The 144,179-nt window shown below is 50.6% G+C and overlaps 3 protein-coding genes across 8 annotated transcripts; all 3 read right to left on the bottom strand.

Annotated features, from left to right (window-relative positions):
* Positions 1-16,098: 16,098 nt before the first annotated feature.
* On the bottom strand, positions 16,099-23,772 carry LOC143959468 (uncharacterized). The gene is made up of 5 exons (XM_077468128.1): positions 23,664-23,772; positions 19,864-19,974; positions 18,792-18,959; positions 18,580-18,703; positions 16,099-18,195 (listed from the first exon to the last, which is right to left on the bottom strand). The coding sequence occupies exons 2-5, from the start codon at positions 19,951-19,953 to the stop codon at positions 16,346-16,348; spliced, it is 2,232 nt and encodes a 743-aa protein (XP_077324254.1). The 5' UTR covers positions 19,954-19,974; positions 23,664-23,772; the 3' UTR covers positions 16,099-16,345.
* Positions 23,773-49,650: 25,878 nt separating this feature from the next.
* On the bottom strand, positions 49,651-55,465 carry LOC143959483 (uncharacterized). The gene is made up of 2 exons (XM_077468155.1): positions 55,361-55,465; positions 49,651-53,719 (listed from the first exon to the last, which is right to left on the bottom strand). Exon 2 carries the CDS (start codon positions 53,683-53,685, stop codon positions 52,375-52,377), a length of 1,311 nt encoding a protein of 436 aa, XP_077324281.1. The 5' UTR covers positions 53,686-53,719; positions 55,361-55,465; the 3' UTR covers positions 49,651-52,374.
* Positions 55,466-59,688: 4,223 nt separating this feature from the next.
* On the bottom strand, positions 59,689-117,907 carry LOC143959490 (uncharacterized). 6 transcript variants are annotated; one of them, XM_077468163.1, is made up of 11 exons: positions 117,653-117,907; positions 104,047-104,098; positions 102,495-102,576; positions 86,723-86,824; positions 83,523-83,607; positions 79,811-79,930; positions 70,501-70,623; positions 69,933-70,010; positions 69,113-69,158; positions 66,844-66,892; positions 59,689-59,798 (listed from the first exon to the last, which is right to left on the bottom strand). In XM_077468163.1, exons 1-11 carry the CDS (start codon positions 117,901-117,903, stop codon positions 59,782-59,784), a joined length of 1,005 nt encoding a protein of 334 aa, XP_077324289.1. In that variant the 5' UTR covers positions 117,904-117,907; the 3' UTR covers positions 59,689-59,781. The 6 variants fall into 6 exon arrangements, with proteins under 6 accessions (XP_077324289.1, XP_077324290.1, XP_077324291.1 ...); XM_077468164.1 differs by having other exon boundaries at positions 102,495-102,573; XM_077468165.1 differs by having other exon boundaries at positions 102,495-102,558.
* Between the last annotated feature and the right edge of the window lie 26,272 nt (positions 117,908-144,179).

Below are 144,179 nucleotides of genomic sequence, written 5' to 3'. Positions count from 1 at the left end.
CGAAGGATGAATGAAGAGATGGATGGATGAAGACATGGATGAAGACAACAATGGATGGATGAAGACATGGATGGATGGATGAAGACATGGATGAAGATAACGAAGGATGAATGAAGACAAGGATGGATGGATGAAGACATGGATGAAGATAACGAAGGATGAATGAAGACATGGATGGATGGATGAAGACATGGATGAAGATAACGAAGGATGAATGAAGAGATGGATGAATGAAGACATGGATGAAGACAACGAAGGATGAATGAAGAGATGGATGGATGGATGAATGGATAAAGAAATGGATGAAGACAAGGATGGATGGATGAAGACAAGGATGGATGGATGGATGAGGAAATGGATGGATGGATGAAGACAAGGATGAATGAAAAAATGGATGGATGGATGAAGACAAGGATGGATGGATGAAGACAAGGATGGATGGATGAGGAAATGGATTGATGGATGAAGACAAGGATGGATGGATGAAGACAAGGATGGATGAAGAAATGTATGGATGAAGAGATGGATGGATGAAGACATGGATGAAGACAACAATGTATGGATGAAGACAACGAAGGATGAATGAAGACATGGATGAAGACATGGATTAAGACAATGGAGGAGGCAACGAAGGATGAATGAAGACATGGATGGATGGATGGATGAAGACAAGGATGGATGGATGAAGAAATGTATGGATGAAGAGATGGATGAAGACAACAATGTATGGATGAAGACAACGAAGGATGAATGAAGACATGGATGAAGACATGGATGGATGGATGAAGAAATGGATGGATGGATGAGGAAATGGATGGATGGATGAAGAAATGGATGGATGGATGAAGACAACGAAGGATGAATGAAGACATGGATGAAGACATGGATGAAGACAATGGAGGAGGCAACGAAGGATGAATGAAGACATGGATGAAGACATGGATGAAGACAATGGAGGAGGCAACGAAGGATGAATGAAGACATGGATGGATGGATGGATGAAGACAAGGATGGATGGATGAAGACATGGATGAAGATAACGAAGGATGAATGAAGAGATGGATGGATGAAGACATGGATGAAGACAACAATGGATGGATGAAGACATGGATGGATGGATGAAGACATGGATGAAGATAACGAAGGATGAATGAAGACATGGATGGATGGATGAAGACATGGATGAAGATAACGAAGGATGAATGAAGAGATGGATGAATGAAGACATGGATGAAGACAACGAAGGATGAATGAAGACATGGATGGATGGATGGATGAGCTTTCTTTTAATATAATATAAAGTGTATTCAGTTTGTGGTGTTCAGATGAAGATGTAGTTTTGCTCACACCGCTCTTCTACCACCTCGCTCCCAGGTGGGACCAACTCACATATACATAATATCTTAGACCCCTTACCTGGGGGTAATGGCTCACACACAGGGTATAATGCACCATTATCCTTCATACACGTCTTCAGAAAATTCCTTGAGGAAACGTCTCCAGCAGACTTTGGCCCTGATCTATGTCCAGTTATGGAGAACAATCCAGAACAGAACTTTTATTTTCCAGATGTGGCTCCACACCTCCATACCCATCACCGGAGCGTAATCAATGAATTAGGAGCCTGTGCTGAGCTATCCCTCCTCGCCCCGCATCTCTTGTTATGCTTAATACTGTCCCTCACAAGTGGGTTCCTGTCCCCATGCACCAGAAGAGCACAAAAATGACCAAGGTTACTCTATTTAAAAGGTTCCCTCACCTAAGATGGCTGCCAAAGACTCTTAAGAGTTTGGTGTCCAATCAGACTGCTTTCCTTTTTCATAATCACACCTGATAAGGACTGACCCCCTTCCAATCTGTACTCTTGTTTGGTCCCTGGACCTAGTCAGAGGTACTTACCTTTCTGAGTTTTTCTGATATTAGGTGAAAATGTTTCACACATAAAAAAACCATCAAAAGCCCAACCCAGAGAGTCATTCAGCCAGCACAGAGATTTTCCAGCTTGCAGGTCAATGTAAGCACCAGCAGATTGAGAGTGATCTCAGCAAAAGGCAATGGTGGCCACTATGAGGTTTATCAATAGCATGCAGCATTCAGAGCACCCAGTGCCGCCATTCTCTGTATACGTCTGTATCCCTCGCTGCCACACCACACAGGAATGTAACAGAATTTCCCACTACACACAGCTCTGAACTCAGAGACTCCGCTTCACAGAGATTAAAGTACAATTAAAGACAAGCTTTTATTTTAGTTCTGGATAGAATGGAGAAAGATTAGACCCCGTCCAGTATTGATGTCTGTTAGGGAGCCTCGCCCTCTCTTATGACCATTATCACATAGCTCCCAACTGTCCCTGATTTTGATGGACTGTCCCTCATTCGGAAACAAAGTCCCTCTTTCTTCCTCATTTGTCCCTCATTTTGGTCTGATCTATGTATAAAGCTGGATATAAAATGCACTTGTAGGTTTAACCATTGTTTTTGTACAATTCTCATTTAAGGAGGTGTGGCAGGTGTCCCTCATTCCCATCTCAGAAAGTTGGGAAGCATGTTATCACCATGCGTGAAAGTAAATCCCAAACTTTGGGTTTTCACTAGAACAGAATTGGAGGGGAAACCTTCTAATGGGGACACTAGTTCTTTGGCGACAACCAGGGATTTCTCTCTCTCTCTGATTTCCTCTTACTTCCTCTTTTGCCTATGGAACAGAAAGTGAAGGGAAATCTCCTTAATGGGACACCTGACTGGGGTGATAACCCTACCTTACTCCATCCAATATGAAAGAAAAAAAAAAAAACATGTGCCAGAGTCCCTGGCCCTCATGAAGGACTCCTGAATAGTTATGATGGCAAGACCAGAGCTGCAGGTGCAGCCATCTTTGTTTGGCCCAGGAGAGGGTGTTGCAGAGCTAACTTCACCCAATTAAGGGGTCTGCGAGGTGTGTGTTAGGTGTGCTCTAGTGTTTTATATTGCCTCTCTCTGGTTACAGCTACACATCCACCTGACAAGGTTTCAAAACCCAACAACCAGCATATAATGAGGCAGAATGAAATTACAACTTGATAGACACCAAATATGATATAGATCTGATGGGTCTTCCTCCTAGGAGGTCCAACGTGTCTTATTAACCTTTGTGACCTTGTTTGGAGTCTAAAGCTATGTAACTCTGAAGTGTATAAAAGCCAGTATTCTTGTTCAAATAAACAATTCTTATTCTGGTTAATTCCAAAACTGGTACTGCCTAGTTCGTGGTGTAACTATAGCCACATTTACTGATCTCGTGTTCCAGAGCAGCTTCTTGGCAGAGATACCCAGTCAGGGTGTCCAGAGTCCTTCACAGTGTAGACCTTTTCAGGAATGTAACTCCATTATAGTAGAAGTTATGGAATATGAAATGAAACTTAAAAGTTTGTGATATATGAGAGCTCAGTTATAGGTCAATGTAGGTCCCTCCCCTCTCTCTCTCAGAAAGGTGCATTCCTTAAACTGCACTTCACCATCTATGACTTGACCATTGATGACTGGGCCTCAGTCCTTTGAAGACCCTGACTATTGGAGGTTGACGATATCTCTGCCTTCCTTCTAAGCCTGGTCTGTGTTTTGTGAATTGTGTCCCCTTCCATGACTGTTTAGCGCAGACATGAGATTGTAATCTGACCATTTTCGTTTATTCAGAAGAAAATGAGGGCGGAATCGTGTTCTGTACCCATCCCCCGTTCTCCAAGCACGGTGTATCAGACCCCATAAAGGGCAGCGGCATGTCTCCTTCACACTAGAAGGACTTCCAGGGATCATGTATGACTGAGAAGAGGACATTAAGGAATGTTGGGTTTTTGAATTCTTCCCTCCCAGTGACTGTTAGAGCCATGTCCACACCACAAACGGTCAGTGACTTCACACAGGAAACATTGCCGCTTCTTTGGGTAACAACTCTATGGGTTGTAGTGGTGCCCCCCCCCCCCCCCACCCACAATGAATGGGATAATAATACTGTCCGGAGCTCCTCTACAGCTTATTATAATGTGCAGGATTGCCCTCCCCCAACCTTCACCATCAGGGGCTCCAGCTGGTCATATGGCCCATCCACACCATATAACACTCTCTACCATCTCTACTGCACCACCACATGTGTTCCCCAGACAGAGCAGAGATCAGCTACAGAGATAGAAAGGGAAGGTTGTGGCTTCTTTGGGTAACATCTCTAGGGGTTGTAGTGGTGCCCCCCCCCCCCCCCAATGAATGGATTATAATGGCCAGAGCCCATCCACTCCAGACGTTCTCTGCCTTCTGTACTGCACCACCACATGTGTTCCCAAGATGGAGCAGAGATCAGCTACAGAGATAGAAAGGGAAGGTTGTGGCTTCTTTGGGTAACATCTCTAGGGGTTGTAGTGGTGCCCCCCCCCCCCCCAATGAATGGATTATAATGGCCAGAGCCCATCCACTCCAGACGTTCTCTGCCTTCTGTACTGCACCACCACATGTGTTCCCAAGACGGAGCAGAGATCAGCTACAGAGATAGAAAGGGAAGGTTGCTGCTTCTTTGGGTAACATCTCTAGGGGTTGTAGTGGTGCCCCCCCCCCCCAATGAATGGATTATAATGGCCAGAGCCCATCCACTCCAGACGTTCTCTGCCTTCTGTACTGCACCACCACATGTGTTCCCAAGACAGAGCAGAGATCAGCTACAGAGATAGAAAGGGAAGCTTTGAGAAGAGGACAAGGTGGGAAAAGCCCCCGACCCAATCAGAGAGGATATGGTGTATGTGACAGACCCAACCGAGACCTCTGGAGGGGACTGCAGGGTAGCCTCTTGCATACTGACTATGGGCACTGGCTTTTGAGGGGGCTCTATTCTTTGGGAGTTGTGAGCCTGGGGGACCCTTGGAGTAGTTTTACTTTGGATTCGGGTCCATGTCTCCCCAAAACACATAGACTCTGGGAACCCCCCGATACAGATTTGGGACCTCTGTGTTTTGTTGAGATATAGTCAGCCCAAACCAGCATTGACGGTTTCACCCCCCTCTGAGACTCAAAGCAGAAGATTATAATCAGCTCAAAACAACTGGATGCTGGGGTCTCCCGCTGTAATCTGTTTATTAAACACTTGCCCTCTGGAAGATTTACCCCCTGTCACCTGTGGAAGATTTACCCACTGTCACCTGTGGAAGATTTACCCACTGTCACCTGTGGAAGATTTACCCACTGTCACCTGTGGAAGATTTACCCCCTGTCACCTGTGGAAGATTTACCCCCTGTCACCTGTGGAAGATTTACCCACTGTCACCTGTGGAAGATTTACCCACTGTCACCTGTGGAAGATTTACCCACTGTCACCTGTGGAAGATTTACCCCCTGTCACCTGTGGAAGATTTACCCCCTGTCACCTGTGGAAGATTTACCCCCCGTCACCTGTGGAAGATTTACCCCCTGTCACCTGTGGAAGATTTACCCCCATGACCAGTCCATTTTTTGGGATATGGCACTGTGTTAGTTAAAGTAACAATTTGGTGGTCATGCAATAGATGTCCTTTATTTCCACAAATAGAGCGTTCTTTTGGTGGTATTTGATCACCTCTGTCTTTTTTATTTTGTGCGCTATAAACAAACAAAAAAATAAAAAATAAGACAATTTTGGAAAAAAAAAAAAAAACAATTTTTTTTTACTTTCTGCTATAAAACAAATAATAAAAATGTAAAAAAAATCTAATTTCTTCATCAGTTTATTCCAAAATATATTCTGCTCCATGTTTTTGGTAAACAAAAAAAATCCGTTAAGTGTATATTGATTGTTGATGCTATAACTTTCACGCAAACCAATGTATGGGATATATACTGTGTTTTTTTTTTTTATACTAGTAATGGCAGCGATCAGCAACTTATAGCAGCACTGCGAGATTGTGGTGGACAATCTGACACTTTTTGGGAACCAGCGACACTAATACAGTGATTAGTGCTAAAAATATGCACTGTCACTGTACCAATGACACTGGCTGGGTAAGGGGTTAAACATCTTAGGGGGCGATCAAGGGGTTAAATGTGTGCCCAGCTGATGTTTTGGTGTACTGTTGTAGGACCCTTGTGGGATGGTTACCCCAATGTGTAATATTCGGTTTTATTGTTCATATGGGGGGGCAGACCCTGAAGGTTATAAAAACCTGTATTTCTGTTCAATAAACATGCCTTTGGTTCTATCCCCACACCTTGTCTCTGTACAATGATTGGGGTAAAGTGCTGGTATTGGCTCTCAGTCTGCTGGAAGGAAGGGTTTGGGGGGGCAGGAGGCACCCAGTCGGGGTTCCAGGCAGTTCGTCACACAGTGTACTATCTCCCAATCCCTATGATCCTACAGGTCATGCTACTAGCCCAAAAAAAGATAAGATCTGAGGATGAACATGGGTGAGCTGGGATGAACAGGTAACACCAGACAAAATGGTTTTTGGAGGCAGTGAGGAAAGGTTGGTCAGGTTTTTATTGCCACTTCTGCCCCCAGCAGGGAGACTTCCTGTCCTGCAGATAAAACAGGAAGTGAGAGTCCGGCTCCCCAGAATGAAGGAAAACCCCCTCAGACAGTCCTCTGCTGAACGGATGTGTCATACAGTGCCTTGAAAAAGTATTCACACCCCTTGATTTTATTTGTTATAGTGGGGGGGGGGGGGGGGCATTGTATGGCGCCCCCCGGAGTCAATACTTTGTAGAACCCCCTTTCTCTACAAGTCTTTTTGGGGGTGTCTCTACCAGCTTTGCACATCTAGAGAGGACATTTCTGCCCATTCTTCTTCTTTCAAGCTCTGTCAGATTGGATGGAGAGCGTCTGTGATCAGCAATTCTCAAGTCTGGCCACAGATTCTCAATGGGATTTAGGTCTGGACTGTGACTGGGCCATTCTAACACATGAATATGCTTTGATGTAAACCATTCCATTGTAGCTCTGGCTGGATGTTTCGGGTCGTTGTCCTGCTGGAAGGGGAACCTCCGCCCCGGTCTCAAGTCTTCTGCTGACTCTAACAGGTTTTCTTCTAAGATTGTCCTGTATTTGTCTCCATCCATCTTCCCATCAACTCTGACCAGCTTCCCTGTCCCTGCTGAAGAAAACCATCCCCACCACATGATGCTGCCACCACCATGTCTCACGGTGGGGATGGTGTGTTCGGGGGATGGGCGGTGTTGGTTTCCCCCACACATAGCGTTTTGCTTTTAGGCCATAAAGTTGAATTTCGGTCTCCTCTGACCAGATCACCTTCTTCCACATGTTTGCTGCCCCCTCCCCCACATGGCTTCTCACAAACTACAAACAGGACTTCTTATGACTTTCTTTCTCCAATGTCTTTCTTCTTGTCACTCTTCCATAAAGGGCAGATTTGTGGAGAGACGACTAATAGTTGTCCTGTGGACAGATTCTCCCCCCTGAGCTGTGGATCTCTGCAGCTCCTCCAGAGTTACCATGGACCTCTTGGCTCTTCTCTGATGAATGCTCTCCTTGCCCGGCCCGGTCAGTTTAGGTGGACGGCCATGTCTTGGTAGGTTTGCGGTTGTGCCCATACTCTTTCCATTTTCCGATGATGGATTGAACAGAGCTCCGTGAGATGGTCAAAGCTTGGGAGATCTTTTTATAACCCAACCCTGCTTTATACTTCTCCACAACTTCATCCCTGACCTGTCCGGTGTGTTCCTTGGCCTTCATGATGCTGTTTGTTCACTAAGGTTCTCCAACAAACCTCTGAGGACTCCACAGAACAGCTTTATTTATACTGAGATTAAATGACACACAGGTGGACTCTATTTACTAATTAGGTGACTTCTGAAAGCAATTGGTTCCTCTAGATTTTAGTTAGGGGTATCGGAGTAAAGGGGGCTGAATACAAATGCCCCTCCCCCCACACTTTTCACATATTTATTTGTATCATTTTCCTTCCACTTCACAATTATGTGACACTTTGTGTTGGTCCATCACATAAAATCCCAATAAAAATAGGATTTTTGTACTCACCGTAAAAAAAAAAAAAACCTTTTCTCTGATGTTCATTGATGGACGCAGCATCTTCATGTTGACCTTAGCGTTATATCGCCCCTTTAGGAGAGGACTAGGCAGGAAGTGTTAAAAACAGCAAAACTGCACAGTACCACCTATAGGGGGCGGTCTTACTGGCTATAACCCCTCACACTGCATCCAGAAGCTCAGTTTGTCAGAAGCAGTACAAACATAAACAGGAGGGGAGGGAGCTGTGTCCGCCAATGAACTTCAGAGAAAGGGATTCTACGGTCAGTACAAAAATCCTATTTTCTCTTTCGATCATTGATGGACACAGAAACTTCATCGTGACCTTAGGAACATCCCCAAGCAATGTCAAAGAAACAAGGGATGGGAACAGCAAGAAGATAACTCCACCCATAACACCCAGAGCTCCTCAACCTTAACCACTTCCCGACCGGCGCACGACGATGTACGTCGACAGAATGGCACGGGCAGGCAAATGGGCGTACATGTACGTCCCTTTAAATTTGCCGCCCTGCCATCGGGAGCGCGCCGATGGTCGGGACCCCCGTGAGTCCGGTCGCGTGACCCGCGGACTCGATCGCCGCGGGCATCCCCGCGATCGTCTCACGGAGCGGCCGAATGGAGAAGTGCCGTTGTAAACAACATTTCTCCATTCTGCCTAGCAACTAGTGACGCTGATCTCCGCTCCATGTGATTGGAGCAGAGATCAGTGTTCACTAAATGAAAGCCCAACCCCCCCCCCCCACAGTTAGTAACACGCCTCTAGGAACACTTAACCCCTACACTGCCACCCACTGGTTAACCCTTTCACTGCCAGTGTCATTTACACAGGAATCACTGCATTTATATAGCAGTGATTGCTGTATAAATGACAATGGTACCAAAAATGTGTCAAAAATGTCCGATGTGTCCTCCATAATGTCGCAGTCACAATAAAAATCGCTGATCGCCGCCATTACTAGTAAAAAAAATAATAAAAAATTATTAATAAAAATGCTATAAAACTATCCCTATTTTGTAAACGCTATAACTTTTGCGCAAATCAATCAATAATCGCTTATTGCGATTTTTTTTTACCAAAAATATGTAGAAGAATACGTATCGGCCTAAACTGAGGGAAAAAAATGTTTTTTTATATGTTTTTGGGGGATATTTATTATAACAAAAAGTAAAAAATAATGCGTTTTTTTCAAAATTGTCGCTCTATTTTTGGTTATAGCGCAAAAAAATAAAAACCGCAGAGGGTGATCAAATACCACCAAAAGAAAGCTCTATTTGTGGGGAAAAAAAAAGGACGTCAATTTTGTTTGGGAGCCACGTCGCACGACCGCGCAATTGTCAGTTAAAGCGACGCAGCGCCGAATCGCAAAAAGGGGTCTGGTCTTTGACCAGCAAATTGGTCCGGTCTGTAAGTGGTTAAACAGCCAATTGGAAAACTTTGCGGCCGAAGGAAGCATCCGAAGATGCGCTCACATCAACCTTGTAAAATTTAGTGAAAGTGAACGGATGACCAGGTCGTCGCCTTACGTACCTGAGAAGCGGACGCTTGATGTCGTAAAGTCCAAGAGGCACCAATTGCCCTGGTAGAATGTGCCGTGACAGGAAATCGAGGCGCCCTCCCCCTTATGGCATAAGCCTGAACCACAATCTGTCTGATCCACCGAGAAATGGTGGCCGACGAGACCACCAAGGCCCTTCTTCGGACCAGCCACCAATACAAACAGTGAGTCCGACCATCGAAAAAGAGCCGTAGCAGACAGATACACCCCCGCAGAGCCCCGGACCACATCCAAGGAATGCAAAGCAACCTCTTTGGAGGGTGTGATGGCCGAGGACAGAAGGACAGAAGCACAATGTCATCATTTAGATGAAAAGCCGAAAACCTTTGGAAGAAACGAAGGCTGCGGAAACAGCACCGCCTTATCCTTGTGGAGGATCAAGTAGGGAGACTTGCATGAGAAGGCCGCCACCAACTCAGAAACCCTCCTGGCAGCTGTAATGGCCACTAGAAAGACTACTTTCTAAGAGAGTGTCAATAAGGGAGATCTCCCTCATGTTTTCACAGACCTCATTTGCAGGACACCGGCCGGACGGATCTCCTATCTTCTCCCACAACCCCATATGGTGAAGTGTTGTTCTGGGTAAAAACAACTATAAAAGTCCCAGTACATATGAATTTCTTCCCCAACAAGGGACTGTAGATTTGTCTTCACATTACTCCTGCAGGATTTCTACAACACTCTATTGAATATAGACAGACTGGGGGACACACCTCGAGCACTGGCGGAGTCAAATATACCTATATGGTCCTGTATAATTATTTGTTCTTTTATCAAATGGTGCCCAGCGGCTATTGTCATACATGTTAACAGTATTATTCTACATAAACGTTGTACCTACACACCCCTGAAGAAGGACATGCTTTTTCAAGCTCCGAAACGCGTAGGGTGTTTTCTGTTCAAATGAATGATATGACATGGTGTACTTTTTAATGTATACTTTATATTCAATTACCTTTTGTTGGTTTTATGTAATAAAATAATTTGTATACTATTATAATAATTTGTACGTGCCTTAAAAGTCCACCCCCAGGGGACCCCTTCTTCCTTGTTGTAATGTTTTCAAACATCAGTTTCTGAAGCAGCGAGAGCACCAGATTCAAATGCCACGGAGGTAGCGGTGGTCGAACAGGAGGGGGCCACATGTCGAACCCCCTGAACAAACGTACTCACCAATGAACGAGTCGCCAAGGGTCGCTGAAAAAAAGATAGCCAAAAGTTGATCTCTGCCCCTTGATGGTGCTTAAGGCAAGTTTCTGATCCACTCCTCTCTGCAAAAACAGCCGGATCCTGGAAATCGAATATGTGTGTGGACGCCACCCCATATCCTCACACATGGAGGAGATGTAGGCCTTCCACGTACGATGATAAATCTTCTGAGAAGATGACTTCCGTGCCCTCAGCATAGTGGATATTACGGAATCCGACAGACCTGGGTCACTTAGCACCTGGCTTTCAACATTAAAGCCAGTGACGGTAAAGCTAGATGAAGTATTGGACCTTGTGACAGAAGGTCCTCTCTCATCGGCAGTCGCCAAGGAACATCCACCACCATTCGTACTACGTCGGCGTACCACAGACGCCAAGGCCAATCTGGGGCAATCAGAATCACCGGAATCCCCTCGGCCTCCACTCTGCGAAGCAGACGTGGTGAAAGTTTGAGTGGGGGGGGGGGGGGCATAAATCAGCCAATAATGCCCCTATGGAGCCACCAAGGCGTCTGCCGCATCCGCCCAGGAATCTTTTGACCTGGCCACAAACCTCTGTACCTTCCGATTGAGTCAAGAATCCAGGAGATCCCCATCTGGCGTGCCCCACCTTAGGCAAAGGAGCCGAAATACATCCGGATGTAGTGACCATTCCCCTTGGTCCAGCATCTAACGACTTAGGTAATACGATTGCCAGTTATCTACGCCCGGAATGTACACGGTCGACAGAGCCGGCATGCGCCACTCTGCCCACCGCAGGATGTGAGCAACCTCCAGTGCTGCAGCTGAGCTCCTTGTTCCTCCTTGATGGTTGACATACGCCACCACCGTGGCGTTGTCCGACTGGATCCTGACCAGATGCCCCTGCAGCCTCTGTGTCCATGTGGAGAGGCACCGTCTGATCGCCCGAAATTCCAGCACATTGATCGGCAGGCGGGATACTTCCTGGGTCCACCGACCCTGGGTTGACTGTACAACCCAAACTCCCCCCCCAACCGGTCAGGCTGGCATCCGTTGTGATCACCGTCCAATGAAGAGGAAGGAACGACTTCCCGGACCGAAGAGCTGGCGACCTCAGCCACTAGAGCAGGGAATCCCTGACTAGCTGGCTCACCCGAATTTGACAATTCAGGGACCAAAGAGATTTGTCCCATTTGGACAGGATGTCTTTCTGCAAGAGTCGAGTGTGGAATTGAGCGTATGGTACCACCTCGAAAGTGGCTACCATGAGACCCAGGACTTGCATGCAAAAACGCAGCAACGTCCACCTGCAGGACACCAACAACTTCACCGCAGCTTGAAGAGTCTGCAGCTTGTCCGAAGGGAGAAAGACTTTCGCCTCTGAGGAGTCCAGAAGCAAGCCCAGGTACTCCAGGCGTTGAGTCGGCCCCAACACCGACTTCTGTAGGTTCAGTACCCAACCAAACTCCCGAACAGTTTGCATGGTGATTGCCACACCTTAATTCTGAGGCGGAAGCTGCTCTCAGGAGGAGGTCACACAGGTAATCCACGATTGAGATCTCTCGCAGCCTTAGCAAAGCAAAAATTGGGGCTGGCACCTTGGTGAAGACCATCTGTGCCGACACCAGGCCAAAAAGGAGAGCTGCAAATTGGTAGTGCTCGTCCCCGACTGCAAAAAACAGAAACCTCTAATGCTTGATGCATATGGGGACATGCAAATATGCGCCAGAAAATCCCCCTGATGAAGTACAGAGACCACGGAGCGAACCGATTCCATCCCGAACCTTTGTACTTTCACAAAGCTGTTGAGGGCCTTGAGATCCAGGACCGGATGGACCCCTTCCTTCTTTGGAGTAGAATCCCTGAAACCTTTTCCGGTGTCGGTACAGGTACTATCACGCCGCGCAGCAGAAGGTCCTGTACTGCCCCAAACAGGGCCTCCCAACGAGCCAGAAGAAGATGAAGGTTGGAGGGAAAAAATCTGTTTGGTAGGCAAGAAAGAAACTATCCTATCCTGATGAAACCAGTTCACACACCCATTGGTCGGAAAGTAGGCAGGTCCACTGGGCTGCAAACTCCCAAAGGCGACCCCCCACCGGAGAGTCGAGTAGGGGAAAACCTTCATTTGGTAACAGATTTGCTCGCAGGCTTGTTCGGCTTGCGAAACCAGGGACACTTTTGTCCCTCAGCGGGCACCTTGTCACACTGGGAACGCCTACCTGACAATCCGGGCGGGGCGAAAAATCCACTTCTGAGTGGAAAAGGAGGGCCTTGCCTACAGCGAGGCTCCTTCCCTTTTCTGGACTGTGGGAGCAAAGTACTCTTACCCCCAGTAACATTCTTAATAATGTCATCCAGCGAGGCCCCAAATAGCCTCTTTCCCTCGAAGGGCAAGACTGCCAGTGCTTTCTTAGATGCCTGGTCCGCAGACCAGCATTTCAGCCAAATCAGGCGACTTAGGACCACTGCTGATACTGAGGCTCTAGAGAGCAAAGGGGTCATATCTAAGGCCTCATCACAGACATTCTTCAGGCCCTGCACCAACTGGTCCGCCAGCTCCACACAGAACGGGGAAGCCTGTTCCTTCTCCAACTCGCGGTGCAACACTTTAGCCCATTCAGTAAGCGTCTGTGACACCAGGGCCGTGGCTAACACTGGCCACAATGCTGACCCCACCACCGTAAACATGGACGGGGCAACCGCCTCGTCCCTTCCGTCGGCAGGGTCCTTGAAAGCAGGAGTCCCTTCCACCAGAATTGTGGTTACCTTATTTAACCTGGATACTGGGGGGGGGGGGGGGGGGGGTCAACATTCGGAAGAGATGTTCATTTTTTCAGGAAACTATCCTTCAATGGGTAACGCACCGCCATGCATTTTGGGACTGAAAAGGCCCACTGCAGTTTTCCCCACTCCTTATCAAAATAAGTTGGGTAAGGAAACACCTTAGTCGTGCGGGCCGGCTTGTGGGACCTGAAAGGGATCGACACCTCCTCTGTAAATGCCCCCACTGTATCCTCCATCTTTAGGGTATCCCGCACCACTGTGATAAGTGCTCCTACAAGCGTCATGTCAGAACAGGGGCTGTCTGTCACAGGGGGGCCCCCCCGAGTCTGAATCAGAGCTTTCCCCAGAAGACGTGGGGGGAGAAAAGGCCTCCAGGACAGCCGACAGAGCGTCCATAGGCACCACCGATGCAGGGGAACCGGGTGCCATAACAGGGATGTCTGGGGAAGAAGCGCCAGCTTCTGACGCCATGCTGACCCACACTCGCCTGTCTCCACTTAGGGACCTAAGGCAAGTCACACAAAATGTCCATCCTCCAAGATGCCAGAGGGTCACCCCGCAGGACTCACCACCCAAACCCAGGTGATAATAGTGATTTATGGGGTGCTCTAGTTGATTAATATAAACTAATTCAAATCCTACTTAGTGAGCCGTAGTAATAGCAAAAATAAATAAATAACAAATAAATATCAATATAACACAAATTAATGATTACAGTGTATCTATCAAATTAATACCATTTGTGATCATGTGGCTACAAAACAATTATTCCAAACTGATCAAAATTGTTTGAAAGTCCCATCCATGTAACACAAAAAAGTATAAAATAAGTGATTCAAGATCCACCAGCATGGAAACTCTTGCAAGATGTGACAGAAATTCTTCCAAATAAGTAGCATCCACCTCCACCAGAGATCTCAACAAACGACACCCAATCGTGATAGAAAATGCAGTCTTCTTACCAGATCCGTTTGACCACTTTCATTAAAAAGTAAGTCAAACAAGGCCTGTACAGGTTTGTGCCCGTTCACATGAATAATGACATGGGTACACAGGAAAAAATCTCTCCCTCGTCACAGACTCAAACGGGATATATGGAAAGAGCAAGAAACATCCATAGCGTAATACTGTTTTTATTTAAAATAAAGAAATGAAAACATAGCCAAATGGCTCGCCTTTCAATTTGGGATTCGCCGGCTGGAGTATTCCCACTATGAGCCGCCACTATGGCGTGCGTTCCAAGCCATCAGAGCGACAACCAAGGTACCGGATATGGCGTCAAAGAAAGCGTGACCAAGTACCGCCTCGAAGTACGTTTCATCATCAACGTCTCCGGGTGCTTTGCTACGGCCGTCCGCTCTCCCCTGTCATCCACAAGGTGTCTGCGTGGAAAGTGCGCTGTTCTAGAAGGAAATAAGCACCCAGCACTAGAGGCAAAACAGGCTGAGGCTACTAGAAAATAGCCGCCTGCCGCCTCAGGAAAAAACGTCTGAGGGCACCGGGAAAATGGCCACCGGACTTTCAGAAAATGCCCGAAAGGAAAAAAAACTAGCTGTGGCTACAGAAAAATGGCCGTGGAGCGTGCGACGGCCTCCCCACATGGCATACACACCAAAACACCCCACCATGGCCCAGAAACAGGGAAGAGGACGAGCGGACCCCCAAAGCAGCGCAGCCCCCTGCCAGGACTCAGAGCCCCCCAGCCATGGAAAGTGCACCGCACCCCCTATGCCCAGTCACACAGCTGCCCATAGCATGGGGAGGAGGGAAAGGGACAGGGAGAGAAGAAAGTGAGAGTGAGAGACCCCCTAGTCGACCTCCCAGGGAATGCCCAGCTGCTCCATCCTGCTGACAGGTGGAACCATACTTACCCCTCCTGTAGTGACTGCTGGACACATTCCATGGACAAACCGATCACCCGAGCAGTACGGGGTGGCTGTTGGCCACGGCACACTGTGACACGGACAGCAGTAGCTGGGTCATATGTGTGCCCCGGAGCATATAGCTCACCGGCCGTCAGGCAGGGCATGTCGTGGCCGACCCAGCGCGCAGCTAGAGACTACCAGGATCTATATTATCCAGCCTGGCTGTTGATTGTAGATCACAGGAATGAAAAATGCAGAAAAAAAAATGAAAAATTCCGAGGACCAATGGTCCCATCAGGAGCCAGGACCTTCTCCTACACTAGGCACAAAAAAACTGAGCTGCTGGATGCAATAGGAGGGGTTATAGCCAGTAGGAGCGCCTCCTGGGCGGTACTGTGCAAGTGTTGCTGTTTTTAACATGTTCTGTCTAGTCCTCTCCTGAAGAGGCGCTATAACCCTAAGATCAAGATGAAGATGCTGTGTCTGTCAATGAATGAAAGAGAAATACATTTACATTTTTGGCTGTAACATGACAAAATGTGGGAAATTTCAAGGGGTATGAATACTTTTTCAAGGCACTGTATTTCCTCCCCAGTTATTCTTCAACCGTTGGCTGGTGTTGACCTGGAACCTGAAAGTATTTGGGTGGTGAAAACAGCAGAACCCCCTTCAGAGCCCCAACACAAAGACAAGAATAACAGTGAAGGGCCCCGCTCACAGTGCTTGGTTCGTACGGAATATTTCGTTTTTTATGTTTAATAACTCTTATAAATTCCAGAAATAAATATAGAAGGGTGGAAAAAGATCAAGTCCATCCAGACTTACAGGAAACTTGGCTCCGTACAATCAGCAGAGTCATACACTCGGCTCCACCAGATAGGCACTTCCACCCGACACATTGTGGAGGAAGACGGAGGAGCAGGATGACAGTAGATGCCAGGAACCCCATGCCTCCACCAATCCTGGCTTCTCAGAAGAAAGGAAACTGCCTCCTTCCTCGGTGAGTTCTTTGGTGAGCTACGAGACTGGAACTTTTCATGAAGGACTTCCCGCAGTCCGGACAGCAGAAGGGCTTCTCTCCGCCGTGGATCCGCTGGTGAGTGACCAGGTTGGAGCTCTTGATGAAGGACTTTCCACACAGCGAACACACGAATGGTTTCTCTCCCGTGTGAGTCCTTTGGTGAGTCACCAGAATGGACTTCTGATTGAAGCTCTTGCCGCAGTCGGTACAGGAAAACGGCTTCTCGCCGGTGTGGATGCGCTGATGGCGGATGAGGTGCGGGTTACTGGAGAAATACTTACCGCATTCAAAGCAGAAGAAGCGAGGCGCGTCTCTGGCAGGGAACCGCGGCTGCCTTGAAAAGCGCCTCTCTCGTTCATAGTGGGATAAAGACTTTCCGCTGCTGGCCCCCCTCCCAGGCACCGCCATAGTCGGGCCCCCGCCAAAAGTCCTCCACCAATCAGGATAAGGGACTGGTCTATCTGCCACACAAGATCTCTGATTGGTCTGAGAAGGCATCCTATTGGAGAAGTTTTCTGCACGCTTAGTGCAACTTACAATCATGGAGTTATGGAGGGGATCAGATCCCACATCCCAGCCGTTGTAACCCAGAATTCCAGTATCAGCGTACAGCTGGTCGGTGGGTGCGTACGCAGGGAGCTCCGGTTCTTCATACATATCTATGGGGAAGAAAATATCTGGGAAATCTCCTCCCACACATGATGAAGGCTCCACCCTGATACGAGAAGAAGGAGATGCTGTGCTGCTTGCAAGGAAGTTCGTTCCGCTCTTGGGAAGATCGACTTCCTCAATAGAGGGGGGTTCTTCTTTAATATGAGAAGAAGGAAATGAATGGGGATGGATATCCATGGAGTTTACTCCCTCACATGAACGGGGCTCCTCCTTAATTTTAGTACACAGACCCTGCGGAGTGTCTCTATGGTTATAAATGTCATTATTTGGAGGGGGGGCTTCTATGGACAGACAGGGCTCCTCCTTCAACGGGGTACAACCTGTGAGATCTCCTCCATACCAGCCTGGACCTTCATGGCTATGAGGAGATGTATGCTGATTGGTGGGAAAGTCAGTGAAATTATCCCCCTTCTTCATCGGGGTAGATATGTATTGTGTCAGATCTCCATACGAGGCTGGACCTTCATGGCTATGAGGAGGTGTATGCTGGGTTGATGGAAGGTCGGTGAGATGTTCCCTCTCCTTCATCAGGGTAGATATATATTGTGTCGGATCTTCTTCCTGCAAAGCTGGGCCTTCATGACTATGAGATGTATGGTGGGGGGTAGGAAAGTCCATGAAATGATCCCCCTCCTTCACCGGTGAAGCTATATATTGTGTCTCATCTTCTTCATACAAGGTTGGACCTTCATGACTATGGTGGGTGGTGGGAAGGTTAGTGAGATTCTCTCCCTCCTTCACTAGGGAAGATATATATTGTGTCTGATCTCCAAACGAGGCTGGACCTTCATGACTATGGTGGGTGGATGGAAGGTTGGTGAAATGATCCCCATCCTTCATCGGGGTAGATGTATATTGTGTTTGTTCTCCTACATATGAGGTTGGACCTTCATGACTATGGTGGGTGGAGGGAAGGTAGGTGAGATTCTCTCCCTCCTTCACATGGGTCACACTGTTCATGGGTCTATCCTTCCGCTCCTGTCTCTGGCAAATCTTCTGCTTCCCACATTCCAGGCCATTACCCCTCCGATGGATTTCCCTACATTTCTTCTCTTTATTTTTAGAACAGCGTATGGAAAGACAGGGATGGAATCCTCCGGAAGAGACATCTTTAGCCGGCGGCTCCTCTAGAGGGAACAAGAAGAGAACAGAATATATATTGAGCATTTCTAAGAGCCGTCCACTCATAAATTTAATCAATCACTTCTGACCAATCAGAACCCCAAGAGTCTGGTGGAATCCTGAACTTCAGACATGGATCTGATAATCTGAGGTTATAAAGCCAAAAGTTATGGATTCTGAAAGAGAATTCCCTGCAAACACGGCTGACTGGCAATGTTTATGTAACTAATCATGACCTCCATAGCAGGGACTCAACTGTTATCTGGAGCCCTCTGCTCCATGGATGCTGCTAACAACTAAAGTACAGACACCCCCTAAAGGTCAGTGTGTTCCACGGGCAGTAAATGCACCAACTCTGTAAGATATAATGACTGTAAAACACATCTTACCCGGATCCGGGAGGGTGTGGTGGTCCTCCATCATGACGTCCTTGTAGAGATCCTTGTGTCCTTCTAAATACTCCCACTCCTCCATGGAGAAATAGACAGTGACATCCTGACACCTTATAGGAACCTGACACACACAATGATACAGTCACCATCCAGACACATCCCTTGTCTGTTACTGGATAATGTCCCACAATTCCCAGAATCCTCCTCACCTCTCCTGTCAGCAGCTCTGTGATCTTATTGGTCAGTTCCAGGATCTTCTGGTCACTGCCTCTCTCAGGAGTCATGGAGGGCATTGGAAGCTCTGTGATGGGGCTTTGGGTTCTGCTCCGACCTCCCAAAATCTGGTCCTCACCAGACTTCTTCACCACAACATAATCCTACAGAATCAAGAAGTAGCCAAACTTCAGCCAAACAATGCCTGCTAAAAAGAGCAGACTGATAGAAACAAAGTCATGTGACCTCCCAGAATCCTCCTCACCTCTCCGGTCAGCTCTGTGTTTTATTAATAGAGATAAGAGTGATGTCATGTGACCTCCCAGAATCCTCCTCACCTCTCCGGTCAGGTCTGTGTTTTATTAATAGAGATAAGAGTGATGTCATGTGACCTCCCAGAATCCTCCTCACCTCTCCGGTCAGGTCTGTGCTTTACTAATAGAGATAAGAGTGATGTCATGTGACCTCCCAGAATCCTCCTCACCTCTCCGGTCAGGTCTGTGTTTTATTAATAGAGATAAGAGTGATGTCATGTGACCTCCCAGAATCCTCCTCACCTCTCCGGTCAGGTCTGTGTTTTATTAATAGAGATAAGAGTGATGTCATGTGACCTCCCAGAATCCTCCTCACCTCTCCGGACAGGTCTGTGTTTTATTAATAGAGATAAGAGTGATGTCATGTGACCTCCCAGAATCCTCCTCACCTCTCCGGTCAGGTCCGTGTTTTATTAATAGAGATAAGAGTGATGTCATGTGACCTCCCAGAATCCTCCTCACCTCTCCGGTCAGGTCTGTGTTTTATTAATAGAGATAAGAGTGATGTCATGTGACCTCCCAGAATCCTCCTCACCTCTCCGGTCAGTTCTGTGTATTATTAATAGAGATGAGAGTGATGTCATGTGACCTCCCAGAATCCTCCTCACCTCTCCGGTCAGTTCTGTGTATTATTAATAGCGATAAGAGTGATGTCATGTGACCTCCCAGAATCCTCCTCTCCTCTCCGGTCAGGTCTGTGTTTTATTAATAGAGATAAGAGTGATGTCATGTGACCTCCCAGAATCCTCCTCACCTCTCCGGTCAGCAGGTAGATGATCTCCAGGGTGAGACTTAATATTTTGGTGGCCATCTTGTTTCTGTCCTTCTCCATCTTAGCGCACATTGATACAATAGTACATCACGTCTGAAAAGACAGAAACCATACAGAGTCAGAATACAGAGTCGGAGTCGGGATACAGAACCAGTAATGAATGACACACCATGTATGACCAGTCATGTGGGGCCCCTATGGGGTCTGCGGTGGAATTAGGGCTCAATCACAGGCTGTATAGGAGGTTCTTGTCTATGAAGTATAAGCGACAGGAAGCCAACAACTGAAGTCAGGATGAGTGACTCCCTTTGGGCGGCGGGCCCGTGGAACCCAGAATCCCTTGGGGTGGTTGGGAAACCCTTGCGTCTCCTATGTCTAAGTGACCCTGTGTCTATTAGGGGCACAGGAGGACCGAGAACCCCAGTCAGATCTCTACTAATCGGACTCCCTGTACAGCCACACTGGAATGTATATATATTTTCTCATGCTATGGTGTGCTCTCTGTTGGGTCGTTTGGGGTGTGGCTGTAGTCCATTGTTCTATTGTGTCTGTCTGCCTTAAAAGTATTATGGGATGTATATGTCTCTCTGGATTAGCGAGGAGGAGGGGAGAGGAGTAGAGGAAGAGAGGAGAGTGTCCTCTGTCATCCAGTGCCAGAGAGGACGGGGGGGGTTGAATAGAACGTTGGTGTCTCTGTGCTGCTGTTCCATGAAAGACACGCTCTCCGCTCAGAACCATGTGTGAATATTAACCCCGCTGGGCCCCCCCCCCCCCCACAGTGACGGAATGCCAGCGCCCCATCGCAAGTGCGACCCTGCTAATTCCACCACTGGTATATACCATGTCCATATATCCACTCACCGGCCACTTTATTAGGTACACCTGTTCGGTTGCTCGGTAACACAAATTGCTAATCAGTCAATCACATGGCAGCCACTCAATGCATTTCGGGATCTAGATGTGGTGAAGACGACTTGCTGCATCAGAATGAGGAAGAAAGGGGATCTGGTGACTTTGAAGGTGGCATGGTTGTTGGTGGCAGAGGGGCTGGTCGGAGTATTTCTGGGATTTTCACACACAACCATCTCTCTGGATTACAGAGAATGGAGGGAAAAAGAGAAAATATCCAGTGAGCGGCAGTTGTGTGGAGGAAAATGCCTTGTTGATGTCAGAGGAGAATGGGCAGACTGGTTCCAGATGATAGGAAGACAAAAGTAACTCAAATAACCCCTCGTTACATCCAAGGTATGCAGAATACCATCTCTGAAGACACTCCTCTCCTCTCCCCCTTGTGTGTGCTCTGCGGGAAATGGGCAGATGGCACTGATGGGCACTAATAGCATTCACTGATGGACACAGACAGAAGCTGATAGAAGGCATTGATAGAAGCTACTGATGGACACAGATAGGAGGCACTGATGGGCACCAATGGACACTGATAGAAGGCACTGATAGAAGGCGCCGATGGACAGCGACAGAAGGCACCGATGGACAGCGATAGGTGCTACTGAGGAACACTGATAGGCAGAATTGAAGAGTACTGATAGGAGGCACCGATGTGCACTGATAGGAGGCACTGATAGGAGGCACCGATGTGCACTGATAGGAGGCACTGATAGGAGGCACCGATGTGCACTGATAGTGTTCCTCAGTACCACCTGATAGGCAGAATTGAAGAGTACTGATAGGTGGCACTGATAGGTGGCACTGATGTGCACTGATAGGTGGTATTGAGGAACACTGATAGGCAGAATTGAAGAGTACTGATAGGTGGCACTGATGGATGCTGTTAGGTGACATTAACGAGCACTGATAGGTGGTGCTGATATCTGGCATTGATGGGCACTGATAGGTGGTGCTGATATCTGGCATTGATGGGCACTGATAGGTGGTGCTGATATCTGGCATTGATGGGCACTGATAGGTGGCATTGATTATCAGTGTAAACAATTTACTGACATTCTTGACAGATAAGGGCAGTCCTTTTCTCACACAGACCCAGCGCGGGAGGAAAGGACTGCGGATAACTGGCAGGTCTGTTTACATGTAATCAGCTGATCACATGGTAAAGGGCGCTGTGATGGCGCTGGATGGGCACGGGGGAAGCACGGATATCTCCATGGACACCCTCCCACAACTGGAAGCCCGGGGCTTAGATGGAAGGGGGCCCATCATGGTTTATTACCCCAGTGCCCTGAAGGTTCAGTTACACCTCTGATATATACTGTATACAACACTGACATAGACCGTGTCCCTGTATATAACACTGACATAGACCGTGTCCCTGTATATAACACTGACATAGACCATGTCCCTGTATACAACACTGACATAGACCGTGTCCCTGTATATAACACTGACATAGACCGTGTCCCTGTATATAACACTGACATAGACCGTGTCCCTGTATACAACACTGACATAGACCGTGTCCCTGTATATAACACTGACAGACCGTATACCTGTATATAACACTGACATAGACCGTGTCCCTGTATATAACACTGACATAGACCATGTCCCTGTATATAACACTGACATAGACCGTGTCCCTGTATATAACACTGACAGACCGTATACCTGTATATAACACTGACATAGACCGTGTCCCTGTATATAACACTGACATAGACCGTGTCCCTGTATATAACACTGACATAGACCGTGTCCCTGTATATAACACTGACATAGACCGTGTCCCTGTATATAACACTGACATAGACCGTGTCCCTGTATATAACACTGACATAGACCGTGTCCCTGTATATAACACTGACATAGACCGTGTCCCTGTATATAACACTGACATAGACCGTGTCCCTGTATATAACACTGACATAGACCATGTCCCTGTATATAACACTGACATAGACCGTGTCCCTGTATATAACACTGACAGACCGTATACCTGTATATAACACTGACATAGACCGTGTCCCTGTATATAACACTGACATAGACCGTGTCCCTGTATATAACACTGACATAGACCGTGTCCCTGTATAATATAACACTGACATAGACCGTGTCCCTGTATAATAGAACACTGACATAGACCGTGTCCCTGTATATAACACTGACATATATTATATACAGGGACACGGTCTATGTCAGTGTTATATTATATACAGGGACACGGTCTAACACTGACATATACCGTGTCCCTGTATAATTATAGACCATGTCCCTGTATATAACACTGACATAGACCGTGTCCCTGTATATAACACTGACATAGACCATGTCCCTGTATATAATATAACACTGACATAGACCGTGTCCCTGTATATAACACTGACATACACCATGTCCCTGTATATAACACTGACATAGACCGTGTCCCTGTATATAACACTGACATAGACCGTGTCCCTGTATATAACACTGACATAGACCGTGTCCCTGTATATAACACTGACATAGACCGTGTCCCTGTATATAATATAACACTGACATAGACCGTGTCCCTGTATATAACACTGACATAGACCGTGTCCCTGTATATAACACTGACATAGACCGTGTCCCTGTATATAACACTGACATAGACCGTGTCCCTGTATATAACACTGACATAGACCGTGTCCCTGTATATAACACTGACATAGACCGTGTCCCTGTATATAACACTGACATAGACCGTGTCCCTGTATATAACACTGACATAGACCGTGTCCCTGTATATAACACTGACATACACCGTGTCCCTGAATATAACACTGACATACACCGTGTCCCCGCACAGCACTCACACACAAGGTGACAACATTCATTCCTCTTACCAGTCCCAGTTCAGTCTTCACACCGGAAGTTTCTTCTCCCTTCATGCTTCTGACCGCTGGGATGGGATGTGTCTCCTTTTCCAGTCTGTCTATTTAATGGCCGCCGCCATCTTTCAGAAGACCAAAACTCACTGCGGTCTACGAAGGAGCTGAGCCGCTGTGTCGGAGACATATTTATGGGGAAACCAGAATAGTTGATGCGGTCGATTGCGGGGACACAAACCAGAGAAATATTTTGGAGGTGTGACTCTTCTATCATAGAGAAGGGAGTGTGAGGAGGAAGGGAAGGACTTCTATAATGTTCTGTCATGGGGAGGGGGGACAGGACCATACCAATAATAGACTAAGAAATGGAGCATAACCACTTCTGTGTGAGGGTGGATCCTTCCTCTTACCTGATAGGGGTATTATAACTGAACCAGAGGGAGGAGGGGCAACTGTGTCTCATACCCCACCTGGAGGGTATATTACTCTACCATAGGGCAACCAGAGATGGAGGGGCTACTGTGTCTCATACCCCACCTGGGTGGTATATTACTCTACCATAGGGCAACCAGAGATGGAGGAAGGGCAACTTTGCCTCATACCCCACCTGGGGGGTATATTACTCTTCCATAGGGCAACCAGAGATGGAGGGGCAACTGTGCCTGATACCCCACATGGGGGGTATATTACTCTCACATTGAGCAACCAGAGATGAAGGGGCAACTGTGCCTCATACCCCACCTGGGGGTATATTACTCTCCAATAGGGAAATCAGATGGAGGAGGGGCAACTGTGCCTCATACCTCACCTGGGGGGTATATTACTCTCCCATAGGCCACCAGAGATGGAGAAGGGGCAACTGTGCCTGCTACCTCATCTGGGGGGTATATTACTCTCCCATACGGCAATCAGAGATGGAGGAGGGGCAACTGTGCCTCATACCCCACCTCGGGGGTATATTACTCTCCCCTAGACCACCAGAGATGGAGGAGGGGCAGGGGGGCGGCCTGTACTTCCCGGATGTAATTAGGTAGGAGTGATGGGAGCGAGGGTGAGGCCTGATGGCAAAGGGTCTCACTAAGCTCCTGGATCTCCATGCCTTTCTGGCTGGGGGCTGTCGTGGTCTGGGTTGGGGGCTGTCGTGGTCTGGGGTGGGGGCTGTCGTGGTCTGGGTTGGGGGCTGTCGTGGTCTGGGGTGGGGGCTGTCGTGGTCTGGGCTGGGGGCTGTCGTGGTCTGGGGTGGGGGCTGTCGTGGTCTGGGTTGGGGGCTGTCGTGGTCTGGGCTGGGGGCTGTCGTGGTCTGGGGTGGGGGCTGTCGTGGTCTGGGTTGGGGGCTGTCGTGGTCTGGGTGGGTTGGGGGCTGTCGTGGTCTGGGTTGGGGGCTGTCGTGGTCTGGGGTGGGGGCTGTCGTGGTCTGGGGTGGGGGCTGTCGTGGTCTGGGTTGGGGGCTGTCGTGGTCTGGGGTGGGGGCTGTCGTGGTCTGGGTTGGGGGCTGTCGTGGTCTGGGTTGGGGGCTGTCGTGGTCTGGGTTGGGGGCTGTCGTGGTCTGGGCTGGGGGCTGTCGTGGTCTGGGGTGGGGGCTGTCGTGGTCTGGGTTGGGGGCTGTCGTGGTCTGGGGTGGGGGCTGTCGTGGTCTGGGGTGGGGGCTGTCGTGGTCTGGGTTGGGGGCTGTCGTGGTCTGGGTTGGGGGCTGTCGTGGTCTGGGGTGGGGGCTGTCGTGGTCTGGGTTGGGGGCTGTCGTGGTCTGGGTTGGGGGCTGTCGTGGTCTGGGTTGGGGGCTGTCGTGGTCTGGGGTGGGGGCTGTCGTGGTCTGGGGTGGGGGCTGTCGTGGTCTGGGGTTGGGGGCTGTCGTGGTCTGGGTTGGGGGCTGTCGTGGTCTGGGTTGGGGGCTGTCGTGGTCTGGGTTGGGGGCTGTCGTGGTCTGGGCTGGGGGCTGTCGTGGTCTGGGGTGGGGGCTGTCGTGGTCTGGGGTGGGGGCTGTCGTGGTCTGGGGTGGGGGCTGTCGTGGTCTGGGTTGGGGGCTGTCGTGGTCTGGGTTGGGGGCTGTCGTGGTCTGGGTTGGGGGCTGACGTGGTCTGGGTTGGGGGCTGTCGTGGTCTGGGGTGGGGGCTGTCGTGGTCTGGGGTGGGGGCTGTCGTGGTCTGGGTTGGGGGCTGTCGTGGTCTGGGTTGGGGGCTGTCGTGGTCTGGGTTGGGGGCTGACGTGGTCTGGGTTGGGGGCTGTCGTGGTCTGGGGTGGGGGCTGTCGTGGTCTGGGTTGGGGGCTGTCGTGGTCTGGGTTGGGGGTCGGGGATGCTTCTTTGGAAAAGCCTATGGTGATGTGCCCCTGAAGTGGCAGTTCAGGGGTGCCTTACATTCACAGTGATTTATCACTTTGAAGTTTGGCACCAGGGACACTTCCCTGTATACACACTTTTCACACCTGCCTCTGGGGCCGGGCCTTTTGGCTGGGACCAGAGGAATTTTTGATTCCTGGCCCCGGAGGGCCTGGTCATTGTGTTTACACAATGGCCACCTTTTTCATTCCCCTTCTCCACTATCCCTTCCCCACATTTTGTGTGTCACGTTTTATGTTGTCACCGCACGTGTGGCGAGTAGGGTGTCGGTCCTCGGACCAATCCTGAAAGTCTTGTGGGAGGGTGGACATAGGCCTTCTGGCTTGCTTTGCCCTCTTTTGGGGGTCTTCCTTCGGGGGAGCCCCTTCCCTAGTACCTGGGTGGGTCTGTTTCGGCAGACCTTCCGGAGAAAGGCGGTCGTCCGGCTTCGGCTGGATGGGCCGTGATTATGGTACCTCAGTCCCCGTCTGGAGCGTAACGCCCCGGGGGATCGGGGTTAGGTCCTTCCTTGGGAGGACAGCAGACACCCGTGGCACGGTTTTGTGTTTCACTCTTTATGTGTGTGCACTTTTTTTTGGCACTGGGTGGAAGTTTTTTGGGGTGTGTTTTGCACGCAATAGGCTTTTAAAAAAAAAGGGGGGGGGCAACTGTGCCTGATACCTCACCTGGGGGGTATATTACTCTGTCAGAGGGAGGTTATGGGACCTCATACCTCTCTTTGTGGTAAAGCCAGAACTGGGGGTGGGGGGGGGGGGGTAGCTGTACTTAATACCCCACCTGGGGGTATTAATGCTCTCCCATAGGGCAGTCAGGAGGAGGAGGGGAAGATAGGAGGTCTCCTCGATGTTCTGATCTCCTGGTGAAGGTCACCTTCCCCCGGTAATGAAGGACAATGTTGTGTCTGGGTGAAGGCGGAGTTATAATAACGACCTCCTCATGTATGATGTCATCCAAGTTTTTGTACTTTTTTATATCGCTGGTAATAGCCGACATTCCTCATATTGGAGCAGACACCCGCATATAACATACATTGTACAACCAGATAGATGTACACCCCCAATGATGGGGTCCCGGTAATCCTCCATCATACAAAGACATTGGAGACAATTGGGCTCTTCCAACCTTGTGGTAACAGTTTGGTGAAGACCCTTTTCTATTCCACCATGACTGTACCCCCCCCCCTGTACAAAGCCAGCTCCATAAAGACATGACTGTACCCCCCCCCCCTGTACAAAGCCAGCTCCATAAAGACATGACTGTACCCCCCCCCCCTGTACAAAGCCAGCTCCATAAAGACATGACTGTACCCCCCCCCCCCCCCCCTGTACAAAGCCAGCTCCATAAAGACATGACTGTACCCCCCCCCCCTGTACAAAGCCAGCTCCATAAAGACATGACTGTGCCCCTCCAACCCCCCGTATACAAAGCCAGCTCCATAAAGACATGACTGTACCCCCCCCCCCCCCCCTGTACAAAGCCAGCTCCATAAAGACATGACTGTACCCCCCCCCCTGTACAAAGCCAGTTCCATAAAGACATGACTGTGCCCCCCCCCCCGTATACAAAGCCAGCTCCATAAAGACATGACTGTGCCCCCCCCCCCCGTATACAAAGCCAGCTCCATAAAGACATGACTGTGCCCCCCCCCCCCCCCCCCCGTATACAAAGCCAGCTCCATAAAGACATGACTGTGCCCCCCCCCCCCCGTATACAAAGCCAGCTCCATAAAGACATGACTGTGCCCCCCCCCCCCCCCCGTATACAAAGCCATCTCCATAAAGACATGACTGTGCCCCTCCAACCCCCCTATACAAAGCCAGCTCCATAAAGACATGACTGTGCCCCCCCCCCCCCCGTATACAAAGCCAGCTCCATAAAGACATGACTGTGCCCCCCCCCCCCCCCGTATACAAAGCCAGCTCCATAAAGACCTGACTGTGCCCCCCCCCCCCCGTATACAAAGCCATCTCCATAAAGACATGACTGTGCCCCTCCAACCCCCCGTATACAAAGCCAGTTCCATAAAGACATGACTGTGCCCCTCCAACCCCCCGTATACAAAGCCAGTTCCATAAAGACATGACTGTGCCCCCCCAACCCCCCGTATACAAAGCCAGCTCCATAAAGACATGACTGTGCCCCCCCAACCCCCCGTATACAAAGCCAGTTCCATAAAGACATGACTGTGCCCCCCCAACCCCCCGTATACAAAGCCAGCTCCATAAAGACATGACTGTGCCCCCCCAACCCCCCGTATACAAAGCCAGCTCCATAAAGACATGACTGTGCCCCCCCAACCCCCCGTATACAAAGCCAGCTCCATAAAGACATGACTGTGACCCCCCCCCCCCCCCGTATACAAAGCCAGCTCCATAAAGATATGGTGTGACCAGTGTGGTGTGGAGGAACTCGAGTGTCCTGTACAGAGCCCTGACCTCATCCCTACTGATCACCTGACCTCATCCCTACTGAGCACCTTTGGGATGAATTTGAGTGCCAGATGGTGCCCAATGCGTAAGGCAGGTCTTTCCACCCAACATCAGTACCTGACCTCATCCCTATTGACCACCTTTGGGGTGAATTGGAACCCAGATAGTGAGCTAGGTCTTCTCATCCAACATCAGTACCTGACCTCAAAAATGGACACCAATTCCCACAGACACCCACCAAAATCTTGTGGAAAGCCTTCCCAGAAAAGTGGAGGATAGCCCCAAGGAGGACAGCAATAAATGAGATGTCCAGCTCCAAAAACACATGGGGTGACCAGTTTAATGTGGAGGAACTCAAATGTCCTGTACAGAGCCTTGACCTCATCCCTACTGATCACCTGACCTCACCCCTACCGATCACCTGACCTCATCCCTACCGATCACCTGACCTCATCCCTACTGATCACCTGACCTCATCCCTACTGATCACCTGACCTCACCCCTACCGATCACCTGACCTCATCCCTACCGATCACCTGACCTCATCCCTACCGATCACCTGACCTCATCCCTACCGATCACCCGACCTCATCCCTACCGATCACCTGACCTCATCCCTACTGATCACCTGACCTCAACCCTACCGATCACCTGACCTCATCCCTACCGATCACCTGACCTCATCCCTACCGATCACCTGACCTCATCCCTACCGATCACCTGACCTCATCCCTACCGATCACCTGACCTCATCCCTACCGATCACCTGACCTCATCCCTACTGATCACCTGACCTCATCCCTACTGATCACCTGACCTCACCCCTACCGATCACCTGACCTCATCCCTACCGATCACCTGACCTCATCCCTACCGATCACCTGACCTCATCCCTACCGATCACCTGACCTCATCCCTACCGATCACCTGACCTCATCCCTACTGATCACCTGACCTCATCCCTACTGATCACCTGACCTCACCCCTACCGATCACCTGACCTCATCCCTACCGATCACCTGACCTCATCCCTACCGATCACCTGACCTCATCCCTACCGATCACCTGACCTCATCCCTACCGATCACCTGACCTCATCCCTACTGATCACCTGACCTCACCCCTACCGATCACCCGACCTCATCCCTACTGAACATCTTTGGTATTAACTGGAATGGCAATTGTGAGCCAGGTCTTTTTTATTTTTTTGGTGCCCAATGTGAGGTCCGACATGCGAGCCAGGTCTTCTCATCCAACATCAGTACCTGAAATCACAAATGGGCACAAATTCCCTCAGCTCAGACACCCTCCAAAATCTTGTGTAGTCTTCCCAGGAGAGTGGAGGATGGTATAGCCACAAAACGGGGGCCATGCTCCATAAAGACATGGGGTGAGCAGTTTGGTGTGAAGGAACTCCAGTGTCATGTACAGAGCCCTGACCTCATCCCTACCGATCACCTGACCTCATCCCTACTGATCACCTGACCTCATCCCTACTGATCACCTGACCTCATCCCTACCGATCACCTGACCTCATCCCTACCGATCACCCGATCTCATCCCTACCGATCACCTGACCTCATCCCTACCGATCACCCGACCTCATCCCTACTGATCACCTGACCTCATCCCTACCGATCACCTGACCTCATCCCTACCGATCACCCGATCTCATCCCTACCGATCACCTGACCTCATCCCTACCGATCACCCGACCTCATCCCTACCGATCACCTGACCTCATCCCTACCGATCACCCGATCTCATCCCTACCGATCACCTGACCTCATCCCTACAGATCACCCGACCTCATCCCTACCGATCACCCGACCTCATCCCTACTACCGATCACCTGACCTCATCCCTACCGATCACCCGACCTCATCCCTACTACCGATCACCTGACCTCATCCCTACTACCGATCACCCGACCTCATCCCTACCGATCACCCGACCTCAACCCTACCGATCACCCGATCTCATCCCTACTACCGATCACCTGACCTCATCCCTACCGATCACCCGACCTCATCCCTACTACCGATCACCTGACCTCATCCCTACCGATCACCCGACCTCATCCCTACTACCGATCACCTGACCTCATCCCTACCGATCACCCGACCTCATCCCTACTACCGATCACCTGACCTCATCCCTACTACCGATCACCCGACCTCATCCCTACCGATCACCCGACCTCAACCCTACCGATCACCCGATCTCATCCCTACTACCGATCACCTGACCTCATCCCTACCGATCACCCGACCTCATCCCTACTACCGATCACCTGACCTCATCCCTACCGATCACCCGACCTCATCCCTACTACCGATCACCTGACCTCATCCCTACCGATCACCTGACCTCATCCCTACCGATCACCTGACCTCATCCCTACCGATCACCTGACCTCATCCCTACCGATCACCCGACCTCATCCCTACTACCGATCACCTGACCTCATCCCTACCGATCACCTGACCTCATCCCTACCGATCACCCGACCTCATCCCTACTACCGATCACCTGACCTCATCCCTACTACCGATCACCCGACCTCATCCCTACCGATCACCCGACCTCAACCCTACCGATCACCCGATCTCATCCCTACTACCGATCACCTGACCTCATCCCTACCGATCACCCGACCTCATCCCTACTACCGATCACCTGACCTCATCCCTACCGATCACCTGACCTCATCCCTACCGATCACCCGACCTCATCCCTACTACCGATCACCTGACCTCATCCCTACTACCGATCACCTGACCTCACTCCTACCGATCACCTGACCTCATCCCTACCGATCACCTGACCTCATCCCTACCGATCACCTGACCTCATCCCTACCGATCACCCGACCTCATCCCTACCGATCACCCGACCTCATCCCTACCGATCACCCGACCTCATCCCTACTACCGATCACCCGACCTCATCCCTACCGATCACCCGACCTCATCCCTACCGATCACCTGACCTCATCCCTACCGATCACCCGACCTCATCCCTACCCATCACCTGACCTCATCCCTACCGATCACCCGACCTCATCCCTACCGATCACCTGACCTCATCCCTACCGATCACCCGATCTCATCCCTACCGATCACCTGACCTCATCCCTACAGATCACCCGACCTCATCCCTACCGATCACCCGACCTCATCCCTACTACCGATCACCTGACCTCATCCCTACCGATCACCCGACCTCATCCCTACTACCGATCACCTGACCTCATCCCTACTACCGATCACCCGACCTCATCCCTACCGATCACCCGACCTCAACCCTACCGATCACCCGATCTCATCCCTACTACCGATCACCTGACCTCATCCCTACCGATCACCCGACCTCATCCCTACTACCGATCACCTGACCTCATCCCTACCGATCACCCGACCTCATCCCTACTACCGATCACCTGACCTCATCCCTACCGATCACCTGACCTCATCCCTACCGATCACCTGACCTCATCCCTACCGATCACCTGACCTCATCCCTACCGATCACCCGACCTCATCCCTACTACCGATCACCTGACCTCATCCCTACCGATCACCTGACCTCATCCCTACCGATCACCCGACCTCATCCCTACTACCGATCACCTGACCTCATCCCTACTACCGATCACCCGACCTCATCCCTACCGATCACCCGACCTCAACCCTACCGATCACCCGATCTCATCCCTACTACCGATCACCTGACCTCATCCCTACCGATCACCCGACCTCATCCCTACTACCGATCACCTGACCTCATCCCTACCGATCACCCGACCTCATCCCTACTACCGATCACCTGACCTCATCCCTACCGATCACCTGACCTCATCCCTACCGATCACCTGACCTCATCCCTACCGATCACCTGACCTCATCCCTACCGATCACCCGACCTCATCCCTACCGATCACCCGACCTCATCCCTACCGATCACCCGACCTCAACCCTACCGATCACCCGACCTCATCCCTACCGATCACCCGACCTCAACCCTACCGATCACCCGACCTCATCCCTACTACCGATCACCTGACCTCATCCCTACCGATCACCTGACCTCATCCCTACCGATCACCTGACCTCACCCCTACCGATCACCTGACCTCATCCCTACCGATCACCTGACCTCATCCCTACCGATCACCCGACCTCATCCCTACTACCGATCACCTGACCTCATCCCTACCGATCACCTGACCTCATCCCTACTGATCACCCGACCTCATCCCTACCGATCACCTGACCTCAACCCTACCGATCACCCGACCTCATCCCTACCGATCACCCGACCTCATCCCTACCGATCACCCAACCTCAACCCTACCGATCACCCGACCTCATCCCTACCGATCACCCGACCTCAACCCTACCGATCACCCGACCTCAACCCTACCGATCACCCAACCTCAACCCTACCAATCACCCGACCTCATCCCTACAGATCACCCGACCTCATCCCTACCGATCACCCGACCTCATCCCTACCGATCACCCGACCTCATCCCTACCAATCACCCGACCTCATCCCTACCGATCACCCGACCTCATCCCTACCGATCACCCGACCTCATCCCTACCAATCACCCGACCTCATCCCTACCGATCACCAGACCTCATCCCTACCGATCACCTGACCTCATCCCTACCGATCACCCGACCTCATCCCTACCGATCACCCGACCTCAACCCTACCGATCACCTGACCTCACCCCTACCGATCACCTGACCTCATCCCTACCGATCACCTGACCTCATCCCTACCGATCACCCGACCTCATCCCTACTACCGATCACCTGACCTCATCCCTACCGATCACCCGACCTCAACCCTACCGATCACCTGACCTCATCCCTACCGATCACCCGACCTCAACCCTACCGATCACCCAACCTCAACCCTACCGATCACCCAACCTCAACCCTACCGATCACCCGACCTCATCCCTACCGATCACCCGACCTCATCCCTACTACCGATCACCTGACCTCATCCCTACCGATCACCCGACCTCATCCCTACTACCGATCACCTGACCTCATCCCTACCGATCACCCAACCTCAACCCTACCGATCACCCGACCTCAACCCTACCGATCACCCGACCTCATCCCTACCGATCACCCGACCTCATCCCTACCGATCACCCGACCTCATCCCTACCGATCACCTGACCTCATCCCTACCGATCACCCGACCTCGTCCCTACTGATCACCCGACCTCATCCCTACCGATCACCCGACCTCATCCCTACCGATCACCCCGACCTCATCCCTACTACCGATCACCTGACCTCATCCCTACCGATCACCTGACCTCACCCCTACCGATCACCCGACCTCGTCCCTACTGATCACCCGACCTCGTCCCTACTGATCACCTGACCTCGTCCCTACTGATCACCTGACCTCATCCCTACCGATCACCCGACCTCATCCCTACCGATCACCTGACCTCATCCCTACCGATCACCTGACCTCATCCCTACCGATCACCCGACCTCATCCCTACAGATCACCCGACCTCATCCCTACCGATCACCCGACCTCATCCCTACCGATCACCCGACCTCATCCCTACCGATCACCCGACCTCATCCCTACCGATCACCCGACCTCATCCCTACCGATCACCCGACCTCGTCCCTACTGATCACCTGACCTCGTCCCTACTGATCACCCGACCTCGTCCCTACTGATCACCTGACCTCGTCCCTACTGATCACCTTTGGGATTAATAGGAATGCTGATACTGATCCAGGTTTTATGTGCCCAATGTGAGGTCCAACATGAGAGTCAGGTTATCATCTCCATCAGTACCTGACCTCACTAATGGGCACAAATTCCCACAGACACCCTCTAATATTTTGTGGAAAGATCCCAGAAGAGGGGGGGATGTTATAGCCACAAAGGGGGCACCTCCATATTGATGGCCATGATGGGATGAACAACTTGTAATGGTTTTGAAATGGGTTTTCCAACAAGCTCCTCAAGCTGTGACGGTCAGTTGTCCACCATGTTTGACCATATAGTGTATGTAATGATCTAGGAAGATATCTCCATGAAGTACGAGGATCTCCTAGCAGAGGGCTTATAAGGAAATAGATGTCCAGTCAATATACCAGCAACTTCTGTAAATGTGAGTCTAGCTGTAAATGGGTCACATTCCTCCCGAGTGATCCGTTATATATCATTAAGGAAGAAGTCTCACTCCCATTCTTATTAATGTGTTTTCTTCCTCCACGGATGAGCTACATCTTGTACTTTGCCCCATTTCCTATCTGCTGCCTAAGGCTCCGACAACCCAGCCTGCAAAGAGTCAGCTGTTTTGTTAGATGGAACTTTTCTCCGTCTCCATGCACTGGCCTGCTTGCCTGGAACACTTTAGCTGACAATCTTGCATCCCCCAGCATTCCTCATGATGAGACTATCTTGGGTAAGTGCTTGAAGACAACGAAAAGTGCTGGCTTTTAAAGCAGTCGCCTCCTTCCAGCTGTGTTGTCAGAGAGCCGTCTCCTTCCAGCTGTGTTGTCAGAGAACCGTCTCCTTCCAGCTGTGTTGTCAGAGAACCGTCTCCTTCTACCTGTGCTGTCAGTGATCCGTCTCCTTCTAGCTGTGTTGTCAGAGAGCCATCTCCTTCAAGCTGTGTTGTCAGAGAGCCATCTCCTTCTAGCTGTGTTCTCAGAAAACCGTCTCCTTCTACCTGTGCTGTCAGTGATCCGTCTCCTTCTTGCTGTGTTGTCAGTGAGCCATCTCCTTCTTGTTGTGTTGTCAGAGAGCCGTCTCCTTCTAGCTGTGTTGTCAGTGATCCGTCTCCTTCTTGTTGTGTTGTCAGAGAGCCGTCTCCTTCAAGCTGTGTTGTCAGTGATCCGTCTCCTTCTAGCTGTGTTGTCAGTGATCCGTCTCCTTCTAGCTGTGTTGTCAGAGAGCCGTCTCCTTCTAGCTGTGTTGTCAGTGATCCGTCTCCTTCTAGCTGTGTTGTCAGAGAGCCATCTCCTTCAAGCTGTGTTGTCAGAGAGCCGTCTCCTTCTAGCTGTGTTGTCAGTGATCCGTCTCCTTCTTGTTGTGTTGTCAGAGAGCCGTCTCCTTCTAGCTGTGTTGACAGTGATCCGTCTCCTTCTAGCTGTGTTGTCAGTGATCCGTCTCCTTCTAGCTGTGTTGTCAGAGAACCGTCTCCTTCTACCTGTGCTGTCAGTGATCCGTCTCCTTCTAGCTGTGTTGTCAGAGAGCCATCTCCTTCAAGCTGTGTTGTCAGAGAGCCATCTCCTTCTAGCTGTGTTGTCAGTGAGCCATCTCCTTCTTGTTGTGTTGTCAGAGAGCCGTCTTCTTCCAGCTGTGTTGTCAGTGATCCGTCTCCTTCTTGTTGTGTTGTCAGAGAGCCGTCTCCTTCAAGCTGTGTTGTCAGTGATCCGTCTCCTTCTAGCTGTGTTGTCAGTGATCCGTCTCCTTCTAGCTGTGTTGTCAGAGAGCCGTCTCCTTCTAGCTGTGTTGTCAGTGAGCCGTCTCCTTCTAGCTGTGTTGTCAGAGAGCCATCTCCTTCAAGCTGTGTTGTCAGAGAGCCGTCTCCTTCTAGCTGTGTTGTCAGTGATCCGTCTCCTTCTTGTTGTGTTGTCAGAGAGCCGTCTCCTTCTAGCTGTGTTGACAGTGATCCGTCTCCTTCTAGCTGTGTTGTCAGTGATCCGTCTCCTTCTAGCTGTGTTGTCAGAGAGCCGTCTCCTTCTAGCTGTGTTGACAGTGATCCGTCTCCTTCTAGCTGTGTTGTCAGTGATCCGTCTCCTTCTAGCTGTGTTGTCAGTGATCCGTCTCCTTCTTGTTGTGTTGTCAGAGAGCCGTCTCCTTCTAGCTGTGTTGTCAGAGAGCCGTCTCCTTCTAGCTGTGTTGTCAGTGATCCGTCTCCTTCTAGCTGTGTTGTCAGAGAGCCGTCTCCTTCTAGCTGTGTTGTCAGTGATCCGTCTCCTTCTTGTTGTGTTGTCAGAGAGCCGTCTCCTTCTAGCTGTGTTGTCAGAGAGCCGCCTCCTTCTAGCTGTGTTGTCAGAGAGCCGTCTCCTTCTAGCTGTGTTGTCAGAGAGCCGTCTCCTTCTAGTTGTGTTGTCAGTGATCCGTCTCCTTCTAGCTGTGTTGTCAGAGAGCCATCTCCTTCTAGCTGTGTTGTCAGTGAGCCATCTCCTTCAAGCTGTGTTGTCAGAGAGCCGTCTCCTTCTAGCTGTGTTGTCAGTGATCCATCTCCTTCCAGCTGTGTTGTCAGAGAGCCGTCTCCTTCTAGCTGTGTTGTCAGTGATCCGTCTCCTTCAAGCTGTGTTGTCAGAGAGCCGTCTCCTTCTAGCTGTGTTGTCAGTGATCCGTCTCCTTCTAGCTGTGTTGTCAGAGAGCCGTCTCCTTCTAGCTGTGTTGTCGGTGAGCCGTCTCCTTCTAGCTGTGTTGTCAGTGATCCATCTCCTTCTAGCTGTGTTGTCAGAGAGCCGTCTCCTTCTAGCTGTGTTGTCAGTGATCCATCTCCTTCCAGCTGTGTTGTCAGAGAGCCATATTCTAGCTGTGTTGTCAGAGAGCCGTCTCCTTCTAGCTGTGCTGTCAGAGAGCCGCCTCCTTCTAGCTGTGCTGTCAGAGAGCCGCCTCCTTCTAGCTGTGCCGTCAGAGAGCTGTCTCCTTCTAGCTGTGCCGTCAGAGAGCCGTCTCCTTCTAGCTGTGCTGTCAGAGAGCTGTCTCCTTCTAGCTGTGCTGTCAGAGAGCTGTCTCCTTCTAGCTGTGCTGTCAGAGAGCTGCCTCCTTCTAGCTGTGTTGTCAGTGATCCGTCTCCTTCTTGTTGTGTTGTCAGAGAGCCGTCTCCTTCTAGCTGTGTTGTCAGAGAGCCGTCTCCTTCTAGCTGTGTTGTCAGTGAGCCGTCTCCTTCAAGCTGTGTTGTCAGAGAGCCGTCTCCTTCTAGCTGTGTTGTCAGTGATCCGTCTCCTTCTTGTTGTGTTGTCAGAGAGCCGTCTCCTTCTAGCTGTGTTGTCAGAGAGCCGCCTCCTTCAAGCTGTGTTGTCAGAGAGCCGTCTCCTTCTAGCTGTGTTGTCAGTGATCCGTCTCCTTCTTGTTGTGTTGTCAGAGAGCCGTCTCCTTCTAGCTGTGTTGACAGTGATCCGTCTCCTTCTAGCTGTGTTGTCAGTGATCCGTCTCCTTCTAGCTGTGTTGTCAGAGAGCCGTCTCCTTCTAGCTGTGTTGACAGTGATCCGTCTCCTTCTAGCTGTGTTGTCAGTGATCCGTCTCCTTCTAGCTGTGTTGTCAGTGATCCGTCTCCTTCTTGTTGTGTTGTCAGAGAGCCGTCTCCTTCTAGCTGTGTTGTCAGAGAGCCGTCTCCTTCTAGCTGTGTTGTCAGTGATCCGTCTCCTTCTAGCTGTGTTGTCAGAGAGCCGTCTCCTTCTAGCTGTGTTGTCAGTGATCCGTCTCCTTCTTGTTGTGTTGTCAGAGAGCCGTCTCCTTCTAGCTGTGTTGTCAGAGAGCCGCCTCCTTCTAGCTGTGTTGTCAGAGAGCCGTCTCCTTCTAGCTGTGTTGTCAGAGAGCCGTCTCCTTCTAGTTGTGTTGTCAGTGATCCGTCTCCTTCTAGCTGTGTTGTCAGAGAGCCATCTCCTTCTAGCTGTGTTGTCAGTGAGCCATCTCCTTCAAGCTGTGTTGTCAGAGAGCCGTCTCCTTCTAGCTGTGTTGTCAGTGATCCATCTCCTTCCAGCTGTGTTGTCAGAGAGCCGTCTCCTTCTAGCTGTGTTGTCAGTGATCCGTCTCCTTCAAGCTGTGTTGTCAGAGAGCCGTCTCCTTCTAGCTGTGTTGTCAGTGATCCGTCTCCTTCTAGCTGTGTTGTCAGAGAGCCGTCTCCTTCTAGCTGTGTTGTCGGTGAGCCGTCTCCTTCTAGCTGTGTTGTCAGTGATCCATCTCCTTCTAGCTGTGTTGTCAGAGAGCCGTCTCCTTCTAGCTGTGTTGTCAGTGATCCATCTCCTTCCAGCTGTGTTGTCAGAGAGCCATATTCTAGCTGTGTTGTCAGAGAGCCGTCTCCTTCTAGCTGTGCTGTCAGAGAGCCGCCTCCTTCTAGCTGTGCTGTCAGAGAGCCGCCTCCTTCTAGCTGTGCCGTCAGAGAGCTGTCTCCTTCTAGCTGTGCCGTCAGAGAGCCGTCTCCTTCTAGCTGTGCTGTCAGAGAGCTGTCTCCTTCTAGCTGTGCTGTCAGAGAGCTGTCTCCTTCTAGCTGTGCTGTCAGAGAGCTGCCTCCTTCTAGCTGTGTTGTCAGTGATCCGTCTCCTTCTTGTTGTGTTGTCAGAGAGCCGTCTCCTTCTAGCTGTGTTGTCAGTGAGCCGTCTCCTTCTAGCTGTGTTGTCAGAGAGCCGTCTCCTTCTAGCTGTGTTGTCAGTGAGCCGTCTCCTTCAAGCTGTGTTGTCAGAGAGCCGTCTCCTTCTAGCTGTGTTGTCAGTGATCCGTCTCCTTCTTGTTGTGTTGTCAGAGAGCCGTCTCCTTCTAGCTGTGTTGTCAGAGAGCCGTCTCCTTCTAGCTGTGTTGTCAGTGATCCGTCTCCTTCTTGTTGTGTTGTCAGAGAGCCGTCTCCTTCTAGCTGTGTTGTCAGTGATCCGTCTCCTTCTAGCTGTGTTCTCAGAGAGCCGTCTCCTTCAAGCTGTGTTGTCAGAGAGCCGTCTCCTTCTAGCTGTGTTGTCAGTGATCCGTCTCCTTCTAGCTGTGTTGTCAGAGAGCCGTCTCCTTCTAGCTGTGTTGTCAGTGATCCGTCTCCTTCTAGCTGTGTTGTCAGTGATCCGTCTCCTTCTAGCTGTGTTGTCAGAGAGCCGTCTCCTTCTAGCTGTGTTGTCAGTGATCCATCTCCTTCCAGCTGTGTTGTCAGAGAGCCACCTCCTTCTAGCTGTGCTATCAGAGAGCTGCCTCCTTCTAGCTGTGTTGTCAGTGATCCGTCTCCTTCTTGTTGTGTTGTCAGAGAGCCGTCTCCTTCTAGCTGTGTTGTCAGAGAGCCGTCTCCTTCTAGCTGTGTTGTCAGTGATCCGTCTCCTTCTAGCTGTGTTGTCAGAGAGCCGTCTCCTTCTAGCTGTGTTGTCAGTGAGCCATCTCCTTCTAGCTGTGTTGTCAGTGATCCGTCTCCTTCTTGTTGTGTTGTCAGAGAGCCGTCTCCTTCTAGCTGTGTTGTCAGAGAGCCATCTCCTTCTAGCTGTGTTGTCAGTGATCCGTCTCCTTCTAGCTGTGTTCTCAGAGAGCCGTCTCCTTCTAGCTGTGTTGTCAGTGAGCCATCTCCTTCAAGCTGTGTTGTCAGAGAGCCGTCTCCTTCTAGCTGTGTTGTCAGTGATCCATCTCCTTCTAGCTGTGTTGTCAGTGATCCGTCTCCTTATAGCTGTGTTGTCAGAGAGCCGTCTCCTAGCTGTGTTGTCAGAGAGCTGTGTTGTCAGAGAGCTACCTCCTTCTAGCTGTGTTGACAGAGAGCCGTCTCCTTCTAGCTGTGTTGTCAGTGAGCCATCTCCTTCTAGCTGTGTTGTCAGTGATCCGTCTCCTTCTTGTTGTGTTGTCAGAGAGCCGTCTCCTTCTAGCTGTGTTGTCAGAGAGCTGTGTTGTCAGAGAGCCATCTCCTTCTAGCTGTGTTGTCAGTGATCCGTCTCCTTCTAGCTGTGTTCTCAGAGAGCCGTCTCCTTCTAGCTGTGTTGTCAGAGAGCCGTCTCCTTCTAGCTGTGTTGTCAGTGATCCGTCTCCTTCTAGCTGTGTTGTCAGAGAGCCGTCTCCTTCTAGCTGTGTTGTCAGTGATCCATCTCCTCCTAGCTGTGTTGTCAGTGATCCATCTCCTTCCAGCTGTGTTGTCAGAGAGCCACCTCCTTCTAGCTGTGCTGTCAGAGAGCCGCCTCCTTCTAGCTGTGCTATCAGAGAGCCGCCTCCTAACTGTGCTGTCAGAGAGCCGCCTCCTTCTAGCTGTGTTGTCAGAGAGCCGTCTCCTTCTAGCTGTGCCGTCAGAGAGCCGTCTCCTTCTAGCTGTGCCGTCAGAGAGCTGTCTCCTTCTAGCTGTGCCGTCAGAGAGCCGTCTCCTTCTAGCTGTGCCGTCAGAGAGCCGTCTCCTTCTAGCTGTGTTGTCAGAGAGCCGTCTCCTTCTAGCTGTGTTGTCAGTGATCCGTCTCCTTCTAGCTGTGCCGTCAGAGAGCTGTCTCCTTCTAGCTGTGCTGTCAGAAAGCTGTCTCCTAGCTGTGTTGTCAGAGAACCGCCTCCTTCTAGCTGTGTTGTCAGAGAGCCGTCTCCTTCTAGCTGTGTTGTCAGAGAGCCGTCTCCTTCTAGCTGTGTTGTCAGAGAGCCGTCTCCTTCTAGCTGTGTTGTCAGAGAGCTGTGTTGTCAGAGAGCTGCCTCCTTCTAGCTGTGTTGTCAGAGAGCTGCCTCCTTCTAGCTGTGTTGTCAGAGAGCCGTCTCCTTCTAGCTGTGTTGTCAGAGAGCTGCCTCCTTCTAGCTGTGCTGTCAGAGAGCCGCCTCCTTCTAGCTGTGTTGTCAGAGAGCCGTCTCCTTCTAGCTGTGTTGTCAGTGATCCGTCTCCTTCTAGCTGTGTTGTCAGAGAGCCGTCTCCTTCTAGCTGTGTTGTCAGTGATCCATCTCCTCCTAGCTGTGTTGTCAGTGATCCATCTCCTTCCAGCTGTGTTGTCAGAGAGCCACCTCCTTCTAGCTGTGCTATCAGAGAGCCGCCTCCTAACTGTGCTGTCAGAGAGCCGCCTCCTTCTAGCTGTGTTGTCAGAGAGCCGTCTCCTTCTAGCTGTGCTGTCAGAGAGCTGTCTCCTTCTAGCTGTGCCGTCAGAGAGCCGTCTCCTTCTAGCTGTGCCGTCAGAGAGCCGTCTCCTTCTAGCTGTGTTGTCAGAGAGCCGTCTCCTTCTAGCTGTGTTGTCAGTGATCCGTCTCCTTCTAGCTGTGCTGTCAGAGAGCTGTCTCCTTCTAGCTGTGTTGTCAGAGAGCCGTCTCCTTCTAGCTGTGCCGTCAGAGAGCCGTCTCCTTCTAGCTGTGCCGTCAGAGAGCTGTCTCCTTCTAGCTGTGCTGTCAGAAAGCTGTCTCCTAGCTGTGTTGTCAGAGAACCGCCTCCTTCTAGCTGTGTTGTCAGAGAGCCGTCTCCTTCTAGCTGTGTTGTCAGAGAGCCGTCTCCTTCTAGCTGTGTTGTCAGAGAGCCGTCTCCTTCTAGCTGTGTTGTCAGAGAGCTGTGTTGTCAGAGAGCTGCCTCCTTCTAGCTGTGTTGTCAGAGAGCTGCCTCCTTCTAGCTGTGTTGTCAGAGAGCCGTCTCCTTCTAGCTGTGTTGTCAGAGAGCTGCCTCCTTCTAGCTGTGCTGTCAGAGAGCCGCCTCCTTCTAGCTGTGTTGTCAGAGAGCCGCCTCCTTCTAGCTGTGCCATCAGAGAGCCGCCTCCTTCTAGCTGTGCCGTCAGAGAGCCGCCTCCTTCTAGCTGTGCCGTCAGAGAGCCGTCTCCTTCTAGCTGTGCTGTCAGAGAGCTGTCTCCTTCTAGCTGTGCCGTCAGAGAGCCGTCTCCTTCTAGCTGTGTTGTCAGAGAGCCGTCTCCTTCTAGCTGTGTTGTCAGTGATCCGTCTCCTTCTAGCTGTGCTGTCAGAGAGCTGTCTCCTTCTAGCTGTGTTGTCAGTGATCCGTCTCCTTCTAGCTGTGCTGTCAGAGAGCTGTCTCCTTCTAGCTGTGTTGTCAGAGAACCGCCTCCTTCTAGCTGTGTTGTCAGAGAGCCGTCTCCTTCTAGCTGTGCCGTCAGAGAGCCGCCTCCTTCTAGCTGCGCTGTCAGAGAGCTGTCTCCTTCTAGCTGTGTTGTCAGAGAGCTGTGTTGTCAGAGAGCTGCCTCCTTCTAGCTGTGTTGTCAGAGAGCCGCCTCCTTCTAGCTGTGTTGTCAGAGAGCCGCCACCTTCTAGCTGTGTTGTCAGAGAGCCGCCTCCTTCTAGCTGTGTTGTCAGAGAGCCGCCTCCTTCTAGCTGTGTTGTCAGAGAGCCGCCTCCTTCTAGCTGTGTTGTCAGAGAGCCGTCTCCTTCTAGCTGTGTTGTCAGAGAGCCGTCTCCTTCTAGCTGTGTTGTCAGAGAGCCGCCTCCTTCTAGCTGTGTTGTCAGAGAGCCGTCTCCTTCTAGCTGTGTTGTCAGAGAGCTGCCTCCTTCTAGCTGTGTTGTCAGAGAGCTGCCTCCTTCTAGCTGTGTTGTCAGAGAGCCGTCTCCTTCTAGCTGTGTTGTCAGAGAGCCGCCTCCTTCTAGCTGTGTTGTCAGAGAGCTGCCTCCTTCTAGCTGTGTTCTCAGAGAGCCGTCTCCTTCTAGCTGTGTTGTCAGAGAGCCGCCTCCTTCTAGCTGTGTTGTCAGAGAGCCGCCTCCTTCTAGCTGTGTTGTCAGAGAGCCGTCTCTTTCTAGCTGTGTTGTCAGAGAGCCGTCTCCTTCTAGCTGTGTTGTCAGAGAGCTGTGGAGGGAGGAGGGGATCAAGATTGATCGAGTGTTACTGCAGACTTGGAAAGTTTGATTTTACTCCTCCACATCTAGAGCAGGCAGCGTGTGCTTTGGCTTATCTACAGTGCCTTGAAAAAGTATTCATACCCCTTGAAATTCCCCACATTTTGTGACAACCAAAACCATAAATGTATTTTATTGGGATTTTCTGTGATGGACCAACACAAAGTGTCACATAATTGTGAAGTGAAAGGAAAATGATAAATGATACAAATAAATATGTGAAAAGTGTGGGGGAGGGGCATTTGTATGGCGCCCCCCGGAGTCAATACTTTGTAGAACCCCCTTTCTCTACAAGTCTTTTTGGGGGTGTCTCTACCAGCTTTGCCCATCTAGAGAGGACATTTCTGCCCATTCTTCTTCTTTGTAGAATATCTCAAGCTCTGTCAGATTGGATGGAGAGCGTCTGTGATCAGCAATTTTCAGGTCTGGCCACAGATTCTCAATGGGATTTAGGTCTGGACTGTGACTGGGCCATTCTAACACATGGATATGCTTTGATGTAAACCATTCCATTGTAGCTCTGGCTGGATGTTTCGGGTCGTTGTCCTGCTGGAAGGGGAACCTCCGCCCCGGTCTCAAGTCTTCTGCCGACTCTAACAGGTTTTCTTCTAAGATTGTCCTGTATTTGTCTCCATCCATCTTCCCATCAACTCTGACCAGCTTCCCTGTCCCTGCTGAAGAAAACCATCCCCACCACATGATGCTGCCACCACCATGTCTCACAGTGGGGATGGTGTGTTCAGGGGGATGGGCAGTGTTAGTTTTCCCCACACATAGCGTTTTGCTTTTAGGCCATAAAGTAGAATTTTGGTCTCCTCTGACCAGATCACCTTCTTCCACATGTTTGCTGCCCCCTCCCCCACATGGCTTCTCACAAACTACAAACAGGACTTCTTATGACTTTCTTTCAGCAACGCGTTTCTTCTTGTCACTCTTAAAGGGCAGATTTGTGGAGAGCACGACTTATGCCGCATACACATGATCAGAATTCTTGTCTGAAAAGTCTCTGATGGTTTTCCCGTCGGAATTCCCATGGAATTTCGCTCAAACTGTCTTGCCTACACACGGTCACACCAAATTCCGACGGTCAATAACACCGCGACATACAACACATTCGACGGCACTATAAAAGGGAAGTTTAATGCTTCCGAGCATGCGTCAAATTGTTTCTGAGCATGCGTCAGATTTTTGACGGAAATTGTATACACACAATCGAAAAATCCGATAGAAAGGTTTTCCATCGGAAAAATTAAGAACAGGTTCTCAATCTAAAGACCGTCGGAAATGCTGACAGGAAAAGACCGATGGGCATACACAGTCGGAAAATCCGATGAAAAGCTCTCATAATAGTTGTCCTGTGGACAGATTCTCCCCCCTGAGCTGTGGATCTCTGCAGCTCCTCCAGAGTTACCATGGACCTCTTGGCTCTTCTCTGATGAATGCTCTCCTTGCCCGGCCCGGTCAGTTTAGGTGGACGGTCATATCTTGGTAGGTTTGCAGTTGTGCCATACTCTTTCCATTTTCCGATGATAAATTGAACAGAGCTCCGTGAGATGTTCAAAGCTTCGGATTTCTTTTTATAACCAAACCCTGATTTATACTTCTCCACAACTTCATCTCTGACCTGTCCGGTGGGTTCCTTGGCCTTCATGATGCTGTTTGTTCACTAATGTTCTCTAACAAACCTCTGAGGACTTCACAGAACAGCTGTATTTATACTGAGATTAAATGACACACAGGTGGACTCTATTTACTAATTAGGTGACTTCTGAGGGCAATTGGTTCCTCTAGATTTTAGTTAGGGGTATCGGAGTAAAAATGCCCCCCCCCTCCCACTTTTCACATATTTATTTGTATAATTTTCCTTTTCCTTCCACTTCACAATTATGTGACACTTTGTGTTGGTCCATCACATAAAATCCCAATAAAATACATTTATGTTTTTGGTTGTAGCAAAATGTGGGAATTTCAAGGGGTATGAATACTTTTTTAAGGCTCTGTATATCTAGATCACGCATTGTGTGCCATGGCTCCTCTACATGCAGGCATTGTGTGCTATGGCTTCTCTACATGCAGGCATTGTGTGCTATGGCTCCTCTACATGCAGGCATTGTGTGCTATGGCTTCTCTACATGCAGGCATTGTGTGCTATGGCTCCTCTACATGCAGGCATTGTGTGCCATGGCTCCTCTACATGCAGGCATTGTGTGCCATGGCTCCTCTACATGCAGACATTGTGTGCTATGGCTCCTCTACATGCAGGCATTGTGTGCTATGGTTCCTCTACATGCAGGCATTGTGTGCCATGGTTCCTCTACATGCAGGCATTGTGTGCTATGGCTCCTCTACATGCAGGCATTGTGTGCTATGGCTCCTCTACATGCAGGCATTGTGTGCCATGGCTCCTCTACATGCAGACATTGTGTGCTATGGCTCCTCTACATGCAGGCATTGTGTGCTATGGCTTCTCTACATGCAGGCATTGTGTGCCATGGCTCCTCTACATGCAGGCATTGTGTGCCATGGCTCCTCTACATGCAGGCATTGTGTGCTATGGTTCCTCTACATGCAGGCATTGTGTGCTATGGCTCCTCTACATGCAGACATTGTGTGCTATGGCTCCTCTACATGCAGGCATTGTGTGCTATGGTTCCTCTACATGCAGGCATTGTGTGCTATGGTTCCTCTACATGCAGGCATTGTGTGCTATGGTTCCTCTACATGCAGGCATTGTGTGCTATGGCTCCTCTACATGCAGACATTGTGTGCTATGGCTCCTCTACATGCAGGCATTGTGTGCTATGGCTCCTCTACATGCAGGCATTGTGTGCTATGGCTCCTCTACATGCAGACATTGTGTGCTATGGCTCCTCTACATGCAGGCATTGTGTGCTATGGCTTCTCTACATGCAGGCATTGTGTGCCATGGCTCCTCTACATGCAGGCATTGTGTGCCATGGCTCCTCTACATGCAGGCATTGTGTGCTATGGTTCCTCTACATGCAGGCATTGTGTGCTATGGCTCCTCTACATGCAGACATTGTGTGCTATGGCTCCTCTACATGCAGGCATTGTGTGCTATGGTTCCTCTACATGCAGGCATTGTGTGCTATGGCTCCTCTACATGCAGGCATTGTGTGCTATGGCTCCTCTACATGCAGGCATTGTGTGCTATGGCTTCTCTACATGCAGGCATTGTGTGCCATGGCTCCTCTACATGCAGGCATTGTGTGCTATGGCTCCTCTACATGCAGGCATTGTGTGCTATGGTTCCTCTACATGCAGGCATTGTGTGCTATGGTTCCTCTACATGCAGGCATTGTGTGCTAGGGCTCCTCTACATGCAGGCATTGTGTGCTATGGTTCCTCTACATGCAGGCATTGTGTGCTATGGTTCCTCTACATGCAGGCATTGTGTGCTATGGTTCCTCTACATGCAGGCATTGTGTGCTATGGCTTCTCTACATGCAGGCATTGTGTGCTAGGGCTTCTCTACATGCAGGCATTGTGTGCTATGGTTCCTCTACATGCAGGCATTGTGTGCTATGGTTCCTCTACATGCAGGCATTGTGTGCTATGGCACCTGTACATGCAGGCATTGTGTGCTAGGGCTCCTCTACATGCAGGCATTGTGTGCTATGGCACCTGTACATGCAGGCATTGTGTGCTAGGGCTTCTCTACATGCAGGCATTGTGTGCTATGGTTCCTCTACATGCAGGCATTGTGTGCTATGGTTCCTCTACATGCAGGCATTGTGTGCTATGGTTCCTCTACATGCAGGCATTGTGTGCTATGGTTCCTCTACATGCAGGCATTGTGTGCTAGGGCTCCTCTACATGCAGGCATTGTGTGCTATGGCTTCTCTACATGCAGGCATTGTGTGCTAGGGCTTCTCTACATGCAGGCATTGTGTGCTATGGTTCCTCTACATGCAGGCATTGTGTGCTATGGTTCCTCTACATGCAGGCATTGTGTGCTATGGTTCCTCTACATGCAGGCATTGTGTGCTAGGGCTCCTCTACATGCAGGCATTGTGTGCTAGGGCTCCTCTACATGCAGGCATTGTGTGCTATGGCACCTGTACATGCAGGCATTGTGTGCTATGGTTCCTCTACATGCAGGCATTGTGTGCTATGGTTCCTCTACATGCAGGCATTGTGTGCTATGGTTCCTCTACATGCAGGCATTGTGTGCTAGGGTTCCTCTACATGCAGGCATTGTGTGCTATGGCTTCTCTACATGCAGTCATTGTGTGCTATGGCTTCTCTACATGCAGTCATTGTGTGCTATGGTTCCTCTACATGCAGGCATTGTGTGCTATGGTTCCTCTACATGCAGGCATTGTGTGCTATGGTTCCTCTACATGCAGGCATTGTGTGCTAGGGCTCCTCTACATGCAGGCATTGTGTGCTATGGCACCTGTACATGCAGGCATTGTGTGCTATGGTTCCTCTACATGCAGGCATTGTGTGCTATGGTTCCTCTACATGCAGGCATTGTGTGCTATGGTTCCTCTACATGCAGGCATTGTGTGCTAGGGCTTCTCTACATGCAGGCATTGTGTGCTATGGCTTCTCTACATGCAGTCATTGTGTGCTATGGCACCTGTACATGCAGGCATTGTGTGCTATGGTTCCTCTACATGCAGGCATTGTGTGCTATGGTTCCTCTACATGCAGTCATTGTGTGCTATGGCTTCTCTACATGCAGGCATTGTGTGCTATGGCTTCTCTACATGCAGTCATTGTGTGCTATGGCTTCTCTACATGCAGGCATTGTGTGCTATGGCTTCTCTACATGCAGGTATTGTGTGCTATGGTTCCTCTACATGCAGGCATTGTGTGCTATGGTTCCTCTACATGCAGGCATTGTGTGCTATGGTTCCTCTACATGCAGGCATTGTGTGCTATGGCTCCTCTACATGCAGGCATTGTGTGCTATGACACCTGTACATGCAGGCATTGTGTGCTATGGTTCCTCTACATGCAGGCATTGTGTGCTATGGTTCCTCTACATGCAGGCATTGTGTGCTATGGTTCCTCTACATGCAGGCATTGTGTGCTATGGCTTCTCTACATGCAGTCATTGTGTGCTATGACACCTGTACATGCAGGCATTGTGTGCTATGGTTCCTCTACATGCAGGCGTTGTGTGCTAGGGCTTCTCTACATGCAGGCATTGTGTGCTAGGGCTTCTCTACATGCAGGCATTGTGTGCTATGGTTCCTCTACATGCAGGCATTGTGTGCTAGGGCTCCTCTACATGCAGGCATTGTGTGCTATGGCTTCTCTACATGCAGGCATTGTGTGCTATGGCTTCTCTACATGCAGGCATTGTGTGCTATGGTTCCTCTACATGCAGGCATTGTGTGCTAGGGCTCCTCTACATGCAGGCATTGTGTGCTAGGGCTTCTCTACATGCAGGCATTGTGTGCTATGGTTCCTCTACATGCAGGCATTGTGTGCTATGGTTCCTCTACATGCAGGCATTGTGTGCTATGACTTCTCTACATGCAGGCAGAATACGGTGAGAAATAATCATGTGAAGAAAAGAACAAGTCATATTTTTTCCCCTCAATGTTTTATAACAATAAAATATTCCAATCGCTTTATAAATAAGAACAGGAACTGAAATCTAACAGAAAATAAAATGCAGATTTCCGCACAGCCTCCACCCTCTCCAGACCCCGCCCCCAATCTATGGACAGTGACCACGCCTATAATGTGGTACCATCGCTGGGTCAGGGGACTTTCTATGGACATCCACTCCCAGACTAAAGGGGGCTTCCGCTGTTCTACTGAATAGGCAAAATGACAGATTCTCCTGATGATTAAAGTGGAACTCCACTCTCCCAATCAACATTAATTATGTGTAATTCTCATGCTGCCGGCATTAGTAAATGATAGGAAAGGAGATCAGATTTACTTGTTTTTACATTTCTTCAGTTTGTTCCTGGTTTCCTACCTAGGCAAATAATGTCATACATACCAGGAGTCTTCAGGAGGAGGGGTACCCTCCTTCATAAAAGAAACTAGACAGCACTGCTGTAGCCTCCCAGGGATGCAATAGGGTGGATGTGAGGGAAACAGGAATGGACATTCTGGGATATGGACACACAGAGGAAAGAGGCAGCTGCTCTGTAAAGGTCCCGAGTTTACCTAGTAAACATCAAAGCAGAAAGGAGCAGAGGGCGCCTCCATCTGAGTGTAGAGTGTGCCAACCAGCAAATAGTATAAATAAATAATATAATGCACTCACATGTGGTAGAGCAAGAGTCAGCATGTCACCTAAGGAAGACTTTTCATCACGGGCAGAGTTTGGCCAGGAAGCTAGGGAGTTGATGGGAAGGAAAGTGCTGTGGCTTGGAGAGTTGGAACGTGGGCAGCGCAGTGTGTGGCAGTTTCCGGGTGCCCTTGGCTTGCTGGGCAGCCAGCTGGTGAAAGCAGAATTGGGCCAGGAAGCTGCCGGGCAGATGCGGAGGGGAGAACTGTGGCTTGGAAAACTGGACTGCAGGCAGCACATCATCTTCTTATATGTAACCACGCCCCCTTGTGGAGTGATGTCATCAGCAATCCCATCCCAGGCTGCCAAGCCAGCCGAGGACACCCAGAAGCCACTGCATACACTGCAATGCTTGTGTTCCAACTCTCCAAGCCACAGCGCTTTCCTATCAACTCCTTAGCCAAACTCTGCCACTGATGAAAAGCCCTCCTTAGGTGACATGCCGACTCTTCCTCTACCACATGTGAGTGCATTATTTTATTTATTTATACCATTTGCTGGTTTGCACACTCTACACTCAGATGGAGGCGCCCTCTGCTCTTTTCTTCTTACACTTTTCTGCATACCTGAGCTAAGGACAGATGGATTTCAGGAAGTAAATGCTACATGAATCACCTGCCCTCACTCAAGATGGCCATGGCCAGAAATGCTAGGGGGGTGGTTTTCCAAGTGATTTCTCAGCAAAACAAATTATGGAGACATGGAGGGATGGGGGAATGGAATTATGGATGGAGACATGGAGGGATGCGGGAATGGAAGGAGGGATGGAGACATGGATGGATGGAGACATGGATGGATGGGGAAGTAGAAGGATGGATGGAGACATGGATGGATGGAGGAATGGAAGTATGGATGGAGACATGGATGGATGGAGGAATGGAAGTATGGATGGAGACATGGAGGGATGCGGGAATGGAAGGATGGATGGAGACATGGATGGATGGGGAAGTAGAAGGATGGATGGAGACATGGATGGATGGAGGAATGGAAGTATGGATGGAGACATGGAGGGATGCGGGAATAGAAGGATGGATCAAGACATGGAGGGATGGGGGAATGGAATTATGGATGGAGACATGGAGGGATGCGGGAATGGAAGGATGGATGGAGACATGGAGGGATGCGGGAATGGAAGGATGGATGGAGACATGGATGGATGGGGAAGTAGAAGGATGGATGGAGACATGGAGGGATGTGGGAATGGAAGGAGGGATGGAGACATGGAGGGATGTGGGAATGGAAGGAGGGATGGAGACATGGATGGATGGAGACATGGATGGATGGGGAAGTAGAAGGATGGATGGAGACATGGAGGCATGGGGGAATGGAAGGATGGGCAAATGGAAGGATGGGGGGAGTGTAAGGATGGATGGATGGAGACATGGAGGGATGGGGGAATGGAAGGATGGATGGAGACATGGAAGGATGGGGGAATGGAAGGATGGATGGAGACGTGGAGGGATGGGGGAGTGGAAGGATGGATGGAGACATGGAGGGATGGGGGAGTGGATGGATGGATGGGCGGTGAAATGGAAGGATGGATGGATGGGGGAATGGAAGGATGGATGGAGATATGGAGGGATGGGGGAATGGAAGAATGGATGGCGACATGGATTGATGGCGGAGTAGAAGGATGGATGGAGACATGGATGGATGGGGGGGTGGAAGAATGGATGAAGACATGGATGGATGGGGGAGATGGAAGGATGGATGGAGACACGGAGGGATGGGGGAATGGAAGGAGACATGGAGGGATGGGGGAATGGAAGGAGACATGGAGGGATGGGGGAATGGAAGGAGACATGGAGGGATGGGGGAATGGAAGGATGGATGGAGACATGGATGGAAGGATGGATGGAGACATGGATGGATGGCGGAGTGGAAGGATGGATGGAGACATGGATGGATGGGGGGGGGGGTAGAAGAATGGATGAAGACATGGATGGATGGGGGAGATGGAAGGCTGGATGGAGACATGGATGGATGGGGGAGTGGATGGATGAATGGATGGTGGAATGGAAGGATGGATGGATGGGGGAATGGAAGGATGGATGGATGGGGGAATGGAAGGATGGATGGAGACATGGAGGGATGGAGACTTGGATGGATGGGGGAATGGAAGGATGGATGGAGGAGTGGATGGATGGATGGGGGGAATGGAAGGATGGATGGAGGTATGGAAGGATGGATGGATAAAGACATGGATGGATGGGGGAGTGGAAGGATGGATGGATGGGGGAATGGAAGGATGGATGGAGACATGGATGGATGGCGGAGTGGAAGGATGGATGGGGGAGTGGATGGATGGATGGATGGGGGAATGGAAGGATGGGGGAGTGGAAGGATGGATGGAGACATGGATGGATGGCGGAGTGGATGGATGGATGGGGGAGTGGATGGAAGGATGGATGGGGGAATGGAAGGATGGGGGAATGGAAGGATGGGGGAGTGGAAGGATGGATGGAGACATGGAGGGATGGGGGAGTGGAAGGATGGATGGAGACATGGGTGGATGGGGGAGTTGATGGATGGATGGGGGAATGGAAGGATGGGGGAGTGGAAGAATGGATGGAGAAATGGATGGATGAGGGAGTGGAAGAATGGATGGAGACATGGAGGGATGGGGGAGTGGGTGGATGGATGGATGGAGGGATGGGGGAGTGGGTGGATGGATGGAGACATGGAGGGATGGATGGAGACATGGAGGGATGGGGGGAGTGGGTGGATGGATGGATGGGGGAGTGGAAGGATGAATGGATGGATGGGGGGATGGGGGGGATGGATGGATGGGGGTTTGCTTTTAATTAAATCATGTTTGTGGTGCTCAGATGCAGCGAATATCCACTTTAAGAACTACATCCAAAATGGAGGCTTCAGTTGCAGGTGGAGGGGTGACCCAACCACTAACCTTCCATATTAACCACGGCTCATTTCTCCATTCCTCCCTATAGAAAAGAGGCTCCATCACAATGTCTGTGCTGGATGGGTGGAGCTGGGAACTCAAGGTTAGAGGTTTGGTAATTAACCCAACTGGTGGCCTTCCAAGAAGCCTCCTTGTAAAAGCCCTGTTCCTGGGAGATCTGTGAAGCCAGGGTCACCTAACCTGACCCTGCATGCTTCCTACCCAGAATGGTCAGTTTTGGGTGGACTGTCCAGTAACGAGAACCCAAGGAGGACTCTGAGTTGGGGAATGTACTGTCATCACTGTCCTTCGGCAGCGCCGGGCACCGTCTCCTCCGGGTCACAAGTGTCCTTATGCTTGAAGTGGATCTTCCGCCAGGAGAAGGCTTTGATGACAGTGTGGACCTTCCAGTGGGCGGAGAGCTCCGCCTTGGTTTGGAACTTCTCGCTGCACTCGGAGCACACGAAGGATTGCTGCACCGGGTGGAGGATCTCGTGGTTGATCAAGTCCGACTTGTTGTCAAAGGTCACACCACATTTGGCACACACCAGGCGCCGGTCGGTGTAGTGGACCCGCTGGTGCTGGATAAGAGCGGAGTTACTGGTGAAGGACTTGGTGCAGTCCTTGCAGGTGAAGGTGGGCTCCCGGGTGTGGACGCGCTGGTGGAGCGTCAGGCCCAGCTTGGAGGAGAAGTAGCGGTCGCAGTTGGCACACTCGAAGGATTTCTCTTGGCTGTGGGCGGCTTCTTGGTGCTTCAGACACGAGCCCTTCCGGGAGAACTTCTTCCCGCAGGTGGCGCAGGCATAGATGGCCTCACCCCGGTGAAGTCTCTGGTGGAGCCGATAAGCAGCTTTGCCGAAGAAGACTTTCCCGCATTCGCTGCAGTTCAGAGTCTTGTGGAGTTTGCGGATGTTGCAGGGCGCCCTCATGCGGTCGTCCGTGCGGGTCACCATGTAGGTGTGATCTCGGGTGGCGTAGTTTTCGATGTCAGAGACCACCTCCACGTAGTCTTCATCGGATGACTCCTCCCCCTTGATGCGCACTGTAGTGTATTCAATCTCTGTGTGGTCACTTAGGCTATCCGACTCCTCGTCTCCACCCAGGGCGGAGCCATCTGGTAACACCCCTGAGGTACACCTCTCCCCAACATCTGCGGGAGGAAAGTCACCTTCGTCACCGGAGATTGGCTCCTCCTTTATGCAGACGGTGGTGTACTCCAGCTCCTCCTCCAGGCCATCCTCACCTGACTCCTCTTTAATGCATAAGGAGGGAGTGTAAGGGGTGGAGTTTAGAGGTGGCCCACCCCTACCTGGGAACGGATCCTCACAACCATTACCCAGAGACTGATCTGGAGGTGGGCGGATCTCTCCCTCATAGTCACATGGCTCTTCTTTAATATGATTGGTCAGAAATAGAGAGTGAGTACCCTGTGGAGGATCTTCATCCTCAGTGGGTTCCACTTTAATTTGGGTTGCAGTATTTCCAGTATTATCTGAGTGGAGTTCCTCCATAATACCGGCGGTGAGTTGGGTGGTTGAGGTGGAACGTTCTTCCTCCCATGAGCAGCGTCCCCCCTTAACACCAGCAGACGAGGGCTTCATGTCGGCCATATTGTCCTCATTGGTGGCGAGTCACAGTTCTCACCTCAAAGGAAACACATTGAATTACTGCCATGTATGTAAATACCAGAAAAGGGGCGGAGCTATGGGCTCACTAACCAATGTAATATAAGCCCCTCCCCCTACAGAGGAGGAGGATGGGTATTGATACATTGGGGGTAAAATAGGCTCCCCCCCAATATTATTTTCTATCCTCCTCCACTGTGGTGGGGGGGGGGGGGCTTGTATTACCCCCACCATCAAAATAACCCTAAGGGGCAATATAAGCTCCTCCCCCTACAGAGGAGGAGGATGGGTATTGATACATTGGGGGTAAAATAGGCTCCCCCCAAATATTCTTTTCTATCATCCTCCACTGTGGTGGGGGGAGCTTATATTACCCCCCCCCATCATAATAACCCCAAGGGGCAATATAAGCTCCTCCCCCTACAGAGGAGGAGGGTGGGTATTGATACAAAGGGGAGGGGGTAATGTAAGCCCCCCCCATATCATTACCCATCACCCTCTACTGTGGTGGGGGGAGCTTATAATAACCCCCCACAATGTATCAATATGCATCAATAACTGTAACCCTAAGGGGGCAATTTAAGCTCCTCCCCCTGCAGGATGATGGATAATGATGAAGGGGTAATAAGCTCCTCCCCCACAGAGGGAGATGGGTAATGGTATGGGGGGAAGGGGCCACCACAGATGATGAGGTAATAATTTGAGGGTGTCTTAACAGACTTTCCCCCCCAGCACAGGAGGATGATGGTTAATAATAATACTTGGGGAGGGGTGATAATATAATTGCACCCCCGATGGATGCTGGTTAGTAGTAATAATACTTGGGGGATTAATACTTGCGGAGGGGTGGGGGTGGTAGTTTTAATACTTGGGAGGGTTGTAGCATTAATACTTGAGGGGGGTGGGGTGGAGGGGTGGTATTATTAATACTTGACTTGGGGGGGGGGCTAATACTTGGGGGGAGGGGTGGTGATATTAATACATCAATAAATGATTTGTATAGCGCTGCAAATGCGAACTGAATCGCCTCAAGGCGCTGGGTCTGTCCTGTGTTGTCCAGCTTCTTAGAAGAGGCGGGACTTGAGTTTTTTTCTGAAGGCCCGATGGTTTTCTTCCATGCGGATGTTGGTGGGTAGAGCGTTCCATAGCCGTGGTCGGTTCTTGGTGGGGGAGGGTCGTAATATTAATACTGGCGGGAGGGGTGATAATATTAATATTTGGGGGGCTAATACTTGGGAGGAGGGGTGGTAATATTAATACTTGACTGGGGGGGCTAATACTTGGGGGGGTGGTAATATTAATACTTGGGGGAGGGGTGATAATATTAATACTTGACTTGGGGGGGGGGGGGCGCTAATACTTGGGGGGTGGTAATATTAATACTTGGGGGGAGGGGTGGTAATATTAATACTTGGGGGGAGGGGTGGTAATATTAATACTTGGTGGGGGAGGTTGGGAATATTAATACTTGGGGGAGGGGTGATAATATTAATAATTGGGGGGTTAATACTTGGTGGGGGAGGGTGGTAATATTAATACTTGAATTGGGGGGCTAATACTTGGGAGGAGGGGAGGTAATATTAATACTTGGGGGAGGGGTGATAATATGAATAATTGGGGGGGTTAATACTTGGTGGGGGAGGGGTGGTAATATTAATACCTGTATCTGTAGAGTGACTCCGAATACTTCCATCAGCAGCTCCTCCTTCCCTCTCCCTCCCACAATCCTTTTCCTGCCGCCATCTTCCCGGAGACAGGATGTTCCCCTCTAGAAACACTAGAAGAAGCCATCATTTCCGGTCACATGACCTCTCCGGTTTTCCTCCACACGCTTCTGTAAGGAATCTATTTCCTCTGCTGCCATCTAGTGGCCGCAACTGATAACTTCATCCACAAAATATGGCCACTGCTCTGCTGCCATCTTGTGGTGACATTTGATATTTCACCCCTCAGTCTTCCGTTTTTTCCATGATTTCGATATTCTTATCTTTATCAGTGCCATACGCATCTCATCCCCCCTGTCCGCCGGTGGGGGAACATAGAAGGGGCCCACCTATCCAAATTTTGTTTTTACCTCCCTTTTCTCTGAATTTCTGGGTCAGTGAATTTTCCCACATTCCCCTTATTTTTGACCCTTTATTTGCCACTCTATATAATTATTGGCTGAATAATGTTTCATTTCTCCATCTATATGAATTGTTAATTGTTTATGAACTGCATATCATTTATTTATATAGACCTCCTCCTGAAGAAGCGGATGATCCGCGAAACTAGTAGAGGAATTCTTCATCTACGCCACCAGAATTGAACTCTACTATGAGTATCTGTATATGTTAATCTGGGATGTATTAGAATTTTAATCATGATATTTTGTATTCTGTTGTTTTTGTAAATTATTAAACATGTGTTCAATTTTATTACTATTCCCAACTCTCCTTTTGTTTCTATATATAAAGTACCGGTATAGTCCAACACCAACTTTTTGGTTTTGGTTGGGTATGAAAAGTTAATGTGCAGGGCGTTGAGATGTTCTACTGGAACTGGCTCCACATGGTCAGACAGAACCCACCAGCCATGAGATGGATAAGACCCGGTTATCCACAGAGTGGGGTCACCTCCCTTCTATTTTATGTGTAGTTTTATGTTAGGGTTGAGGCTAGAGCTGGGATTGGGGTCCGGCTGTGTCGGTAGGGATAGGACAGGGACGAAGGGTAGGTTCTAAGGTTGGAACTGGAATCAGGACAAGCTTAGGTCTGGGGTCAGGGCTATGGAGAAGACTCATTAGCACTAGGACTGGGGCCATTAGGAGTAGAGTAGGGTTGCCACCTGTCCAGGATTCACCCGGACAGTTCGGGTTTGGAATCATGTGTCCGGGTTTCAGACTGTCTGAGGCCTGGACACATTGTTCAGACTGGACTATGGCTTTGCAGCAGGGTTGCTGGCTGCAGTTGTCTAAGCTGAGAGTGTCTGTTACACACTTTCACACTGCCCAAAGCCACCACTAACAACACCCCCCCCCCTCCCCCAAACACACAAACACACATGGGAGAGGAGAGAGGGCTCGATATGCACCTCCCCCCCACCCCTCCCCCTCTGCATCTGCCCACACTCCAATCTCCGGCGCTGTGCCTCAGAAAGGGAAAGTTGGGGCTGGAAATTGAAGTCCAGCAGCCTCAGATACATCTGAATGAGAGGTGCCAAGGGGTGAGTGAGCTCATCATCCATCCCTGTCTGTGACTGAAGCCTCCCCCCTTCTCTCTCCTGCCTCTGAGTAAGTACACTAAGGTAAATCAGGGTTCTCAGAGCACCCCTTACATCAGAGTTCCCCTTTACACCAGAGGCCACAGTGTTTCTCCTTACATCAGAGTCCTCTCCGTACATCAGCCTTCTCAGTGTACCCACTTAAATGGGGGGTTTCCAGAGGATCCCTTATGTTAGAGGCCCCAGAGTTCTCCCTTACATCAGAGTCTGCAGAGTCCCCCCTTACAGTGAAAGGGAACTCTGCGAGTTCACATGTAAAAGGGGAACTCTGTGGACTCTGATGTAAAGGGGGACTCTTGTTATTAACTTCATATGATCAGAAATGTTATGTAATAGCAAAATATATATATAGTTTATGCTATAAAAAAAAAACTGCCGTGCGCCACTAAAGTGTTCGGGTTTGACTTGAAGAAAAGGTGGCAACCCTAGACTAGAGTAAGGACTAGGCATGGGGCTATAGGCATCCCGTTGGGGGTAGGGATAAGGTCAGGAGTAGGTTGGTTTAGGTTTATGTCTTTAGGGTTTGGCATTCATTTGTAACAATGGTAATAAAGCATGGTGGTGCCAGCAGGTTTAGGACTTGGATTGAGGGGGGTCAAATTATAGCTAGGCTTGTGTTAGTATAGGGGAAAGGTCGGGTTATGAAAAGGATTAGAGCTGTAGGATTAATGTTTGGGTTAGGGGTAGGAGTAGGGTTACGGCATTGGACAAGGGTTATGTGATTAGGGTTAGGAGCCGCTTCACACACATGGTTATATATATATATATATATATATATATATATATATATATATAAAGGGTGCAAAGGCAACAATACAAATATCAAATGAATGATATACAATATGTATCTGATTAATACAAATGGCCATAATAATCATATGAGAACAAATCTTCTTGTGTATGCACCAACACTGAAAATAAAGTGCACATGCGCTTCAGCAAACTTGCTAAAAGCTCTTCACCCGAAGTGATAACAAAATGCACTCAGCAGATCGCCACAAAGAGACCTCAAAGTATGACTATGGGAAGGACTCCTCCATTCAATGCTGAGGCTCCTTTATACATCCCATCAGGGCCGTCTTTAATATTGATTGGACCCCGGGCAAAACATTTTTTTTGGGGGCCCCCTCCCATGCAATTTCACTCTCCACCTGCTCTGAGACATACAATAAATAGAAGCTGGACTTAAAATCAGTTTAGTGTATCAGATCAGGCAGCAATTGTGATTGGTTGCCAGAGGTTACAGCATATCATTACTGCTTACTGACTGGTTGCTAGAAGTTACAGCACACATTATGGCTCACTGATTAGTTGCTAGAGGTTACAGCAAATGATTTCTGCTTCTTTAATTAGTTGCTAGAGATCACTGTACAGTAATACTGCTCACTGATTGCTAGAGGTTACAGCACACCATCTTCTCACTGCAGGGAAGTATGATATACATATGAATGCCACCTTTATTTACATATCAATGCAGATGACCACAGATCTTTGCTTAGTAATGCCACTGCTATTTACATATGAATGCCAGTTATTTACATGTAAACACAGGGTCTGCAGGTGAGTCATCTGTACACAACAACAGGGCTAAAACTTCAAGGGACAAGGAAATTTAAACTGGGATAGTTGGCAAGTATGAGGCAGCTGCTTTGGGCCCCACAACAATGACAGGGCCCAGGGCAGCTGACCCTTTTGCCCTGCCTTAAAGATGGCCCTGCATCCCATTCCAAGCAAGAAGTCAGATATGGAGGAAGCCGGATCCCAATCCACTATGCAGGTTTACAAATGTAGATGTCTTCACCTTATAACATCTCTCCACTGCATATATCATCTGGCATCAAGTATGTCTGTGAAATATCTCCCCAACAAAGAGCCGCAGAAGGCAGGATATAGTGTAATACTGCTTATGTTTTATTGCTTAAAAAAGAGCACTACATAGTCCAGCATTGAATCAGGTACAATCCGCTCAGGAGGAAGCAGAAACCGGTCTGACTGACGCCGGTATAAAACTCGCAATGTGCGCGGTGCATATCAGCTGTGCAAGCGATAGTACAAGGCTCCTGTGATTGTGTCAGGCCTCACCTCTATGCATTCCACACTAGAGCGCATCATCACTTCACTAATATAAACCCATAATATGCGCTCAGTGAATATCTGCTGTATGTTCCCTCTATAGGGAGAGGTCACATCTATCCTGAGAGAGGATGATGGCGACTACAGCCCACACCCCACAATGCAACAGTCTAGAATAAACCCGAACTCCGATGTTCTTATCTCCAAATGTCTACAATTAACAGTTTCTGCAGCTAAGGCGGGGCTGGTAATATGCAAATGAGCAGATCCCCTAAACCACACCCAAAATCATCTGCTGTGGAGCGAATGGGAGGCATGCTGTGTCTGGCCACACCCCCGAGACTGATATCCAATATGAAGAAGAGGAAGGGCCAAAAATCAACTGTGCTAGAGCTACAAATAGGGAGGGGAACATCTACTAATAAGTGTGAATTATCCCCTCCCCCACAATGGGGTACGGCCCTGGGTGCAAATCCAATTTTCCCCTCTAATGCCAGCTCACATGGAAATATTAGTTCTACAATTTTTGGTGGAAAACAAAAAACAAAACCCTTCCATGGAAAATAATTAACAATTTAAATTCTCTCCTTGTTTTGTCACATTGAACCCTCCAGGATCTGACATTCCTCCGATCGGAAATAAGAGTCAGCAAAGTCCATTTTATATATTTTATTGGTATATTTAATGTTCCACCTAAAGTATAGCAGACTCATCATGTGACCAGCGGCTGTTCCATCACTGCGAGGCTCACTCTGTGACGTCAACTGTGAAAAAAGAGAAGAGATAAGAAAAGATAAAAGAGATAAAAATTTGAACCCCAAGAAAGCCAATGGGTTGAAAATCCCCATCCAGCCCACAATCTTCACACGTCCAGGGCGAGACCCATCCAGCCCACAATCTTCACACGTCCAGGGCGAGACCCATCCAGCCCACAATCCATACACGTTCTGGACGAGGCCCATCCAGCCCACAATCTTCACACGTCCAGAGCGAGGTCCATCAAGCCCACAATCCTCACACGTCCAGAGTGAGGTCCATCAAGCCCACAATCCTCACACATCCAGAGCGAGGCCCATCCAGCCCACAATCTTCACATGTCCAGAGCGAGGCCCATCCAGCCCACAATCTTCACATGTCCAGAGCGAGGCCCATCCAGCCCACAATCCCCACACATCCAGAGCGAGGCCCATCAAGCCCACAATCCATACACATCCAGAGTGAGGCCCATCCAGCCCACAATCCCCACACATCCAGAAGGAGGCCCAAGCAGGCCACAATCCATCCACGTTCTGGACAAGGCCCATCCAGCCCACAATCCCCACACATCCAGAGCGAGGCCCATCAAGCCCACAATCCTCACACGTCCAGAGTGAGGTCCATCAAGCCCACAATCCTCACACATCCAGAGCGAGGCCCATCCAGCCCACAATCTTCACACGTTCTGGACGAGGCCCATCCAGCCCACAATCTTCACACGTCCAGAGCGAGGTCCATCAAGCCCACAATCCTCACACGTCCAGAGTGAGGTCCATCAAGCCCACAATCCCCACACATCCAGAGCGAGGCCCATCCAGCCCACAATCCCCACACATCCAGAGCGAGGCCCATCCAGCCCACAATCTTCACATGTCCAGAGTGAGGCCCATCCAGCCCACAATCTTCACATGTCCAGAGCGAGGCCCATCCAGCCCACAATCCATCCACATCCAGAGTGAGGCCCATCCAGCCCACAATCTTCACATGTCCAGAGCGAGGCCCATCCAGCCCACAATCCCCACACATCCAGAGCGAGGCCCATCAAGCCCACAATCCATACACATCCAGAGTGAGGCCCATCCAGCCCACAATCCCCACACATCCAGAAGGAGGCCCAAGCAGGCCACAATCCATCCACGTTCTGGACAAGGCCCATCCAGCCCACAATCCCCACACATCCAGAGCGAGGCCCATCAAGCCCACAATCCTCACACGTCCAGAGCGAGGTCCATCAAGCCCACAATCCTCACACATCCAGAGTGAGGCCCATCCAGCCCACAATCCATACACATCCAGAGTGAGGCCCATCCAGCCCACAATCCCCACACATCCAGAAGGAGGCCCAAGCAGGCCACAATCCATCCACGTTCTGGACAAGGCCCATCAAGCCCACAATCCCCACACATCCAGAGTGAGACCCATCCAGCCCACAATCCTCACACGTCCAGAGCGAGGTCCATCAAGCCCACAATCCATACACATCCAGAAGGAGGCCCAAGCAGGCCACAATCCATACACGTCCAGGACGAGGCCCATCCAGCCCACAATCCTCACACATCCAGAGTGAGACCCATCCAGCCCACAATCCTCACACGTCCAGGGCGAGACCCATCAAGCCCACAATCCTCACACGTCCAGAAGGAGGCCCAAGCAGGCCACAATCCATCCACGTTCTGGACAAGGCCCATCAAGCCCACAATCCTCACACATCCAGAGTGAGACCCATCCAGCCCACAATCCTCACACGTCCAGAGCGAGGTCCATCAAGCCCACAATCCATACACATCCAGAAGGAGGCCCAAGCAGGCCACAATCCATACACGTCCAGGACGAGGCCCATCCAGCCCACAATCCCCACACATCCAGAGTGAGACCCATCCAGCCCACAATCCCCACACATCCAGAGCGAGGCCCATCCAGCCCACAATCCCCACACATCCAGAGCGAGGCCCATCAAGCCCACAATCCCCACACATCCAGAGTGAGGCCCATCCAGCCCACAATCTCCACACATCCAGAAGGAGGCCCAAGCAGGCCACAATCCATCCACGTTCTGGACAAGGCCCATCAAGCCCACAATCCCCACACATCCAGAGTGAGACCCATCCAGCCCACAATCCTCACACGTCCAGAGCGAGGTCCATCAAGCCCACAATCCATACACATCCAGAAGGAGGCCCAAGCAGGCCACAATCCTCACACGTCCAGAGCGAGGTCCATCAAGCCCACAATCCATACACATCCAGAGTGAGGAACATCCAGCCCACAATCCCCACACATCCAGGAGGAGGCCCATCCTGCCCACAATCCCCACACATCCAGGAGGAGGCCCAACCAGGCCACAATCCCCACACATCCAGGAGGAGGCCCAACCAGCCCACAATCCCCACACATCCAGGAGGAGGCCCAACCAGCCCACAATCCCCACACATCCAGGAGGAGGCCCAACCAGCCCACAATCCCCACACATCCAGGAGGAGGCCCAACCAGCCCACAATCCCCACACATCCAGGAGGAGGCCCAACCAGCCCACAATCCCCACACATCCAGGAGGAGGCCCATCCAGCCCACAATCCCCACACATCCAGAGTGAGGCCCATCCAGCCCACAATCCATACACATCCAGAAGGAGGCCCATCCAGCCCACAATCCATACACATCCAGAAGGAGGCCCAACCAGGCCACAATCCATACACGTCCAGGACGAGGCCCATCCAGCCCACAATCCCCACACATCCAGGAGGAGGCCCATCCTGCCCACAATCCTCACACGTCCAGAGCGAGGCCCATCCAGCCCACAATCCCCACACATCCAGGAGGAGGCCCATCCAGCCCACAATCCCCACACATCCAGGAGGAGGCCCATCCAGCCCACAATCCTCACACATCCAGGAGGAGGCCCAACCAGGCCACAATCCCCACACATCCAGGAGGAGGCCCATCCAGCCCATTATCCATACACGTCCAGGAGGAGGCCCATCCTGCCCACAATCCCCACACATCCAGGAGGAGGCCCAACCAGGCCACAATCCCCACACATCCAGGAGGAGGCCCATCCAGCCCACAATCCATACACGTCCAGGAGGAGGCCCATCCAGCCCACAATCCTCACACATCCAGGAGGAGGCCCATCCTGCCCACAATCCCCACACATCCAGGAGGAGGCCCATCCAGCCCACAATCCCCACACATCCAGGAGGAGGCCCAACCAGCCCACAATCCCCACACATCCAGGAGGAGGCCCAACCAGGCCACAATCCCCACACGTCCAGGAGGAGGCCCAACCAGGCCACAATCCATACACGTCCAGGAGGAGGCCCAACCAGCCCACAATCCCCACACATCCAGGAGGAGGCCCAACCAGCCCACAATCCCCACACATCCAGGAGGAGGCCCAACCAGGCCACAATCCATACACGTCCAGGAGGAGGCCCAACCAGGCCACAATCCATACACGTCCAGGAGGAGGCCCATCCAGCCCACAATCCCCACACATCCAGGAGGAGGCCCAACCAGCCCACAATCCCCACACATCCAGGAGGAGGCCCAACCAGCCCATTATCCATACATGTCCAGGAGGAGGCCCATCCAGCCCACAATCCATACACATCCAGAAGGAGGCCCATCCAGCCCACAATCCATACACATCCAGAAGGAGGCCCAACCAGGCCACAATCCATACACGTCCAGGAGGAGGCCCATCCAGCCCACAATTCTCACACATCCAGGAGGAGGCCCATCCAGCCCACAATTCTCACACATCCAGGAGGAGGCCCATCCAGCCCACAATCCCCACACATCCAGGAGGAGGCCCATCCAGCCCACAATCCATACACATCCAGAAGGAGGCCCATCCAGCCCACAATCCATACACATCCAGAAGGAGGCCCAACCAGGCCACAATCCATACACGTCCAGGACGAGGCCCATCCAGCCCACAATCCCCACACATCCAGGAGGAGGCCCATCCAGCCCACAATCCTCACACATCCAGGAGGAGGCCCATCCAGCCCACAATCCTCACACATCCAGGAGGAGGCCCATCCAGCCCACAATCCCCACACATCCAGGAGGAGGCCCATCCTGCCCACAATCCCCACACATCCAGGAGGAGGCCCAACCAGCCCACAATCCCCACACATCCAGGAGGAGGCCCATCCAGCCCACAATCCTCACACATCCAGGAGGAGGCCCATCCAGCCCACAATCCTCACACATCCAGGAGGAGGCCCATCCTGCCCACAATCCCCACACATCCAGGAGGAGGCCCATCCAGCCCACAATCCTCACACATCCAGGAGGAGGCCCAACCTGCCCACAATCCCCACACATCCAGGAGGAGGCCCATCCAGCCCACAATCCTCACACATCCAGGAGGAGGCCCATCCTGCCCACAATCCCCACACATCCAGGAGGAGGCCCAACCAGGCCACAATCCCCACACATCCAGGAGGAGGCCCATCCAGCCCACAATCCATACACGTCCAGGAGGAGGCCCATCCAGCCCACAATCCTCACACATCCAGGAGGAGGCCCATCCTGCCCACAATCCCCACACATCCAGGAGGAGGCCCAACCAGGCCACAATCCCCACACATCCAGGAGGAGGCCCATCCAGCCCACAATCCATACACATCCAGGAGGAGGCCCATCCTGCCCACAATCCCCACACATCCAGGAGGAGGCCCAACCAGGCCACAATCCCCACACATCCAGGAGGAGGCCCATCCTGCCCACAATCCCCACACATCCAGGAGGAGGCCCAACCAGGCCACAATCCCCACACATCCAGGAGGAGGCCCATCCAGCCCACAATCCATACACGTCCAGGAGGAGGCCCATCCAGCCCACAATCCTCACACATCCAGGAGGAGGCCCATCCAGCCCACAATCCCCACACATCCAGGAGGAGGCCCATCCAGCCCACAATCCCCACACATCCAGGAGGAGGCCCATCCTGCCCACAATCCTCACACGTCCAGAGCGAGGCCCATCCAGCCCACAATCCCCACACATCCAGGAGGAGGCCCATCCAGCCCACAATCCCCACACATCCAGGAGGAGGCCCATCCAGCCCACAATCCCCACACATCCAGGAGGAGGCCCAACCAGGCCACAATCCCCACACATCCAGGAGGAGGCCCATCCTGCCCACAATCCCCACACATCCAGGAGGAGGCCCATCCAGCCCACAATCCCCACACATCCAGGAGGAGGCCCATCCAGCCCACAATCCCCACACATCCAGGAGGAGGCCCAACCAGCCCACAATCCCCACACATCCAGGAGGAGGCCCAACCAGGCCACAATCCATACACGTCCAGGAGGAGGCCCATCCAGCCCACAATCCCCACACATCCAGGAGGAGGCCCATCCAGCCCACAATCCCCACACATCCAGGAGGAGGCCCAACCAGCCCACAATCCCCACACATCCAGGAGGAGGCCCAACCAGCCCACAATCCCCACACATCCAGGAGGAGGCCCAACCAGGCCACAATCCATACACGTCCAGGAGGAGGCCCAACCAGGCCACAATCCCCACACATCCAGGAGGAGGCCCATCCAGCCCACAATCCTCACACATCCAGGAGGAGGCCCAACCAGCCCACAATCCCCACACATCCAGGAGGAGGCCCAACCAGCCCACAATCCCCACACATCCAGGAGGAGGCCAATCCAGCCCACAATCCCCACACATCCAGGAGGAGGCCCAACCAGCCCACAATCCCCACACATCCAGGAGGAGGCCCAACCAGCCCACAATCCCCACACATCCAGGAGGAGGCCCAACCAGCCCACAATCCCCACACATCCAGGAGGAGGCCCATCCAGCCCACAATCCCCACACATCCAGAGTGAGGCCCATCCAGCCCACAATCCATACACATCCAGAAGGAGGCCCATCCAGCCCACAATCCATACACATCCAGAAGGAGGCCCAACCAGGCCACAATCCATACACGTCCAGGAGGAGGCCCATCCAGCCCACAATCCTCACACATCCAGGAGGAGGCCCATCCAGCCCACAATCCTCACACATCCAGGAGGAGGCCCATCCAGCCCACAATCCCCACACATCCAGGAGGAGGCCCATCCAGCCCACAATCCCCACACATCCAGGAGGAGGCCCATCCAGCCCACAATCCCCACACATCCAGGAGGAGGCCCATCCAGCCCACAATCCCCACACATCCAGGAGGAGGCCCAACCAGGCCACAATCCCCACACATCCAGGAGGAGGCCCATCCTGCCCACAATCCCCACACATCCAGGAGGAGGCCCATCCAGCCCACAATCCCCACACATCCAGGAGGAGGCCCATCCAGCCCACAATCCCCACACATCCAGGAGGAGGCCCAACCAGCCCACAATCCCCACACATCCAGGAGGAGGCCCAACCAGCCCACAATCCCCACACATCCAGGAGGAGGCCCAACCAGCCCACAATCCATACACGTCCAGGACGAGGCCCATCCAGCCCACAATCCCCACACATCCAGGAGGAGGCCCATCCAGCCCATTATCCATACATGTCCAGGACATGCAGCTAAGGGGGGCTGGTAATATGCAAATGAGCAGATCCCCTAAACCACACCCAAAATCATCTGCTATGGAGCGAATGGGAGGCATGCTGTGTCTGGCCACACTCCCAACACTGATATCCAATATGAAGAAGAGGAAGGGCCAAAAATCAACTTTGTTAGAGCTACAGGAGCTACAAACAGGGAGGGGAACATCTACTAATAAGTGTGAATTTTGGTTCCTACCGATCCCAATTGTCTCCATAGATTAGATGGGCAGTGAACTGCATTATGGGTAAAATATAGTAATGTCAGTGGTCAGGTTAGAGGGGAAGAACGCACAAGTATTATTTAAACTAAAATGTTGGCGCATCTTTTCCATCATCCATTGCTGATAAATTCTACATTGATTGGTTGGAACTCTGAGGGTGGACTTGCTGGATGGATTGTTTTCTGGGGTGAAGCTTCCTGATCTGTTCTCTAATGTACAACATTAATGTCAGTATTTAGTATTTGTTTTGGTTTCTTACGTAGACAGAAGGCCATCTGGAGCCAATAACGCTTAATTCCTTTAACGAGCTGTAAAAAGACAGAAATGGAAATGATCAATAATATGATCAGATAAGAGACAATAAGACCCTAACTGACCAAAAAGATGACCAAGACAAGGTCCACAAAGGGGAAGACGAGGCCCAGAAGGGGAAGACGAGGCCTGGAAGGATAAGATGAGGCCCAGAAAGGGGAAGATGAGGCTTGGAAAAGGGAAAACGAGGCCCAGAAAAGGGAAGATGAGGCCTGGAAGAGGAAGACGAGGCCTGGAAGGGGAAGATAAGGCCCGGAAAGGGGAAGATAAGGGCCGGAAGGGAAAGACGAGGCCCGGAAGAGGAAGACGAGGACTGGAAAGGGAAGACAAGGTGTTAAGAACTTCGGGTATTGAGTCTGACTTAGTGGAAGGGGACCTCTCTTACGGCTCTGGTTCTGGTCTCACTGGAATGGGAACAGGGAGACCGGAGCGCAATGGGGTAGGAGAGTCCAGCCAGGTGCAGCAGCAGGTGTCAGGAGATGAGGATCCTCTGAAGCAGGAACTCTCTGTAGCAGGGAAGCAGAAGACTGCAGGCCACTGGATCAGGATGGATGGATCCTCTGGATGCAAGGTAGCAGATACAGGAACAGGCAGGAGACAGCAGAGGTATCAGGTACAAGCAAGGTTCGGCAACAGGAAATCAGTCCAAGAAGGGTCAAACAAGCCGGGGTCGGAGCAGGAGAGGTCAGCAAGGTCAGACGGAGCCGGGTCAGATATCAGATAGGTAGCAGGCAGATAAGCAGGTTACTTCAGGCACAAGCTGCAGACGAGACAGCACAGAACCACTGTAACTGCGCCTTTAAAAAGGGCCACTGGCGCCAATCGAGCTAACGCTCGCCCGTGCGTGCGTGTACCGCGCGCACATACGATCGACGTGCACCCGCGCGCGTTGGAAGACGCTCGTGCCCACGACGACCCGCGGCACGAACGCGCGTGTGCGTACGGAAAGTCGATCGTACGGAACGGACGGATTCCTGACACAAGGCCTGGAACGGGAAGATGAGGACCAGAAAGAGGAAGACAAGGCCCAGAATGAGGAAGATGAGGCCCACAAAGGGAAGACGAGGCCCAGAAGAGGAAGACAAGGACCGGAAAGGGAAGACAAGGCCTGGAACGAGAAGATGAGGACCAGAAAGGGGAAGACAAGGCCCGGAATGAGGAAGACGAGGCCCGGAAAGGGGAAGACGAGGCCTGGAATGAGGAAGATGAGGCCCAGAAAGGGAGAACAAGTACTGGAAGAGGAAGATGAGCCTCGGAAAGAGAGAATGAGGCCCAGAAAGGGAGAACAAGCCCCGTAAAGGGGAATATGAGGCCCGGAAGGGGAAGACGAGGCCTGAAATGGGAAGATAAGGACCAGAAAGAGAAAGATGAGGCCCGGAATGAGAAAGATGAGGCCCACAAAAGGGAAGATGAGGCCTGGAAGAGGAAGACGAGGACCGGAAAGGGAAGACAAGGCCTGGAACGGGAAGATGAGGACCAGAAAGAGGAAGACGAGGCCCGGAATGAGGAAGATGAGGCCCACAAAGGGAAGACGAGGCCCGGAAGAGGAAGACAAAGACCGGAAAGGGAAGACAAGGCCTGGAACGAGAAGATGAGGACCAGAAAGAGGAAGACAAGGTCCGGAATGAGGAAGATGAGGCCCACAAAGGGAAGACAAGACCCGGAATGAGGAAGACGAGGCCCGGAAAGGGGAAGACGAGGCCTGGAATGAGGAAGATGAGACCCAGAAAGGGAGAACAAGGCCCGGAAGGGGAAGATGAGGCCCAGAAAGAGAGAACAAGGCCCGGAAGAGAAGACGAGGCCCAGAAAGGGAGAACAAGGCCCGTAAAGGGGAAGATGAGGCCCGGAAGGGGAAGACAAGGCCTGGAAAGAGAGAATGAGGCCCAGAAGAGAGGACGAGGCCAAGAAGGGGATGACGAGGCCCGGAAAGAGAGAACGAGGCCCAGAAAGGGAAGACGAGGTCCACAAGGGGAAGATGAGGCCTGGAAAGGGAAGACGAGGCCCGGAAGGGGAAGGGGGTGGCAGAAGGGTTTTGGAGGCAGAGAAAAGACGGTGAAAGAGAAGAATAGAATAAAGGAAAGGTAAGGAGAAGAAAGGAATGGAGTGGAGGAGAAAACAGAGGAAGGTAATAAAAAAAGAAAGGAGAGGAGAGAAGAGGAAGGTGAAGGAAATGATGTCTAGTGATGAATTTGCTCCGCTGTGATTTTTGTATTTACCAAAGACTCCGTCTGATCCTTCATATCACAGGTGGATTCTCCGTCTCTGCCACAGAAAAAGAATAAAAGTCAACATTTTACAGTATATAAAAATAAGTCTTCCAAACCTCTGTGAGATAGTTGTAGAAAATCTCCCCATTGTGGGAGGGGCAGAGACACAAACTACTGCAGGAAATCTCCCCATTGTGGGAGGGGCAGAGACACAAACTACTTCAGGAAATCTCCCCATTGTGGGAGGGGCAGAGACACAAACTACTGCAGGAAATCTCCCCATTGTGGGAGGGGCCGAGACACAAACTACTGCAGGAAATCTCCTCATTGTGGGAGGGGCAGAGACACAAACTACTGCAGGAAATCTCCCCATTGTGGGAGGGGCCGAGACACAAACTACTGCAGGAAATCTCCCCATTGTGGGAGGGGCAGAGACACAAACTACTGCAGGAAATCTCCCCATTGTGGGAGGGGCAGAGATACAAACTACTGCAGGAAACCTCCCCATTGTGGGAGGGGCAGAGACACAAACTACTGCAGGAAATCTCCCCATTGTGGGAGGGGCAGAGACACAAACTACTGGAGGGAAATGTCATCATTGTGGGAGGGGCAGAGACACAAACTACTGCAGGAAATCTCCCCATTGTGGGAGGGGCAAAGAAACAAACTAGTGCAGGGAAATTTCCCCATTGTGGGAGGGGCAAAACAGCATGTTATTACACTGGAAGTACTTTAAAGGGTAACTCCACTGTGTGAAAAATGCATTGGTTAAACCCCTCCCCCTCTACAATCCATTGTTCAGTATACAAGGAGTGCTCAATGTACGTACAATCGGATGATTATGTTGAAGGTCACGAAGCTGAAGGGCATTATTTCCCGTCTTCTTCTCTTTATGCTGATCACGTGCCTGGCAGGAAAAATAAAAACTTCTTAGTACATATAGACTGTCTTTATGGAGGACGGTGGAGAGCGCCTTCGGGAGGAGGATTCCTGTTATTGTGTCCAGGATGTGATTTATGTCACCCGGAAATCATGGAGAAATGGAAGATTCCAACGAGTCTCTGCAAATCTTTCATTCATTGGAGAGGCTACTTTTACCCTCTATGGCTACCTTGGGCTTTTTATTACATATTACAGCCTATGGGGGAAGGGTGGTATTTTTGAAAGTTTTTCTTGAACTGTCAGAGAACCTTCTCATCTCTTCATCATTTCTCTTCCTGCCAACATTTCTGAACTGGAAGAGGACAAAGGTCAATAAAAGGGCACCCCCCTCATTGGCACAGCAATTTTAGACTGCCCAAGGAAACCCGTGACAGATGGAGCGAAAGGTGGGTGGCGCCTACGCGTTTCAGGTGCTCTCCCTAATTATCTGAGGTCATTACAGTAGGAGAACTCACTTCTTCAGGGGAACGGAGGTGTAAAGTTTACCCTCTTCCACATTTATTTTAAAGCTGAACTCCATCTCATCCTCTGGATTGCTTTGGTGTGCCGTCGTCTTGGTGCCATCCACGTCTTGTGACCTGAGGACATAGAAGATGGGGTGTCACCTTGAGAATACATGGAATATGGGGTATGTATGAACACATGACATGCATTGGCTCTTTTAAACCATTGTCACCAGTCTTGTCCATGCTTGCTTTCAGGACTTCTCCAGAGCCTCTCCCATCCTCTGGAATTCTCTGCCCCAATCTGTCCGATTTTCTCCTACTTTATCCACTTTCAGATCCCTGAAAACTCATCTCTTCAGAGAAGCCTATGTGGCCCCCACCTAACTACCCTACATTTATCTTCTCCATTAGCACATCCCCACAGTTATTACCTCTTGTATCTCTTGACCTTCACTCTTAGATTGCAAGCTCTAAGGAGCAGGGCCCTGTGATTCCTCCTGTATTAAAGTATATTGCATTTGTACTGTCTACCCTCAAGTTGTAAAGCGCTGCGTAAACTGTTGGCGCTATATAAATCCTGTATAATAATAATTTAAAAAGAGTTCAAATTTGGTTCCTCCATGAGCTGAGCAGCCATTAGGAATATGCCAACAATCTAATACCAGCTCTACACCCCAAAGCCCTCACAAGCACCCCTCATGTACTCGGTGCTGCCCATTACACCTGGAAATTCATTGCATGTAACCACCAACCTTCCCCTATTACCAGAGCTCTCAGGGAATAGGTGAAGCAGTTGTCCTCCTCCTACAACATGAGGGCACACAGTACAGTAACCACACATGTCAATGCAGGAGGAATCAGAGGGCCCTGATCCTGAGAGCTTACAATCTAGGAGGGAGGGGCAAGTGATACAAAAGTTAATAGCTGTGGGGGGTTGGGCTGATGGAGAAAATACATGTACACTTGTTAGGTGGGGGCAGGATAGGCTTCTCTGAAGAGGAGGGTTTTCAGGGATTGTCTAAAAGTGGACAGTGTTGGAGATAGCCAGACAGATTGGGATAGGGAGTTCTAAAGGATGGGAGAGGTTCTGGAGAAATCCTGGAGAAGAGTATGAGAGGGGGTGACTAGGGGGATAGAGAGCAGGAGGACTTGGGAGGAAGAAGAGAACGATTATGTTGGTATTATTACACCAGGTTAGTGATGTAGGTGGGGGCTGAGTTGTGGGTGCCTTTTCAAACTATTGTTAGTATTGTGAATTTAATTTTTTGGGTGAGTGGCAGCCAGTGGAGGTATTGTTAAAGAGGGGTGGAGGACACTGAATGGAGACCAGTGGAGGGATTGGTAGAGAGGGGTGGAGGACACTGAATGGAGGTCAGTGGAGGGATTGGTAGAGAGGGGTGGAGGACACTGAATGGAGGTCAGTGGAGGGATTGGCAGAGAGGGGTGGAGGACACTGAATGGAGGCCAGTGGAGAGATTGGTAGAGAGGGGTGGAGGACACTGAATGGAGGCCATTGGAGGGATTGGTAGAGAGGGGTGGAGGACACTGAATGGAGACCAGTGGATGGATTGGCAGAGAGGGGTGGAGGACACTGAATGGAGGCCAGTGGAGGGATTGGTAGAGAGGGGTGGAGGACACTGAATGGAGACCAGTGGAGGGATTGGCAGAGAGGGGTGGAGGACACTGAATGGAGGCCAGTGGAGGGATTGGTAAAGAGGGGTGGAGGACACTGAATGGAGACCAGTGGATGGATTGGCAGAGAGGGGTGGAGGACACTGAATGGAGGCCAGTGGAGAGATTGGTAGAGAGGGGTGGAGGACACTGAATGGACACCAGTGGAGGGATTGGCAGAGAGGGGTGGAGGACACTGAATGGGGGCCATTGGAGGGATTGGTAGAGAGGGGTGGAGGACACTGAATGGAGGTCAGTGGAGGACACTGAATGGAGGCCATTGGAAGGATTGGTAGAGAGGGGTGGAGGACACTGAATGGAGGCCAGTGGAGGGATTGGTAAAGAGGGGTGGAGGACACTGAATGGAGACCAGTGGATGGATTGGCAGAGAGGGGTGGAGGACACTGAATGGAGGCCAGTGGAGAGATTGGTAGAGAGGGGTGGAGGACACTGAATGGAGACCAGTGGAGGGATTGGCAGAGAGGGGTGGAGGACACTGAATGGGGGCCAGTGGAGGGATTGGTAGAGAGGGGTGGAGGACACTGAATGGAGGTCAGTGGAGGGATTGGTAGAGAGGGGTGGAGGACACTGAATGGAGACCAGTGGAGAGATTGGTAGAGAGGGGTGGAGGACACTGAATGGAGGCCAGTGGAGGGATTGGTAGAGAGGGGTGGAGGACACTGAATGGAGGCCAGTGGAGGGATTGGTAGAGAGAGGTGGAGGACACTGAATGCAGACCAGTGGTGGGATTGGTAGAGAGGGGTGGAGGACACTGAATGGAGGTCAGTAGAGGGATTGGCAGAGAGGAGTGGAGGACACTGAATGGAGACCAGTGGAGGGATTGGTAGAGAGAGGTGGAGGACACTGAATGCAGACCAGTGGTGGGATTGGTAGAGAGGGGTGGAGGACACTGAATGGAGGCCAGTGGAGGGATTGGCAGAGAGGGGTGGAGGACACTGAATGGAGGCTATTGGAGGGATTGGTAGAGAGGGGTGGAGGACACTGAATGGAGGTCAGTGGAGGACACTGAATGGAGGCCATTGGAGGGATTGGTAGAGAGGGGTGGAGGACACTGATTGGAGGCCAGTGGAGGGATTGGTAAAGAGGGGTGGAGGACACTGAATGGAGGCCAGTGGAGAGATTGGTAGAGAGGGGTGGAGGACACTGAATGGACACCAGTGGAGGGATTGGCAGAGAGGGGTGGAGGACACTGAATGGGGGCCATTGGAGGGATTGGTAGAGAGGGGTGGAGGACACTGAATGGAGGTCAGTGGAGGACACTGAATGGAGGCCATTGGAAGGATTGGTAGAGAGGGGTGGAGGACACTGAATGGAGGCCAGTGGAGGGATTGGTAAAGAGGGGTGGAGGACACTGAATGGAGACCAGTGGATGGATTGGCAGAGAGGGGTGGAGGACACTGAATGGAGGCCAGTGGAGAGATTGGTAGAGAGGGGTGGAGGACACTGAATGGAGACCAGTGGAGGGATTGGCAGAGAGGGGTGGAGGACACTGAATGGGGGCCAGTGGAGAGATTGGTAGAGAGGGGTGGAGGACACTGAATGGAGGCCAGTGGAGGGATTGGTAGAGAGGGGTGGAGGACACTGAATGGAGGCCAGTGGAGGGATTGGTAAAGAGGGGTGGAGGACACTGAATGGAGACCAGTGAATGGATTGGCAGAGAGGGGTGGAGGACACTGAATGGAGGCCAGTGGAGGGATTGGCAGAGAGGGGTGGAGGACACTGAATGGGGGCCAGTGGAGAGATTGGTAGAGAGGGGTGGAGGACACTGAATGGAGGCCAGTGGAGGGATTGGTAGAGAGGGGTGGAGGACACTGAATGGAGGCCAGTGGAGGGATTGGCAGAGAGGAGTGGAGGACACTGAATGGAGGTCAGTGGAGGGATTGGTAGAGAGGGGTGGAGGACACTGAATGGAGGCCAGTGGAGGGATTGGTAGAGAGGGGTGGAGAACACTGAATGGAGACCATTGGAGGGATTGGTAGAGAGGGGTTGAGGACACTGAATGGAGGTCAGTGGAGGGATTGGTAGAGAGGGGTGGAGGACACTGAATGGAGGGCAGTGGAGGGATTGGTAGAGAGGGGGGGAGGACACTGAATGGAGGTCAGTGGAGGGATTGGTGGAGAGGAGTGGAGGACACTGAATGGAGGCCAGTGGAGGGATTGGCAGGGAGGGTTGGAGGACACTGAATGGAGACCAGTGGAGAGATTGGTAGAGAGGGGTGGAGGACACTGAATGGAGGCCAGTGGAGGGATTGGTAGAGAGGGGTGGAGGACACTGAATGGAGACCATTGGAGGGATTGGTAGAGAGGAGTGGAGGACACTGAATGGAGGCCAGTGGAGGGATTGGCAGAGAGGAGTGGAGGACACTGAATGGAGGTCAGTGGAGGGATTGGCAGAGAGGAGTGGAGGACACTGAATGGAGGTCAGTGGAGGGATTGGTAGAGAGGGGTGGAGGACACTGAATGGAGGCCAGTGGAGGGATTGGCAGAGAGGAGTGGAGGACACTGAATGGAGGTCAGTGGAGGGATTGGTAGAGAGGGGTGGAGGACACTGAATGGAGACCAGTGGAGGGATTGGTAAAGAGGGGTGGAGGACACTGAATGGAGACCAGTGGATGGATTGGTAGAGAGGGGTGGAGGACACTGAATGGAGGTCAGTGGAGGGATTGGTAGAGAGGGGTGGAGGACACTGAATGGAGGCCAGTGGAGGGATTGGTAAAGAGGGGTGGAGGACACTGAATGGAGACCAGTGGATGGATTGGTAGAGAGGGGTGGAGGACACTGAATGGAGGTCAGTGGAGGGATTGGTAGAGAGGGGTGGAGGACACTGAATGGAGACCAGTGGAGAGATTGGTAGAGAGGGGTGGAGGACACTGAATGGAGGCCAGTTGAGGGATTGGTAGAGAGGGGTGGAGGACACTGAATGGAGGTCAGTGGAGGGATTGGTAGAGAGGGGTGGAGGACACTGAATGGAGGTCAGTGGAGGGATTGGTAGAGGGGGTGGAGGACACTGAATGGAGGCCAGTGGAGGGATTGGTAGAGAGGGGTGGAGGACACTGAATGGAGGTCAGTGGAGGGATTGGTAGAGAGGGGTGGAGGACACTGAATGGAGGTCAGTGGAGGGATTGGTAGAGAGGGGTGGAGGACACTGAATGGAGGTCAGTGGAGGGATTGGTAGAGAGGGGTGGAGGACACTGAATGGAGACCAGTGGAGGGATTGGTAGAGAGGGGTGGAGGACACTGAATGGAGGTCAGTTGAGGGATTTGTAGAGAGGGGTGGAGGACACTGAATGGAGGTCAGTGGAGGGATTGGTAGAGAGGGGTGGAGGACACTGAATGGAGGTCAGTGGAGGGATTGGTAGAGAGGGGTGGAGGACACTGAATGGAGACCAGTGGAGGGATTGGTAGAGAGGGGTGGAGGACACTGAATGGAGGTCAGTGGAGGGATTGGTAGAGAGGGGTGGAGGACACTGAATGGAGGTCAGTGGAGGGATTGGTAGAGGGGGTGGAGGACACTGAATGGAGGCCAGTGGAGGGATTGGTAGAGAGGGGTGGAGGACACTGAATGGAGGCCAGTGGATGGATTGGTAGAGAGGGGTGGAGGACACTGAATGGAGGTCAGTGGAGGGATTGGTAGAGAGGGGTGGAGGACACTGAATGGAGACCAGTGGAGGGATTGGTAGAGAGGGGTGGAGGACACTGAATGGAGGTCAGTGGAGGGATTGGTAGAGAGGGGTGGAGGACACTGAATGGAGGTCAGTGGAGGGATTGGTGGAGAGGGGTGGAGGACACTGAATGGAGGGCAGTGGAGGGATTGGTAGAGAGGGGTGGAGGACACTGAATGGAGACCAGTGGAGGGATTGGTAGAGGGGGTGGAGGACACTGAATGGAGACCAGTGGAGGGATTTGTAGAGAGGGGTGGAGGACACTGAATGGAGTTCAGTGGAGGGATTTGTAGAGAGGGGTGGAGGACACTGAACGGAGTTCAGTGGAGGGATTGGCAGAGAGGGGTGGAGGACACTGAATGGAAGTCAGTGGAGGGATTGGTGGAGAGGGGTGGAGGACACTGAATGGAGGGCAGTGGAGGGATTGGTAGAGAGGGGTGGAGGACACTGAATGGAGGTCAGTGGAGGGATTGGTAGAGAGGGATGGAGGACACTGAATGGAGGTCAGTGGAGGGATTGGTAGAGAGGGGTGGAGGACACTGAATGGAGGTCAGTGGAGGGATTGGTAGAGAGGGGTGGAGGACACTGAATGGAGGTCAGTGGAGGGATTGGTAGAGAGGGGTGGAGGACACTGAATGGAGGTCAGTGGAGGGATTGGTAGAGAGGGGTGGAGGACGTTGAATGGAGGTCAGTGGAGGGATTGGTAGAGGGGGTGGAGGACACTGAATGGAGGTCAGTGGAGGGATTGGTAGAGAGGGGTGGAGGACACTGAATGGAGGTCAGTGGAGGGATTGGTGGAGAGGGGTGGAGGACACTGAATGGAGGGCAGTGGAGGGATTGGTAGAGAGGGGTGGAGGACACTGAATGGAGACCAGTGGAGGGATTGGTAGAGGGGGTGGAGGACACTGAATGGAGGGCAGTGGAGGGATTGGTAGAGAGGGGTGGAGGACACTGAATGGAGGTCAGTGGAGGGATTGGTAGAGAGGGGTGGAGGACACTGAACGGAGGTCAGTGGAGGGATTGGCGGAGAGGGGTGGAGGACACTGAATGGAAGTCAGTGGAGGGATTGGTGGAGAGGGGTGGAGGACACTGAATGGAGGGCAGTGGAGGGATTGGTAGAGAGGGGTGGAGGACACTGAATGGAGGTCAGTGGAGGGATTGGTGGAGAGGGGTGGAGGACACTGAATGGAGGGCAGTGGAGGGATTGGTGGAGAGGGGTGGAGGACACTGAATGGAGGGCAGTGGAGGGATTGGTGGAGAGGGGTGGAGGACACTGAATGGAGGTCAGTGGAGGGATTGGTAGAGAGGGGTGGAGGACACTGAATGGAGGGCAGTGGAGGGATTGGTGGAGAGGGGTGGAGGACACTGAATGGAGGGCAGTGGAGGGATTGGTGGAGAGGGGTGGAGGACACTGAATGGAGACCAGTGGAGGGATTGGTAGAGAGGGGTGGAGGACACTGAATGGAGGTCAGTGGAGGGATTGGTAGAGGGGGTGGAGGACACTGAATGGAGACCAGTGGAGGGATTTGTAGAGAGGGGTGGAGGACACTGAATGGAGGTCAGTGGAGGGATTGGTGGAGAGGGGTGGAGGACACTGAATGGAGGTCAGTGGAGGGATTGGTAGAGAGGGGTGGAGGACACTGAATGGAGGTCAGTGGAGGGATTGGTAGAGAGGGGTGGAGGACACTGAATGGACACCAGTGGAGGGATTGGCAGAGAGGGGTGGAGGACACTGAATGGAAGTCAGTGGAGGGATTGGTGGAGAGGGGTGGAGGACACTGAATGGAGGGCAGTGGAGGGATTGGTAGAGAGGGGTGGAGGACACTGAATGGAGGTCAGTGGAGGGATTGGTAGAGAGGGATGGAGGACACTGAATGGAGGTCAGTGGAGGGATTGGTAGAGAGGGGTGGAGGACACTGAATGGAGGTCAGTGGAGGGATTGGTAGAGAGGGGTGGAGGACACTGAATGGAGGTCAGTGGAGGGATTGGTAGAGAGGGGTGGAGGACACTGAATGGAGGTCAGTGGAGGGATTGGTAGAGAGGGGTGGAGGACGTTGAATGGAGGGCAGTGGAGGGATTGGTAGAGAGGGGTGGAGGACACTGAATGGAGACCAGTGGAGGGATTGGTAGAGAGGGGTGGAGGACACTGAATGGAGGTCAGTGGAGGGATTGGTAGAGGGGGTGGAGGACACTGAATGGAGGTCAGTGGAGGGATTGGTAGAGAGGGGTGGAGGACACTGAATGGAGGTCAGTGGAGGGATTGGTGGAGAGGGGTGGAGGACACTGAATGGAGGGCAGTGGAGGGATTGGTAGAGAGGGGTGGAGGACACTGAATGGAGACCAGTGGAGGGATTGGTAGAGGGGGTGGAGGACACTGAATGGAGGGCAGTGGAGGGATTGGTAGAGAGGGGTGGAGGACACTGAATGGAGGTCAGTGGAGGGATTGGTAGAGAGGGGTGGAGGACACTGAACGGAGGTCAGTGGAGGGATTGGCGGAGAGGGGTGGAGGACACTGAATGGAAGTCCGTGGAGGGATTGGTGGAGAGGGGTGGAGGACACTGAATGGAGGGCAGTGGAGGGATTGGTAGAGAGGGGTGGAGGACACTGAATGGAGGGCAGTGGAGGGATTGGTGGAGAGGGGTGGAGGACACTGAATGGAGGGCAGTGGAGGGATTGGTGGAGAGGGGTGGAGGACACTGAATGGAGGTCAGTGGAGGGATTGGTGGAGAGGGGTGGAGGACACTGAATGGAGGGCAGTGGAGGGATTGGTGGAGAGGGGTGGAGGACACTGAATGGAGGGCAGTGGAGGGATTGGTGGAGAGGGGTGGAGGACACTGAATGGAGGTCAGTGGAGGGATTGGTAGAGAGGGGTGGAGGACACTGAATGGAGACCAGTGGAGGGATTGGTAGAGAGGGGTGGAGGACACTGAATGGAGGGCAGTGGAGGGATTGGTGGAGAGGGGTGGAGGACACTGAATGGAGGTCAGTGGAGGGATTGGTAGAGAGGGATGGAGGACACTGAATGGAGGTCAGTGGGGGGATTGGTAGAGAGGGGTGGAGGACACTGAATGGAGGTCAGTGGAGGGATTGGTAGAGAGGGGTGGAGGACACTGAATGGAGGTCAGTGGAGGGATTGGTAGAGAGGGGTGGAGGACACTGAATGGAGGTCAGTGGAGGGATTGGTGGAGAGGGGTGGAGGACACTGAATGGAGGTCAGTGGAGGGATTGGTAGAGAGGGGTGGAGGACACTGAATGGAGGGCAGTGGAGGGATTGGTAGAGAGGGGTGGAGGACACTGAATGGAGGGCAGTGGAGGGATTGGTGGAGAGGGGTGGAGGACACTGAATGGAGGGCAGTGGAGGGATTGGTGGAGAGGGGTGGAGGACACTGAATGGAGGGCAGTGGAGGGATTGGTGGAGAGGGGTGGAGGACACTGAATGGAGGGCAGTGGAGGGATCCTCCCAGCAACAATAGACCCCCTGAAACAAAATACCTCCCAACAACAATAGACCCCCCAAACTACAATAGCCCCCCCCCCTGAAACATACCCCCTGAGCAACAACAGACTCATTTCTCAACATTAGATCCCTCCCAGCAACAATAGACTTCCCCAGCAGCCATTATCAATAGACTCCTCTCTCAACAGTAGATCTCTCCCAGCAACAATTGACCCCCCAGCATCAATAAATCCCCCCCCCAACAACCCATAGATCCCTATATAGCCAGCAGCAATAGACCATCCAGCACCCCTACCATTACATACAGTCAGTGCTGGAAGTGTCCCGGAACTGCGCTCCCGTTGAAAAAAATAAGCCCCGCCTATTATCGCTGTGTCCTTTGGTGTTGGGGGTGGAGATCATTCCATCTCCTACATACTCAACACATCATGTGCTCATGTCGGCTCCGCCCATGATGTTTTGTCAGTCCCTCCCGTTACATTCCTCCCGTGTTTATATAGTAAACGTACCGCTTTGCGGCGTCATCCAGTTTTCCGTTGTAGTTCAAAATGATGTATATCTCTCCGGGAGTCGCTTCATGGAAAATGGAGGCAATGCAGCCATCGTGCTCTGAAGGTGACAGTCTCATCCTACAACAGAGAGAAGACAATGACAGTGGCTGGGGGGCTAGCACTTCCGCCTGGCGGCACTGGGGTTCAAATCCCAACCACGGCACCACCTGCATGGAGTTTGCATTTTTTCCCTGTGCGGCTTTCCCCTCACACTGGTCCCAGTATGTCTATGAATGTGACGTAGGGACCTTTGATTGTAAGCTCCTGGGACAGGAACTGATGTGACTGTACTATATATATATAAAGCACTGAGTAAATTGTCAGTGATATACAATTACCCGTAATAAATCATTTAATGCCACAAGATTTGTATTTCTATACATCCACTCCTAAGATTTACACAGCTCTGCCTGACAGGAGAGGAGAACTGAAGTTTCTCTCCTGCAGGTAAGAAACCCTTAACAGGACTTGCTCCTCCCCCAGCCTGTGATTGGACAGTAAAAGGGCAAGCAGACCAACTGTCCCGGATTTCGAGGGACTGTCCCGGATTTTGAACAATGTCCCGGATTTTGAGGGACTGTCCCGGATTTTGAGGGACTGTCCTGGATTTGGAACAATGTCCCTCTGTCCTCCTCATTGGTCTGATCTATATAGTTGTATATAAAATTTATTTTTCATCTCCCAGTGATAAACCTTTCATCACATTTCTAAATTGCTGCATCTGTAAATTTCAGAAGCCAGAATAAAGGAATAGTAGTGGGAAAAATGAATTACCTGTTGCTTTAACTAATCATTTTTTCATATAATTTATTTTCATATAATTCTCCTTTAAGGGGGCTTGGCAGGGGGTGTGTCCTATGCCTGCTTTTGCTAATAGGTGTCCCTCGTTCCCATCTCAGAAAGTTGGGAGGTGTTTCCACCTCCCCTAGTCTGAGCTCTGCTGTACAGGGACTGCTAGAAGCCGATACCAGGACACATTCAGGTACCTTCCCTGGTTGTCCTAAAAAAACATTTATTACCATTGTCCTGAACAGAGAGCACCATTATATCTGCCTGGAGTTCATTGTTCTTGTTTCACGAGGAGGTTACAGGATATGGGATTGGGAGCCCCAAAGGTAAGAATGGAGAGAGGTGGGGGATGGGAAGGTTGAGTCACCTCTTTCAGTCTAGTAACCATCAACTGGCTCCACAAACATGGTTGCTGGAACTGCCCGACAATGGCCATGACCACCATCCAATGAAGGTAGGGGCAGATCTATGACTGAGGGTAATGGAGAGGTGGGTGATGGGAAAGTTGGGCACTGAAGACACAGTTGGAGTCACCTATTTCAGGGGGATCACTAGTCTAGACCATCAACTGGCTCCACAAACTTCAGATCGTCGCTGAAAAAGATCAATGGTGTGAGTGGGAACTTATCTGAGAGGCAGAAATTTCCCAATGCTGAAGGAACCCCTACAACCTCTGGAGGAACCCCTACAACCTCTGGAGGAACCCTGGTTGAGAATCACTGGTCTAGACCATCAACTGGCTCCACAAACCTGGTTGCTGGAACTGTCCTCCAATGGCCATGACCACCATCCAATGAAGGTAGGGGCAGATCTATGACTGAGGGTAATGGAGAGGTGGGTGATGGGAAGGTTGGGCACTGAAGACACAGTTGGAGTCACCTATTTCAGGGGGATCACTAGTCTAGACCATCAACTGGCTCCACAAACTTCAGATCGTCGCTGAAAAAGATCAATGGTGTCCGTGGGAACTTATCTGACAGGCAGAAATTTCCCAATGCTGAAGGAACCCCTACAACCTCTGGAGGAACCCTGGTTGAGAATCACTGGTCTAGACCATCAACTCGCTCCACAAACCTGGTTGCTGGAACTGGCCGACAATGGCCATGACCACCATCCAATGAAGGTAGGGGCAGATCTATGACTGAGGGTAATGGAGAGGTGGGTGATGGGAAAGTTGGGCACTGAAGACACAGTTGGAGTCACCTATTTCAGGGGGATCACTAGTCTAGACCATCAACTGGCTCCACAAACATGCTTGCTGGAACTGCCCGACAATGGCCATGACCACCATCCAATGAAGGTAGGGGCAGATCTATGACTGAGGGTAATGGAGAGGTGGGTGATGGGAAGGTTGGGCACTGAAGGCACAGTTGGAGTCACCTATTTCAGGGGGATCACTAGTCTAGACCATCAACTCTCTCCACAAACTTCAGATCGTCGCTGAATCTGGTCAACAATGACTGTGACCACCATAGAGCAGATCTATTACTATAATGGAGAGGTAGGGGATGGGAAGGTTGAGTACTGCAACTTTCCCATCCCTCACTTCTCCATTATCTTCATAGATCTGCTCTATGGTGGTTACGGCCATTGTTGACCAGACCCAATGACAATCTAACATTTGTGGAGCGAGTTGATGGTACTAGACTGGTGACCCCCCTGAAAGAGGTGACTCCAGCTTGCTCCACAAACATTAGATTGTCACTGGATCTGGTCAACAATGATTGTGACCATCATCCAACCACCAGAGAGCAAATCTATGACTGAAGATAATGGAGAGGTGGGGGTGGGGCACTGCAGACACAGTTGTAGTTTACTTTATCAGGGGGTGACCAGTCTAGTACCATCTAGTACCATCAACTTGCCCCATAAACATCATTCCTGGAACGGGTCAACAATGGCCGTGACCATCATCCAATGACCATTGGAGCAGATCTATGAGGGTAATGGAGGGGAGAGGAAGGTTGGGTACTACAGACATAAGTGCTGCCCTGGCATACCCTTCCAATTGAGACAGACGGGTACAGGCACATGGTGTATGGGCACCTCAAGTTTCTGCATGTATCTTTTTATGAACCTACCCAGTAACCCCTGAACCCCAATATGCAAAATTGACTTTCTGTGAAAAAAAACCCCATGAGGGCTAGTTTGCCTCCTCCCATATTCTGCATCTTCCTATTGGTTCTTCCACTTGATGGGTGGTCCCATTGTCTATAAGGAGGTGAATGTGAATGGGGGGGGGGGGGCACATCTTGACTCATGATGAGAAAGTCAAGATTTGCATATGACGGGACATGGACGGTATTTCAGGCAGCTTGTGAAGTTAATGTCAAGTGTCTCCACACCACATTCACCAATTCCTTTATATAGAAAGAGTTCCTTTAAAGGGTTAAAACATGGACCTTTCATGGAATGAACTTTTTGAATTTCACTTTATTTTTGATTTTTTTGACTGTTTTCGTGGAATGGACGCCATAATGCCTCAGGACACGTGCATTCTTTATTGATCGTTAAATTTAGAAGCTCAGGTTCTGGTTTTATGGGTGTTCCTGTACAGGGCGAGGCCACATTAATTATTTATTAGCTAGATGAACCCAACAAACGAGGCAACACCCTTCCCAACCTTGATTTCCCAACTAGAGGGCGTGCACCTCGGTGAGTACTGGTGCCAATTCTTCTCAGAGCTCCATCAACAGGTTTCAGAACTCAATAGCACTGAAATAAAGTTCCGATCCTGGGGAAGATATTCTCCTACACACAGCTGACTTCCTGTCCAATAACCTGATGAAAGAATGGGGGTGTGCTCCGCTTCTTATCCAATCAGATCACATGATGGGCACCCCATACATTGAACAATATAATACTCATTTCTATAACTTACGTGACTCTCTGTCCCCGGGTGTCTGTAATGCAACCTCGGGCCACGGCTGATGGGATTTCCTTAGTTACATTCATTGAGCACGTACCTGCAGGAAAAGAAGGCCGGTGTGAACCTCAGGGGTGGGCATTTCACTCACTGCCCCACCCACTTCTGCTCTCATTGTTTCAATGCCTCAGTCTATTCCTTTCCACCTTACAAAGAATACTAAAATCCACTTCCCCTCTATATTCCAATGTAACTGCAGCAGGGGCCGACTCGTTATGTTCCAAATCTGGAACCTCCAAACCCCGGGAGCCAATCAAATAACAAGATGAAGTTTCCCAACTTTTTATCATTTTGGGTTTGTACAATCTCTGAGAAACATCAAATGTGCACCAAGAGACCTACACGGGGGGAGGTTGCAGGGGATAGATTGCCTTCTGGTCTTTGGAAAGTAGTGCTATGAAGATGACCTCAACTTCTAACCTAACCCTAAACCTCAATCTAACCCTTAGATTTACCCCTGAATATAACCCTAAACCTCAGCTTAACCCTTACCTTTATCCCTGAATATAACACCACCCTTCACCTTTACCCCTGAATCTAACCCTAAACCTCACCCTTAGCTTTACCCCTGAATCTAACCCCACCCTCCACCTTTACCCCTGAATCTAACCCTAAACCTCAACCTCGACCTAACCCTTAGCTTTACCCCTGAATCTAACCCCACCCTCCACCTTTACCCCTGAATCTAACCCTAAGCCTCAACCTCACCCTTAGCTTTACCCCTGAATCTAACCCCACCCTCCACCTTTACCCCTGAATCTAACCCTAAACCTCAACCTCGACCTAACCCTTAGCTTTACCCCTAAATCTAACCCCACCCTTCACCTTTACCCCTGAATCTAACCCTAAGCCTCAACCTCACCCTTAGCTTTACCCCTGAATCTAACTCCACCCTTCACCTTTACCCCTGAATCTAACCCTAAACCTCAACCTTGAGCTAACCCTTAGCTTTACCCCTGAATCTAACCCCACCCTTCACCTTTACCCCTGAATCTAACCCTAAGCCTCAACCTCACCCTTAGCTTTACCCCTGAATCTAACCCCACCCTTCTCCTTTACCCCTGAATCTAACCCTAAACCTCAACCTTGAGCTAACCCTTAGCTTTACCCCTGAATCTAACCCCACCCTCCACCTTTACCCCGGATCTAACCCTAAGCCTCAACCTCGACCTAACCCTTAGCTTTACCCCTGAATCTAACCCCACCCTTCACCTTTACCCCTGAATCTAACCCTAAACCTCAACCTCGACCTAACCCTTAGCTTTACCCCTGAATCTAACCCCACCCTTCACCTTTACCCCTGAATCTAACCCTAAACCTCAACCTTGAGCTAACCCTTAGCTTTACCCCTGAATCTAACCCCACCCTCCACCTTTACCCCTGAATCTAACCCTAAGCCTCAACCTCGACCTAACCCTTAGCTTTACCCCTGAATCTAACCCCACTCTTCACCTTTACCCCTGAATTTAACCCTAAACCTCAGCTTAACCCTTACCTTTACCCCTGAATCTAACCCCACCCTTCACCTTTACCCCTGAATCTAACCCTAAACCTCAGCCTAACCCTTCACCTTTACCCCTGAATCTAACCCCGAACCTCAGCCTAACCCTTACCCCTGAATCTAACCCCTACCTCTACCCCTGAATCTAACCCCAAACCTCAGCCTAACTCTTGCCTTTACCCCTGAATGTAACCCCAAACCTCAGTCTAACACTTACCTTTACCCCTGAATCTAACCCCACCCTTCACCCTCACCCCTGAATCTAACCCAAAACCTCAGCTTAACCTCTACCCCTAAATCTAACCCTCAACTCTACCCCTGAATCGAACCCCAAACCTCAGCCTAACCTTTAATTATAACCTCTAGTCTAACAATCAATTAACCCTAACCTAAAACTTAGCTATAAACCTCAATCTAACCCTAAATTATAACCTTTAACCCAACATAACCTACTAACCTCAACCTAAGCCTTAACCCAGAACTTAAGCCCAGCCCTTAATCTAAGCCCCAAACAAACTTTAGCATAAATGTAATTACTAGCCCCAACCTAACCCTTAATGTTAATCCTGAACCTAACCCCAACCCTCATTTCCCTAAACATAACCTTTAACCACTAACACAGCCCTTTACTATAACCCAGAATCTATCCCAAACACTCAATCTAAGCCTCAAACATAAACTTTAACCACTAAAAAGGAACCTTAACCCTGAACCTAACCGCTCAATTAAACATGGGGATAGGGTCACCTAGGGATGCCCCTGATTTATGGGGGTCCTTCATGTATAGACCTCCCTGATCTGCAGGAGCCCTTGATCTATGGAGGCCCCTAATCTATGGATGTCCCTGATCCATGGAAGCCCCTGACCTATGGAAGTCATGGTCTACAGATTTTCCCAATCTTTGGATGTCCCTGGTCTATGGAAGACCCTGGTCTATAGGGCTCCCTGGTCTATGGAAGACCCTAGTCTATAGGGCTCCCTGGTCTATGGAAGTCCCTGGTCTATAGGGCTCCCTGGTCTATGGAAGACCCTGACCGTGGAAGTCCCTGGTCTATAGGGCTCCCTGGTCTATGGAAGACCCTGACCGTGGAAGTCCCTGGTCTATAGGGCTCCCTGGTTTATGGAAGACCCTGACCGTGGAAGTCCCTGGTCTATAGGGCTCCCTGGTTTATGGAAGACCCTGGTCTATAGGGCTCCCTGGTCTATGGAAGACCCTGACCATGGAAGCCCCTGGTCTATAGGGCTCCCTGGTCTATGGAAGACCCTGACCGTGGAAGCCCCTGGTCTATAGGGCTCCCTGGTCTATGGAAGACCCTGACCGTGGAAGTCCCTGGTCTATAGGGCTCCCTGGTTTATGGAAGACCCTGGTCTATAGGGCTCCCTGGTCTATGGAAGACCCTGACCGTGGAAGTCCCTGGTCTATAGGGCTCCCTGGTTTATGGAAGACCCTGGTCTATAGGGCTCCCTGGTCTATGGAAGACCCTGACCATGGAAGCCCCTGGTCTATAGGGCTCCCTGGTCTATGGAAGCCTCCGATCTATGCCTCTAAGACTGGGCTGACGTTATAAATGATATAGAATGATACTATTAGTTCTACATTCAGATGTATTGATGATCTGTACCTCCAATTCAGTCCTATACATTTCAGACTTACATTGTCTCATCTTCTCCAGATCCCAGTCCTCGGCGCTGGCAAATGGGAGGAGAACCCCAAAGATCAGAGTGATGTACAAAGTTCTCATGTCTGACGGAAGATCTGTATAGAAGGAAAACCGTGTTATCTCCTCAAAGATGAAAGGCTCCTCGTGTAGTGACAAGATCTGACCATCTCCAGGCAATTCTTCTAACATTCCACCTCATAGAGGGACACTAGACATTGTATTTACAATCACTCAGCATTATCTATGTGATCCACCATATCAGGCTAGGGCAGGTGGCTACAGGGAAATTACTGTCAGGAAACGAGCTGTGCGCAGGAGAATCCCTTCCTCTCAGGAACAGACAATTATATCCTGAAATGTGTTTACTGACATTCCTGGAGATTCTTTTCTATAAGTTGAATGGGTAGTTTCTCTTCCTGACATTTGTTTATTTCTTAGGACTAGTTCACGCTACATGCCTTCCGGTGCTTTTTTTTTTCTGCATAGAAACGCATAGAAAGTAGGTTCCATGGTTTCCAATGGCATAGTTCACACCAGTGCTTGCAGTTTCAGTGTGTTCTGATTCCATAAAGAAGAAAAAAAAAATAGAATATGGTGCATTTTTCCTGCACAGAACTGTACTGGAACGTGGAAAAACACATCAAAAACGCACCAGACCCCAGTACAGGGAAAAAACCCCCAGAAAGGGTCGGTTCACACCTAAATAAAACATCCTCCAAATCCATTCCGGATGGGTTTCTGCATTCGTGTTTTATGCATTCCAGTGCATTTTTGATGCGTTCCAGGATGTCCTCCCCTCTTTCTTCCCCTGTTTTTCACGTTCCAGTACAGTTCTGTGCAGGAAAACTGCAGCACGTTCTACTTTTTTCTGGAACTGCAAGCACTGGTGTGAACTATGTCATTGGAAACCATGGAACCTACTTACTAGGTGCAGAAAAAAAAAAACTGGAACACATGTGATGTGAACTAGCATGACGAGGAAAAGAAAAAAAAAGTAAAAAAGGATATGAAACGCATAAAAAAATGCATCAAACACACACACAGGCAGAAACACATCTGGATCTGGAGGAGGTTTCTGTGAACTCTTTATACTTCTCACATCTTTATATCTTGTATTAGAGGTCCTTGAAGGTCTTACCTGAGTCCAGTGACACGGCCGGGTATTGTGAAGGAGAAGGATTTTCCCAGAATGAAGAGATGACCTGACACAACACCCTAATAAGGAGTGACAATACGGTGACACCCTAATAAGGAGTGACAATACGGTGACACCCTAATAAGGAGTGACAATACGGTGACACCCTAATAAGGAGTGACACTGTGTCATCAGACCTCAGGGTGCAGTACATTGGGCACACGGTGGAAGTGTCAGTCTGAGTAATCACAGTTTGGGCAATATTCCAATTGCTGGGATGTCTGCAAACACCATGTGTCCCTCAATACCACCATGTGGCCACCATGTGATCAGACATGGAAGGACAATGTGGGGGCCAAAAGATCACTGTAAGAGTACAAGGACGAGGGAGGTATCAGAAATCAACCCCCTTGCTTGCAGATTGTCACAAATCCAAAGTTGCTCAACAGCACACATCAGTGGCGGCTGGTGCTCAAAAAATTTTTTTGGGGGGGGGCAAACAAACTGAAAAATTCTGAAAAAAACCCCATTAATTGCAGCCTCACTATGCCCATCAAATGCAGCCACTGTGCCATCAAATAGTGCCACTGCGCCCATAAAATGCTGCCACCGTGCCCATAAAACACTGCCATTGTGCTCACCAAATGCTGCCACTGTGCCCCATCAAATTCTGCCACTGAGCTCCATCAAATGTTTCACTGTGCCCATCAAATGCTGCCACTGTGCCTTATCACATGCTGCCACTGTGCCCCATCACATGCTGCCACTGTGCCCCATCACATGCTGCCACTGTGCCCCATCACATGCTGCCACTGTGCCCCATCAAATGCTGCCTCTGTGCCCCATCACATGCTGCCACTGTGCCCCATCACTTGCTGCCACTGTGCCTTATCACATGCTGCCACTGTGCCCCATCACATGCTGCCACTGTGCCCCATCACATGCTGCCACTGTGCCCCATCACATGCTGCCACTGTGCCCCATCAAATGCTGCCTCTGTGCCCCATCACATGCTGCCACTGTGCCCCATCACATGCTGCCACTGTGCCCCATCACTTGCTGCCACTGTGCCTTATCAAATGCTGCCACTGTGCCCCATCACATGCTGCCACTGTGCCCCATCAAATGCTGCCACTGTGCCCCATCACATGCTACTACTGTGCCCATCAAATGCTTCCACTGTGCCCATCAAATGCATCTACTGTGCCCATCAAATATTGCCACTGTGACCCCCCCCCTGCCCACTTGCCATCTGCCCAGCACTTACCCTGTCTCAGTGGTGGGTCTGGCATGCGGGCAGCAAGCTCTGGGACCTTGCAGAGGGTCAGACAGAGGCGAGATGTGTCCTCCATGCATCTCCTTCAATCTTCCAGATAGGCATCGAATCGCAGCGCCTGTCCTTTCAGCCAATCAGGTGACGGTAACAGACCCAAGCACCTGATTGGTGGAGAGGCGGTTCAGCGTTAGTGAATATTCATTTGCTTTTCCAACACACCTGATTGGATTGTGAGTGCAATGCTCTGCGCTCCAAGTTCACCTTTTTTGAAGTCTATTAGAGCCTATGGCTCCAATCAAGTGCTTCAAAAACATCCCCCACCGCTGTAATTCGGGCGCCCCGTGCCCAAAATGGGACCGGATGCCTAAATAGGGGGTGGCAGTGGCCATAGATAGATTCAGGCAATGGATAAATCTATCCATTATACACAGAGGGGGTGGCCAGAGAGAGGGGGCGGAGCCCGCGTGCCGCAGCTCTGGAGCTTCTTTCATTTAAATTTATTTTGGGAGGAGCCCAACAGAAAGGAGAGCAAAGCTGTCAGATGATTTTCAATATTTCCATGGTAACCATACTGGGGTATGACGGAGGACATCTTTATAAGATTGTTTTTTCTTACAAGTGACAGAGGGAGATTACTCCATGTTTTCAGTCTTTGTTTTGCTGATTGTAATAGGGGGACAATATTTGGTAAGTTTTGGTGATAGCGATAGGCCCAAGTATTTTGCAGTGGAGGTCCATTTAAGGGGCAGAGAAGGGTCCGCAGCTACTTGTGCATGCTCATCAGTGGGAAGAGAAAAAAGAGAACTGCGCTAACCTCAAATGCCCAAAGTGAATGGGGTATGTGTATGTGCTAAACCCACGATATAAGCCTTAGGCCGCGTACACACGGGCGGACTGTCCGGCCAACTAAGTCCGTCAGACAATCCGACGGACAGTCCGTCCTACTTTTGAATGAACGGACTTGACCACACACGATGAACAGACAGTCCGCTGAAAGCTTGCGCGATGACGTGTACAGCACGTACGACGGGACTAGAAATACGACGTCCAATACACTACAATGCAACCTTTCGCAGTGTAAATCCTTTCTGAGCATGCGCCATACTTAGTCCGTCCAACTTGCCTACACACGAGCGGACTGTCCGCTGAAACCAAGTTTGGACGGACAATATTACGGAAATTCCGAAAGACTTAGTCCGCCAGACTGTCCGGCGAAAAAGTCCGCTGAAGCCCACACACGAGCGGACTGTCCGCTGAAACACGTTTCAGCGGACCAAGTCCGTCAGACAGTCCGCCCGTGTGTACGCGGCCTTAGTGTCTTAATGTCTCTAAGGCCACCTCAAAAATATAGTGCATACTGTTATATATACAAATAAGTAAAATTAAATACAAAGATAAGACACAGATACGTGTCAATAATGTGAATTGCCCAAACACAGTACAAATTGTGTAGATCTCTGTGCATATACCCCTAAAAAAAATGTAGAATAGAAATTTTCTCAAAACTGAAAAAAAAATTTTTTACATAAAATAAATGATCAAAAAATATTTTGAGACGCTCTATATATAGGGTGACCACATTTCCAAACTGCCATTCAGGGACAACCCACCCCCCCCCCCCCCCGCACCCACCTAAAAAAGATGTTTTTTGATACCTTTTTTGCCAATTTTTTGGGGGAAAAAATGCAAACAGTGGTAACCAGTTTAGACAGGTATGCAATGTACACGGAGGGGGACACAAAGGAAGAACAGAGGGGGACACGGAGGAAGAACGGAGGGGGACACAGAGGAAGAACGGAGGGGGACACAGAGGAAGAACGGAGGGGGACACGGAGGAAGAACGGAGGGGGACACAGAGGAAGAACGGAGGGGGACACAGAGGAAGAACGGAGGGGGACACAGAGGAAGAACGGAGGGGGACACAGAGGAAGAACGGAGGGGGACACAGAGGAAGAATGGAGGGGGACACCAGCAGAACATAGGGGAACACGGAGGAAGAACAGAGGGGGACATGGAGGAAGAACAGAGGGGGACACGGAGAAAGAATGGAGAGGGACAGCAGCAGAACAGAGGGGAACAGCAGCAGAACAGAGGGGGACATGGAGGAAGATCGGGGGGGAGACGGAGGAAGAACGGTGGGGGACACTGAGAAAGAATGGTGGGGGACATGGAGGAAGAACGGAGGGGGACACTGAGAAACAACGGAGGGGGACACTGAGAAACAACGGAGGGGGACACTGAGAAACAACGGAGGGGGACACTGAGAAACAACGGAGGGGGACACTGAGAAACAACGGAGGGGGACACGGAGGAAAAATGGAGGAAGAACAGAGGGGGACACGGAGGAAGAACGGAGGGGGACACAGAGGAAGAACGGAGGGGGACACAGAGGAAGAACGGAGGGGGACACAGAGGAAGAATGGAGGGGGACACAGAGGAAGAACGGAGGGGGACACAGAGGAAGAATGGAGGGGGACACAGAGGAAGAACGGAGGGGGACACAGAGGAAGAACGGAGGGGGACACAGAGGAAGAATGGAGGGGGACACCAGCAGAACATAGGGGAACACGGAGGAAGAACAGAGGGGGACATGGAGGAAGAACAGAGGGGGACACGGAGAAAGAATGGAGGGGGACAGCAGCAGAACAGAGGGGAACAGCAGCAGAACAGAGGGGGACATGGAGGAAGATCGGGGGGGAGACGGAGGAAGAACGGTGGGGGACAGCAGCAGAACGGAGGGGGACACTGAGAAAGAATGGTGGGGGACATGGAGGAAGAACGGAGGGGGACACTGAGAAACAACGGAGGGGGACACTGAGAAACAACGGAGGGGGACACGGGGGAAAAATGGAGGAAGAACAGAGGGGGACACGGAGGAAAAACGGAGGGGGACACAGAGGAAGAACGGAGGGGGACACAGAGGAAGAATGGAGGGGGACACCAGCAGAACAGAGGGGACCAGCAGCAGAACAGAGGGGGACACGGAGGAAAAACAGAGGGGGACATGGAGGAAGATCGGGGGGGGGAGACGGAGGAAGAACAGTGGGGGACAGCAGCAGAACGGAGGGGGACACTGAGAAAGAATGGTGGGGGACATGGAGGAAGAATGGAGGGGGACACTGAGAAACAACGGAGGGGGACACTGAGAAACAACGGAGGGGGACACTGAGAAACAACGGAGGGGGACACTGAGAAACAACGGAGGGGGACACGGAGGAAGAACGGAGGGGGACACGGAGGAAGAACGGAGGGGGACACGGAGGAAGAACAGAGGGGGACACGGAGGAAAAATGGAGGAAGAACAGAGGGGGACACAGAGGAAAAACATAGGGGGACACAGTGGAAGAACGGAGGGGGACACAGAGGAAGAACGGAGGGGCGCACGGAGGAAGAAGGGAGGGGGACAGCAACAGAAAAGAGGGGGACACAGAGGAAGACTGGAGGGGGACAGCAGCAGAAAGAATGGAGGAGGACAGTCAGCAGCAGAATGGAGGGGGAGGGGTACAGCAGCAGAATTGTACACTAACCTGGACTCCTGGAAGTTTGTCAGTGTCTGTATTTTAACTGCAGGACCTCGTGGGCGGGAGGAGCCTGGGCTCTGGAGGAGGAATCTGAGGAGGAATCTCAGTGAGAGCACAGGCAGTGAGAGGACACGAGACTGAAGCTGCTGAGTGCTGACTGGCCTGGAGACTTTAATTTAAGTGAGGCGCCCTGTGTCGTCAGTGGCGTCACTCTGTCTGGGGTACGTACTGTGCGGGGCCTGCGGGGGGGGGTGCATTGCCCACACTCACTGCCAGACAGTGCCACCAGCTCCGTCTCAGCCCGCCCATCAGGCTGACGTCACTGGTTGCTAGACGCGGGGCGGCCCCTAGCCTAGCAACCAGACTGCATGTGTGAGTCATCCTCCTCCTGTGCGCTGCCTGTGTAGTGTGAGTCCGACTCTGACACTAGTCTGTGACTGTGTGTGGCGGCGCCGCGGCGGGCCGGCGGCAGACAGGGAGAGGGAGAGAGACTCGTGGAGCAGATTGTGTTTTGTTTCATTCCGGGACACTGTATTGTCCCGGAATGAAGGTGCCCGGGACACGGGACAAAAATGTGAAATCCGGGACAATCCCGGGCAATCCGGGACACGTGGGCACCCTATCTATATAATGTCCATATAATTATATACCAAACTATTACTATACAATGTCCATATGGTAAATAAACACCAGTGAAGAAAACTTCGTATGAAGAGCTGAATTGGAAGTGCACAAATGAATAATCTTCTCCAGAAATATAGTGTGCTTTTCCCATCACCGAATGAATGAATTGGCTCCTTACCAGATCCAAGCGACCCCCCGTTACAGAGGGTCACCCCAGGCAGAAACAATCAAAGGATATCCGGGTGGCGGTTCCCCCTCAGGCGGTCCCGAATCTTTCACGCAATAGGGCTATGGCTGTTGCTCCACATATCACTCCCACATATCACTCCCAACTTCTATATTCCTCCCCCTTCCTTCGACAGAAGGGGGGGAATATAGAAGTTGGGAGTGATATGTGGAGCAACAGCCATAGCCCTATTGCGTGAAAGATTCGGGATCGCCTGAGGGGGAACCGCCACCCGGATATCCTTTGATTGTTTCTGCCTGGGGTGACCCTCTGTAACGGGGGGTCGCTCGGATCTGGTAAGGAGCCAATTCACTCATTCGGTGATGGGAAAAGCACACTATATTTCTGGAGAAGATTATTCATTTGTGCACTTCCAATTCAGCTCTTCATACGAAGTTTTCTTCACTGGTGTTTATTTACCATATGGACATTGTATAGTAATAGTTTGGTATATAATTATATGGACATTATATAGAGCGTCTCAAAATATTTTTTGATCATTTATTTTATGTAAAAAAATTTTTTTTCCGTTTTGAGAAAATTTCTATTCTTCATTTTTTTAGGGGTATATGCACAGAGATCTACACAATTTGTACTGTGTTTGGGCAATTCACATTATTGACACGTATCTGTGTCTTATCTTTGTATTTAATTTTACTTATTTGTATATATAACAGTATGCACTATATTTTTGAGGTGGCCTTAGAGACATTAAGACACTAAGGCTTATATCGTGGGTTTAGCACATACACATACCCCATTCACTTTGGGCATTTGAGGTTAGCGCAGTTCTCTTTTTTCTCTTTCTGTTTTGTGTATTTTTGGTGAACATTTGAATTGCAGCTTCCGACCAATATCATTCTTACTCCGTAGCACAGTTTCTTCCTCTTTGCTTTCATCAGTGGGAAGGATAAGGGATTGTTCCCAATTAACTTTTAAACCTGAGAGCGAATGAAATGATGTCATTCAATGTAGGGCGGTTTTAAGAGCAGGACCAGGGTCATTTAAAAAGAGAACCAAATCATTGGCATAAAGAGCAACTTTTTCAATGATCGACGCGATTCGAATAACTTTAATATCAGTGGAGACTCGGATGGCTTGGGCTATAGGCTCCATCAGGAGTGCAAACAAGAACAGGGATAGGGGGGCAGCCATGACTCGTTCCCCGGCCTATGGAAAAGGGCTCAGATTCCCTCCCAGTTTAATTTCTGCTGAAAGGGGCCTGGTACAGTATTTTAACCCAGCTGCAAAAGTTTGAACCCAAACCCAGAACTTCCAAAACTGTGGTCGTATAGGTCCAATTGTCAGAATAAGTTATCACTTTAACCAGTTGCCGACCGCCGCACGACGATGTACGTCGACAGAATGGCACGGGCAGGCATATTGGCGTACAGGTACGTCCATGCCTTCCCGCGGGTGGGGGGCCCGATCGGGTGCCAGCGGCGGTCGGATTCCGTGCAGGAGCGATCCGGGATGAGGGGGCGGCCATTCATTCATGGCCACCCCCTCGCGATCGCTCCTGACGAATGAAATGGCAGCATGACATCACTTCCTCTCCTGTAATGTAAACACAGGCAGAGGAAGTGATGTAATCTCTCCTCGTGTCGGTCTTTTTCGTTCCGGCACCGAGGAGAGAGGATCGGTGAGTTGCACCAACACTACACTACACAGTAGAACACGCCAGGCACACTTTCACCCCCCCTTCACCCCCCCAATCACCCCCCCAATCACCCCTGCACCCCCAGTCACAGTTTTTTTTATTATTGCATTGGTGTCATTTGTGACTGCAATAACTGTTAGGGTTAGCCCCCTTTAGCTCTAGGGTACCCCCCTAACCCCCCCAATAAAGGTTTAACCCCGTGATCACCCCCCGTCGCCAGTGTCACTAATAAGCGATCGTTTTTCTGATCGCTGTATTAGTGTCACAGGTGACGCTAGTTAGGCAGGTAGGTATTTAGGTTCGCCGCAGCTTTTTATAGCCCCTATACTACCGAATAAAGCCCCCTGATTGCCCCCTAGTTAACACCAGTGATCACCATATAACTGTTACAGGTGACGCTGGTTGGTTAGTTATTTTTTTATAGTTTCAGGGCACCCGCCATTTATTACCTAATAAAGGTTTAACCCCCTGATCACCCGGCGGGTGATATAAGTTTGAGGGTCAGATAAGGTCTGCGTCGCCCCAGGCAGCGTCAGGTTAGTGCCAGTACCTCTAACACCCACGTGCAAAGCATACACCTCCCTTAGTAATATAGTATCTGATCAGATCTATATTAGCGTCGCCAGCAGTTTAGGTTTCCCAAAACGCATTGATAGCGGGATCAGCCCAGATACCTGCTAGCACCTGCGTTTAGCCCCTCCGCCAAGCCCAGCCCACCCAAGTGCAGTATCGATCGATCACTGTCACTTACAAAACACAACACACATAACTGCAGCGTTCGCAGAGTCAGGCTTGATCCCTGCGATCGCTAACAGTTTTTTTTTGTAGCGTTTTGATACAGTCGCTGACAGGCTAGGTGCTTTTTTACCTGTGAGTCTCACTAGTGTACCCCTAAATTTAGAGCCCAAAGTGGCAAAGCGAAGGTACACTAGTGAAGAGGCCTACGCGTTTCTGAGCATGACAGATAGTGAAGAGGACGTCACTCATCTGTCAGATTCAGGCTCAGAATACGATCCTGTAGAGGACAGCGGCTCCATGACAGATAGCTCGGACGACGGAGATGAGGCCGCTGTTAGGGACAGGTGTGCCCGATCCCGAATGTTTTCTGTTGTTCGGGTGGAGGAACCGCAGGCCACTCGTATGGAGCAGAGACGTACTAGAGCCGCTCATCCTTCTGGTGAACTTGCAAGCACCAGCGGCCTAGTACACCCTGGACCTACATCCAGCACTGCAGTAACACGTGGTGACGTGGCGAGTCCCATAAGTGCAGTTCAAGCTGGCAAGGTGGCAAGCACAAGTAGTGTCCCGCTGCCACCAAGAAGAAGACAAAGACAGGCCCGTCGTACCCATAGTGCCCTTCCTGCAGAATTCGCCAATCCTAATTGGGTGCCCACCACTTCTGCAGAACCCGTACTTCCCCCATTCACTGGCCAACCTGGCATTAACGTGGAAACAGTTGATTTCACGACACTTGACTTTTACTCACTGTTTTTCACCGAAGATCTCTATAGATCTATTGTGGACCAAACCAATTTGTACGCTGGTCAACACATCGCCACTATTCCCCAGTCCGCCCTTGCCAGACAATGGAAACCAGTTACGGTTTCCGAATTTAAAATCTTTCTGGGCCTCTCCCTCAACATGGGCATAAGCAAAAAGAGTGAGTTGCGGTCATATTGGTCCACTGACCCAGTTCACCATATGTGCGTGTTCTCTGCTTCCATGTCCAGGGCACGATACGAGATGATTTTGCGGTTCTTGCACTTCAGCGACAATGAACTCTGTCGTCCTCGTGGAGACCCTGAATACGATCGGCTCTACAAAATTCGGCCACTTCAACCAACGTTTTGAAGACTTGTTTACTCCCCATCAAGTTGTCTGCGTTGATGAGTCCCTGATTACGTTTTCTGGTCGCTTGTCATTCAAACAATACGTCCCCAACAAGCGTTCCAGATACGGGGTCAAGGTGTATAAGCTCTGTGACAGGGCCACAGGCTATACACATAGTTTTATGGTTTACGAGGGAAGAGATAGTCACGTAGAGCCGGAGAACTGCCCTGACTACATAGGAAGCGCTGGCAAGATAGTGTGGGACATGGTGTCACCCTTATTCGGAAAGGGGTACCACTTGTACGTGGACAATTATTACACAAGCGTGCCACTGTTTAGTCACTTGTTTGATCAGCAGATTGGAGCATGTGGCACCGTGCGACCTAATCGCCGGGGCTTTCCCCAGCGGCTTGTAGAGTCCCGTCTTAGACTGGGGGAGAGAGCCTGCTATCGGTGTAATAATTTGCTCGCTATGAAGTGGAGGGATAATAAGAATGTTTTCGTTCTTACCTCCCTTCATGCAGACACGACGGTCCAAATTCCTACGGCGACTAGTATTGTGGAGAAACCCCTCTGTGTCCACCAATATAACCTTAATATGGGAGGGGTGGACCTCAACGACCAGTTGTTGGCGCCGTATCTAGTTGCCCGTAAGGCCAGACGCTGGTACAAAAAAGTGTCTGTTTATTTATTCCAATTGGCTATGCTGAATGCTTATGTGCTACACAAAGCTTCAGGACGGACTGGATCCTTCCTTAAATTCCAGGAGGATATCCTCAGAGCCCTTCTGTATCCAGGCGGTGCTCCACCTCACCTTCCCCTACCAGATGCAGTAAGCCGGCTGCATGAGAGGCATTATCCTTATATCCTCCCGAGTACCCCTACCCAACGAGCCCCCCAAAGAAAATGTCGTGTCTGCAGAAAGCGTAGATATAGGCGTGACACCCGTTATTGTTGTCCCCGCTGTCCTGACAATCCTGGTCTTTGCATTGGTGAATGTTTTGAACGCTACCATGAACTAGTTGAGTTTTAGAGTAGGGTACAGCATTGAACAGGCTAGGCACACGTTCACAGGGTCTCCCAAGATGCCATCGCATTTTGAGAGACCCAAACCGCTGGAACCGTTACAACAGAAGTGTTAAAGTTACATAAAAAAGTGTTTAAAAAAAAAAAAAAAAAGTAAAAAACCAAAAAAATATAAAATAAAAAAACCAAAAATAGTTGTCGTTTTATTGTTCTCTCTCTCTCTATTCTCTCTCTATTGTTCTGCTCCTTTGTACTGTATTCTATTCTGCAATGTTTTATTGATAACCATTTTTTGTTTTCAGGTACGCCATTCAGCTGCAGAGCGGATTTATTTATCTTGACAGCAACAGCGTTTGCTCCCACGATACGTAAAGCCGTGACTCCAGCGCTGTCGGAGGTGATTTCACCACCACAGTTAAAAAAGAGCATATATGCCGAAGCATGGGGGCATAAGGGGTGGAGGAGCGATCTGCTCCTACCTTTTGCGGGAGGATGCCCCCATGCTTCTGCATATATATATTTTAGGCACAGATTGTGTTAAATGTGTTATTTTTTGCTATTTTTTTTTTGTATTTGCTTTGCAGGTATGGTACGTCTTACTGTTATACTGTAATGTTACTTTGTTTTATTGTTAACCATCATTTGCTTAGCAGGTACGCCATTCAGTTGCAGCGCCGATTTATTTATCTTGACAGCAACAGCGTTTGCTCCCACGATACATAAAGCCGCGACTCCAGCGCTGTCGGGGGTGATTTCACCACCACAGTTAAAAAAGAGCATATATGTCGAAGCATGGGGGCATAAGGGGTGGAGGAGCGATCTGCTCCTACCTTTTGCGGGAGGATGCCCCCATGCTTCGGCATATATAAATGGTGCATGTATGCCCACCATTAGAAGTGGGTGGATGAAGGGAGGTATTCTAATGGTGGGCATACCCACCGATCAATATTTTTTTTTCGTTCAGCCCACAGGCTGCATGAAAAAAAAATTACTATATATGCCCAACCAGTTCCAGCAACATACTGGTATGTTGCTGGACTTTGAGTGCTTATACCAGAATGATGCCTGCAGGTTTAGGTATCATCTTGGTATCATTCTTTTCAGCCAGCGGTCGGCTTTTATGTAAAAGCAATCCTAGCGGCTAATTAGCATCTAGACTACTTTTACAAGCAGTGGGAGGGAATGTCCCCCCCCCCCCCTTCACCATCTTCCATGGTTTTCTCAGGCTCTCCTGTCCCAACAGGGAACCTGAGAATGCAGCCGGTGGTTCCGCCAGCTGACCATAGAGCTGATCAGAGACCAGAATGGCTCAAATCATCTCTATGGCCTAAGGCCGCATACACGGGCAGACTGTATGGCCTACTTAGTCCGCCGAAACACATTTCAGCGGACAGTCCGCTCGTGTGTGGGCTTCAGCTGACTTTTTCAGCGTGCAGTCTGGCGTACTAAGCATTTCGGAATTTCCGTAATTCTGTCCGTCATACTTTGGTTTCAGCGGACAGTCCGCTCGTGAGTAGGCTAGTTCGACGGACTAAGAATGGCGCATGCTCAGAAAGGATTTACACAGCCGAAGGTTGCATTGCTGTGTATTGGACTTCCTATTTCTAGTCCCGTCGTACGTGCCGTACACGTCATCGCGCAAGCTTTCGACGGACTGTGTGTTCATCCGTGTGTGGTCAAGTCCGTTCATTCGAAAGTAGGACGGACTGTCCGTCGGATTGTATGATGGACTAAGTAGGACTAAGTAGGCCATACAGTCCGCCCGTGTGTACGCGGCTTAAGACACCGGAAGCTACGAGCATTTCATGACTTAGATTTTGCGGGATGTAAACAGCGCCATTGGGAAATTGGAAAAGCATTTTATCACACTGATCTTGGTGTGGTCAGATGATTTGAGGACAGAGGAGAGATCTAGGGTCTGATAGATCCTAATTTTTTCAAAAATGAGTACCTGTCACTACCTATTGCAATCATAGGGGATATTTACATTCCCTGAGATAACAATAAAAATCATAAAAAAATATATATAAATGAAAGGAACAGTTTAAAAATAAAATAAAAAAGCAATAATAAAAAAAAAATAATAATAAAAAAAAAAAAAACACCCCTGTCCCCCCCTGCTAAGGCGCAACGTCGAACGCAAGCGTTGGTCTGTTGTCATATGTAAACAGCAATTGCACCATGCATGTGAGGTATCACCACGAAGGTCAGATCGAGGGTACTAATTTTAGCAGTAGACCTCCTCCGTAAATCTAAAGTGGTCACCTGTAAAGGCATTTAAAGGCTTTTAAAAATGTACGTAGTTTGTCGCAGCTGCACATTTCTGCGCAATTTTAAAGCATGTCGTGTTTGGTATCCATGTACTCGGCCTAAGATCATATTTTTTATTTCATCAAACATTTGGGCAATATAGTGATTTTTAGTGCATTAAAATAAAAAAAAGTGCGTTTTTTCCCCAAAAAATGCGTTTGAAAAATCGTTGCGCAAATACCGTGTGAAAAAAAAAAAAATGAAACACCCACCATTTTAATCGGTAGGGCTTTTGCTTTAAAAAAAACACTTCATGTTTGGGGGTTCAAAGTAATTTTCTTGCAAAAAAAAATTTTTTTTCATGTAAACAAAAAGTGTCAGAAAGGGCTTTTTCTTCAAGTGGTTAGAAGAGTGGGTGATGTGTGACATAAGCTTCTAAATGTTGTGTATAAAATGCCAGGACAGTTCAAAACCTCCCCAAATGACCCCATTTTAGAAAGTAGACACCCCAAGCTATTTGCTGAGAGGCATGTCGAGTCCATGGAATATTTTATATTTTGACAAAAGTTGTGGAAAAAAGACATTATTATTATTATTATTTTTTTTTTTGCACAAAGTTGTCATTAAATGATATATTGCTCAAACATGCCATGGTTATATGTAAAATTACACCCCAAAATACATTCTGTTGCTTCTCCTGAGTACGGGGATACCACAAGTGTGAGACCTTTTGGAAGCCTAGCCGCGCACGGTACCCCACAATCCAAGCACCACCTTCAGGATTTCTAAGGGTGTAAATTTTTGATTTCATTCCTCACTGCCTATCACAGTTTCGGAGGCCATGGAATGCCCAGATAGCACAAAATCCCCCCAAGTGACCCCATTTTGGAAAGGAGACACCCCAAGCTATTTGCCGAGAGGTATGGTTAGTATTTTGCAGACCTTCATTTTTGTCACGTCAGTCTTGAAAATTGAAAAAAAGAAAAAAAATATACATTATTTTTTTTTTTCTTCATTTTCAAAAACAAATGAGAGCTGCAAAATACTCACCATGCCTCTCGGAAAATAACTTGGGGTGTCTACTTTACAAAATGGGGTCATTTGTGGGGGTTTTGTGCTATTTTGGCATTTTATGGCCTTCAAAACTGCGATAGGTAGTGAGGTGTGAAATCAAAAATTTACACCCTTAGAAATCCTGAAGGCGGTTCTTGGTTTTCAGGGCCCCGTACGCGACTAGGCTCCCAAAAAGTCCCACACATGTGGTATCCCCGTACTCAGGAGAAGCAGCAGAATTTATTTTGGGGTGTCATTTCACATATGCCCATGGCATGTGTGAGCAATATATCATTTAGTGACAACTTTGTGAAAAAAATAAAAATAAAAAATAAAAGTTTGTAAATTTCCCGCAACTTGTGGCAAAATATAAAATATTCCATGGACTCAACATGCCTCTCAGTAAATAGCTTGGGGTGTCTACTTTCTAAAATGGGGTCATTTGTGGGGGTTTTGTGCCATCTTGGCATTTTATGGCCTTCAAAACTGTGATAGGTAGTGAGGAGTAAAATGACATATGTACGCCCTTAGAAATCCTGAAGGCGGTGCTTGGCTTTCGGGGCCCCGTACGCGGCTAGGCTTCCAAAAAGTTGACCACATGTGGTATCCCCGTACTCAGGAGAAGCAGCAGAATTTATTTTGGGGTACAATTCCACATATAAGTATGGCATGTGTGAGCAATATATCATTTAGTGACAACTTTGTGTAAAAAAAATAAATACATTTTTTTTTGTCATTATTCAATCGCTTGCGGCAAAAAAATAAAATATTCAATGGGCTCAACATGCCTCTTATCAATTTCCTTAGGGGGTCTACTTTCCAAAATGGGGTCATTTGGGGGGGTTTTGTACTGCCCTGCCATTTTAGCACCTCAAGAAATGAGATAGGCAGTCGTAAACTAAAAGCTGCGTAAATTCCAGAAAATTTACCTTAGTTTAGACGTGACAACTTTTGCGCAAACCAATAAATATACAGTTATTGACTTTTTTTTTTTTTTTACCAAAGACATGTGGCTGAATACATTTTGGCCTAAATGTATGACTAAAATTGAGTTTATTGGATTTTTCTAATAACAAAAAGTAGAAAATATCATTTTTTTTCAAAATTTTCGGTCTCTTTACGTTTATATCGCAAAAAATAAAAATCACAGAGTCAGTCAAATACCTTTAAAAGAAAGCTCTCCCAGATGCTTCTTTCTTCCCAGATGCTTCTTTCTTCCCAGATGCTTCTTTCTTCCCAGATGCTTCTTTCTCAAATGACACCACATGTAAGAAATGGGTTAAAGAACTGTCCTTGGATTTAACACATGAGGACTGGCAAAACATATATACACACATACATTCAGGCTCCCTAAATGTTACCGCTCAAGAAAATGGATACAAATTATACTCTAGATCATGGATATGCAATTAGCAAACCTCCAGCTGTTGCAAAACTACAAGTCCCATCATGCCTCTGCCTCTGGGTGTCATGCTTGTGGCTGTCAGGGTCTTGCTGTGCCTCATGGGATTTGTAGTTCTGCAACAGCTGGAGGTCCGCTAATTGCATATCCCTGCTCTAGATGGTATAGAACGCCTGACCGAATTCACAAATTCCATTCTACTATCCCTCCCACGTGTTGGAGATGTAATCTAGCGCACGGTTCTCTTCTCCACATATGGTGGGATTGTCCTTTAATCCAACCATATTGGAAGGAAGTCCATAAGCTCATCACTAAAATCACAACCTATTCCCCAGACTACACGCCAGCTCAATACCTCCTGCATCATACATCTATTCCGCAATCCACTTATAAAAGATCCCTCACATTACATCTTATAAATGCAGCAAAGCTTTGCGTCCCCGTTCATTGGCGTTCTTCCCCTCCCCCCACTATTTCTGAATGGCTCCGCAGAATAGAGAAAATAGCTGAAATGGAGGGCTTGATCTCTCAAGCGAAAGATACCCATACTAAATTTTATAAAACGTGGTCATTTTGGTCACATTTTAAGTGCTCGACTACATATAACACCCTAATATCTGTCCCTGGGGACCCCAACATAATATAATAGAGTAAATTACATTTCACTGCTTTTATATAGCAGCTTGTACTCAATTCTGGATACTAATCCCTTATAAGGTAGACAACCATGTTGGTTGTAGCTCAGATTAAAGCCATACAGACCACTACCTTATATATAGTCTGATGTTAGGACTCAAATTATTTTTGCGCACAGTTTGATCCCATTAGGGGTGCGTGAGATAATATGGAATTCACAGATTCATTGTTACTCTAGTTTGTTGCACCTTTTTTTGGTTTCTTCTGAGATGTAGGTATGCGACTAATATGACTCCATATATACGCATGTGTTGTTTAAATCAATTTTATCCAGCTTGGAGTAATTTCATCTATATGATAGATATTTACAAGTGTGGTATTTTTTTTTTTTTTGTTTCATTTTTTTTATTTTTTTTATTGATCTATGCATGTCTATCTTATGCCAAATATCAATTCATATTGTTGCTTTATTTTCAAATTCTGTATTTCATAATTACAATGATATTCAGATTTATGTTTTACTATGTGTATGTAACATGCAATATTTGTTTTATCAATAATAATCAATAAAAACATTGAAACACAAATTAACAAGCACATGGTACAGAACAGCCCAACCAAGCCAAAGACTTGCTTGAGAAATCAGCATGGACAGGATAAATAGTAACAAATACGTACCTTTAAGCAACTGGTCATATTGCTCCTTTGTATCAATAAAATCCTCTGTAAACTGTCAAGATAAAATGAATAAATAAATAATTGGCATCAGGCATTCAAACAAAAAAAAATAAAATAAAAAAAAATAAAAAGAAAGCTCTATTTGTGGGAAGAAAAGGACGCACATTTCGTTTGGGTACAACATTGCATGACCGCGCAATTACCAGTTAAAGCAGCGCAGTGCCAAATTGTAAAAAGACCTCTGGTCATTGACCAGCAAAATGGTCCGGTCTGAAAGTGGTTAAACGTCGCCTATAGAGATTAAGGGTAAAAGTTTGTCGCCATTCCACAGGCGGGCGCAATTTTGAAGCGTGACATGTTGCCTATCCATTTACTTTATTTTTCACATTATTTCAAAAAATAAAAATAAAATTGGGCGAACTTTACGGTGAGGTATCGCCACGATTGTTAGAGGAAGACCAATAATTCCAGGCCTAGACCTTCTATGTAACACAAAACATGCAACCTGTAGAATATTTTAATTTTTTTAAACGTCGCCTTTCCACGAGCGGGTGCAATTTTGAAGCAACATTATTTTGTGTGTGTGTATTTTTTCCCCAAAAAAAGAAGTGTGCGTTTGTAAGACCGCTGCGCAAATACCGCGTGACACAAAGTATTGCAACAACCAGCATTTTATTCTCGAGGGTGTTCAAAAAAATAAATAAAAATGTATAACGTTAGGAGGTTCCAACGAATTTTCTACCAAAAAAAATATAAAAAAAATAAACAGTTTTTAAGTTGTAAACAATACTCAGAAAGAGGCTCAGTCCTTAAGTGGTTAAAGTGTTCTTCTAGCCAAAATGTGTTTTAGTTTTAGGTGGAGCAGGGAAAAGGGTAAATGGTTTGCCTTTATGTCCACAGATCTATTGTCAGTAGTTACATCAGACCAACCAAAGATGGCGGCTGAGCTTCTCCTGAGTACAGGGATACCACATGTGGTCGACTTTTTGGGAGCCTAGCCGCGTACGGGGCCCCGAAAGCCAAGCACCGCCTTTAGGATTTCTAAGGGCGTAAATTTTTCATTTCACTCCTCACTACCTATCACAGTTTTGAAGGCCATAAAATGCCAAGATGGCACAAAACCCCCCCAAATGACCCCATTTTGGAAAGTAGACACCCCAAGCTATTTGCCGAGAGGCATGTTGAGTCCATGAAATATTTTATACTTTGCCACAAGTTGCGGGAAAATTACAAACTTTATTTTTCACAAAGTTGTCACTAAATGATAAATTCATTCCAAACATATAACTGGGAAATATTGGGATCCTCTCCAGTATCCCAGAAAAATCTTCTCTACCCAACGCGTTTCAGGTTCAAGCCCTTCATCAGGGATCCTTATATAGGAGAATCTACAACTTGTGTACATGAATGGTGCAATCCTCCAATATACAATCGATCAATCCGAGATCAAATCCTCACTGCTGCAGATGGCGTGCTAGGAGGTTCTCGGTGTAGCCCCCAAACCAGGACCCCCCAGAGGTCCCCCAAACCAGGACCCCCCAGAGGTCCCCCAAACCAAACCAGAACACCCCCAACTCAAACAAGGATCCCCCCAGAGCTCCCCCAAACCAGGACTCACCCAGAGGTTCCCCAAACCAGGATCCCCCCAGAGGTCCCCCAAACCAAGCCAGAACACCCCCAACTCAAACCAGGACCCCCCCAGAGGTCCCCCAAACCCAAACCAGGACTCCCCCAGAGGTCCCTCAAACCCAAACCAGGACTCCCCTAGAGGTTCCCCAAACCAGGCGGTTCAGCGCCTAGAGGCGATTCAGTTCGCATTGTGCGCTATACAAGTATTTCATTCATTCAGGATCCCCCCAGAGGTTCCCCAAACCAGGACCCCCCCAGAGGTCCCCCAAACCAAACCAGAAAACCCCCAACTCAAACCAGGACTCCCCCAGAGATTCCCCAAACCCAAACCAGGACTCCCCCAGAGGTTCCCCAAACCCAAACCAGGACCCCCCCAGAGGTCCCCCAAACCAGAACACCCCCAACTCAAACCAGGACCCCCCAGAGGTCCCCCAAACTAGGACCTCCCCAGAGGTTCCCCAAACCAGGACTCCCCCAGAGGTCCCCCAAACCAGGACCCCCCAGAGGTCCCCAAACCAGGACCCCCCCAGAGGTCCCCCAAACCAGGACTCCCCCAGAGGTTCCCCAAACCAGGACTCCCCCAGAGGTTCCCCAAACCAGGACCCCCCCAGAGGTTCCCCAAACCAGGACCCCCCCAGAGGTCCCCCAAATCCAAACCAGGACCCCCCCAGAGATCCCCAAACCAAACCAGAACACCCCCAACTCAAACCAGGATCCCCCCAGAGGTCCCCCAAACCAGGACCCCCCCAGAGGTCCCCCAAACCAAACCAGAACATCCCCAACTCAAACCAGGACCCCCCAGAGGTCCCCTAAACCCAAACCAGGACTCCCCAGAGGTTCCCCATACCAGAGCCCCCCCAAACCCAAACCAGGACTCCCCCAGAGGTTCCCCAAACCAGGACCCCCCCAGAGGTCCCCCAAACCCAAACCAGGACCCCCCAGAGGTCCCCCAAACCAAACCAGAACACCCCCAACTCAAACCAGGACCCCCCAGAGGTCCCCCAAACCAGGACCCCCCAAGAGGTCCCCCAAACCAGAACACCCCCAACTCAAACCAGGACCCCCCAGAGGTCCCCCAAACCAAACCAGAACACCCCCAACTCAAACCAGGACCCCCCCAGAGGTCCCCCAAACCCAAACCAGGACCCCCCCAGAGGTTCCCCAAACCAGGATCCCCTCAGAGATCCCCCAAACCAGGACCCCCCCAGAGGTCCCCCAAACCAAACCAGAACACCCCCAACTCAAACCAGGACCCCCTAGAGGTCCCCCAAACCCAAACCAGGACTCCCCCAGAGGTTCCCCATACCAGAGCTCCCCCAAACCCAAACCAGGACTCCCCCAGAGGTTCCCCAAACCAGGACCCCCCCAGAGGTCCCCCAAACCCAAACCAGGACCCCCCAGAGGTCCCCCAAACCAAACCAGAACACCCCCAACTCGAACCAGGACCCCCCAGAGGTCCCCCAAACCAGGACTCCCCCAGAGGTTCCCCAAACCAGAGCTCCCCAAACCCAAACCAGGACTCCCCCAGAGGTTCCCCAAACCAGGATCCCCCCAGAGGTCCCCCAAACCCAAACCAGGACCACCCCAGAGGTTCCCCAAACCAGGACCCCCCCAGAGGTCCCCCAAACCAGAACACCCCCAACTCAAACCAGGACCCCCCCAGAGGTCCCCCAAACCCAAACCAGGACCCCCCCAGAGGTTCCCCAAACCAGGATCCCCTCAGAGATCCCCCAAACCAGGACCCCCCCAGAGGTTCCCCAAATCCAAACCAGGACCCCCCAGAGGTTCCCCAAACCAGGACCCCCCCAGAGGTTCCCCAAATCCAAACCAGGACCCCCCAGAGGTTCCCCCAGAGGTTCCCCAAACTCAAACCAGGACCCCCCCAGAGGCCTCCCAACCCAAACCAGGACCCCACCAGAGGTCCCCCAACCCAAACCAGGACCCTCCCAGAGGTCAACCAAACCAGAATACCCCCAACTCAAACCAGGACTCCCCCAGAGGTCCCCCAAACCAGGACTCCCCCAGAGGTCCCCCAAACCAGGACTCCCCCCAGAGGTTCCCCAAACCCAAACCAGGACCCCCCCAGAGGTCCCCCAAACCAAACCAGAACACCCCCAACTCAAACAAGGACCCCCCAGGAGGTCCCCCAAACCCAAACCAGGACTCCCCCAGAGGTTACCCAAACCAGCATCCCCCCAGAGGTCCCCCCAACCAGGACTCCCCCAGAGGTCCCCCAAACCCAAACCAGGACCCCCCCCAAACCAAACCAGAACACCCCCAACTCAAACCAGGATCCCCCAGAGGTCCCCCAAACCAGGACCCCCCAGAGGTCCCCCAAACCAAACCAGAACACCCCCAACTCAAACCAGGACCCCCCAGAGGTCCCCCAAACCAGGACTCCCCCAGAGGTTCCCCATACCAGAGCTCCCCCAAACCCAAACCAGGACTCCCCCAGAGGTTCCCCAAACCAGGACCCCCCAGAGGTCCCCCAAACCAAACCAGAACACCCCCAACTCGAACCAGGACCCCCCAGAGGTCCCCCAAACCAGGACTCCCGCAGAGGTTTTTTCAAACCAGAGCTCCCCAAACCCAAACCAGGACTCCCCCAGAGGTTCCCCAAACCAGGATCCCCCCAGAGGTCCCCCAAACCAGAACACCCCCAACTCAAACCAGGACCCCCCCAGAGGTTCCCCAAACCAGGATCCCCTGAGAGATCCCCCAAACCAGGACCCCCCCCCAGAGGTTCCCCAAACCAGGACCCCCCAAGAGGTCCCCCAAACCAAACCAGAACACCCCCAACTCAAACCAGGACCCCCCCCAGAGGTTCCCCAAACCAGGATCCCCTGAGAGATCCCCCAAACCAGGACCCCCCCAGAGGTTCCCCAAACCAGGACCCCCCAAGAGGTCCCCCAAACCAAACCAGAACACCCCCAACTCAAACCAGGACCCCCCAGAGGTCCCCCAAACCCAAACCAGGACCCCCCAGAGGTTCCCCAAACCAGGGCCCCCCAAGAGGTCCCCCAAACCAAACCAGAACACCCCCAACTCAAACCAGGACCCCCCAGAGGTCCCCCAAACCAAACCAGAACACCCCCAATTCAAACCAGGACCCCCCAGAGGTCCCCCAAACCCAAACCAGGACCCCCCAGAGGATCCCCAAACCAGGATCCCCCCAGAGGTCCCCCAAACCCAAACCAGGACCCCCCAGAGGTTCCCCAAACCAGGACCCCCCAAGAGGTCCCCCAAACCAAAACACCCCCAACCCAAACCGGACCCCCCCAGAGGTTCCCCAAACCAGAACTCCCCCAACTAAAACCAGGACCCCCCAGAGGTCCCCAAACCAAACCAGAACACCCCCAACTCAAACCAGGACCCCCCAGAGGTCCCCCAAACCAGGACTCCCCCAGAGAATCCCCAAACCAGGACTCCCCAGAGGTCCCCCAAACCCAAACCAGGACTCCCCCAGAGATTCCCCAAACCAGAGCTCCCCCAAACCCAAACCAGGACTCCCCCAGAGGTTCCCCAAACCGGACCCCCCCAGAGGTTCCCCAAACCCAAAGCAGGACCCCCCCAGAGGTCCCCCAAACCAAACCAGAACACCCCCAACTCAAACCATGACCCCCCAGAGGTCCCCCAAACCCAAACCAGGACTTCCCCAGAGGTTCCCCAAACCAGAGCTCCCCCAAACCCAAATCAGGACTCCCCCAGAGGTTCCCCAAACCAGGATCCCCCCAGAGGTCCCCCAAACCCAAACCAGGACCCCCCAGAGGTTCCCCAAACCAGGACCCCCAAGAGGTCCCCCAAACCAAACCAGAACACCCCCAACTACAACCAGGATCCCCCCAGAGGTCCCCCAAACCCAAACCAGGACTTCCCCAGAGGTTCCCCAAACCAGAGCTCCCCCAAACCCAAACCAGGACTCCCCCAGAGGTTCCTCAAACCAGGATCCCCCCAGAGGTTCCCCAAACCCAAACCAGGACCCCCCAGAGGCCCCCCAAACCAAACCAGAACACCCCCAAATCAAACCAGGACCCCCCGAGGTCCCCCAAACCAGGACTCCCCCAGAGGTTCCCCAAACCAGGACCCCCCCAGAGGTCCCCCAAACCAGGACCCCCCCAGAGGTTCCCCAAACCAAACCAGAACACCCCCAACTCAAACCAGGACCCCCCCAGAGGTCCCCCAAACCCAAACGGATTGTACAACGATGGGGGATGGTACAATGATGGGGGGTGGGGGATGGTACAATTATGGGGGGTGGGGATGGTACAACGATGGGGGGTGGGGGATGGTACAATGATGGGGGATGGTACAATGATGGGGGGTGGGGGATTGTACAATGATGGGGGGTGGGGGATTGTACAATGATGGGGGATGGTACAATGATGGGGGGTGGGGATGGTACAATGATGGGGGGTGGTACAATGATGGGGGGTGGGGGATGGTACAATGATGGGGGGTGGTACAATGATGGGGGGTGGGGGATGGTACAATGATGTTGGATGGTACAATGATGGGGGGTGGGGGATGGTACAATGATGGGGGGTGGGGGATGGTACAATGATGGGGGGTGGTACAATGATGGGGGGTGGGGGATGGTACAATGATGGGGGATGGTACAATGATGGGGGGTGGGGGATGGTACAATGATGGGGGATGGTACAATGATGGGGGGTGGGGGATGGTACAATGATGTTGGATGGTACAATGATGGGGGGTGGGGGATGGTACAATGATGGGGGATGGTACAATGAAGGGGGTGGGGGATGGTACAATGATGGGGGGTGGGGGATGGTACAATGATGGGGGGTGGGGGATGGTACAATGATGGGGGGTGGGGGATGGTACAATGATGGGGGGTGGGGGATGGTACAATGATGGGGGTGGGGGATGGTACAATGATGGGGGGTGGGGGATGGTACAATGATGGGGGGTGGGGGTGGTACAATGATGGGGGGTGGTACAATGATGGGGGGTGGGGGATGGTACAATGATGGGGGATGGGGGATGGTACAATGATGGGGGCTGGTACAATGATGGGGGGTGGGGGATGGTACAATGATGGGGGTGGGGGATGGTACAATGATGGGGATGGGGGATGGTACAATGATGGGGGTGGGGGATGGTACAATGATGGGGGGTGGGGGATGGTACAATGATGGGGGGTGGGGGATGGTACAATGATGGGAGGTGGGGGATGGTACAATGATGGGGTGGGGGATGGTACAATGATGGGGGGTGGGGGATGGTACAATGATGGGGGATGGTACAATGATGGGGGGTGGGGGATGGTACAATGATGGGGGGTGGGGGATGGTACAATGATGGGGGGTGGGGGATGGTACAATGATGGGGGTGGGGGATGGTACAATGATGGGGGGTGGGGGATGGTACAATGATGGGGGGTGGGGGATGGTACAATGATGGGAGGTGGGGGATGGTACAATGATGGGGTGGGGGATGGTACAATGATGGGGGGTGGGGGATGGTACAATGATGGGGGATGGTACAATGATGGGGGCTGGGGGATGGTACAATGATGGGGGATGGGGGATGGTACAATGATGGGGGATGGTACAATGATGGGGGTGGGGGATGGTACAATGATGGGGGATGGTACAATGATGGGGGGTGGGGGATGGTACAATGATGGGGGGTGGGGGTGGTACAATGATGGGGGGTGGGGGATGGTACAATGATGGGGGGTGGGGGATGGTACAATGATGGGGGATGGTACAATGATGGGGGATGGGGGATGGTACAATGATGGGGGTGGGGGATGGTACAATGATGGGGGGTGGGGGTGGTACAATGATGGGGGGTGGGGGATGGTACAATGATGGGGGGTGGGGGATGGTACAATGATGGGGGATGGTACAATGATGGGGGATGGGGGATGGTACAATGATGGGGGTGGGGGATGGTACAATGGTGGGGGATGGTACAATGATGGGGGGTGGGGGATGGTACAATGATGGGGGTGGGGGATGGTACAATGGTGGGGGATGGTACAATGATGGGGGATGGTACAATGGTGGGGGATGGTACAATGGTGGGGGATGGTACAATGATGGGGGGTGGGGGATGGTACAATGATGGGGGGTGGGGGATGGTACAATGGTGGGGGATGGTACAATGATGGGGGATGGGGGGTGGTACAATGATGGGGGATGGGGGATGGTACAATGATGGGGGGTGGTACAATGATGGGGGGTGGGGGTGGTACAATGATGGGGGGTGGGGGATGGTACAATGATGGGGGTGGGGGATGGTACAATGATGGGGGGTGGGGGATGGTACAATGATGGGGGTGGGGGATGGTACAATGATGGGGGGTGGGGGATGGTACAATGATGGGGGATGGTACAATGATGGGGGATGGGGGATGGTACAATGATGGGGGTGGGGGATGGTACAATGGTGGGGGATGGTACAATGATGGGGGGTGGGGGATGGTACAATGATGGGGGTGGGGGATGGTACAATGGTGGGGGATGGTACAATGATGGGGGATGGTACAATGGTGGGGGATGGTACAATGGTGGGGGATGGTACAATGATGGGGGGTGGGGGATGGTACAATGATGGGGGGTGGGGGATGGTACAATGGTGGGGGATGGTACAATGATGGGGGATGGGGGGTGGTACAATGATGGGGGATGGGGGATGGTACAATGATGGGGGGTGGTACAATGATGGGGGATGGTACAATGGTGGGGGATGGTACAATGATGGGGGATGGGGGGTGGTACAATGATGGGGGTGGGGGATGGTACAATGATGGGGGTGGGGGATGGTACAATGATGGGGGGTGGGGGTGGTACAATGATGGGGGGTGGGGGATGGTACAATGATGGGGGGTGGGGATGGTACAATGGTGGGGGATGGTACAATGATGGGGGATGGGGGGTGGTACAATGATGGGGGATGGGGGATGGTACAATGATGGGGGGTGGTACAATGATGGGGGGTGGGGGATGGTACAATGATGGGGGGTGGGGGATGGTACAATGATGGGGGGTGGGGGATGGTACAATGATGGGGGGTGGTACAATGATGGGGGGTGGGGGATGGTACAATGGTGGGGGGTGGGGGATGGTACAATGATGGGGGATGGTACAATGATGGGGGGTGGGGGATGGTACAATGATGGGGGGTGGGGGATGGTACAATGATGGGGGGTGGGGGATGGTACAATGATGGGGGGTGGTACAATGATGGGGGGTGGGGGATGGTACAATGGTGGGGGATGGTACAATGATGGGGGATGGGGGATGGTACAATGATGGGGGGTGGTACAATGATGGGGGGTGGGGGATGGTACAATGATGGGGGTGGGGGATGGTACAATGATGGGGGGTGGTACAATGATGGGGGGTGGTACAATGGTGGGGGATGGTACAATGATGGGGGTGGGGGATGGTACAATGATGGGGGGTGGTACAATGATGGGGGATGGTACAATGATGGGGGGTGGGGGATGGTACAATGATGGGGGATGGTACAATGATGGGGGGTGGGGGATGGTACAATGATGGGGGGTGGTACAATGATGGGGGTGGGGGATGGTACAATGATGGGGGTGGGGGATGGTACAATGGTGGGGGGTGGGGGATGGTACAATGGTGGGGGGTGGGGGATGGTACAATGATGGGGGATGGTACAATGATGGGGGGTGGGGGATGGTACAATGATGGGGGGTGGGGGATGGTACAATGGTGGGGGATGGTACAGTGATGGGGGTGGGGGATGGTACAATGATGGGGGATGGTACAATGATGGGGGGTGGTACAATGATGGGGGGTGGGGGATGGTACAATGATGGGGGGTGGGGGATGGTACAATGATGGGGGGTGGGGGATGGTACAATGATGGGGGGTGGGGGATGGTACAATGATGGGGGATGGTACAATGATGGGGGGTGGGGGATGGTACAATGATGGGGGGTGGGGGATGGTACAATGATGGGGGGTGGTACAATGGTGGGGGATGGTACAATGATGGGGGATGGTACAATGGTGGGGGATGGTACAATGATGGGGGGTGGGGGATGGTACAATGATGGGGGGTGGGGGATGGTACAATGATGGGGGGTGGGGGATGGTACAATGATGGGGGGTGGGGGATGGTACAATGATGGGGGGTGGGGGATGGTACAATGATGGGAGGTGGGGGATGGTACAATGATGTTGGATGGTACAATGATGGGGGATGGTACAATGATGTTGGATGGTACAATGATGGGGGATGGTACAATGATGGGGGGTGGGGGATGGTACAATGATGGGGGATGGTACAATGATGGGGGATGGTACAATGGTGGGGGATGGTACAATGATGGGGGGTGGGGGATGGTACAATGATGGGGGATGGTACAATGATGGGGGATGGTACAATGATGGGGGGTGGGGGATGGTACAATTATGGGGGGTGGGGGATGGTACAATGATGGGGGATGGTACAATGATGGGGGTGGGGGATGGTACAATGATGGGGGTGGGGGATGGTACAATGATGGGGGATGGTACAATGATGGGGGGTGGGGGATGGTACAATGATGGGGGGTGGGGGATGGTACAATGATGGGGGGTGGGGGATGGTACAATGATGGGGGGTGGGGGATGGTACAATGATGGGGGTGGGGGATGGTACAATGATGGGGGGTGGGGGATGGTACAATGATGGGGGATGGTACAATGATGGGGGATGGTACAATGGTGGGGGATGGTACAATGATGGGGGTGGGGGATGGTACAATGATGGGGGTGGGGGATGGTACAATGATGGGGGGTGGGGGATGGTACAATGATGGGGGGTGGGGGATGGTACAATGATGGGGGATGGTACAATGATGGGGGATGGGGGATGGTACAATGATGGGGGGTGGGGGATGGTACAATGATGGGGGTGGGGGATGGTACAATGATGGGGGGTGGCGGATGGTACAATGGTGGGGGATGGTACAATGATGGGGGATGGTACAATGATGGGGGGTGGGGGATGGTACAATGATGGGGGGTGGGGGATGGTACAATGATGGGGGGTGGGGGATGGTACAATGGTGGGGGATGGTACAATGATGGGGGGTGGGGGATGGTACAATGATGGGGGGTGGGGGATGGTACAATGGTGGGGGATGGTACAATGATGGGGGATGGTACAATGATGGGGGGTGGGGGATGGTACAATGATGGGGGGTGGGGGATGGTACAATGATGGGGGGTGGGGGATGGTACAATGATGGGGGGTGGGGGATGGTACAATGGTGGGGGATGGTACAATGATGGGGGGTGGGGGATGGTACAATGATGGGGGGTGGGGGATGGTACAATGGTGGGGGATGGTACAATGATGGGGGGTGGGGGGTGGTACAATGATGGGGGGTGGGGGATGGTACAATGATGGGGGATGGTACAATGATGGGGGGTGGGGGATGGTACAATGATGGGGGGTGGGGGATGGTACAATGATGGGGGGTGGGGGATGGTACAATGATGGGGGGTGGGGGATGGTACAATGATGGGGGGTGGGGGATGGTACAATGATGGGGGATGGGGGATGGTACAATGATGGGGGTGGGGGATGGTACAATGATGGGGGGTGGGGGATGGTACAATGATGGGGGGTGGGGGATGGTACAATGATGGGGGGTGGGGGATGGTACAATGATGGGGGATGGGGGATGGTACAATGATGGGGGTGGCGGATGGTACAATGATGGGGGGTGGGGGATGGTACAATGATGGGGGGTGGGGGATGGTACAATGATGGGGGATGGGGGATGGTACAATGATGGGGGTGGCGGATGGTACAATGATGGGGGGTGGCGGATGGTACAATGATGGGGGATGGTACAATGATGGGGGGTGGGGGATGGTACAATGATGGGGGGTGGGGGATGGTACAATGATGGGGGGTGGGGGATGGTACAATGGTGGGGGATGGTACAATGATGGGGGATGGGGGATGGTACAATGATGGGGGTGGGGGATGGTACAATGGTGGGGGATGGTACAATGATGGGGGATGGTACAATGATGGGGGTGGGGGATGGTACAATGATGGGGGATGGTACAATGATGGGGGGTGGGGGATGGTACAATGATGGGGGGTGGGGGATGGTACAATGATGGGGGGTGGGGGATGGTACAATGATGGGGGGTGGGGGATGGTACAATGGTGGGGGATGGTACAATGATGGGGGATGGGGGATGGTACAATGATGGGGGTGGGGGATGGTACAATGATGGGGGGTGGGGGATGGTACAATGATGGGGGGTGGGGGATGGTACAATGATGGGGGGTGGGGGATGGTACAATGATGGGGGGTGGGGGATGGTACAATGATGGGGGGTGGGGGATGGTACAATGGTGGGGGATGGTACAATGATGGGGGGTGGGGGATGGTACAATGATGGGGGGTGGGGGATGGTACAATGATGGGGGGTGGGGGATGGTACAATGATGGGGGTGGGGGATGGTACAATGATGGGGGGTGGGGGATGGTACAATGATGGGGGTGGGGGATGGTACAATGATGGGGGGTGGGGGATGGTACAATGGTGGGGGATGGTACAATGATGGGGGGTGGGGGATGGTACAATGATGGGGGGTGGGGGATGGTACAATGATGGGGGGTGGGGGATGGTACAATGGTGGGGGATGGTACAATGATGGGGGGTGGGGGGTGGTACAATGATGGGGGGTGGGGGATGGTACAATGATGGGGGGTGGTACAATGATGGGGGATGGGGGATGGTACAATGATGGGGGTGGGGGATGGTACAATGATGGGGGTGGGGGATGGTACAATGGTGGGGGGTGGGGGATGGTACAATGATGGGGGATGGTACAATGATGGGGGGTGGGGGATGGTACAATGATGGGGGATGGGGGATGGTACAATGATGGGGGTGGGGGATGGTACAATGATGGGGGTGGGGGATGGTACAATGGTGGGGGGTGGGGGATGGTACAATGATGGGGGATGGTACAATGATGGGGGGTGGGGGATGGTACAATGATGGGGGATGGGGGATGGTACAATGATGGGGGTGGGGGATGGTACAATGATGGGGGGTGGGGGATGGTACAATGATGGGGGGTGGGGGATGGTACAATGATGGGGGGTGGGGGATGGTACAATGGTGGGGGATGGTACAATGATGGGGGTGGGGGATGGTACAATGATGGGGGGTGGGGGATGGTACAATGATGGGGGGTGGGGGATGGTACAATGATGGGGGGTGGGGGATGGTACAATGGTGGGGGATGGTACAATGGTGGGGGATGGTACAATGATGGGGGTGGGGGATGGTACAATGATGGGGGGTGGGGGATGGTACAATGATGGGGGGTGGGGGATGGTACAATGGTGGGGGATGGTACAATGATGGGGGGTGGGGGATGGTACAATGGTGGGGGATGGTACAATGGTGGGGGATGGTACAATGATGGGGGTGGGGGATGGTACAATGATGGGGGATGGTACAATGATGGGGGGTGGGGGATGGTACAATGATGGGGGGTGGGGGATGGTACAATGATGGGGGGTGGGGGATGGTACAATGATGGGGGGTGGGGGATGGTACAATGGTGGGGGATGGTACAATGATGGGGGATGGGGGATGGTACAATGATGGGGGTGGGGGATGGTACAATGATGGGGGGTGGGGGATGGTACAATGATGGGGGGTGGGGATGGTACAATGATGGGGGGTGGGGGATGGTACAATGGTGGGGGATGGTACAATGATGGGGGGTGGGGGATGGTACAGTGATGGGGGGTGGGGGATGGTACAATGATGGGGGGTGGGGGATGGTACAATGATGGGGGATGGGGGATGGTACAATGATGGGGGGTGGGGGATGGTACAATGATGGGGGGTGGGGGATGGTACAATGATGGGGGGTGGGGGATGGTACAATGATGGGGGGTGGGGTATATATATATATATATAAATCTCTAGGGAGAACTCACCAGCTGCACTTCTTCCTCCGATCTGTAGAGGGAGCCCATCCCCCTCCTCTCGGTGGTATGAGACCGGAAGTGACGTGGAGGAGCGGAGCTGAGGCCCGGAAGTGAGTGCGGAGTCCCGGGGGTCGGCGGAGGATCGCGGTGTCGGTGCGGAGGAGGTCGGTAGGCGGTTTTGCGGCTCCCGGGTGGGGGAGGGGATGGTTCGGCTCGGACAGAGGGTGTGACGTCATCATCATGCAGAACTCCGCCCACATCTTTGGGGGGAGGGGTCACTTGAGCCCCGCCCCCTCATCATTGGGATTTCCTGTTTGTGATCCGCCTTCTCTGATAGGGTGTTGGCCGATCGATGGGAACAAATCACAGGAGGGGGGAGGGGCCAAGGTGATTGTTCAGTGATGAAGAATCGGACCTCTCCGGTCACAGCCGCTCTACTAATAGTCCGATGTTAGTCCAGCAACCCCCCCTCCCCCCCAACACTCAGGTCAGCGCTCTCCACCATTGGTGGATGGGGAGTTCTGTCAGATTACTGACCCCCATCACATCCCAAGTGACCTTCCCCCAAAACACCCCCACTGCGCACAGGGTGTACCAACATGGCCTCCACCACCTTCCTACACCTTGTGGTGTACCAACATGGCCTCCGCCACCTTCATACCTCGGGGTGTACCAACATGGCCTCCGCCACCTTCCTACCTCGGGGTGTACCAACATGGCCTCCGCCACCTTCCTACCTCGGGGTGTACCAACATGGCCTCCGCCACCTTCCTACCTCGGGGTGTACCAACATGGCTTCCGCCACCTTCCTACCTCGGGGTGTACCAACATGGCCTCCGCCACCTTCCTACCCCCCCCTGGTTGGGGGAGTGTCACCTTGGCACGCCCCAATCCTCCCCTCCCCCCTCTCCTCACTGTGATCTTCGCCGGTGTCCCATCATATATGGCCCCCTATCAGATAGTGTCCTCTGTGTAGTGCACATGCGCAGTGCACAGCAACGCAGATTCAGAAAATATCCGAGGATGAACGGCGCCTGCGCACTGAGCCCAGGTTCACCCCCCACCATCCAAGTGGAATATAAAAGAGCCGAGTGCAGCGAGGCGGAGCCCGAAGCGCGGCGAACGGCCCTCTAATATCGGCAGCCCTATGTCCACTTGGATGGTGGGGCACCACCTCCACTCACCGCGCAGGCGCCGTTCAGCTTCAGAGATTTTCCGAAGCTTCTTCTGCCCAGTACTGCGCATGCGCACTACGGGGAGGACACTATATGATGGCCGGACACTATCTGCCAGAACACCGGTCACAGAGCGGAATATTCCGGGCTGTAGTGACAATGTCCTCCTGTGATAGGCGGCGTCACGTCACATTCGGCTACCCGCTGGAGTGCGCATGCGCAACGCCGCCATATGCGTTCCAACAGTGTTATAAGACGACTCCCACAGAGCCCCTCCCTACACACCGCGCAATTATAATCTGAGACTGGATGGGGGCGGGGCCTGGACTCAGGGGTGTGGCCACAAAATTCTGCACAAGCGCAGATCGCTACAGTGTTGAAAAGCATATGGCAACGTCGCGCATGCACAGTCCAGCGGGTAGCAAAATGTGACGTGACAACAGCACACTGACCATCTCCTGTACCATGTCTGCAGTCCCTGATCATCTCCTGTACCATGTCTGCAGTCTCTGATCATCTCCTGTACTATGTCCGCAGTCTCTGATCATCTCCTGTACCATGTCTGCAGTCCCTGATCATCTCCTGTACCATGTCTGCAGTCTCTGATCATCTCCTGTACCATGTCTGCAGTCCCTGATCATCTCCTGTACCATGTCTGCAGTCTCTGATCATCTCCTGTACTATGTCTGCAGTCTCTGATCATCTCCTGTACTATGTCTGCAGTCTCTGATCATCTCCTGTACCATGTCTGCAGTCCCTGATCATCTCCTGTACCATGTCTGCAGTCTCTGATCATCTCCTGTACTATGTCTGCAGTCTCTGATCATCTCCTGTATTATGTCTGCAGTCTCTGATCATCTCCTGTACTATGTCTGCAGTCTCTGATCATCTCCTGTACTATGTCTGCAGTCTCTGATCATCTCCTGTATTATGTCTGCAGTCTCTGATCATCTCCTGTACTATGTCTGCAGTCTCTGATCATCTCCTGTACTATGTCTGCAGTCTCTGATCATCTCCTGTACTATGTCTGCAGTCTCTGATCATCTCCTGTACTATGTCTGCAGTCTCTGATCATCTCCTGTACCATGTCCGCAGTCTCTGATCATCTCCTGTACTATGTCTGCAGTCTCTGATCATCTCCTGTACCGTGTCTGCAGTCTCTGATCATCTCCTGTACCATGTCTGCAGTCTCTGATCATCTCCTGTACTATGTCTGCAGTCTCTGATCATCTCCTGTACTATGTCTGCAGTCTCTGATCATCTCCTGTACTATGTCTGCAGTCTCTGATCATCTCCTGTACTATGTCTGCAGTCTCTGATCATCTCCTGTACTATGTCTGCAGTCTCTGATCATCTCCTGTACCATGTCCGCAGTCTCTGATCATCTCCTGTACTATGTCTGCAGTCTCTGATCATCTCCTGTACCATGTCCGCAGTCTCTGATCATCTCCTGTACTATGTCTGCAGTCTCTGATCATCTCCTGTACCGTGTCTGCAGTCTCTGATCATCTCCTGTACCGTGTCTGCAGTCTCTGATCATCTCCTGTACCATGTCTGCAGTCTCTGATCATCTCCTGTACTATGTCTGCAGTCTCTGACCATCTCCTGTACTATGTCTGCAGTCTCTGACCATCTCCTGTATTATGTCTGCAGTCTCTGATCATCTCCTGTACTATGTCTGCAGTCTCTGATCATCTCCTGTACTATGTCTGCAGTCTCTGATCATCTCCTGTACCATGTCTGCAGTCTCTGATCATCTCCTGTACTATGTCTGCAGTCTCTGATCATCTCCTGTACTATGTCTGCAGTCTCTGATCATCTCCTGTACTATGTCTGCAGTCTCTGATCATCTCCTGTACTATGTCTGCAGTCTCTGATCATCTCCTGTACTATGTCTGCAGTCTCTGATCATCTCCCGTATCATGTCTGCAGTCTCTGATCATCTCCTGTACTATGTCTGCAGTCTCTGATCATCTCCCGTATCATGTCTGCAGTCTCTGATCATCTCCTGTACTATGTCTGCAGTCTCTGATCATCTCCCGTATCATGTCTGCAGTCTCTGATCATCTCCTGTACTATGTCTGCAGTCTCTGATCATCTCCTGTACCATGTCTGCAGTCTCTGATCATCTCCTGTACCATGTCTGCAGTCTCTGATCATCTCCTGTACCATGTCTGCAGTCTCTGATCATCTCCTGTACTGTGTCTGCAGTCTCTGATCATCTCCCGTACTGTGTCTGCAGTCTCTGATCATCTCCCGTATCATGTCTGCAGTCTCTGATCGTCTCCTGTATTATGTCTGCAGTCTCTGATCATCTCCTGTACCATGTCTGCAGTCTCTGATCATCTCCTGTACCATGTCTGCAGTCTCTGATCATCTCCTGTACCATGTCTGCAGTCTCTGATCATCTCCTGTACTGTGTCTGCAGTCTCTGATCATCTCCCGTACTGTGTCTGCAGTCTCTGATCATCTCCCGTATCATGTCTGCAGTCTCTGATCGTCTCCTGTATTATGTCTGCAGTCTCTGATCATCTCCTGTACCATGTCTGCAGTCTCTGATAATCTCCTGTACCATGTCTGCAGTCTCTGATCATCTGCTGTACTGTGTCTGCAGTCTCTGATCATCTCCTGTATTATGATCATGGGCGATCATACTCCTCCCATCCTTCCTATCTTATCTTGGGGGGGGGGGCTTATAAATGAAAGGGGTCATACAGAAATATTGTGGGCGGGGCTCTCAGGATGACATTTGCATCAATCACATGAGTGGGGGAGGGGTGATCGGGGAACACGCCCTTCATCTTTCCACTTCTTTTATAGATCTCCAGAAATGTCCCGGAGGAGGGCGGAGCCAGCCCAGAGCTCCACCCACAACTACACCAAACAGGAGGAGTCTGAGGATGAGAGTAACACTGACCTGGAACCAACCAATCCTCACACAGGTACGACCCCCCCCATCTAATTATTCTCTCCTCCCTCCCCCCGTATGATCTCTCCGCCCCCCCCGTGTATGGGGGTGGGAGGTATGTACATGAGGGGTGTGGAGTGTATGGAGATGGGAGGTATGTACATGAGGGGTGCGGAGTGTATGGAGGTGGGAGGTATGTACATGAGGGGTGTGGAGTGTATGGAGGTGGGAGGTATGTACATGAGGGGTGCGGAGTGTATGGAGGTGGGAGGTATGTACATGAGGGGTGCGGAGTGTATGGAGATGGGAGGTATGTACATGAGGGGTGTGAAGTGTATGGAGGTGGGAGGTATGTACATGAGGGGTGTGGAGTGTATGGAGGTGGAAGGTATGTACATGAGAGGGGTGTGGAGTGTATGGAGGTGGGAGGTATGTACATGAGAGGGGTGTGGAGTGTATGGAGGTGGGAGGTATGTACATGAGAGGGGTGTGGAGTGTATGGAGGTGGGAGGTATGTACATGAGAGGGGTGTGGAGTGTATGGAGGTGGGAGGTATGTACATGAGTGGTGTGTGGAGTGTATGGAGGTGGGAGGTATGTACATGAGGGGTGTGGAGTGTATGGAGGTGGGAGGTATGTACATGAGAGGGGTGTGGAGTGTATGGAGGTGGGAGGTATGTACATGAGAGGGGTGTGGAGTGTATGGAGGTGGGAGGTATGTACATGAGAGGGGTGTGGAGTGTATGGAGGTCGGAGGTATGTACATGAGGGGTGCGGAGTGTATGGAGGTGGGAGGTATGTACATGAGAGGTGTGGAGTGTATGGAGGTGGGAGGTATGTACATGAGAGGTGTGGAGTGTATGGAGGTGGGAGGTATGTACATGAGGGGTGTGGAGTGTATGGAGGTGGGAGGTATGTACATGAGGGGTGTGGAGTGTATGGAGGTGGGAGGTATGTACATGAGGGGTGCGGAGTGTATGGAGGTGGGAGGTATGTACATGAGGGGTGTGGAGTGTATGGAGGTGGGAGGTATGTACATGAGGGGTGTGGAGTGTATGGAGATGGGAGGTATGTACATGAGGGGTGTGGAGTGTATGGAGGTGGGAGGTATGTACATGAGGGGTGTGGAGTGTATGGAGGTGGGAGGTATGTACATGAGGGGTGTGGAGTGTATGGAGGTGGGAGGTATGTACATGAGGGGTGTGGAGTGTACGGAGGTGGGAGGTATGTACATGAGGGGTGTGGAGTGTATGGAGGTGGAAGGTATGTACATGAGGGGTGTGGAGTGTATGGAGATGGGAGGTATGTACATGAGAGGGGTGTGGAGTGTATGGAGGTGGGAGGTATGTACATGAGGGGTGTGGAGTGTATGGAGGTGGAAGGTATGTACATGAGGGGTGTGGGGTGTATGGAGGTGGAAGGTATGTACATGAGGGGTGTGGAGTGTATGGAGGTGGGAGGTATGTATATGAGGGGTGCGGAGTGTATGGAGGTGGGAGGTATGTACATGAGGGGTGTGGAGTGTATGGAGATGGAAGGTATGTACATGAGGGGTGCGGAGTGTATGGAGGTGGGAGGTATGTACATGAGGGGTGTGGAGTGTACGGAGGTGGGAGGTATGTACATGAGGGTTGTGGAGTGTATGGAGATGGGAGGTATGTACATGAGGGGTGCGGAGTGTATGGAGGTGGGAGGTATGTACATGAGGGGTGTGGAGTGTATGGAGGTGGGAGATATGTACATGAGGGGTGTGGAGTGTACGGAGGTGGGAGGTATGTACATGAGGGTTGTGGAGTGTATGGAGATGGGAGGTATGTACATGAGGGGTGCGGAGTGTATGGAGGTGGGAGGTATGTACATGAGGGTTGTGGAGTGTACGGAGGTGGGAGGTATGTACATGAGGGTTGTGGAGTGTATGGAGATGGGAGGTATGTACATGAGGGGTGCGGAGTGTATGGAGGTGGGAGGTATGTACATGAGGGGTGTGGAGTGTACGGAGGTGGGAGGTATGTACATGAGGGTTGTGGAGTGTATGGAGATGGGAGGTATGTACATGAGGGGTGCGGAGTGTATGGAGGTGGGAGGTATGTACATGAGGGTTGTGGAGTGTATGGAGATGGGAGGTATGTACATGAGGGGTGCGGAGTGTATGGGGGTGGGAGGTATGTACATGAGAGGGGTGTGGAGTTTATGGAGGTGGGAGGTATGTACATGAGAGGGGTGTGGAGTGTATGGAGATGGGAGGTATGTACATGAGGGGTGTGGAGTGTATGGAGGTGGGAGGTATGTACATGAGAGTTGCGGAGTGTATGGAGGTGGGAGGTATGTACATGAGATGGGTGCGGAGTGTATGGAGGTAGGAGGTATGTACATGAGGGGTGTGGAGTGTACGGAGGTGGGAGGTATGTACATGAGGGGTGTGGAGTGTATGGAGATGGGAGGTATGTATATGAGAGGTGCGGAGTGTATGGAGGTGGGAGGTATGTACATGAGGGGTGTGGAGTGTATGGAGGTGGGAGGTATGTACATGAGGGGTGTGGAGTGTATGGAGGTGGGAGGTATGTACATGAGAGGGGTGTGGAGTGTATGGAGGTAGGAGGTATGTACATGAGGGGTGTGGAGTGTACGGAGGTGGGAGGTATGTACATGAGGGGTGTGGAGTGTATGGAGGTGGGAGGTATGTACATGAGATGGGTGCGGAGTGTATGGAGGTAGGAGGTATGTACATGAGGGGTGTGGAGTGTACGGAGGTGGGAGGTATGTACATGAGGGGTGTGGAGTGTATGGAGATGGGAGGTATGTATATGAGAGGTGCGGAGTGTATGGAGGTGGGAGGTATGTACATGAGGGGTGTGGAGTGTATGGAGGTGGGAGGTATGTACATGAGGGGTGTGGAGTGTATGGAGGTGGGAGGTATGTACATGAGAGGGGTGTGGAGTGTATGGAGGTGGGAGATATGTACATGAGGGGTGCGGAGTGTATGGAGGTGGGAGGTATGTACATGAGGGGTGTGGAGTGTATGGAGGTGGGAGGTATGTACATGAGGGGTGTGGAGTGTATGGAGGTGGGAGGTATGTACATGAGGGGTGCGGAGTGTATGGAGATGGGAGGTATGTACATGAGGGGTGTGAAGTGTATGGAGGTGGGAGGTATGTACATGAGGGGTGTGGAGTGTATGGAGGTGGGAGGTATGTACATGAGGGGTGTGGAGTGTATGGAGGTGGGAGGTATGTACATGAGTGGTGTGTGGAGTGTATGGAGGTGGGAGGTATGTACATGAGGGGTGTGGAGTGTATGGAGGTGGGAGGTATGTACATGAGTGGTGTGTGGAGTGTATGGAGGTGGGAGGTATGTACATGAGGGGTGTGGAGTGTATGGAGGTGGGAGGTATGTACATGAGAGGGGTGTGGAGTGTATGGAGGTGGGAGGTATGTACATGAGGGGTGTGGAGTGTATGGAGGTGGGAGGTATGTACATGAGGGGTGTGGAGTGTATGGCGGTGGGAGGTATGTACATGAGGGGTGTGGAGTGTATGGAGGTGGGAGGTATGTACATGAGAGGGGTGTGGAGTGTATGGAGGTGGGAGGTATGTACATGAGGGGTGTGGAGTGTATGGAGGTGGGAGGTATGTACATGAGAGGGGTGTGGAGTTTATGGAGGTGGGAGGTATGTACATGAGAGGGGTGTGGAGTGTATGGAGGTGGGAGGTATGTACATGAGAGGGGTGTGGAGTTTATGGAGGTGGGAGGTATGTACATGAGAGGGGTGTGGAGTTTATGGAGGTGGGAGGTATGTACATGAGAGAGGTGCGGAGTGTACGGAGGTGAGAGGTATGTACATGAGAGGGGTGTGGAGTGTACGGAGGTGGGAGGTCCGCTCACCCTGCCAGCTTGGGGACACTGACCGGGGACATTCCCTCCCATCCTCCCACGCACAAATCAGGCAAATGAGGCGGCCGCGAGGCCCCTGGGAGCGCGAGGCCTTAGGCAAACGCCTTTTGTCCCTAATTAGAGAGCCTCCTCTGCCTTCACTGACATCATCCCATTGGTGGGTGTTTGTAGAGTCGGGGTACACCGTTCTTATTTATTGGGAACACTGTGTACTCATTTCCCTTTTTAATTCTCAGAATTTCCCGTCAGAGGAAGAAGGTGAGGGCACCAAATCCAGAGAGCGGGTTGTCTGTCCTTCCCCTTGAAATGGTTTCTGCTTTCGGTATCATTTCACATTGATGTCATCTTTGGATTTGGTGCCACCCCCACCATCTGTTCACTGCTGTACTAACATCAAATTAGTAGAACGTCTTTCACAAATGTAACTTTCTCTTTTCATGTACTAACATCACACATGTTTGGCCTGATTGTTCTATATACAATATATACAGCAGCTATTCTCAGCTAGGGTTGCTCCAGAGGTTGCCTGGACTTTCTTGAGCTGTGGTTGGTTGACCTCCCATCTGATAGTGTTTGCATAGTTTTGGGTCCAGTGCCACTTCACACGGCCATCAGCATGACGCCAACGATCTTTAAGGTGGTCTGTAAATGTGGCATTCTGACCACCAGTGTAGGAAGGACATTCTTTCCACTGACCACCAGTGTAGGAAGGACTTTCTTTCCACTGACCACCAGTGTAGGAAGGACTTTACACTGACCACCAGTGTAGGAAGGACATTCTTTCCACTGACCACCAGTGTAGGAAGGACTTTCTTTCCACTGACCACCAGTGCAGGAAGGACATTCTTTCCACTGACCACCAGTGTACGAAGGACTTTCCACTGACCACCAGTGTAGGAAGGACTTTCTTTCCACTGACCACCAGTGTAGGAAGGACTTTCTTTCCACTGACCACCAGTGTAGGAAGGACTTTGCACTGACCACCAGTGTAGGAAGGACATTCTTTCCACTGACCACCAGTGTAGGAAGGACTTTCCACTGACCACCAGTGTAGGAAGGACATTCTTTCCACTGACCACCAGTGTAGGAAGGACATTCTTTCCACTGACCACCAGTGTAGGAAGGACTTTCTTTCCACTGACCACCAGTGTAGGAAGGACTTTCTTTCCACTGACCACCAGTGTACGAAGGACTTTCTTTCCACTGACCACCAGTGTAGGAAGGACTTTCCACTGACCACCAGTGTAGGAAGGACATTCTTTCCACTGACCACCAGTGTAGGAAGGACTTTCTTTCCACTGACCACCAGTGTAGGAAGGACTTTCCACTGACCACCAGTGTAGGAAGGACTTTCTTTCCACTGACCACCAGTGTAGGAAGGACTTTCTTTCCACTGACCACCAGTGTAGGAAGGACTTTCTTTCCACTGACCACCAGTGTAGGAAGGACTTTCTTTCCACTGACCACCAGTGTAGGAAGGACTTTCTTTCCACTGACCACCAGTGTAGGAAGGACTTTCCACTGACCACCAGTGTAGGAAGGACTTTCTTTCCACTGACCACCAGTGTAGGAAGGACTTTCTTTCCACTGACCACCAGTGTAGGAAGGACATTCTTTCCACTGACCACCAGTGTAGGAAGGACTTTCTTTCCACTGACCACCAGTGTAGGAAGGACATTCTTTCCACTGACCACCAGTGTAGGAAGGACTTTCTTTCCACTGACCACCAGTGTAGGAAGGACTTTCCACTGACCACCAGTGTAGGAAGGACTTTCTTTCCACTGACCACCAGTGTAGGAAGGACTTTCTTTCCACTGACCACCAGTGTAGGAAGGACTTTCTTTCCACTGACCACCAGTGTAGGAAGGACTTTCTTTCCACTGACCACCAGTGTAGGAAGGACTTTCCACTGACCACCAGTGTAGGAAGGACTTTCTTTCCACTGACCACCAGTGTAGGAAGGACTTTCTTTCCACTGACCACCAGTGTAGGAAGGACATTCTTTCCACTGACCACCAGTGTAGGAAGGACTTTCTTTCCACTGACCACCAGTGTAGGAAGGACATTCTTTCCACTGACCACCAGTGTAGGAAGGACATTCTTTCCACTGACCACCAGTGTAGGAAGGACATTCTTTCCACTGACCACCAGTGTAGGAAGGACATTCTTTGCACTGACCACCAGTGTAGGAAGGACATTCTTTCCACTGACCACCAGTGTAGGAAGGACATTCTTTCCAATGATCATATATGTAAGGAGTCACCCTTCCCACTGACTCCTATGAAAATGATTTCAAGGGTTCCCCTGGTGTAAAAGGGTCGATAAAGGTTGATATAGGATGTCGGTATATAAAAAGGCCAGACCAGGCAGCTGATCGGTGTCAGAAACCATGAACCAGACCGAGACAGAAGTACAGTAAAATCACACTTGCTTATTAATAAAAATAAAAAGGTAAATAGAGTAAGCATAGTCAGAGCCTAGGAATAGAGAGACGGCGCCCTCTAAGTGCAGCAATAAAGTTGCTCAAATTTATTAAAAATGGTTAAAAAACACTGACATTAAATTAGTGGTGTACAGACACATCAGGGATGTAATGTTTCATCCGTATGTCCATGGGGGCGACTCGCAGGGCTGTAAGGCAAGGTTACAGGCATCTGACTTTTTGACCGATGGTTGGTGTTTTGGTCTATTCCATGTATTTCCTCGGAATGGTCAGAGCAGTCAGGGTAGTGCTGGTAGCTGTGGTGCCTTTGGTCCGATGTTCAAGGAGTCGGTGTCCTCAGGAGACGGGCTGGGTAAAGCGGCGCTTCGGAGCATGCATGCTCCTTCATCAGGCTTTAGCACCACTGATCAATGAGAGACGTAGAAAGGAAGTGAATAGTTTCCAGCCATGGTGTGTGTACTTAATGGTGAGCATAATTCATCTTATAATTGGTTCCCACACATATCTGTAGGGATCAAGATAGTAAAAAAATTAATAATAATAAAAAAAAAATGTAATTAACCGGCATGGTTGTCCATCGGCGTTGCACACGTGGGGTGTTTAGGCGCCAAACGCCGGGTACACATTGTTGCCTGGGCGATGACGCCGCCTCCCCGTCATTACGCCGCGTGACGTTGAGGGATGTCCTTCTTACACGGTTACTATTTAAACCACATTGGTCTCAATGCTGACACACTAGCTGACCTTCTCTACAAGTCACCACTGCACGCTTTGCAAAAAAATGTTATGTGCCTGTTAAGGTATCTTGGTGACATTACACATTGTTTTATCTTTTACTATCATTTAACATTCTTGTTTTACCTAAATTACACCTGAACATTTTTCCTTTATTACTTGGCTGTTTACTGTCTCTTTGCACGTTTTTTACTATGGGAAGTCTCTTCTAATTTTCAGCTGTGGAATTCGTTTTTATTTTTATTACATTTTTTTTTTTTTATTATTAATTTTTTTACTATCTTGATCCCTACAGATATGTGTGGGAACCAATTATAAGATGAATTATGCTCACCATTAAGTACACACACCATGGCTGGAAACTATTCACTTCCTTTCTACGTCTATCATTGATCAGTGGTGCTATGGCCGTGTCTTAGGGTTTTCCTTCTCAGCTCCCGGGAGAAACGTTTCTCTAAAATCTAAAATGTTTTTTACCTTCTGACGCCATCATCAACATTTGTACCTATATACTACAGATAGGTGAGATTGCTTGGGACTTGTGTGGCTCCCCTCTCCCTTCTATATCGGTATATTCTGGATTATTATATTCACTTGGTAATTTTATTTCATTATAGATACCCCAAAAATCCTGCATCTGCTCCTGATGAGTGGTATTGTAACCACGAAACGCGTAGAGCTTTTTTATGATGCGTTGTCACAGTATTTATGTATACATATCTGGACTATATCCTACCTTAATGAACCAATCTACCATTATTGTTAATGTTTCAAATGTCACTACTAGTTATACCTCGGTCTACATACTAAAAGTCTATTACTATATGTGTATACTATATTGAATTAATTGTATATTATCATGAAATGTTTTTAGATTTTATTTATTGACATTTATGGATTTTTTTTTTTACAATGTTTCTATATTGAACTAATCATGTAATACTATATTATGTTTATATTTATCAATTGAGATCCATCATTTTATTGTTAAATCAATTTACTATTTATGGTGATATACATGTGTATGACTTTTGACAATAAACAATGTGTATATTGATTGGCTCATTCGGTCTAGTGATGTGCTTCATATAAAGTACCACTTATTTATTTTTATTTTTTTCCAAAATATCAGGGATGGAGGTGTATGTATGTATGTATATGTGTGTGTGTGTATATATATATATATATATATATATATATATATATATATATATATATATATATATATATATATTGTGAGGGGGTTCGCTCGGTAGCGGGTGTGTGTGACCCCCTGGATGGGTTCACAACACAAAGTCAGGCACAGCAGACAGCGCTGTAGGTGCAAAAAAACAAAAGATGCGGTTTATTTAGGCTACATGCAGTGATACATATAACAGCCAAACAAAATAAAACAAGAAAATAAATCCTGGTCAGCTTGACCTCTAACTACACACGTAGACTCCCTGTCTAACAACTGGGTGCAGCCTTGTGCTGCCCCAGTCCCTGTCTCTATTGTAGGGGTTTGCCACACAGGCGTTAACTCACCGCACAGAACAGATCTCAGACTCCCCAGTCTATACACACAAAACTGGTTCCAGGATGGAGCATCTCCCTAAGCATGCTGGGGTTTTTTGTAGAGGTCTTAATGAGCCCACTTACTACAGCTGGGCTCATTAACTCTTCCCCTCTAATTGTAAAAGTCTGCATAAAGCTTGAATCTAGGACACACATATTTCCCATCCTGAATACAACCAGGTGATTTTACCTGCGTGCTGCCACATACCCCCCCCTCTTGTTTCAACCTTGGGGTTGTAACACAAGCAGCCAGACACGCATGTATCCGAGACAAAGCATCCACATTCCCCATTTTAACACCAGGGCGATGCTTAACTGTAAAGTTAAATTCCTGTAGGACCAGGAACCACCTATTTACCCTTCTATTGGTCTCCTTGTTCTGAGCCATCCACTTTAAAGGAGCGTGATCAGTCACCAGGTCAAAGTGCCTACCTAGCAGATAGTACCGAAGGGAATCTAGAGCCCACTTCACTGCTAAACATTCCTTCTCAATCGTGGAGTAATTTACCTCATGGGACTTCAACTTCCTGCTGAGGTAAATGACTGGGTGCTCTTCCCCGTTCCAGACCTGGGATAACACTGCTCCTAACCCAACGTCTGATGCATCAGTTTGTACCACAAAGTCCTTAGAGAAGTCTGGTGAGTACAACACTGGCTGGCTACATAAGGCTGTTTTTAAGGACTGAAATGCTTCTTCAGCCTCTGGGGACCATTTAACCATGACCGACTCTTTCCCTTTTGTCAGGTTGGTGAGGGGCACAGCCTGAGAAGTAAAATGGGGAATGAATCGTCGATAATAGCCAGCGATTCCCAGAAAGGCTCGTACCTGTTTCTTGCTGTTGGGACGTGGCCAACTCTGTATGGCCTCGACTTTATTGACTTGGGGTTTTATCACCCCCCTCCCAATAGTGTACCCAAGATATTTGGCCTCCTCCTGTCCAATGGTACACTTCTTTGGATTGGCCGTAAACCCAGCTTCCCGGATAGAGTCTAGGACTGCTTGTACTTTTGGCAAATGTGAGACCCAGTCTGTGCTATGGATAATCACATCATCCAGGTAAGCTGCAGCATATTTCTGATGGGGCCTCAGAATCTTATCCATTTTCCGCTGGAATGTTGCCGGTGCATTCTGTAACCCAAACGGCATTCTCTTATATTGGAATGCCCCATCTGGGGTTACAAACGCAGTTTTCTCCTTGGCCGACTCGGCCAGGGGAATTTGCCAATACCCTTTGGTGAGATCAAGAGTTGTCATATATCGGGCTGTTCCCAGCCGGTCAATCAACTCATCTATACGTGGCATGGGGTAGGTGTCAAATTTTGTAACTTTATTCAATTGTCGAAACAAAACCGCCAGCTCCTATCAGGTTTGGGCACTAGTACGATAGGACTGGACCAGTCACTCTGGGACTCCTCTATCACACCCAATTCCAGCATCCTTTGAACCTCCCCATGTATTGCCTCCCGTCGGGCCTCTGGTATTCTATAAGGTTTTAGTTTTACCCTTTCTCCTGGCGGGGTGATAATGTCATGCTCTACGCCAGATGTTTGTCCTGGCAGCTAAGAGAAAATCTCTTTGTTACAAAGTACAAACTCTTTAACCTCCTGTTGTTGGGGTTTCGATAAGGTGACTGCTATTCCATCCTCAGGAACTAAGCAATCAGGCTGGGCTTGTGACCAAGTCTCTGCGACTAGGGATTCCCTATCCCTCCAGGCTTTCAGCAGATTGACGTGATAGATCTGCTCCGGCTTTCGCCTTCCTGGCTGTCTAACCCTGTAGTTCACCTCACTAATTTTTTCAATTACTTTGTATGGACCTTGCCATTTGGCCAGAAATTTGCTTTCAACCGTAGGGACTAGCACCAAGACCCTATCCCCCGGGGAAAAAGTACGGGTCTTGGCCCCACGGTTGTACACTCTCTGCTGTGCTAACTGCGCTTGGGTCAAATGTTCCTTTACAATTGGCATTACCTGTGCGATTCTATCCTGCATCAGGGCGACATGCTCAATCACACTCCTGTGAGGAGAACTCTCATTTTCCCAAGTTTCCTTGGCGATATCCAGCAGCCCTCTTGGGTGTCTCCCATAGAGCAACTCGAAGGGTGAGAAACCCGTAGAGGATTGGGGTACCTCCCTAATGGCAAACATCAGATAGGGTATTAGACAGTCCCAATTCTTTCCATCTCTATCCACCACCTTCTTTAACATTTGTTTTAGGGTTTTGTTGAATCTTTCAACCAACCCATCTGTTTGGGGGTGATACACAGATGTACGCAATTGTGTCACTTTGTACAACTTGCATAGTTCTTTCATTACCCGGGACATAAAGGGTGTACCTTGGTCCGTAAGCAGTTCCTTACAAATACCCACGCGGCTAAAAACAAGAGATAGCTCTTTGGCTATGGTTTTGGCCGAGGTATTTCGGAGAGGAATTGCTTCCGGATAACGGGTGGCATAGTCCAATATAACCAAAATGTACTGATGCCCCCTAGCGGACTTCATTATCGGACCTACCAAATCCATTGCTATCCTCTCAAAGGGGACCTCAGTGATAGGAAGAGGTACCAGCGGGTTACGGAAATGTGGCATAGGTGCCGACTTCTGACACACAGGGCAGGAGGAACAATACTTTTCTATTTCCTTCATGACCCCAGGCCAATAGAATCTCTGCAGTACCCTCTCTCTGGTTTTCTCATTCCCCAGATGACCTCCCAGAATGTGCCCATGGGCCAATTCTAACACCAACTTCCTGTAAGGTTTGGGCACTACAAGTTGCTCAATAGTTTCTTCTGCCCTTTGAGTCACTCGATATAGCAGGTCCCTTTCCATAGTGAAGTAAGGATAAGGGCAAGTCTTATCTGGGTTCACTAACTCGCCATCTATTTTCACCACATAGTCTTTTGCTTGGTCAGGCTCTAGGTCATAATAAGCTTTCTGCGATTCCCCAGTTAACAGAGGGGCCACCAGTCCAGCCCATTGCTCCTTAGGCCACTTTTCCCTTTCAGCAGTCCTTTCAAATGTGGTCAAAAACACCTCCGGATCATCCTCTCCCGTCATTTTTGTCAGTAAACGGCTCACACCAAGGATTGCGGTATTATTGTACCCACTTGCTTCATTGGTCTGCGGACGTTGCTGTATCAATGTCTCTATTTGCTGTTGAAAATTCTGCTGCTGATTTGCATTTGCCTGCTGCTGGGCTTGTTGTTGGGCTGCAAGGCTCTTTTGTAAAGCCGCATTTGTTTGCTGCTGGTTTGCATTTGCTAGAGCCAGCTGTCTCAGTATCTCCTCCATGCTGGCCTTAACAACAAAAAAAAAAAAACTGCCAAAATTCTCCACCAACTGTGAGGGGGTTCGCTCGGTAGCGGGTGTGTGTGACCCCCTGGATGGGTTCACAACACAAAGTCAGGCACAGCAGACAGCGCTGTAGGTGCAAAAAAACAAAAGATGCGGTTTATTTAGGCTACATGCAGTGATACATATAACAGCCAAACAAAATAAAACAAGAAAATAAATCCTGGTCAGCTTGACCTCTAACTACACACGTAGACTCCCTGTCTAACAACTGGGTGCAGCCTTGTGCTGCCCCAGTCCCTGTCTCTATTGTAGGGGTTTGCCACACAGGCGTTAACTCACCGCACAGAACAGATCTCAGACTCCCCAGTCTATACACACAAAACTGGTTCCAGGATGGAGCATCTCCCTAAGCATGCTGGGGTTTTTTGTAGAGGCCTTAATGAGCCCACTTACTACAGCTGGGCTCATTAACTCTTCCCCTCTAATTGTAAAAGTCTGCATAAAGCTTGAATCTAGGACACACATATTTCCCATCCTGAATACAACCAGGTGATTTTACCTGCGTGCTGCCACAATATATATATATATATATATATATATATATATATATATATATATATAGCTTATATCCCCTCATATAAAGTCCCACTTTTAGCTCTAGTTTAGCATTTTTGAACCGGATTGGGTAGTCAGCCAGGCCAGAGTCCAGTAACCGGATTGGGTAGTCAGCCAAGCCAGAGTCCAGTAACCGGATTGGGTAGTCAGCCAGGCCAGAGTCCAGTAACCGGATTGGGTAGTCAGCCAGGCCAGAGTCCAGTAACCGGATTGGGTAGTCAGCCAGGCCAGAGTCCAGTAACCGGATTGGGTAGTCAGCCAGGCCAGAGTCCAGTAACCGGATTGGGTAGTCAGCCAGGCCAGAGTCCAGTAACCGGATTGGGTAGTCAGCCAGGCCAGAGTCCAGTAACCGAATTGGGTAGTCAGCCAGGCCAGAGTCCAGTAAACGGATTGGGTAGTCAGCCAGGCCAGAGTCCAGTAACCGGATTGGGTAGTCAGCCAGGCCAGAGTCCAGTAACCGGATTGGGTAGTCAGCCAGGCCAGAGTCCAGTAACCGGATTGGGTAGTCAGCCAGGCCAGAGTCCAGTAACCGGATTGGGTAGTCAGCCAGGCCAGAGTCCAGTAACCGGATTGGGTAGTCAGCCAGGCCAGAGTCCAGTAACCGGATTGGGTAGTCAGCCAGGCCAGAGTCCAGTAACCGGATTGGGTAGTCAGCCAGGCCAGAGTCCAGTAACCGGATTGGGTAGTCATTCAGGCCAGAAGTCAGGGATACAAGTAGAGGGACAGCAAGCAGGATAAGGAGCCAGAAGGGATGTCAGCAAAGCCTGACTTTAACCACTTGACCACCGGGCACTTAAACACCCTTAATAACCAGACCAATTTTCAGCTTTCGGTGCTCTCACATTTTGAATGACAATTACTCAGTCATGCAACACTGGACCTATATGAAATTTTTGTCCTTTTTTCACACAAATAGAGCTTTCTTCTGGTGGTATTTAATCACCGCTCGTTTTTTTATTTTTTGTGCTATAAAAGAAAAAATACAGAAAATTCTGTAAAAAAATGAATTTTTCTTTGTTTCTGTTATAAAATTTAGCAGATTAGTAATTTTTTCTTCATAAATTTTGGCCACAATTTATACCACTACATATCTTTGGTAAAAATAAGTACAAATTGGTGGATATTATTTGGTCTCTGTGAAAGTTATAGAGTCCACAAGCTGTTGTGCCAATATCTGAAAATTGATCACACCTGAAGTACTGACGGCCTATTTCAATTCTTGAGACCCCAACATGCCAGAAAAGTACAAATACCCCCCAAATGACCCCTTTTTGGAAAGAAGACATTCCAAGGTATTTAGTAAGAGGCATGGTGAGTTTTTTGAAGTTGTCATTTTTTTCCCACAATTCTTTGCAAAATCAAGATTTTTTTTACTTTTTTTTATTTCTCACACACAGCATATGCATACCACAAATTACACCCCAAAACACATTCTGCTATTACTCCTGAGTACGGCGATACCACATGTGTGAGACTTTTACACAGTGTGGCCACATACAGAGGCCCAACATGCAGGGAGCGCCATCAGGTGTTCTGGAGCACCCAGGACAATTCTGACATTTCTCTCCTACATGTAAAAATCATAATTTATTTGCTAGAAAATTACATAGAATCCCAAAACATTATATATATGTTTTTTTAGCAAACACCCTGGAGAATACAATGGTGGTCGTTGCAACTTTTTATCTCGCACGGTATTTGCGCAGCAATTTTTCGAATGCTTTTTTTTGGAAATAAAACAGTTTTGTGCTTAAAAAAAAAACACAGTAAAGTTAGCCCAATTTTTGCATAATGTGAAAGATGAAGTTACGCTGAGTAAATAGATACCTAACATGTCACTCTTCAAAATTGCACACGCTTGTGGAATGGCGCCAAACGTCGCTACTTAAAAATCCCCATAGGCGACGCTTTAATTTTTTTTTCTAGTTATATATTTTGAGTTACAGAGGAGGTCTAGGGCTAGAATTATTGCTCTCGCTCTACGTTCGCAGCGATACCTCGCATGTGTGGTTTGAATACCGTTTTCATATGTGGGCGGGACTTACGTATGCGTTCGCTTCTGCATGTGAGCACATGGGGACAGGGGCACTTTAAAAAAAAAAAAAATAATTTATTGTTCATTTTACTTTATTTATTTTAGTTTGACATTTTTGATCACTTTTACTCCTATTACAAGTAATGTAAACATCCCTTGTAATAGGAATATGGCATGACAGGTCCTCTTTACAGTGAGATATGGGGTCAATAAGACCCCGCATCTCACCTCTAAGCTGGGAAGCCTGAAAAAAAAAAGATTCTGGCTTTGATCGTATTGGCGAGTCGGTAGAAGCACCGGAGGGCGGCGGGAGGGGGGGATGTCTATGGCTGGGTATTGCAGGGTATCTCCGAGTATGGCTGGGCATCTCCGGGTATGGCAATTTATGGCAGGGTATTGGCTGGAATTGTAGTGCAGAGTATTAGCGGGTGTTGCAGAGTATTAGCGGGTGTTGCAGAGTATTGGCGGGTGTTGCAGAGTATTGGCGGGTGTTGCAGAGTATTGGCGGGTGTTGCAGAGTATTGGCTGGTACTGCAGAGTATTGGCTGGTACTGCAGAGTATTGGCTGGTACTGCAGAGTATTGGCTGGTACTGCAGAGTATGCACTGGTATTGCAGAGTAATGGCAGGGAATTGAGGGGTTAAATTTCGGTGAGCAGCGATGTGGGCACTGCAGATGCAGCCCATAGTGCTGCTGACACCGATCTCTTCCCCCTCCGCTGTACCGATCAGTACAGAGAGGGGAGGGAGGAACCGGCGTCATAACATGACGCCGGTTTGTTTACAAGTGATCACTCCGTCATTTGACGGAGCGATCACGTGGTAAATGGCTGCGATGAGTGGCCGTTTACCGTGATGCAGACCCGGCGGTCGCGGAAGCTCTGGTGTGCGCCCTAGGGGTCGCACGCGAGAGCGGAATTCTGGGAGGACGTCATATGACGGCCTCCCAGAGTTAAACAACCACCCTGTAGCCGTCATTTGGCTATGGGCCGGTTGTTAAGTGGTTAAACAGGAATGCAGGAGATGGTTTCTTGTGATATGACCAAGGCGAAGGCAGGAATGAAGAGACCTGCAGATCTTTAACCACTTCAATACCGGGGGGCACTTAAACACCTTCCTGCCCAATTTTGAGCTTTCAGCGCTGTCGCACTTTGAATGACAATTGCGCGGTCATGCTACACTGTACCCAAATGAAATTTGTATCATTTTTTTCCCACAAATAGAGCTTTCTTTTGGTGGTATATGATCACCTCTACGGTTTTTATTTTTTGCTAAACAAATAAAAAAATACCGAATTTTTTTAAAAAAAATAATGTTTTTTTTTGTTTCAGTTTCAAAACTTTGCAAATAAGTACGTTTTCTCCTTCACTGATGGGCACTGATGGGGTTACACTGATGGGCAATGATAAGGCGGCACTGATGGGCACCGATGAGGTGGCACCAATGAAGTGGCACTGATGAGGTGGCATTGATGGACACCGATATGTGGCACTGATAGGCGGCACTGATGGGTGGCACTGATGGGCGACACGGATGGGCACTGATAGGTGGCACAAATTGGCATGGATTGGCACAGGTGGGCATGGGTAGGCGGCACAGGTGGGCATGGGTAAGCACTGATAGGCGGCACAGATGGGAACTGATAGGCGGCATTGTATTATAGCATATTGCACTAATGGATGCCAATCAGTGCCAATCAATAATGCATGCCAATCAGTGATGCCCATTGTGGGCACTGATTGGCATCCATTATGGGCACTGATTGGCATCCATTGTGGCACTGACTAGAATCCCTGGTGGTCTAGGGTGGCATACCTTGTCCTTGGCATCCCTGGTGGTCTGGTGGCGTCCCTGGTGGTCCAGTGTGGGCATCCTCGGGGGGGCTGTGCTGATAATCGATCAGCACAGACCCCCCCCCCCCGTCAGAGGAGCAGCCGATCGGCTCTCCTCTACTCGCGTCTGACAGACGCGAGTGAGGAAAAGCAGATCACCGGCTCTTCCCATTTACACTGTGATCAGCCGTGATTGGACACGGCTGATCACGTGGTAAAGAGTCTCCGACGGAGACTCTTTACCGAGATCGTAGTTGCTGGGTGTCAGACTGACACCCCGCAACAACGATCGCCACGATGCGCGCCCCCGGGGGCGCGCAGCGGCTCATAATCCTGATCACGTCATATGACGTCCGGTCAGGATTATGAAACCACTTTGCCGCCGTCCATTTGCTATAGGGCGGGCGGCAAGTGGTTAAGTAGGCGGGACTGACGAGCACATCCACAACAGCTGGTAAACTGTGGAGAAAGATGAGAGCTGCCAATTATCTGACAGCTGAGCGGCCAGCTCAGAGAAGGAAGGGCTGACCAGCCCTGACAATCAGGCCCCAGACTACACTCCATGTATATATATATATACAGCCTGTACCTGCAAACATTATACCTGCTGTCATAATATGACTCATTTACAGAGTCTAGACTTGGGGTGTTTCCTATCGCTATTCCATGGCTGAAGGGTGGTGAATAGGGATGAGCCAAACACCCCCCGGTTCTGTTTGCACCAGAACTTGCAAACGGACCGATAGTTTGCGCAAACTTTCAAACCCCGTTACAGTCTATGGGACTCGAACGTGAGAAATCAAAAGTGTGAATTTTAAAGGCTAATATGCAAGTTATTGTCCTAAAAAAGGGTTTGAGGACCCGGGTCCTGCCCCAGGGTACATGTATTAATGCAAAATTTTTAAAAACTGCTGTTTTTTTCAGGAGCAGTGATTTTAATGATGCTTAAAGTGAAAAAATAAAAGTGAAACATTCCTTTAAATATCATGCCTGGGGGGTGTCTGTAGTATGCCTGTAAAGTGGCCTGTGTTTCCCGTGTTTAGAACTGTCCCTGCACAAAATGACATTTCTAAAGGAATAAAAGTCATTTAAAACTGTTTGCGGCTTTAATGTAATGTCTGGTCCCGGCAATATGGATGAAAATCATTGAGAACAAAGGCATGGGTGCCCCGCCCCCAAGCCCATTACCAGCCCCTTTGGGTCTTGTATGGACATTAAGGAGAACCGCACACCCAAATTATAAAAAGGAAAGGCCTGAGGCCCCCAGGCCCTATATACTCAGAACAGCAGTATACAGGCGGTCCAAACAAGACAGGGACTGTGTAGGTTTGTTATTAAAGCGGAGGTCCACCCTAAAGTGGACCTCCGCTCATCGGAACCCTCCCCCCCGGCGCCACAATTGGCACCTTTCAGGGGGGAGGGGGGTGCAGATACCTGTACAGTACAGGTGTTCTGCACCCACTTCCGGGATAGCTCTCTGCGGAAAGGGGCGTAGATTACGCCCCTTTCCGCAAGTGCCCGCCCCTTTCCGCAAGTGCCCCACTGCCTGCTGGGAAACACACAGATCCCACAGGCAGCGGGGACCGCCCTTATTGCGCAGCACGATTCGCGCATGCGCAGTAGGGAACCGGGAAATGAAGCCGAAAGGCTCCATTTCCTGATTCCCATACCCAAGATGGTGGCGGCAGCACCTTACAGACGATCTAGAGATCGGCTTCGGGTGCCGACATCGCGGGCGCGCGGGACAGGTAAGTGTCACTATTTTAAAAGTCAGCAGCTGCAGTATTTGTAGCTGCTGGCTTTAAAAAAAAAAAAAAAAAACGCGGAGTCCCGGTGGACTCCCGCTTTAAGTAGAATCTGTTTGTAATTTTTAACTGGTACATTTTTAAAGTGTAGCTCCAGCCAAAAAATCTATTTTTAAGCTTTTTGTAAAACATAGGGAAGGGTTATCACCCCTGTATAATTTGTTTTGCTGTCTGTGCGCACCTGTTCAGAAGATTTCACCTCACTTTCTGTCCCAATGACAATTGGATTGTTAAAATTTGGGGTTTTTTGTGAAACAAGGAACTCTTAGGCCGCGTACACACGCGGGGACTGTTCGCCCAACTTTGTCCGCTGAACAGTGTTTCGGCGGACAGTCCGCCCGTGTGTGGGCTTTCAGCGGACAGTTTCAGCGAACAGTTTGCTGAACAAGGTTTTTCGGAATTTCCAAAAAACTGTCCGCTGAAACTTGGTTTCAGCGAACAGTCCCCTCGTGTGTAGGCTTGTTCGTCAAACTAAGTTCCGCGCATGCTCAGAAAGGATTTACACGCTGAAAGTTGTAATGCAGTGTATAGGACGTTGTATTTTCCGTCCCGTCGTACGTGCCGTTCATGTCATCGCGCACGGTTTCAGCAAACTGTTCGTTCGTCGTGTGTGGGCAAGTCCGTCCATGCTAATTTTGAGCGGACTGTTTGCTGAAACTGTTTGACGGACAAAGTTGAGCGAACAGTCCCCGCGTGTGTACGTGGCCTTACAGGAGAGAATTTCCCTTCCTAGGGGTAGATTTCCTCTCACTTCCTGTTGTCTCCTTCTGTTTGAAAGTAGGAGTTGTTTGTAAGTTGGATGTTTGAAAGTCGGGGCCTGCCCTATATACTCAAAATATAAACGCAAAAATGTGGGCCTTAGGTGTTGGTGTTGCCACAACACTGTAATCCCTCACAGTTACTCTGGGTGGGCGCAGGAACGGGCCCTGCTGTGAAATATTAGATCAAGAATTGTAATTACATGCCTCTGTTGAACAGGGGCAGAAAAATTGGGCCTTAGGCACTGGTGCCACAACACTGCAACCCCTTACAGATCCTCTAGTTGGGGCGCAGGAATGAGCCCTGCTGCAAAGTATTGCATCAAAAATTGGCCTGTGACCAATTATGGCTCTCTTCGCTGACGGTGCTGTGATTGGCCAAAGCATGCGGGTCATCGTGCATGCTTGGCCAATCATCAGCCAGCAATACACTGCTATGACGCAGTGCATTATGGGCGGTGACACGCCGCTCTAATTTGGCACCAACGGACCATAATGTTCGATCTTCCTCTTGAAATCGAAGCTCATCCCTAGTGGTGAAGTATGGGGCAAGATTCCTCACCCTGCTGCCATTCCTCATTATATTTCTTAGAAAAAAGAAGAAAAAAAAACACATACAAAGACAATTAAGGTACGACCAATCTTTATTGGAGATAAATCTATAGATGGAAATGATTGTCGGGCTTCGGAGAACATCGGAGATCAGTGACGGTTGTCCTAGGACTCCTCAAAGGCAGGGCCTTTTTACACTAAGCCTAAACCTTAAGATGATTCAGAGGAAGGCGAAAACCCCCCCGGCCAGATGGGCTCCAAGGGGGGGAAAAATTCCTTCCTGACCCCCTAAGGCGATCGGATTGTCCCTGAATCACCAGTCTAGGGTGCCCAGTTCATCTCATATAGAGAAAAAAACCATACATAGAACCATACAGAACATATGTATTGCAGGTATGTATGCAATAAAACACACCTACCTGCTTGTTCACAATCATCTTTGGGGCTCATTCAGAATATATGCATTGAGCATCCGCACAGATCAGCGCCCCCACACTGATCAGTGCCTCCGCCCGCCGCACCGATTCCTTATGTTTTCTGTGCCCAGCCCCCTACAGGAGGACTGGTGGTACCCCCTTATTGGTGGCCCTGGTGGTGGTATGTAGACATGCTGTGTATGATGGTATGCATGGTGCTATATACGCAGGTATGTATGCAATAAAACACACTTGCATGCTTGTTTACAATCATATTTGGGGATCATTCAGAATATATGCATTGAGCATCCGCACAGATCAGTGCCTCCCCCACTGATCAGTGCATCCGCCCGCCGCAACGATTCCTCATGTTTTCTGTGCCCAGCCCCTACAGGAGAACCAGTGGTACCACCTTATTGGTGGCCCTGATGGTGGTATGTATAGTGGTATGTTTGGTACTAGGTGGGCATGCTGAGTATGGTGGTATGTATGGCCCTATGTATACATTCTATGTATGGTTCTATGTATGGTGTAGGGAGATCATTGCCGGTGTGCCACAATTATCTCACTCAGTACTGCTTGTGTTACCGTCTCACAGCAGGCAACTCTCTTTTGAGGTCAAATACCCTCGGATTGTGGTAACGAGGCTCTGCCCTCTCATAGTAGCGAGGAGGCTCTGCCCTTGGATGGTGGGGACCAAGCTCTGCCCTTGGATGGTGGGCATCAGGCTCTCTGTTTTTCACTACCCTCGGATGATGGCAATGAGGCTCAGCCCTCAAATGTTGATGACGGGGCTCTCTGATGTCATTGCTTCTTGGATGGTGATGAGGAGGCCCTCTGTTAATGTCATTGCCCCTCGGTTGGTGGTGACGAGGCAGCCGCCACCAGTGTAGGGACCTGTGTTGGTACAGCCGTACCTGGTCCCTAGGAGGGTTCCTCAAGCTTTTGGTTGAGTCTTCTTCTGGGAATAGCAAATTGACTTGTTTGTCCAGCCACATTGATAGTTGGGGATTCAGAAGCTGCAGAAAGGGAAATAGAGGGCTGATGGGAAGACCTTCCGGTTACTGGAGTGGCAGCCGCCACCATTGTAGAAATCTGTGTTGGTACAGCCGTACCTGGTGCTCTCTTGAAGATAGGTGCTGATGAGAATCTTTCAAGAGAGTGATGACGTAGTGAACTCCGGTGATGATGGCTTGACTTGAAGATCTTCTCTGTCATGTTCACTAGCAAGTCATCCTCATCTCCTAGATTAAAATTTCTTCCAGCGCTTTGGTCATCTTCACTCCCAAAAACGCTGCACCCCTTCCATTTAAATGCAATCCATCACTGCTATAAAAACGGTGACCGAATGTAAAGTCAACCCAGTTCGTCATGAAGCCAAAGCCCTCCTTCCTGCAATAGTTTCTCAGCCAGTAGTTAAGATCTCTAAGCTCCTGCTGCCTCTCTGGTGTGGCTCGAGGTTCAGGCAATATTTCTGAAAATACTGCCTTGGCTCTCCTTTTCTTCAATATAGCCGCTAAGTCCCTGAAATCATTTTTTAAGGCGCCCCATCTTCCTATAACTTTGTCGTTCGTACCAATATGTATCATGACAGCGGGGTTCCTCCCAGCCCCATTCAATAATCCGTCCATGCAATCTACAATGTTCCGAACCCGGGCGCCCGGTAAACAACATACTGTTTTGCGATAAGGGGATTGGTGACAGATTGCCTTCTGTATCCTTCCAATAATTGAATCCCCTACCACTAGTATGTGCCTATCCTGTCTTGTAAGATTGCTCCCATGTTCACTGGAGACGTTCCCCTGGCATTTTGGTGGATTCTCTGTGTGAACGTCACATGCTGGTGGATTTTTCATGTGAATGTCGCACTCTGGTGGAGTGGACACATGTAGGTCAAAGTCTGGTGGAGTGGACACGTCTGGGTCGCACTCTGGTGGAGTGGACACGAATTGGTCGCACTCTGGTGGAGCGGCCACGTCTTGGGCGCACTCTGGTGGAGCGGCCACGTCTTGGGCGCACTCTGGTGGAGCGGCCACGTCTTGGGCGCACTCTGGTGGAGCGGCCACGTCTTGGGCGCACTCTGGTGGAGCGGCCACGTCTTGGGCGCACTCTGGTGGAGCGGCCACGTCTTGGGCGCACTCTGGTGGAGCGGCCACGTCTTGGGCGCACTCTGGTGGAGCGGCCACGTCATGGGCGCACTCTGGTGGAGCGGCCACGTCCGGGGCGCACTCTGGTGGAGCGGCCACGTCCGGGGCGCACTCAGGTGGAGCGGCCACGTCCGGGGCGCACTCAGGTGGAGCGGCCACGTCCGGGGCGCACTCCGGTGGAGCGGCCACGTCCGGGGCGCACTCCGGTGGAGCGGCCACGTCCGGGGCGCACTCCGGTGGAGCGGCCACGTCCGGGGCGCACTCCGGTGGAGCGGCCACGTCCGGGGCGCACTCCGGTGGAGCGGACACGTCCTGGTCGCACTCCAGTGGAGTGGCCAGGTCCTGGTCGCACTCCGGTGGAGTGGACAGGTCCTGG

The sequence above is a fragment of the Lithobates pipiens genome, unplaced genomic scaffold (genome assembly GCF_037356315.1).
Source record: "Lithobates pipiens isolate NorthernLeopardFrog02 unplaced genomic scaffold, aLitPip1_a1.2 Scaffold_77, whole genome shotgun sequence".
NCBI classification, from domain to species: Eukaryota; Metazoa; Chordata; class Amphibia; order Anura; family Ranidae; genus Lithobates; species Lithobates pipiens.
Note: the sequence above shows the minus strand (reverse complement) of the source record. Positions and strands in the feature narration are given on the sequence as shown.

What these genes read in the sequence shown, in the direction of transcription:
- LOC143959490 (XM_077468163.1), bottom strand. Translation starts at nt 117,903, where the DNA reads ATGTGGGCGGAGTTCTGCATGATGATGACGTCACACCCTCTGTCCGAG. An exon ending in CGGAGGAAGAAGTGCAGCTG is followed by an intron (nt 104,099 to 117,652) that starts GTGAGTTCTCCC and finishes TTATCTTGACAG; the next exon opens with TTTACAGAGGATTTTATTGA. An exon ending in TTCAACATAATCATCCGATT is followed by an intron (nt 69,159 to 69,932) that starts GTACGTACATTG and finishes TTTCTGTGGCAG; the next exon opens with AGACGGAGAATCCACCTGTG.
- LOC143959468 (XM_077468128.1), bottom strand. Translation starts at nt 19,953, where the DNA reads ATGTGCGCTAAGATGGAGAAGGACAGAAACAAGATGGCCACCAAAATA. An exon ending in TCTACCTGCTGACCGGAGAG is followed by an intron (nt 18,960 to 19,863) that starts GTGAGGAGGATT and finishes TTGATTCTGTAG; the next exon opens with GATTATGTTGTGGTGAAGAA. An exon ending in CCACACCCTCCCGGATCCGG is followed by an intron (nt 18,196 to 18,579) that starts GTAAGATGTGTT and finishes TGTTCCCTCTAG; the next exon opens with AGGAGCCGCCGGCTAAAGAT.
- LOC143959483 (XM_077468155.1), bottom strand. Translation starts at nt 53,685, where the DNA reads ATGGCCGACATGAAGCCCTCGTCTGCTGGTGTTAAGGGGGGACGCTGC.